The 144179-nt window shown below is 45.0% G+C and overlaps 3 protein-coding genes across 4 annotated transcripts in view; 2 read left to right on the forward strand and 1 right to left on the reverse strand.

Annotated features, from left to right (window-relative positions):
* The first annotated feature begins 7366 nt into the window (after window positions 1–7366).
* Window positions 7367–39434, forward strand: SYDE2 (synapse defective Rho GTPase homolog 2). Its single transcript, XM_080915267.1, has 7 exons — window positions 7367–8558; window positions 17142–17795; window positions 19730–20820; window positions 25212–25338; window positions 31699–31880; window positions 33624–33855; window positions 37770–39434. The coding sequence occupies exons 1-7, from the start codon at window positions 7382–7384 to the stop codon at window positions 38264–38266; spliced, it is 3960 nt and encodes a 1319-aa protein (XP_080771393.1). The 5' UTR covers window positions 7367–7381; the 3' UTR covers window positions 38267–39434.
* Window positions 39435–55672: 16238 nt separating this feature from the next.
* On the reverse strand, window positions 55673–106617 carry DNAI3 (dynein axonemal intermediate chain 3; the record flags this gene model as incomplete). Its single annotated transcript, XM_080915281.1, has 22 exons — window positions 106533–106617; window positions 106119–106157; window positions 100881–101062; window positions 98963–99067; window positions 98327–98476; window positions 97070–97269; window positions 92364–92480; window positions 91146–91336; window positions 90241–90365; window positions 88064–88153; window positions 86132–86218; window positions 85125–85253; window positions 83475–83548; window positions 81416–81614; window positions 79786–79873; window positions 70778–70938; window positions 69792–69855; window positions 63400–63530; window positions 60853–61057; window positions 59383–59474; window positions 57640–57762; window positions 55673–55816 (listed from the first exon to the last, which is right to left on the reverse strand). The coding sequence occupies exons 1-22, from the start codon at window positions 106603–106605 to the stop codon at window positions 55673–55675; spliced, it is 2769 nt and encodes a 922-aa protein (XP_080771407.1). The 5' UTR covers window positions 106606–106617.
* Window positions 106618–123622: 17005 nt separating this feature from the next.
* MCOLN3 (mucolipin TRP cation channel 3) overlaps window positions 123623–144179 on the forward strand; it is a gene marked incomplete at its 5' end in the record, with an annotated part of 21347 nt that continues 790 nt past the window's right edge. The window contains 11 exons of one of the 2 annotated variants that reach the window (XM_080915193.1): window positions 123623–123850; window positions 127747–127914; window positions 131365–131518; window positions 131950–132034; window positions 132108–132204; window positions 135644–135743; window positions 138179–138291; window positions 138369–138518; window positions 141619–141720; window positions 141807–141929; window positions 143697–143903. In XM_080915193.1, the coding sequence (XP_080771319.1) occupies window positions 123623–123850; window positions 127747–127914; window positions 131365–131518; window positions 131950–132034; window positions 132108–132204; window positions 135644–135743; window positions 138179–138291; window positions 138369–138518; window positions 141619–141720; window positions 141807–141929; window positions 143697–143903 (1527 nt within the window). The remainder of the gene's footprint in view (window positions 123851–127746; window positions 127915–131364; window positions 131519–131949; window positions 132035–132107; window positions 132205–135643; window positions 135744–138178; window positions 138292–138368; window positions 138519–141618; window positions 141721–141806; window positions 141930–143696; window positions 143904–144179) is intronic. The other variant, XM_080915194.1, reaches the window with a different exon arrangement.

The following is a 144179-nucleotide window of genomic DNA, read 5'->3' on the forward strand; positions in this document are numbered from 1 at the left end:
TCAATAGCTGCATACAAGGTACCAGGAGATGTGTTAAATTGCTCAAGTAAGGAAACTACATCTGATACAGCAGCTGCAATCAGGTTGTCCCAGGAATACCCCACTATGCCGGTACCAATTTGTTTTAGTCAGGGTTTATATTCCTGTCCAAAACATCATGAGGAGGAAAGGGTTATTCAGCTTACACTTTCACACTGCTGTTCATCACCAAAGGAAGTCAGGACTGGAACTCAAGCAGGTCAGGAAGCAGGAGCTGATGCAGAGGCCATGGAAGGATGTCACTTACTGGCTTGCTTCCCCTGGCTTGCTCAGCTTGCTTTCTTATAGAACCCAGGTCTACCAGCCCAGGGATGGCTTCACCCACAATGGGCGGGGCCCGGGATGGCTCCACCCACAATGGGCCCTCCCTTCTTGGTCAATAACTGAGAAAATGCCTTACAGTTGGATCTCATAGAGGCTTTTCAAGGGAGGCTCCTTTCTGTGTGATAACTCCAGCTTGTGTCCAGTCAACACAAAACCCACCAGTACACTGTATAAGAGCAGCTATGCCGTGGCGTCTCTTCACAACAATAGAACACTAACACACAGGTAACAGGAAGAGAAGTCACACCTGAGTGAAAGGCTGGTGGAGATAGGGACGCCTATCAGAGAGCCGAGGCACGCCAGAGAATACGCAGGAGTCAGGTATTTGGTGCTACTGAGTGGCAGTGTTGGTGAACCTCTGGTGCAAATACAAGGAATGAAGTGTTTGCATGTTGTATAAGCTCCACCCCACAGTTACCTGGCACTAGCCAGGATTGCCTGACTCACTATAAAAGGGGCTGTTTGCTCTTGCCTTTCTGTTCCTGCTCTTCTCATTCTCTTACCCCCTCTCTCTCCAGGTGTTCACGATCCACCTCTACTTCTCTACTCTCTCTGCCTCTACTACCCTCTTAACTCCCCTCCCCATGCCCAGAATAAACTTTATTCTATACTGTACCTCGTGGCTGGTCTCTCTGGGGGAAGGAACGCCTCAGCATAGGCCCGATAAGGCACCCCCTTTCCCCATACCTGACTATATCGCCATAGAACATATCCCTCTTCTCTTTATCTTTTTATAAACATATCATAAAGAACCAGTAGTTTGAACCAGGGTTGAGGTTTCACCAAGTGACCAGAGCAAGTGGGAAAGGCAGAATCCGGATATGCTCAAGGGATATGCACTTTGCCCTGGGGAAGCAGGAAGGAAGGGAAATAGGTGTGGATCAAGTGTGACTGCAGCCAGGGTGTCCGGGAGTGGTGTGGGGAGGTGTGGCTAGTGGGTTATCTGCTTGTATCAAGGGCTAAGGTGAGACTCTGACACTGGATTCAAGACCTTGGGGGCCAGGGGTGGTGATGCCATTAATCTCAGCACTTGGTTGAAAGGCAGAGGCAGGAGGATCTCTTGGACAGCCATAGTTACAAAGTGAGACACTGTATTAAAAAGAAAGAAAAAAGAAAGGGAGGAAGGAAGGAGAAAAAGGAAAGGAAGGTAGGCCTGGGCCTCAGGTGTATCTTTATGTAAATAATGCAGTCGATAAGATAGCTAGAAATGCAGAATTTAGAGTAATGAAGTAGGTGCTGGACTGAAGCCGAGAAAGCTGTCCTGTGACTACAGAAAGAAAAGAGCTATGGGCCCTTCCTCAAAAGCAAGCAGCGGGGTAGCATGTGATCGAGACAGGGTAGCATGTGATCGAGACAGCTATAAATGCAGGACAACAGGAAGCCCTGACCCTACTCTGGATTTCAGCCTCAATCTCACGTGACGGGGCACAGCGGCGCATTCCTGCTCTCAGCATTCCAGAGGCTGGGAAAGGACTGTCACAGTCTGGAGACAGCCTCGGCTACACAGTGTGTTCTAGCCCAGCCTGAGCTGCAGGATGAGCTATGCTTCAAACAGAATGAAGAGGTGGGACTTACCTGAAACCCTCAGCTCATAGGTTCCCAAATATTTCACGTCGGAAATACTGTGCTAGAGGCCGGAGAGAGGAGAGAGCAGCCCAGTGTGCCTGCCGCTCTTCCAAGGTTCCGTTCTCGGCACCCATATCAGGCCTCTCACAACCACCCGTAGCTCCATGCACATAACTAAAACTTAATCTTTAAAAGAGTGTGTGGCCAGGTGTGTTGGTTCATGCCCTTAAACACAGCACTCATTCCAGGACAGCCAAAGCCACAAAATGAGACCGAGTCTCAAACAAACAAATTAACCAACCAACCAAACACACAAACAAAATTAAATAAGCAAACAAACAAACAAAACAGAAAACACAATAAAATGAAATAAAACAAAAACAGCATCTGTGTGCTAGTCCAGGTGAAGTGGTGTATATTCATGATCTTAGCACATGGACCTTAACCCTAACCTTCAGAGGCAGAAGGATCAAGGCCCAAGACCACCTGTGACTCTATAAGAAGCTTGAAGCCAGCCTTATATATACAGGAGACCATTTCAAAACTAAGTAACTCATACTAAAACAAAACAAAAAAACCTGAGATGGTTGATATTCTTTGTCAACTGGATTGGATGATCACCTGGGAGATCTTGAGACACACTTCTGGGTGCATTGGTGAGGGAATTTAAAAGAAGATTAATTTAGGTGGGAAGACTTAACCTGCATCTGGTGGCAGCATCCCCTGTGCCCTGGGGTTGGATGGGATAAAAGAGGATAAAGGAAGAGGTGAGCTGAGTTTGATTTCTCTCTGCTTTGTTTGGAAATGTGAGCAAGTAGCCTTATCCCCGACTGTGGACTGGTGTCCTCAAACTGTGAGCCAATAAAATCCTTCATCCCTCGGGGTTTCTTTCTTTTGGGTGCTTGGCTACAAAAACAACAGAGACCACTGCACCGTACTAAACTGCATTGTCCTACTTTTAAAATCAGACTCCATTTTCCAGGATGATTCTGTGTTTTGTTTGTTTTGCTTTGTGTTTTTTGCTTTTTTTTTTTTTTTTTTTTTCTTTTTTTTTGGGCAAATAAATTCTCAGATAAATGAGAATGTGGGCTGTAGGTCTAATAGCCCCGATGAGGATTGCTTTAAGGATCATTCAAAGATTCAGTTGCATTTCCTGCAAACGCATAAAACATTAAACACTTTTTTGAAAGGTGATCAGTTAATTTATAGCAAGGATGTTCACGTAAGGGCAAACACTGACTTAGGAAGAGTGTCTAGCATCTATTTCTGCTCTAAAAAATGTCACGGAGGTGTAGCAGCCTTGCAGTCAGATGCTGGGAGTAGGCATGGGGGGGGGCGTCTTCCCATCTCATTGTGGTGGACTTACTTGAGTAATAATATGGGTCATGTGAGATTAGGAAATGTGAAGTGCCAGTGTATTCTAAAACATTGATGTTGCTGAATGTTAGAAAACGCGGGCAGATTTAGTCTTCCTTTCATTTATAGGAAGCCAGGAGGGCATATGGAATATTGCAGAAGGCAATATGCTAATTGAGAGCCTCTGTAAGGAGAGCATGCCATCTGGTTACTTTCACTCAGTCCTGCAGGAGCTGATGGTAGACCAGACGGGTCTGCACACCAGGCCTTCCGGCGAGGCAGAGAACTGCAAATATTTCAGGGCTAAACTTGCCTTTGGTTCCTAAGAGCATGTCAGAAGACTGAGAACCACCGAGACACACACACCGGAGTGTCTACAAAATGACCAAAACGCTCTCAGCTAGTCCCTTCCATGACTATTAAACAACCCCGTGCTCAGCCTGACCGTTTGCTCCCTTCTCCCAGACTGAGTCATTGCCGACCCAGCCTGCTTGGCTTCCTGCCTGCAGGGAGCTATACCATCCCAACCTTGTTAAATCTCTTCTGATGGTGCCAACATGGTAGTTGTGGATTCATGAGGCACCGAGGTGACTGCTAAGCCTCTGAGAAACAAGGAGACACACTGGCAGATGTCTTGGCCACCCTCTAACATCCATGGGAATCTGCAAGATGAGACAGAAAAGAAAATGGAGAGAGTTAACAGCCGAGGCTCAAAACCTTGCTCTGGTGACTGTTGCTGGAGATATCGACATACTCTGGGTATGTCTTAGAATGACATGTTTACAAACCTTTTAGTGACATACAATACACTTATAGAAAACTAGGGCTTACATATTTAGTGTTAAATAGTGTTACATGATCACAGTTGTATTATTCATTTCAGTGACCCAAAATAGAGTTAAATTGTGACTTCGAGTTCCAGAACCTTCTCAGGGTAACCTGAACTTCCAATCTTCCTGCCTTCCACATGCTGAAACCACAGGTGTGGGTCACCACACCGTTTGTATGGGGTTTGAGATACAATCCCGAGTTTTGTGCCCACTCACAGTCCAAACTGAGTTATAGCCAGCCCTGTTCCTATGTTAAATAGGGTTAGATTTCACTGTGAGATGCTGTGTTGAGCCTGGTTTCAGTGATGCCTAAAGCAAGCACAGCATATCACACTGACCAGAGAACTGCATGACTCTTAAACAAGTTAGCAAGTTGAATTAAGGATAAAGTCCAATATATAGATGTGTGTGTGTGTATATGTATCTGTGTGTGTCTCTCTCTCTGTGTGTGTATGTATCTGTGTGTGTCTCTCTGTGTGTGTGTATGTATCTGTGTGTGTCTCTGTGTGTGTGTGTGTGCAGCTTATGGTATTTTAAACTCTGTTAACTACAAAGAATAAAGATTGTGCAACTTGGTTGGAAGGAAAACAGTGTCTGAGATAGAGATCAGACTTTGTTTATAGAACCCACTATTGGCAGCGTGGCTGTCAGTCATTTCCTGTGGGAATATCTCACTGGGGATACTTTTATGCCTCGACTATTCATGAAATACCCTTGGGTTCCTGCAATAAAAACACCCCAGCACTGTTGGTATAAAGGTATGGACATCGTAGTGTAACATTTCAGATTAAAAACTGAGATTATGTTTAGAACGTTTCTATTTGTTATGAAAGAATTTTAAAACAACACCAGTACACACCAGTATGCTATGGTCTAGTGGAGAGTTGAGCAACAGACTGGAAACTGAAGCTACTTGCTTTTATAACATTGTTGTCAATTAAAAATGGCTTATCATGTACAGTGTTTAAGATGTCATGTTTACCACAATACAACAGGGTTAGTTAGTTAGTTTCTGTCCTTAGGAAGTGGGTAAAGTTTGGACTTTTTTATAAGAGAGACAGAACATGCATACAAATTATGTAAAAAAAATTGCAACAATCTGTTCCAACAATATATGATAAAGATTTGTGTGTTTGTACATGTGCGTGTGTGGTGTGTGTGGTATATGCATGGTGTATGTGTAGTATGTGTATATGTGTGGTATGTTTTTGTGGTGTATGTGTGTACGTGCATGTATGGTGTGTTGTATATGTGTGTACATCTTTGTGTAAGCTTGTGTTTATATGAGCATGCATGTGTTTTGTGTATGGTATATGTATATATATGTGTGTGTGTGTGTGTAGCTGCATGAATATTGTAGGTGGTGTTTGTGTGTTGTGTGTGGTGTATGTGTGATATATGTGTTTGTTTAGATATATCTGTATGCATGTGTGCTGTGTGTGGTATATGTGTGTATCTGCATGTGTGTTGTGGGTGGTGTTTTCTGTGTTGTGGGTGGTGTTTTGTGTGTTGTATGTGTGGTATATGTGTGTGTTTCTGTATATGTGCATGCATGTGTATTGTGTGTGTTGTGTTATGTTGTGTGTGTTGTGTGTGGTGTATGTGTTTTGAATGTGTAAGGACTGTTGGAGTTTGGTAGAACATGAGCCCATGTCCATCTGGGAGCTGACTTCAAGGTGAAGATAAGGTTTGGAAGTGCCCTCCTGTCACAGGTCAGAAAACAATGGCTCCCCACCTCCAGGGTGTGGGTCTTGATACAATTGATTCAAATCTTTAGGCTTGAAGGCTTCACCTTCATTTGCTGAGCACTCCAGTCAGTTCCTTTGTTCCTTTGTTTAGGTTTTGAGAGGGTCTCTCTCAGGCTGTTCTCTACCCTGTGCCTCCTCCTTCCACAACCTGACTTTACAAGCCAGCACACCATTACACTGAGCCTAGGAAGGGTGAGATTACACACATACAGACAGAGGGGAAATTATTCCAGAAGGCAGCCAGCCAGGCACTAACAAAAGGAGCACAGACCCAAGAGAAGGATGGGGCAGAAGGTACAGAAGACAGAGGGCCATACTGGAACAAGTGAGGGGCATTTGCTCAGCCACCACCTTTTGAGGACTTCAGTACCTATGTGCAAGTATGTACTAGATATTTATATGGTATGAGTTGCTTAAAGGTCGTTCGTAATGCATTAAAAATTATAAAGTTTATGTGAAATCAGATAGCCACACTGACTCTTATCGATCATCCACAGGTCAGGACTTGGTATTGCTATACTGAGCACGGGCCTTCCTATTTTGTGAGAGTAGGTATTTCCAAATTCCACCTTTTCTCTATTTCTACCTAGCTGTTTCCCAACACTGAATTTCAGTTCTTTATTTAAAAGCCGTAAACTAGCGTTTTTTAGTTTGGTAGCTGTACCCAGGGCTTTCATTTGTGGTTCTATTTAACAAGTTTTGTTTGATCTAGGGATTAACTTTGGATGTGCAGGCATCATTTTTACAGAAGGAAAAACAGATTTAAAGAAGAGGGAACCGAAGTGATTTAGGGCATAAAAGTCTTTTAAAAAATCCTCATCGAAAAGAAATTACTGCAAATTCATTTTTGAAAATTATTTATTTTTATGTGCACGGTTGTTTTACCTGCACCTACGTCGATTTACAACTCGCATGCCGGGTGCCAGCCGAGGCCAGAAGAGGACATCGGAACCCCAGACCAGTTACCGGGGCTGCGGGTCGAATCTGTGTCTTACACAAGAGTAGCCAGCGACCCCAACAGCCGACTGATCTCTCCAGCCCCGCAAATTCCTTTCCCACAGCTCAGGGACCTGATCAGAACCTCGCTCCAGCGAGGTACACCTGCACTCACACTCAGTTGGTCCAAACATTCTTTGTTCCTCTCAAGCCAGGACTTGCTGCACCGGAGCCACGCCTCGCGCAGGGGGCAGCAGGGAGGGGCCCGGGAGGGTGGCGGGGTGGCAGCCGGACCCGCTCCACCTTTCCCTCTCCCCAGCCCCGCCGGCCCCGCCCCCGGAGCGCCCACCTCGGCAGCGCCGCGTGTTGGCCCGCGCGCGCCCCGTCGCGGCTCCAGTTCCGGGGCCTGCGCGCTGCGGCGCCCGCACCCCCCTTCGGCCGACCCGCTGCTGCAGAGTTATGCCAAGTATGTGAGGAGCTGGCGAGGACCAGCCGCGGTCATGGAGAGCCGCCGCTTCCACCCGCGCGGGACTCGGAGCCCGCCCCGCGCCCCGGGCGAGCCGAGCTGTTGAGGCGGCGCGCATGGCGGAGCCCCCGCGGAGAACGCTCGGCCGGCTCCGAGAGCGGCGCGGTCCCGGGGTGCCCGGGCTGCACGCGGACGCCTGGGCGGCCTCGCTCTCCGAGGAACGTTCGCCGCCCCGCGGACTCGCGGGCCCGGGCATGGAGCGGCCCGCGTGGGGGACCGAGCAGCCAGGCGCGCGGGTCCCGTGGTCTCGCGGGGCTCAGGAGGCCGCCGCTCTGGGCCGCGCGCTTGCTTGCGCCTCCCTGGGCACGGAGGGCAGCGGCGACGACGGGGAGGACGAGGGCGCGGACTACTACGAGAACCTGCCCGCGGGCTGCGCGCCCGAGGGGGCGGAGGCGCTGCGGGCCTCGCCTTCCCCAGCGGCGGGCTCCTCCCCGGGGATGGAGGGCGGCCGCCTGGAGACCGGCAGGCTGCAGACCCAGTTGCGAGAGGCCTATTATCTGCTGATCCAGGCCATGCAGGACCTGCCCCCTGACTCGGGCACGCGGCGGGGCGGACCCGCGGGAGCCCGGGCTCAGGGCCAGCAGCCGCCTCTCCCCCGCGGCGCAGCAGTGCGCCCAGCCTGCAGCCCCCGAGGCGGCGACCGCCCTCCGCAGCAGGTGTCCCCGCCCCGGTCGCCTCCGACGGAGTCGAGAGTGGGACGGCCTCCCAGTCCTCGGATGCAGCTGTCCAGTTGCAGAAGTCTCGAGAGCCTCCGCGTGAGCCCGCAGCCGCCTCTGCTCCAGCGGTGGGCGAGCGACAGCTGGATCAAATACGTTGCGCACAGGGACGGGGACAGGGACGAGCCCCAGCCACGTGGAAGTGGGATGGACAGCTGGAGCCGGAGCAGCCACCGGGCTGCTCCGTCCGCCGCTCTCCTGCCTCCCATCTGCCAGGACCCCAGCCGGTCCTCGGGACGTCCCTTTAAGGATCCCGCGGGGACCTCTGTGATATCCAGCAGCCAAGAGGACCACCCGGAGGAGCTTCCCCTCCTCAAGCCACCTGCGGTGACTGTCAAGAAACTGCAGAAGTGGATGTATAAAGGACGTCTGCTGTCCCTGGGGATGAAGGGTCGTGCTCGCGGGACAGCACCCAAAGTTACCGGAGCGCAGGCAACCTCTCCAAATTTGGGCAGTTGGAAAGTGCATGAAAACCACGTCCTCTCGGTGACAACGGACCAAAGAATCACACTGACAGGTAGGAGACTTTGCAGTCAATAGGCTAAGCAACGCCACAAAGCCTTCCTGATGCTGTGACCCTTTAATCCAGTTCCTCTTATTATGGTGACCCCCAGCTATAGGGTTATTTTCCTTGCTGCTTCATAACTGTAATTCTGCTGCTGTTATGAGCCACAATGTAAACATCTGTGTTTTCCAGTGGTCTTAGGCGAGCCCAGTGAAAAGATAGTTTCACAGGGGTTGAGACCTACAGGTTGAGAATCACTAGTGTGCTGTTTCCCGCGTGGGCTTCTGCCTCTGCCGGTCGCGTGACGCTGCCAAAGTCAAGCATTAAATCTTGTGTTCTTCGCGCCCCTTCCCTTTCCCTCCTCTTTCTCCCTCTCTTTCACTCCTGCTTTTTTCCTTTTTCCCCTTTTCGGAATATTTTTCTCCCAGAGTCAATGTGTCCTCTCCCTCACAACAACAGTGAGGACAGGTTTTAAGTTTTTTTTACAAGAGGTTTTCGGTTGGTTTGGGGGCGGGGGAAGGTCCACTGCCTTGATTTCTTTTTCTTTTCTTTCTTTCTTCTTCTTTTTCCTTGTGTAGTTCTGGGCAAACTCTAAGACTTGGTAAGTTTGTGAGTCTGAATTCGATCCAAGGTAGAATTTTATAGGCTTCATAAACTGTCATTGTACTCATTAGACTGCTTTTCTTCTCATCCAGAGAGGTACCTTACATACTTAGACATACACATGAGCATTCTGGGAGTACGCGCGCGCACACACACACACACACACACACACACACACACACACACACACACACGACAGACTTAACCCAAAGCTAGGTTTTTCTTCACTAATAGAACACCTAGAATAGTGGTATTGCAATGAAAATAAATGTCCCTCAGGGCCATTTCCAAGCCCTTAAGGTCACCCAGAAACTTAGGAAACACTATTTATAGTAGAAAAACATTTTTTTGAAGTCTGGTTGTCCTTATATAGTACTCAAGTTCTTTGGTTTGCTATGTGCATGTTTTTAAATTATCACTGAGGGTCCAGTTTTAGAAATCTCTGAATTTTGTTGTAAATATTGAAATTCTCTGGTGAATTAAAACCATGTGGCATCTTGACACCTCCTTTAAGACAGAAACTTTCAGTGAGGAGTTTTCAGTATAGTTAAGTCCTGGAAGTATGTGAGGGCTTTGTGAAAGAATGCATGCCCAGTCCAGCTGTGGTCGCTCAGGCTTTTTATTTATTTTTTACTTTGTTTTACTGGATACTCTCTGTATTTACACTTCAAATGTTATCCCCTTCCCCCCTTCCATCTCCCCTTCTCTTCAACTTGTCTCCACGAAGGTACACCCTCTCCAGTCACCCTCTCCACCTCAGTACCTTAGCATTCCCCTACTTTGGAAAAACACCCCTCACTGACCAAAGGCTTCTTCTCACATTGATGCCAGACACTGCTATTCTCTGCTGCATATGCACCTGGAGCCATGGGTCTCTCCATGTGTACTCAGTGGTTGGTGTTCTAGTTCATGGGTGTTGTGGAGGGTTTGGTTGGTTGATAATGTTGTTATCATGAGGTTGGAAACTCTTTTTGCTCCTTCAGTCCTTTCTCTAGTTCCTTCATTGGGGAGTCAGTCGTTCAGGTTTTAATCCCAACACTCTGGAGCCAGAGGCAGGTGCAGCTCTGTAAATTCAAGGCCAGCATGGCTTAGAGAGTAAGATCCTGTTTTTTAAAAAAGAAAAAAGAGATCACATGTCCCACAGGGAAAATGTGGGGGGGAAAGTTGACGAAATTCTAACTAAAAGATGATTCTGTATGATATATAGACAATATACATTCAACAATAGATTCTAATTCTATTTCACCTGAATGAGGAATAGTAGCCGGTCTTTGTGAGGAGAGATGCCCTTTTCTAAGCTCACATCAAAATAATAATAATAATAATAATAATAATAATAATAATAATAATAATGATAACAATAAATTTCCCTCAGATCTAAATTGCTTGTAATAAAAATATCTTACACTCACAACTTTTAAGCTTCTTTCACGAGGTTAATTTGCCTCTGTATGATAAATTTCACTGATAACAAAACTGTGTAAAAACATTCACCATCGAATTACTTTAGTAATTGTGCAAATACTCAGGGAGTTATGTAAATATTTTTCTTCATAGGATGCATTGTTGCTTCTTCCATTTTGACATTAAATCTGCAAGTGCTAGTAACTTCAAAAGAAATTAAACCCACATATTTTAATGCCTGCAGCAGTATTTTGTAGGACCCCAGGGCTGCCGCAGTCTCCTACCTAAGTGTTACCCTCCTTGCTTTCTTTCCGATCACACATTAATTCTTCGGCAACCAAATATAGCAAAATAGTGTTTAGGTATCTAAGAATGTGGATGGCTACACCAGTTTTTCTTGGTGTGCTGGTCTTGGAAACCCGGATTCCTTCACAAGGTTTACTCCCTTCCTCATCTCCACCCAAACGAGGCCATTGTCATGGGGGTGGGGTTAAGGAGTTGGCAAGATAATTTCTTGAGGCTTTACATACCCAGAACATCCTGTGGATTCAAACCCGGTTCTCATACTCAGAAACCTTCATATACGGTCAGAGAGGCTCTGAATTCTCTGGAGGCTTGATCACTAATTCACTTAATTCACTAAAAGGCTTGACCTGACGAGATGGGTGGACTTTTATAAAACACAGTTTAGAGGGCTAGGTGGCTTCCTTCAAGGGGGGTTCCTAGAACAGATTTTGTTATTATATTTTAAAAAGAACTTAATGATAATTTGATTTAGTTAATTTTTCAAGTTAATTATTTTTTACGATTTATGTGCATGGGTGTTTTGTGGGCGTGTGTGTATACGCAGCACGTGTACATATTTATGTGCACTAACTACCTAGTTCGCATGGAGGGCATCAGATCCTGTGCAACTGGAATAGCAGATGTCTGTGAGCCTTCCTGTGGGTGCTGGGAATCGAACCCAGGTCCTTTGCAAGAACAAGTGCTCTTTACTGCCGAGCCATCTCTCCAGCCTTGCTGTGCACCTTTACGTAAAGTGGATGTTAACTGGAGTGGGTTGTTCAAGTAGCTCATAGGGAGAGTCTGTGCTTAGTAGGTCAGGACCTGGGTTTCAGTTCAGGTCCACTCTCCTTCCTCAACACACAAAAGGGAATGAAATGAAAAAAAAAAAATAACAGCCATTGTTTCGAAAAAGTATACAGAGTCTACTTTGAGCAGCATGTTCTTGGTTGTACCAAAGATGGCAAATATTTTAAGGCGTTTCTATTACATCTTCTTTGTGTAGTCACATGGATATTTTCTCTACAAATAAAACGGCAAGTCAGAATCCGTGATAGAGACGTAGTAGAGATACCTAATCTGAGCATTATAAAAACGTGTGGAGACTATTACGACAAACGCGAACAACAGTGGTTTTCGGTTTGATTTCCGGTTCTCACCAAGAACCATCACACTTCTGATGGTGCTGGAGAGTCTGCCGCCTGACGGGTTTAAGCGTGCTGCAGCATTCACAGATTGGCCAATTTGTTCTAATTGAGACGATTATTTAAGAAATCCTAAGTCATTACACATGGTAAATATCGTCAAGTTTCTGCAAGCCTTGAGATGATGAGGGGGCCTTAGTTTATTTACCAGCTGTACTTCATTATAAGCCTTTATTTGAAAAGTCTTAATTAGCATGTGATTTTTAGAAATATAATTTGGAGCACCAGTTGGGTTATTTTGGCTGTTCATTGTGTGAAAAGTGTACTTTAGTCTCTTTGACTCCACTTTTGCGTCTGTGAACGAAGACATGTAGGATAGTTAACTGTTAATAATCTACCTAAAAGTTTTAAGGTGGTGTTACTTAGATGGCACAATCTTAGTTGTTGTTGTAGCAAGTGCTGGGTCGTGAACTACAGTCCTGTGCATGACTGTGCTGTGATCGAGCCCAGGGCTTTATGCACACTAGGCAAGTGCTGTACCCACTGAGCCACATCCTCGGATCCCGGCTTGTAAGATCTGTTTTTGTTTGTTAGCTTGGTTTCTGCAGATAGTTTCTCTACATAGCCCGGGGACCCACTATGTTGAGCCGGCTGGCCTTGAGCTTACGAAGATCCACCTGTCTCCTGAGTGCTGGGGTTAGAGGCTTGTATATCCATTCCCAGCCCTGCCTCCATCCTTCCTCTCTTTCTCACAGTCCTTCCTTCCCCCTTTCTCTTTTTAAAGAGTTGCTTTTATTTTATGCGTATGGTTGTTTTACTTGTTTGCCATTAGCGTGCCAGGGCCCCACACAGTTAGAGATGGTTGTTAGCTGCCATGTAGGGGGCTGGGAATAGAACCTGGGTCCTCTGGAAGAGCAGAGGGTCCACTTAAATGATCAACCATCTCTCCAGACACCTCCCCATGCCACCCCTGCTCCCGTTAGCTCCTCCTATCTTAAGTGAGGTTGTTAGGGAGATACAAATTCCCATCTGTATCTTTTTTGAAGTATTTGAAACTCTGGTTTCATTATTGTTTTTGACAGGAGGGGGAGGGGGCTGCTCCAAATGGTTTCTGACAGTCTTCTGGCTTTAAATCCTGTGCTGAGACAGTTTGGCCTTCCGGCCTTTGGAAGCAAGTGCAGCCTTTTTTTGTTTTGTTGTTTTGGAAGAGTGCCACAGAGCACTGGAGTGGCTGGCGGCTGGAAAACTTTGAGAATTACAAAATCAGCAGAAAGCAGTGTTGTGTTGGTTTGAAAGTCCTGTGCTTTCCCAGTCTTTTTCCCACCCAGAGATTCCCAATTTAGCAGATGTCCGTTTGTCCTGTGAGGACCTCTTAGCTGTTTTCAGGCCCTTGCTGAAGGTGGTGGTGTTCACTGTTGAGATGCCTTTTAAACTTTGTGCATATGAACTCCTTTAAGTGCAGACCCAGTAGGCCCTGGAGCCTGCCTCTCCACAGGCTTTCATAGATGGTGCTGGTCTGCAGTTCTCTTGTCCCTCGGTTTAAGAAAGACCTCCTTTACTTAACATTGGTACTTAAACTGACCCCAGTTAGAACAAGTCACAGAGCTCTCTCTGCTTCAGTCTCATATGAATAGCTAGTGCTTGCATAGTCTTAGTCGATCCCATCTCCCACCAACCAGCACTAGTGATTTTGGAGTCTGCCAGAGAGGGGAGCACATAGGATAGGTGGTTAACAGAACCTGGGGTTCTGGACAGAGCTTTAACCTCTTGTCTTAGTTTCTCAACCTCTTGTGGCTTCTTTCCTGGGGCTGCCCTGATTGGTTCTGTGTAGACGATTGGCAGGCCTTGCCTCGGTAATTTGGTTGCTGCTGGTGTGAGCAGATTGAAAGTTGAGGAGTAAGGCCCGAGAGCTTTGAGGCTGAGTTAGGACACCCCACCCCTGCCCCCAGCCATACTTACTTATTCTGCTGGCCTCTTCTGTGCCACCTTCTTCAATGCCTCCTGTTATGTTTGTAAAATTGGAAATGATCTCAAGGTATTCCTTTCTACTTTTTCAGTCTCAAAAGTGAGCCTATAGTTGCTTGAAGGTTTTTATTGTTATTCACAAGGGGAGCAAATACAATGCCTTTCCTTACCCTTTACTTCCTTTCAGATTTATCTGGGAAATGCACAGAGGTTCAACTTTCTTTCTTTCTTTTGTTTTTAAGCATTTGTTATTAATTTTATGTATATGAATACACTGTTGCTGTCTTCAGAAACACCAGAAGAGGGCATCAGATCTCATTACAGATGGTTGTGAGCCACCATGTGGCTGCTAGGATTTGAACTCAGGACCTCTGAAAGAACAGTTAGTGCTTTTAACCATTGAGCCATATTTCTAGCATAGACTTCAATATTGGATGCTTATAAGAGTATTGTATTTGCAGTTTTTTGTTTGTTTTTTAAAGAGAAGGAAGGGATACCACTCTCTTCAGTAGATTTTAGAACAATGAGAAGAGAAGATACCCACAGATGCTGTACATTTTCATCTAATGATGAGATGTACAACTGCTTAGTCTGCTGATATTTAGAGATACGGGTTAATTACTGAGCAGCCAAATGTTCACTGATTCTAAGGTATCCGGCTTTATTATGAAACAGTTACTGAGAAAATAAAATTGGCTCAAGTAGTTTACCTCTCACTCTGTAGCCTGCTTTTCTCAGTGAAAAAAGTTCCAAAAAATTACCATTGTTGTAATTATCTTATAGACTGTCAAAGTAAAATCACTTTTATTAGAACCTTTAAGCTATACAACGTAGCATGTTTAGTTGCCTTTTGACCTGCAACTGTGTATACTTGTTTTTGTTACTTACATCTTCTTGGGTACTATAATCTGAAACAGAATCTAACTCTTCAGTCTATGCAGCGGAATTAGGCATTAACTTTTTAGCATGGAAGGGAAGGGAGAGGCTTGCACAGGGCCTTCCAGGTTCAGTGAGAGACCCTCAATAAAGCAAGCTGGAGGGTCGGAGAGAAGGCTTAGCAGTGAAGAGCCTTGTTGGGGAAGGCCGGGGTTTGGTTCTCAGTGCTCCCATGGTGGCTCTCAACCTTTTATAACTTTAGTTCCAGGGGACCCTGCTGCCAGCCTCTGCTTCTACATGGATGCACACACATGTTCACACACTCTCACACACTACACACACAGGAATAAAAGCATTAGGTGTCTCACAGTGTAATTACGTTTTCATTCACCACATTGGCTTGCTTAGATACAGGATGCTAAAAGCTTTCCTTTTCTTATTGCAGATTCTGGAATGTAGTATGTGTAGGTATCTGTCAGTGGTGTAGACAATAGATGCTGTGAGGGACAGTGACTCCGCAGATGGATCCAGCTAGATACATGCTTGGGTGTTGTTAGGGAGTCCAGAGAAGACAAACAAGATGTGACATCTGGCTTCAACTTTGTAATTGTGTCAGAACTGTGTGTAACAGTGTCCCTCACAGGTCTGGTATGCTATTACATAAGAATAAGGAGTGACTCATGAAGTATCATATGATCCCTGGGAGCCCAAAGCCCCTGTGACTCCTGGACTTGCACTTGTTATCTTTGGATGGGAAGGAGAGGGAACTGAGGAAAGAATTAAAAAAAAAAAATACAGATTTTATCTATATTTAATTTTTTGTTTTCTTAAGACCGTTTCTCTCTATATAGCCCTGGCTGTCCTGGAACTTGCTCTGTAGATCTGTCTGAACTTGAGAGATCCACCTGCCTCTGCCTCTGCCTCTGCCTCTGCCTCTGCCTCTGCCTCTGCCTCTCTGCCTCTCTGCCTCTGCCTCTGCCTCTGCCTCTGCATCTCTGCCTCTGCCTCTGCCTCTGCCTCTGCATCTCTGCCTCTGCCTCTGCCTCTCTGCCTCTGCCTCTGCCTCTGCCTCTGCATCTCTGCCTCTGCCTCTGCTTCTCTGCCCCTCTGCCTCTCTGCCCCTCTGCCCCTCTGCCCCTCTGCCCCTCTGCCCCTCTGCCCCTCTGCCCCTCTGCCCCTCTGCCCCTCCGCCTCCGCCTCCGCCTCCGCCTCCGGAAGAGGTCAGGGAATTCAGAGCTTCCTTGCTGCTTTCTCTCTCCTGCCTGGCACATAGTAGTCGCTCATTGAGTAGATCAATGGCTTACATTGATTAAGATGCTTGATTGGGTACAAGCTTAGGCTTTAAAAAGAGAATGGTAAATTTACATTTTTAAAGGATTATTTTTTTTTCCAGTAGATGGAAGGTTCCTGAAAGCCTTGGTTATACATGGGCCTAATTTTTTGTTTGTTATTAAGCTCATCATAGCTTAAAATGCTATCACTGCTATTAAACCGCTACGTTTTATTTGCTGTAGCAATGAATTACCCATATAAACGTTCAGAGTATCATAACACTGTGACGACATAATTTAAAAGCATGACCCAATCTCAAATTTCCACAAATGAGCTTTTGTGATAGAGTGTGCTTAGCTTACTCTTTTTCCTTAGCACAACTCTTTGGAAGCTAAACTTCTTTAGTTACAAGTAATGTAACAGTTCTTGAAACACTGTCACACTGTGTTGACATGTACAGTAATGGAAGTGTCCCGGCCTTCACTAGATCCTGGGAAAGGGCTTTTCTGTCAATGTGTATTTACTCGTGAGGTTTGTGCTTTAATTAAAGTTTTTAACTTAATTAAAAATTTTAACAAGGCTTTTAAGTTTGGTTAAAATTTAAAGGCTTTTATTAAAAATTAATCTTTATGAAAGTAAAAGAATGTTACTTGTGCTTGTTATGATGTTTATATCATGAGTTGATATTACTCAGATAGTAATTAAAAGTGTTCTTTAGGAACTTTCTAAACACACACACACACACACACACACACACACACACGCACGCACACACGCATGCACGCACGCCGTTTGGTAAGACTTGAGCACCATTGTATTTTATAATAAAGACAATGCTAGCTTGTTTTTCTTTTCCTTAGAATTTCATAACACTTATGTACCATCTTGGATTTCTAAACTGAAATTACATTTCAGTGGAAAAAATAGTTTTTATGGTTTGATTTTGATCTGTGAATATGATTAATGTCGCTTTTACTTTTAAACATTTTAATACCTGCTCTGCAGTGACATGCCTTTTCTCTATGTCCTCTTTTGTCCTTTGAAGCAGACTTATTTGAGAATGTCTATGGGTCTCCACTGAAGAAACGGGAACCTGAAGATGTAAGGGGTAACACCGAGCTTAGAGGCCACCAGCCCCTGAACAACATCACTGTTTCAAAGAAACGCAATTGGCTGTATCAGAGCACTCTGAGGTCTCCGAGTCTGGACAGACGTTATTCCTCCCTCTCCCCCGTGTCTCCGCCCAAGCATTGGCTCTCGCCGCCTTTCTGTAAATCCCACAGGGAACACTGCACACACGCCATGTGCAACACTGCCAGTCCCCCATTATCAAGAAACGGCTCTCTAGCCTTCAGTGAGGACAATGACGCTGATGAAGGAGAAATCTGGTATAATCCCATCCCTGAGGATGACAACCTGGGCATAGCACATGTCTTGAGTCTTGAGGAGGCAAACGCTGCTGTCCTGAAGCTCCCTGCTGTCGGTGTGAGCACGTTGTCTGCTACGGAGCCTCATAGTGAACACTTGCCCTGTCCTACCCAACACAGAGATGGCGTCCAGACCTCACAGTCAAATGGAATGAATCCTGTGGATTCCACTCGTTCTACAGGAATTATGCAGCAATGCAAACACAGGTCAGGACACAGGACACCAGAAGGCCTGACGGCAGAGGACAGCCCTGTGTTGAAATCTGCTTTGACAGGTAAAAGTTACTGTATACCCGAGACTTCTTTCTTTTCAGGTCTTTGATAGTTCCTAACCATGGATATAGATGGTGTCTGCTGTACGTGTCTTACACTGTGTCCTTAACAAGTGGAAGGTGTCTCAGGCCTGGAGACAGATAGCTTAGCATTGAGAGAGCTTGTTGCTCTTGCAGGGGACCTGAGTTTGGGTCCTGACACCCACAGCAATTGGGTCACGATCACGGCCACCTGTAACTCCAGCTCCCAGAGCATCCAGCACCTACGGCTTGGTACATAATTTTGTATATTTAAGCGTTTTTCACCTTATACTTTCTATAGCTGTCTTGTGATTTGCTTGGTGTAATTGTGGTTTCAGTGAAAATCGGACTCTATGCTTTTTATATTTTATTGAATTTTTAAGAATCAAAGCAATTTTGCACTCACACAGGCCTGGGTGTGCACGTGCTGATTCTTGTGTGTAAGTTGGGACACGTGCATGCTACACTCATGAGGTCAAGGACAACCTTGGGTGTGTGTCCTCGTCTGCCTCCTTGTTTGAGGTAGGTCACCTCTGCATGTGCCACCTGCTTCCCCGTCCCACCTCACTGCAGGAACGTCGAGCGCAGACCACACAAGCACACCCCACTCTCTTTGTGTTCCGAGATCTGAACTGAGGCTCTCACGCTTATGCAGCAGTCACTGCTCAGGAGACCGTCTCCTGAGCACACGCTCCCTCGTGTCTGCAGGAGACGCTCTAACGTATAAAACTCGTTAGCTGCTCACCAACTGTTTATAAAAAGAAAACGAATATTAAATTCCTTAATAATTTAGGAAAAGCCAGAGCGGTTTAATACACTAGGTAGCTCTAATAGGTTATAATAAAATAGGTAGAGGTTAGATGAAGCAGGACCCCGATTACTGCACAGTGTTCTCGGCCAGTGAGCCAGGACAATTGTTTTGTGATTGGCAGTACAAGGGATGCTTTGTCCCGTATGCAAGCACTCCATTCCTTACTAGCTGTTTACCAGAAAAGCCCAGTATGCATACTTAAAATGGTCCTTGTCCTATATACAGACAGTATTGTCATTAGAATACAGAGATGGGCTGAAGGAGGCTTTTTGTTCATGCTTTACAGAAAGGCCATTTAATCTACTGATTCTGAACAAATAAACATGTTCACATTTTGATCCTGAAGTAGTTCAGCCAAGATTAGATTCTGGTATTAAGATTATTAGATCGTTCTGTGAAGGAGTAGACAAACCCCAAAAATTAAATATTAAATAATTGCACTGATAACTGTATTGTTTTTTCAAGGACATTTCAACTTACATATTTCAGAACATATTTTTATTTTGTTTGATTAATTTGAAAACTTACTGGGAACATGTACAAACTCAGAAATGAAATTGGTTAATCCATCCTTTTTTAACTGACGAGTTTAGCAGTTAGCATAGTCTGTCAGTGTTCTACCAGAACCAGCTTACCAGGAAGCCCAGTTGGATATACAATATCCTAATAGACTTTTAGAACAAAGAAGGCCTCTTTGCTGCCCAAATTATCGACTTATTTGGTTTTTAACTTTTTTTTTCTTAAATCAACAACACTCAGCTTTAGAGGGCATAGCACAGAAGCAGTACTGTGATGTTAAGAGTTCAGCTTCTGGCTGAGTGCACTGACAAATGGGTCCTTTTCTAGTTCCTCCAGAACTTAAGCCACTGTTTCAGGCTCTGCACTCACTGCGAAGGGGAAAATGTATAAGGAGATTGTGACCCTGCACCCTGGGCTCCTTGTCCATTTTTTCTTCAGAACAGCAAGTGGGCAGGGGGTGCTGAGACGGAGACCCTCTGAGAGATGTGGGTGTCTCAGTCCAGGTGAGAGCCAGTTTGCTTTTAGAGCAGGGATAGAACGGGAAGTCGGCTGCTTCTCTTTGTAACACTCTTCTCTCTGCTCTAAGGTCCTGGGATCTTAGTCTCCACAAATAGGACAGAACTGAGAGCTATGGAGCCATCTTCTCCAAGCCCCAGCCCCGTGAAGAAAGGCAGTTCGATTACGTGGTCTTTACCGGATAAAATAAAATCTCCACGCACTGTGAGGAAACTGTCTATGAAAATGAAAAGGTTGCCCGAATTCAGCCGAAAGCTTGGTGCCAGGGGAGCTGTGCACTATGTGAACAGTCCAGAGAGTGCCCCTCCTTTGTCTAAATGGAACTGTGGAGAAAGTCCTGAGAGTGTTATTCTGCCTTCTGGGAACCCCACCAGGAACGTAATAAGCCGGTACCATCTTGATACCACCGTATCTTCTCAACACAGCTACCAGAAGAAAGCCCTTGGGAGCTCCAAGTATTCCTGTAAGGGTGGGTACCTCAGCGACGGAGACTCGCCCGAACTTAGAACTAGATCTAGCAAGCACGGGTCCGAGCACAAACTTGCAAAGGGGAAAGAAACCATTCCAAACAGTTGTAGCAAAAATGAAATAGACATTGGTGCCTTTAGACATTACAGCTTTTCGGATCAGCCCAAATGCTCACAGTACATATCCGGCCTCATGAGCATCCACTTCTATGGAGCAGAAGGTTTAAAACCGCCCCGGACAGATTCAAAAGATGTCTTTTGTGCCATTCAGGTAGACTCGGTAAACAAAGCCAGAACAGCTCTGCTCACCTGCCGGACGACATTCTTAGACATGGACCACACTTTCAACATAGAGATTGAAAACGCACAACATTTGAAACTGGTGGTGTTCAGCTGGGAGCCCACTCCAAGGAGGAACCGCGTGTGCTGTCACGGCACCGTTGTCCTGCCTGCTTTATTCAGAGTGACAAAGATGCACCAGCTGGCTGTCAAGCTGGAGCCCAGAGGGCTCATTTACGTCAAGGTGACCCTGATGGAACAGTGGGAGAATTCTCTCCATAGCCTGGATAAGAACCGTGAGTCAGTGATGTTCGGAGTTGACATCCAAAAAGTTGTAGAAAAAGAAAATGTAGGCTTGATGGTACCGCTGCTGATACAGAAGTGTATCACGGAAATTGAAAAGAGGGGCTGTCAGGTATTGTACTGTTTCTCTGCTTTCTCCTTTATTGGTTGGGAAAAGTCTTGGGAAAAAGTATTCAAGGTAAGGCTAAGGGGGTAGAAAAAATATTTAGACATTTCCCCAGCCTTGTATTACATCATCATCACCTTCATTATTTTGGAGTGTGTTTCATATCTTAGCTTTTGTTGCTGAGATTTGAGAGCATGCTACACTGTTCCACAGTTTATGTTGTGAAGTGTGTGGGCCTTAGGACTGGGAAAGATAACACAGAAAGGCTCAGCCCCTTAACAGGAATTTCTGCATGCTTTGAAATTCTGGGGCAGTTCAACAGTGGATCCCAGAGTCTGGCTTCATATCTGAGTTTAACCCTTTGTTTATTTCCTACTCTCAGTTCCACTTGGCTCTTTACTAGAGATGAGAGCTCCTACTGATAAGAACACATGTCCACGTGTCGTTTTCTTTTACTTTTAGCATTTATGCATATGAGTATTTTGCCTGCATGAGGTGTTTGCCCAGTGCCCTGGAGGCCTGAAGAGGGTGTTGGATGCCCTGGATTTATAGACTTTTTTGGTGGGTCTATGGGTGCTAGGAATTGAACCAAGCCCCTGCGGAAGAGCAGCCAGTGCTCTGAACTGCACAATCATCTTCCCATTCATCTAAAACAGGATGGCAAAGGCAACCTGCAGAAGAAACAAACCTGCCAGTTGTAACACAGTTTGAAAACGGTACCCAGAAGCAGGGTGTGTAACCTGAAAGAACTTCAGTTCAGACACACGATTCTGCCCATGTTGTCTCTTTGGAGCAAAGTGTTTACGTTACAATCCACCTTTCAGTCAGAGGCTCTCCATTTCCTTTTCTGTCCCCACCCTAACCCTGTGTAGAGAGCTAGGAGATTAGGCAGACTTTAAAGTTAATTATTAGACACTTTGCAGTGTTATATTAGAATAAAAAGCTTAAGCAGAGTTAATTTTATTTCATTTTCTGGAAGGTATATAAAACAGATGTATAAAGCCTTTTGTGTTTACCAGTGTCTTATTTGTATAAATGTTTAAAAAGGTTTTTTTTAAGAAAGATCTTCTGGGGGCTAGAGAGATGGCTCAGGGGTTAAGGGCACTGGCTGCTCTCCCAGAGGATCCACATTTAATTCCCAGCACCCACATGGCAGCACACAGCTGTCTGTAACTTCAGTTCTAGGGGACCCAATACCCTCATACAAACATATATGCTGTAAAACATCAATGCACAGGAAATAAAAACAAAAGAAAGGTTTCCTGGACCAGCAGAGTGGCTCAGCAGGTAAAGGCTGTTGACCTGAGTTATATTGTGGTAAATATTAAAAAGGTGGCTTAACCTTTTATCCCGCTCTTTGCTGGCTCCAGGGGCCATCTGGCACTGCGGGGATCTCTAACTTGCCACCTCTAAGAACTCAGGCACAGTTCACTCTACCGCCCCCCGCTGCTTCTGTCCCAGGTGGATGTGACCGCCCCAGTGTGTTGTTTTCACTCACTTCCCCTTGGCGTTTTGTTGCCGAGCCTTAGACATACACATCCCAATTCTGTGGCGGACTTTATGCTTTCTGCCACTACACCCTTTGAACTCAATTAAGTAGTCACATCAAAGAACACACCAAACTACTCTGATCCAATAGGTATAATTTGCCAACCTAGATAAGTCAAATGATCTTGCACAATCCCATTCCTTATAAAATATTCATAACAACCTTATTTATGAAGAGATGCGCCAAGAGAAACATACACATCTGCCTCCATCTTCATTCCTCCCGAATTTCTCCTCTCCTAATCTCCGCCTCCTGCCTCCTCTTCCACTCCTAGACCTTTCCCCGCCTAGCTATCTCATGTCCAATCATGTATTGTCTTAACATAAACCTACAGAGTTTGATCTCTGGGATCTACATGGTGGAGGGAGAAAATGAGTCTGTGACCTTCACACGTGGACAGTGGCACAATCGTCCCCTGGTTATCTGTGGATAACAACACAGATAACCAAATGATTGTAACACAAAGTAAAGTCTCCTTCGACCTAAAAGCTTTCCCTAGGGTATTTGGAATTGTATGTTGTTTTTAAAATGAGGAGGTAACTGAGGCTGGTCTTGAACTCCTGATTCTTTGGCTTCTACTTCCAAAGTACTGCACCTTCCTACACTGTGAGAATTGTATTTTGGGAGCTCGAGAGGAAAGCTCAGTGGCTAATAGTTCTTGCTGCTCTACCAGAAGACCCAAGTTCTATTCCCAGCATCCATATCTGGTGGCTCATCCCTGCCTGTAACTCCAGCTCCAGGGGTACCAACACTTCTGAACTCATGTACAGACATGTACACTCATGTTCATACACACATAGAGTTAAAAACGAGTCTTTGGGAGCTAGAACGGTGGTTCATCTGAGAGGACTAACGGCTCTTGCAGAGGACTTGGATTTGATTCCCAGTAGCCACATAGTGGCTCACAAGTGTCTGCAACTCTTTTTCCAGGGGACCCAACCTTCTTCTGGCCTCCATGGGCACCAGACACACACACGGTGCACAGATTTATATGTAGGCAAGTGTCTACCCATGTAATAAAATAATAAAGAGTTGTGTATCTTTAAAGAAGTATTTATTTTGCTTCTTCTCTCCCCCAACCCCGCATACATGTAGAGAGAGGCCAAGATGAAGGAGGCCTCTTCTGCCTGTACTGTGCCGTCTGCCACGTATTACCACTGTTCATGTTTGTTGCCCTTTTGTTAATAACTGTTCTTTTCTCTGTGAAACTGTTTGAGATTCATATAAAGAGAGGGAGTGACACGAGCTCTTGACGCTGTTGCCTTTGCTGCTTCTCATGGGAAAGGTCACTGCAGAAATCACACTCATGTCCACTATAGTCCAACGTGTGTTCGTGTGTTAGGACGTCAGCCTCTGAATTGAGGGCTATATCCTAAGCTTGCTTTCTTTGATATAGACATTGGATTTTTACTTTATCTGTGTTTGTAACTTGAGCCTTTGGGGATAGAGGTTTGATCAATGTAATTGTTTAATGTCTTAAATAGTGTTTTAGTCTGTCACAGGTCTTCAAGTTCAGAGATATACATGCTTCCTTAGCATAGGGTTTTATTACATTTAAATGGGCCTATACCAAAAGGGCTATCATAAAATTGGTTTCTTTCATTGTGGAAGCATTTCCCTTGATCCTATTTAATATCTGGGCTTTACTTTCTTTGTCATGTGCATATCTAATATATACAGCATAGCCTAAAATATCAAACTACGGTTATCTATGGGTTTCTCTCAGTAAAGAGATTCTGTTTGCGAGGTTGGACCCTGACAGAGAAGTGTCTCCTAGATTTTGTATCTGCCGGCCATCTGGATTTCCTTTTTAAGTTATTTTCTGTGCATGGGTGTTTTGCCTGCATGTATGTCTATGTGTACAGCTGCCTGGTTCTCATGTGTTTACCTCTCACTTGCTGGTCCCAATATGAGTGGCGCAGGACTACACTCATGGCTTTGGAAATGAGAGTCATCTTTCTAGCACGTTCCTTGACCCCCTTGCTGGTAGGAGCACTTTGCATGGATATTCTCTGAAGCAGATTCAGGTTTGTGACCATGTTTTGGGTGTACAGTCATCTGAGAACTCTGGATGCCGTTTTCCCTCGTGACTGTTGCTGCAGCCCCGTATCAGACCCGCCTCCCTGCTCTTGCCCTTGTTCAGTAATTTGGAGGAGAGACATTTCCATTGTCTTTCTCATTTTCTAAATCTCTTGGAATTATATGGAGATTCCTAATTCAGGCTTTTGAGGGTTGTTCATTCTTTGTTATTGTGAAATGACAACAATATTGTCAACTCAGGGTGACCGCTTCCTTAAATAACCTTTTGATTTCAAAATATAGGTGACAACCCTTTGTTCTCCGTAAATTTACCTCTTTCCTTCCTTCCCTCCCTCCCTCCCTCCCTCCTTCCCAAGCAGTTCAGGCTGGCTTTGAATTTGCTACAGCTAAGGATGATCTTAAATTCCTGACCCTCCCACTTCCACCTCCCAAGAGCTGGGCCTACAGACCCAGGGCACCATGTTTTCTGGACTACACCCCCAGGTTGGCTTCATCTCCCTGGATGAGTGTTGAACTTCTGAGGACGCAGTAACTAGAAGAGCTAGAGTATTCACCGTACGAGTATGTCACTGAGTTCCAGAGCGAGCTGTCAGTCTGAGCGCTACAGTAGGCTTCACTTTACCTTCTTTTCAACCTAAAATAGGCTCTATTTTCTCCCATCACTGTAGCATCGGTTAATTTGAGATTTCAGAAGCTGCATTTGAGGTGTTAAGATGATCCCAGGGTTGCTGATTGTCAAGCTCATGTGATTTATATTATATACCACGACGCTCGCTCCTGTCTCAGTAACGTGGCGCTTTGTTTCTAGGTTGTAGGCCTGTATCGATTGTGTGGCTCAGCAGCTGCGAAGAAGGAGCTCCGAGAGGCTTTTGAGAAGGACAGCAAAACTGTCGGTCTGTGTGAAGACCAGTACCCAGATATAAACGTAATAACAGGTAAAGCACAGACGTCATCTTGTGTTTACCTACAGGAAAGAATGTGGATGTACTGTTTTATAACCTACGTTTGATTTGCTTTTGTTCTGAAGGCTTACTTTCCTCCATAAGCTCCTGACTTATTTTCTGAGGGGAGGTGTTAAGATGCAGCTCTGTTCCTAAACAGCTAACGAATGATGGGGAAGTAAGGCCTGAGTATTTCACTAACGCAGACCCATGTCTCCCGCATATACAGACCATCACATTTACTTCCATTTCTGTGTCTTTACTTTTATCACTAATGTTTTGAGGTCAATACAGACGCAGAATACCATGAGATCCATGCACCTGCTTCTCATACTTATCAGGACATGACCAGACTCATCTTCTGTCCCCTCTTTGATCCCCTCCAACACAGGATTATTGAGAAATGAACCCCAGGCATCAAACTTGTCCTCCCTAGATGCTCAGTGGGACTCCTCTGCCGCACTGTACTTTGGCAGCTTTGCTTTTCTTTGCTGAAAATGTCGTCTAACGTTTTCTCTGCCTTAATGTATAATGTATAATGTTCACCTCTCCTGCTTTGTTTCCTTATTTTATACACAATTAATTTTAGGTAAGGATTTAAGGAAAGTTCACTCATCTGAAGAGAATAGTGCACTGTGAGGTTGACTTTTAGAATTGTGGCTTTAGGAATAGTTGTAGGTTTAGGAATAATTAGGTTTTAGCTCAGGGTGCCGAGTAACTTATGTAGAGTGCTTACTGTCTGTTGTCTTGAATGAATGATGTGACTTTGGTCTCAAGAAGTTTACTAAGAGAAAGCAAACCAAAGAATTTTTTCTTTTCTTTTTTTTTCCCTTTCTTTTGTTTGAGACAGTATCTCACCATGTAGTTCTGACTGTCCTGGAACTCACTGTATATAGACTGAGCTGGCTTCAAACTCACAGAGATCCTCCTGCCTCTGCCTTCGAGTATGTGCTTTGCAAAGTTAGCAAAGGATTCACTCTCTAAGAATTCATTAGAGAAAAATTTTATAGATACCTATTTCTAGAAAGTATAAGCAAAAAAAAAAAAAAAAAAAAAAGTGAAGTTTTGTCTCAGCCGGGGCCTAGCTTGGAGGTGAAAGTAACACCATGTGTTTACGCCCTGGCGATGGAAGGAGTGATTTGGGTTGGCTGTTTTAAGAAGGGCTCCTTGGGCTTGGATACTTGCAGTGTTTGTGGACATGCACGCGGGTTAGTGAAGGTCTGCTTGGCAGCATTCTTTTCTAAATAGGAGAGTCTAAAGCCACAGACTCGACGCCATAGTTCTTACCTCTGCTGTTTGCACTGTTCCATTGTGGTAAAGGTAATTTTCAAAGGAGTTTGAAGCTGCTTTCTTTCTTGATTAAAAATACAAAAGACAAGGAAATGATTTGTCTGAGAATCAGCATTGGAATTGGGATGGATTATACACAGGGCCACCAAGAGACAGACAAGACAGACAGACAGACAGAGACAGACACAGAGAGGCAGAGAGAGTGACAGGAATAAAGAGTGAGCACTGTGGGTTTGGGAATTGGCCAGTGATGAGCTGCATAAACCATGGACATTGGGAGCTGTGTGAGCCTGGAATATAAGGGGTGAAGGGAGCCTTTGCTTTAGAACAGGTATAGAGCTTACCACATGAAGCCTTTCTTGTGAACTCGTTGATACCTTGTTTCTGGTTGTATTTTCCATCATTTTAAATGACTTTAGCATCCAAACAACCAGTTCAGAACACTAGGGTCTCAGTTCTTTGTTATCCCAAGTGGTTTGTTTATTGAGACAGAGACTCATGAAACAGCTCAGTCTGGCCTCAGATTCACAACCCCCCATCAGCCTCCCAAGTGCTTGGGTTGCAGGTGTGTGTGCTTGGGTCCAGGCGCCTGGTGACCCTCACATCACCTCTGCTGTAATGACTCACTCCCAAGATCTAACTTGGTTCTGTGGTCCAGAATCTGCTTGCTGCCAACATTGTGAGCTGATTGCATTCCAGATCCATCCCTTCCTGTCCTCCAGGCTCACTCTTTCTCCTGTTGCTCTTTCCTGGTGAGTGTTCTTTAGCGTATGTTTGCTTGCTGCTTTCTCCTAAGTCCTCATTGTTACTGTCTTCTTTTTTTGTGATTCATTATTTCAGCCACTTCCATTAATTGTCTTCCCTTTGGGAAAACCAGTGCCTGTGGTTAGTCTCACCTAACAGCCTGATTGAGATATAATTGCCATAAAATAAGATGCACATATGTAGAGTATGCAGATGTGTTTTCATACGTGCACCATGAGATCATAGCCACAGTGAGCAGGCAGGATACAGATGGCACCTATGTCCTTCGTGATCCTTCCTGCCTGCACCCTCACCTCCACTGCCCCAGTCCCAGGCAGCCTTAGAGCTTTCTATTGCTTTAAGTTGAGTCTCCATTAGAACTTGTGAATTTGCCATTTCTATAAGCAAACAGAAGTACATGGAATTATTTTGAAATTCCCCCACATCATTGCAAGCGTCTGTGGCCTGATTCCTTTTTAGTGCCCAGCAATGTTCCACTCTATGGATATAGTGGATATGTTGATGCATCCAATCATCTCTTGACCAGGGTTACCTTGTCTCTAGTCTGTTACAAATAAAGTTACTGTGAATATTCATTCACACATTGTAATCAGCATACATGTACCTAGTGCTTCTTAAATCACACTGTCTTAGTTGTTTACGTTACACAGTGAGACTTACATTTTCAGGTACTGTCATGGGTTTGGGTTGGGGACATCAAAGTGTTCAGACAAGGAGTTTAGAGGACATGGTTGAATCATGGGGGCTGTGGCTCAGTCAGTGGATTAACCAACTGGTGGGTTTATAATTTGATAACATTTTCTGGGAGATGGCAGAAAATGAAAGGTCTGGCCACCGATGTCATTGGTGAGTGATGTTTAAGGTTGCGCTTTGTCCGTGGTCTCTCTCATGTTCTCACTTGTCTCAACAGCTGTAGGGTGAGCAGCTCCCTGTCTTCTCTGTTGTGTTTCTGATTTATCACAGATGTAGCCATGGGGCCAGCCCACCATGAACTGAAGTCTCCAACACCATGATCCAGATTAAACTCTTTAAAGCATTGCTTGTCTCGGGCTGGACATGGCGTTGGACATGGCGTTGCACACCTTTAGTCCCAGCTCTTGGGAGGAAGGGGCAGGCAGGAAGAGTTTGAGGACAGCCAGGGATACACAGAGAAACCTTGTCTAGGGGAAAATGGCTATTGTATTAGGCCCTGTGTAGCCCAGATCATGAAAAATTTCACCATTATCCTCAGATAATTTCATGATTTTGCTTCTTACATATAGATCTCTAACTCACTTGAAATTAGGTTTTGTGTATTTTCTAAGGAGGTTTATTAGTCTTTAGTAAGTAGATATCTGCTTGTCTTAGCTTCTGTTGAGTCTTTGTTTCCCTACTGTAACCATTTTCTTTATTTACTATTTATTTTGTCTCTTTTATTAGTGGTTTGCTTGTATGTGTGTATGTGCATGTGTGCATGCTTGGTTTCTGCTGAGGTCAGAGGAGGGTGTTGGAGTCCTGAAACTCGAGTTCCAGATACTGTGAGGTGAACTTAACCCTGGTCCTCTGCAAGAGCGGCAAGGCTTGTAACCACTGAGCCATGTCCTCAGCCCCCATTGACTGACTCTGGGCTCCCGTTACTGGTCGGTCAAACTGTCCGACTTGGTGCCTGTGGTGTCACACTCGTGCCTGAAGATCAGCAGGAAAACTTGAGATTGGCAGGTTTAGCTTCTCCCATTTTCCTTTCCAGGACTTTTGGGCTGTTTAAATTTCCTACAGTATATTTTTTAGGACCAGTTTATAAGTTTCTGTGACAAAGCTAGCTGGATTTTATTTTACTTTTTATTTGGTGATAATGGTGATCAAATTCACAACTTACACACACAAAGTAAACAGTTTACCAGTGAGTTGCACTCCCAGCGCCTCCTAGCTGAGATTTTGGTAGTCTCTACATTGATTCTGACATCAGTGTAGGGTATGTTATTGTCACAATGTTGTCTTCTGGTTTAGAAATTTGGGATATAGTTTGTTTTTTTGTTTTGTTTTTTTTTTTTTTTTTTTTTGAATGTTCAATTTCTGAGTAAAACTTTGCATCTGTTTAGTTTCCCTCAAGTATTTAATTCTTTGTGGTGCTGATGTGTTGGGATTGTTTTTTCTTTTTTATATCTCCCTGTCTACCCTTTGTCTTCTCTTTCTCCTTCTCTCCTTTGTCCTCCACCCGTTATTCTTCAGTGTCTACTTAGTCTCTGGTCTTCCTGTGCCTCGGGTGGGTCCCTCCCTCCTCACTTCCTTCAGATGGGAGCAGCGCCCTCTGCTTGGACCATGCTGTTAGTGTTTACCTCCATCCTTCCCACTTCCCGCCTCCCTTGGTGTTGGATACACCAGACATCTTGAAGGGATGCCACTCCTTTCCATTTTCTCAGGACTCTCTGCTTTCTTCTCTGGGGACTTCCCCAGGTGATTACAGTCCCTCTCTCCTGGGCCTTGGAGACCTTTCTGCTGTGTTTTTTCATGCCCATTCATCTCCTGACCAGCTCTGACTGGCCTTTGTTCCCCACGACTGCTTGCCAAGACAGCTGATTTTCTTTCCTGATGAGTCTGGGTTTGTTTGGTCCTTATCTCTCATTGCCTCTGAGCCATTGTCTCATCCCTAGCTACAGAAACCCTCTGCCACAGACTCACAAGAGGAATTTGTTTATAAATACAGGGGCCCTGGCAGGAGATCCCAAAGCAGGGGCTGGACCGGACTGTTCCCCACAGTATTTACGGCCATTCTTATCTAACCTAGTTATTACTGCGAATCATTCGATACCTCAGGGTCTGTCGTAAAGCAGCTTTCCCTTGTCTTTCTTGGGAACATCCATGTCTTTCTCCTCATCCCGACACCACCCTTTCTAGACACATGGGGTCTTTTATTTCTCTTCCTTAGCCATGTCTGAGAGAGCTTGTCCCTTTGGAGTTATTTCCTGGTCATCTGGTCATGCTGCTTATTGTTTCCTGAGTGTCTGTCTGTCTGTCTGTCTCTCCCGAACCCTCTCTCTTACACACACACACACACACACACACACGTACACTTTGGGGTAGGAGACAGGGCCATCATGGAGTTTTCTGTGTAACAGAAGGTGACCCTCAGTTCAGATCACGAGGCTCACACCTGCCGAGCAGTGGCCATCGTTCAGTTGCTCAGTCTCAGGTCCAGCCCTTCGCTCACGCCTTCCCGAGGCCCCGAGCAAACGTGCCTGTCCTGTAGACAATCTTCTTCCTACCCGCTAGACTGGAATCTTTCCTGTGCCTCCCATTTCAAGCAGTATCTCCAAGACTCAGTTGGATTGTAAAGCCCGAACAAAACCTGGCAAAGAATCGTGTTCTAACTTCCCCAATCCTGCTAAGTCATAAATGCTTCTGAAAAATAGACTTATCATAGAGAGGATCCAGCAGGCTTCTCTTAATAAACTTATAATAGATAGCATTTTTCAAGCTTCTCTTAATAAACTTACTATAGATAGTATTCTTTAGGCTTTTATTTTATAGTGACAAGCCTGATGCTTTTTCTTCTTGACCTTTGTTTTATTTTTTTCCCTTTCTCTTTTTGTCTTTCTGCTTTTTTTTTCTTCTTTTTCTTCTAGACACAGGGTTTCTAAGTGTAACAGCTCTGGCTGTCCTGGAACTCACTCTGTAGAGCAGGCTGACCCCAAACTCACAGAGATCCGTCTGCCTCTGACTCCTACGTGTTGGGATTAAGGTGTTGTACACCGTGCACTTTTGCTTTGATGTGCTTGGTGTGAGGAGTGCCTTCTCCTCCGGTGTGCCAACGCAGTACTAGAGATGAACGATGTAGTGTATCTGTTTAGGATACATGTGCAGCAGTGGATGGGCGAGTCATTGATGTCCCTCTATGGCTTACAAAGGTGTTGGACTGATGGTTGCCTTTCAGTATTCCTTAAAAATCTTGAGGTTCAAAATTTGGATAATTTAATAGTTTACAGCCAAAATTTGTACCTCTTATTTCTTAACTTGTATGTGCAGGAGCTTCACACTGGGGGTACAATCCATAGGGCTTATGTATCAAGAACAGCTTTCATCATGACTTAACAAAACCGTGGAAATTATGTCTGTATTTTAGCATTGCTCCTAAACAAAGTTAGTTGCTAAAGCAACTTACAGGAATATAAATCGTCAGTGCTTTCTGATAATACCTTTTATGTTGCTGTTTTTATTATTTTTCAGAGTGTTAAAGTTGACTGACATATTTACATTTTTAAAGAGCTCACTCTACTTACTGGACTGTGAAGAGCCATCACTGTCTCTGATCTAATTTCACAGGCGTTCTTAAGGACTATTTAAGAGAGCTTCCTTCCCCCCTAATAACCAAGCAGCTGTACGAGGCTGTGTTAGATGCGATGGTGAAAAGTCCTTTGAAAATGTCGTCGAATGGCTGTGATAAAGAGTCCAGCAACTCTAGGTTCACTGTTGACCTACTGAATTGCCTGCCAGACATTGAGAAGGCAAGTATGCTTGATAGACGTCTTCCCCGAGACCTAACACACGTGTTAGCCACATAGTTCCCTCATCACACTCTTTTAGGACTCGGGCATTTGTGGGAGGTGGGTTTTGCCTTTACTACTACTTAAATGTCTCCAGAAATCAGTTTTGTGTTTTCTGCAAATAACTGTAGCCTGGGCACAAACATGCCTTCTAAGTTCTGTTTTAAAGATATATTTTATTTCACTTTTTGTATATGAGTGCCTGAGGGTATGTGTGTGTGTGTACCACACACCTGTCTGGTGCACACAGCAGTCAGAGGGTGCCAGATTTCCCAGAGCTGGAGTTGCAGGCTTGATGTAGGTGCCAGGAACTGACCTCTCGTTCTTTGCAAAAGCAGCAAGCACTCCTCACCGCTCAGCCATCTCTCTACCATGATTAGCAGTTTTAAATTCACATCTGTCTGTTTAATATAATTTAAAAGAAATTCATTTAATGTATATATTATAATTTATAAAATTACTAGTAAATTATAATTATGAACAACTTACACATTTGTTTAATACAATATTTAAAGCTTATTTCATAAGATGATGATGAGAAAATACACTACTTTAAAAAAAATCACTCTCTCCCATAGGTGCTTAAAACTTTCTCAGCCAACTTTCTTTCTTTATTATTATTATTTAACTTTTACTCTTCTTTCATACATTAGATCCCTCTCAGTTTCCCCTCTTCCCATTCCTTGTAGTCCCTTCCCCAATTCCCCTCTCTCCCAGATTAACTCCTCCTTTGTTGTCCTTCAAAAAAAGGAACAGGCTTTCCAGGGATACCCACCAAGCTAGGCCTACCAAGATACAGTCAGACTGAGTACACAAACCCCCATATCACAAATGTGGAAACCTAGTAGGAGAAAAGGGTCCTAAGTGCAGCCAAGAGAGTCAGTCACCCCACCCGGCTCCCATCGTTGAGAATTCCACAAGAACACCAAACTACACAGCGGGAAGAGGCAGGCAGAGAACTTGGCTCAGACCCATGCTTGTTGCTTCTGTGTCAGTCTCCCCTATGAGCCCCGCTTAGCTGATTTTGTGGGCTGTCACTCATGGTGTCTTTGTCCCCTCTGGTTCCTACAGTCCTTCCCCTGGCTCCATCTAGTGCCAGCATCTTTTATTAATTTAAATCATTATTTAATTTAAAGCAGTATTTTTCTAAGGGGGGAGGGTAATTGAGTGTGTGTGTTTATTTTTAAGATAGGGTTGGTTTCTCTGTTTAGCTGTACTCAAACTCTAGACCAGGCTGGCCTCAAACAAGCAGTCTGCCTGCCTCTGTATCTAGAGTGTTGGGGTGGGGTTAAAAGTGTGTACCTTCATGCCCAGCCCAGGAAAAGTTTTTAAATTTTATTATTTTTCTCCTTTCATAATTCTGTCTGCTTAAAATATTTATTAGCTAAAAAGCATAGTGGGAAAACAGGAGAAACATGTGGACCTTCGAAAACCATCCTTTCCTAGAGAGTCACCACAGTTGTGGCTAAACCCTAACCTCGGGCTACCTAGTGTAGCAGTCCCCATCTGAGATCCAAGGATCATGGGTATTTCACATGACTTCTTCCCATTGCCACAGCTGCTGTTGACACTTTAAAGAGGGAGGGGCTGATGGGAGATCAGTATTTTCCTAGGGAGGCCAGTTGGAATTCAGAATATATTACTAAGTATTTTATATAGACATCTAACCACTCATTGGATTAAATTATGTTTGGGCATACTTAGGCAACCCTGAAGATGTTGTTAGATCATCTGAAACTGGTGGCTTCTTACCACGAAGTGAATAAGATGACCTGTCAGAACTTGGCTGTGTGCTTTGGACCAGTGTTGCTTAATCAGAGGCAAGAGACTTCGCCCCACAACAACAGAGTCTTCACAGATTCTGAAGAACTCGCAAGTGCTTTGGATTTTAAAAAACACATCGAAGTTCTTCATTACCTGCTCCAACTCTGGCCAGGTAAGCAATTGTCTGGAGTACATTTCTTTAGCAGCAATGAGTTACGTGGAGCTAAGGATTAAAGTACCTAGATACAACTGGGGGAAAATGTAGAGATTTTTGCTTTTTCAGTACTGAGCAATTAACCCCTGCTCTGTATTGTGTGTTATTTATATTTTGTCTTTGCACTTAACATTGTAGACATTTGAGACATCGTATGTATTTTGGGCTTAGTAAACCTGGCTCAAAATGCTGGTGTTTCACTTAGGGCACTGTGACCTCGGGAAGCTCTTTATAGTTGTAGACGTCACTGTGTTCCGTCTTACTCGTTCATAGACTTTGTGTGAAAATTAAGTGCCAAGATGTCCTTAAGGTGTTCAGCACAGCTTTTAGCACGTAATATTCAATTTCTCACCTTTATTTAGTTAATTTGTTTTGAAGCAAATTCATTTTCTTTTTAAGCCTATTCCTTTTGTATTTTTTTATCATTTTGTTTCTATTTATGTGATGTGCTTGTGCATGTGGGAGCCCGAGAAGGCCAGAAGATGGCATTGGGTCCCCGGCAACGTGAGTTAAACAGGCAATTTTGAGCTACCAGATGTGGACCCTCTGGAAGAGCAGCAAATCCTCTTAACCACCAAGTCATCTCCAGCCCGAGTTCCTTCTTTCTTACAGAATTACTGTTCTAATGTTACTCTTGCTTCAGCTCACCCTGGCAATTTTCTCTTAAAAAGTCGTTTGCATGGTCCTGAAGAGATGACCAGGCAGCTAGAGCACTAGTTGCTCTTCCAAAGGTTCAGTTCCCAGCACCCACATGTCTCTCACAAGGACTAGAACTCTTGTCCCAGGGACTCTGAAATCCTCAGCTTTGTGGGCACCAGGTATGCACAGTGTGCACAGAAATACATACAGGCAAAACACAAATAATAAAAGGTTTTACAGTTTGGTTTTTACGTTTCATTTACTTGTTATATGGATGTGGGTGTGGTAAGAATGTGCATTTGAGGTCAAAGGGCAGCTTCTTCCTCCTTGTGGGTCCAGTGGATGGAGCTGGGGGTCCTCATCCTTGTGCAATAGCATGTTATTCACTGAGCTGTCCCCTAGCCCTACCCTACCTCTGTGTGGTAAACACATGCTCATACATTTAAACAAATTTATTGTTGGCTACATTTTAGTTATTTAAGATTTATTTTAAATGTGTGTTTTTCTTGCATGTCTGTCTGTGTTTCACATGTGTACATCTCTGTGGGAGCCAAAAGAAGGTGTCCTATACTCTGTGCTCGGAGCTACAGACAGTTGTTAGTAGCCGTGTGGGTGCTGGGAATTGAACCTGGGTGCATGCAGGAGCAGCCAGCACGCGTAACCCCTGAGCTGTTTCTCCAGCCGTTGACTGTGTTTTAATGATAATGCACACGTCGGTTTTATGTTGAGCATCTTATTCCAGAGACTTTTGTTGCTGGTTGTAATAATAACCTTCTTCTATAACCTGTTATTTTCCTTGAAAGTACTCTAGACAAAAGACAGAATCGGGCGGAGGATGAGAGGAAACAATGGTCTCCCCTCTAAATTGCCGGCTGTGGATTTCAGGAAAGGCAGACATCATGTAGATAAGGCTTGGCTACTGGGCCTGTAGAAACCGAGGACGGACCCAGAGGAGCGAGCTCTAGCCCGGGCCTTCTGTGCAGGGGGCATTGTTAGCTTTTCTTTAGGGAATTTCCTCTACTCCAGAGCTATAAAGACTCTCCAGCACCCTTTTCCTTTTCTTTTTTTTTTTCCTACACATTTGCTTTTATGTTACTTTGAATCTCCCTTCTCACTTCCCCTGAATTTGGGGGACAAGAAGATAATTTGCTCTGAGGTTTCTGTAAAGTCCTGTCTTCCACGTTAGAAGGCTGTCACATCAGAGAAGGTAAGGCAACTGCGCCCCCCTCATCATTCAGGGTGCAGCAGACTCACCCTGGGCTCCTTGCCATGAGCCGAGGAGAGACGGGGTCCCAGTATGGTAGAAACCTTCAGGCTTTAACAGTCTTCTCTTTACAGGCTTAGTGTTTGGGGCTTTTAAAAAGCATTGGGTCTGCTTTTGGAAAGAATACTGATGTCCGAGTGAGGCCAGTCCTCTCCTTTCACAGGCAGCTGGGCAGTTAGAGTTGTTGCTAGTCTACATTCTCCATGATAAATATGTCTGGGGCAGGGCTCCCTCTTTCTTACAAGGCTGTAAAGTTTGTAAGGTCATGGATATTTATCTTTCTCAGTTCTTGGCAGAGCACTCAGTCACCTAATATAGTTCTATTAAGTAAAGATAAAATTCCGCTGGCCCAAAACATTGGGAGAATTAAATTTCTTAGTGCTTAGCACTCTCTGACTAGTTGTCTTCTGCATTTTCCTGTCATCCTTTTGAAAACAGGCAGCGTAGAACGTCAGAGCTTCTCCTTTATGGCTGAGAGCAGCCATTTCCCTTATAAGGTCAAAGAAAAATGTCCCAATACCAGTAGTTTTAAAAGATACTGACATTGATATTTCAGAAATTTGAGTTCTTAGTTTAATGTAAAATGATGATTTAATTGGTTTCTTGAGTATTCTTCCAAGATACTGTGTAAAAGTGGGGTTTGAATAGAGTCCTGGCTGGGTAAAAGAAAGATAGTTTTCCCTCCAGACTACCAGTGCATCTCGGATTCCTTGACAAACCTTCGGGCCCAGTGGGAATACCCTGAGGATGATGGGAAGAAAGCCAGGAAGCTGGAAGATAATAAGATCACATGAACTCTGTCCTCGCAGTGTATACATGCAGGCTCAATGCTCATACACAGAGCAAGTCTTAAAGAATATAATAGAAACGTTTAAGAAACATACAATATTTAGATACTAAAACTAAGTAAAAGTTGAAATACAGATGGAAATAAAGTATCTTTGTAAAACTTTGGGAATATCAAGTCCGGAAAACTGTGTATCATTCTTAAGTTGTTTTCTTCTGTAAACAAACCTTCATTCTGTTGACTGTTACCCTTGTCTTAGTGGGGGAACTAGAAGGGGAGGTAGAGCAGAATAAACAAGCAGAAAGAGATAGCCAGTGTGGAGAATCTGTAATAACTACAGCTCAGGATTCTACAGTCTGTTTTATACGAAGAACCACAGACAAATACTTCGTTCTCAGTAAGCAATGCAAGCCTTGTTCTGTATGAAGTCCCCTGGGCCTGTTGCCTTCTGTACCGCCGGTACAATGTAAGCAGATAGAATACAGCTTGTCTCAGAGGAAAACGGTTTAAATACGAAGAATGTTAATCTGAGGTTGTTACTCTCTAACTGGAATTGGAAAATAAAATATCTGTGCTATTTCCAGGCCAACCCCCCCCCCCCCCCCCGAAGACTGTTAGTAGCTAATGCAGTGTAACTCTCAGGTAACCGAGGTAACCACCAGCCGGGCCTAGCATCCACGCATTTTATCAAAGCGGAATATGGGCTGCCTGGTCAATGATAACACACTGCTAACTTCTGCAAAAACGCCCACTAAGGTCAGAGCTAGAGCGATCACTTTCGGTGCCTTTGCCTCGGCTAGATGTTTGTACAAAGGAACTTCTTATTCCCTGCTGTTTACACGCCATGCCTTGCCTGCTTCTTTGCTGTAGTCTTTAATACGGGAGAAGCCACTCGCTTAGAATTACAGCTAGATAGCCATTAACTTGCACAGAAAATTAATCAGAGTTGGGAGTTTTATGGCGAATGTTATTATTTGGCATGAAATAGCACCATCAAACATTGTATGCCTGATCTTAATTCTACATGGTTGTAGAAAAATCCCTATGGGATACTTTCTTTCAGTAGAACGCATGTCTCTGTCAAACGCATGTTTGTAGTTGATTATTAAATGGCTTCATTGTGTGCTCTGTCTTTTTAAGGTCGTTGGCTGTCACTAAAGTATGTGTATTGTTCATTTCTAGTGCAACGTCTAACTGTCAAAGAACCCAGAGACAGTTTGTGCCTGGAACAGTCATCTTCTCTGAATTACTTGAGGCGAAAGAAAGAGCGACCGTGTGTGTTAAATCTGAGCAGTACGGATTCGTCCAGGGTGCTGAGGCCAAGGCAGGCCCGATTGGATAGTCCACTTAGCAACCGCTATGCAGGAGATTGGAGCAGCTGTGGGGAGAGCTACTCTTTAAGTACAAGAGAAAATTTCAAGGATTTGGATTATGATGATGTTCCCTTAGAAGATGGAGACAGTAGAGACTGTAGCAAAGTGAATGGAGCAGAAGTCATGACTAAGGGACAAATCCCCGTGTCCAGAGGGTGCACGTTTCAGACATACTTGACAATGCAGACTATTGAGTCCACAGTGGATCAGAAAGCTAACCTCAGAGATCTGCAAGAAAGCATTGATACTTTGATTGGCAATCTGGAACGTGAGCTCAACAAAAACAAGCTGAATATGAGTGTTTGAGATGGAGAGGTTGATTTATTTGTGATGATGTCAACATGTTTCATGTCAAGCCTTCTTCCTTTCTCTGTCTCTCTCTCTCTCTCTCTCTCTCTCTCACACACACACACACACACAATATTGGAACCTTGAGTTAATTCCTAATAAGTTCATGTAATTCAGTTATAAAGGCTATTCATTAATATGGTCATTTTACTTATGAACTGTTCTAGACATAAAGGTAATTTATTTTGGGTATATTTTAATAGACCTTGCCAGGTGCATGGAGGAGACATGCAGGTGTTTTTAAGGCTTTGGTGAGAACTGTTCTTTCATAGGTGGAGACGTGTTCTCTGCAGAAGACGCTGAGCTGGACGGGCTGATTTGCAGTCAGGGTCCTTGTGCAATGTCATTTGGTCATATTTCATTTGCAATATGAATGCTGCTATAAGAAAAATTTTTATAAACATAAAATTATACAGGTGTTAATGTATTTTGTATTAACATTCAGTAATTATTTAAACTTATAAAAATTAAATATTTTTATGATTCTGAGAATATGTATGTATTTATAACTTCACTATGCATTTAGGTTTTAGAATGAGGGAAGGGGTTGACTATAGCATTCCATGTATTTTAAAAATAAGGCCAAAATTAGCTTTAAAATGTCTTTTTCAGGGAAAGAGTTTATGTTAAAGGGTAAGTTTCCATAAGCACCACTTGAATGAACACACACTAGAACGATCTATAGCCTTTCCATTTTTGCTCTGTAGATACAGCATCCCTGTGGAAAGTTATATTTTATGTTGAGGCCCTTCCGCTTCATACAGGATCACGTGACCAGATGCCTGCACTAATGACTTCAAAGGACGTCACCTGTTTTATGCATTTTTGTTTCCTGTGATGCTTCAGGTATTTATTTATAGTGGTATACTTAGACTGTTGACTTCACTAATTGCCCTTATTTCTAAAGAAGTCATCTTGCCAGAGTGCCACATGTTCCCAATTTTTAAAAATGTATTAAAAAAACTTTTGTGCTTACAGAATGTGTAATATTATAAGGGAAACTTGAGTTTCCAAGTTTAAAGTGTGACAGTCATTAAAAAAAACCGGTTTCTTACTGTTTTTCTAAATACTAAGGTACTTAATGTAACCACTTCTATGCAATACACATAACATCCAGGTAATTTGAAAGCCCATTAGTATGAATAAAGATATCTATTTTTATATGAGATTTGCATTTTTTTAAAGATGTTGTGTAACGTGTGCCAGAGATGATGCAATATGTGTGTGTCATGAGTAAACAAAGTATTTTTAAGTGTTTTACAGAGAAAGCATTGCGTTGTTTGCTGTGTCACGTATAACACATAAATCAAGTGAATCTTATAGAAATGTAAATGCCTTATTAAAATATTGCTACAGCGTCATGCTATTATAATTGATTTTTAAAGGTCATGTTGATATTCTTGTTGTTTTTAAAGACAGACTTTCTTTGTGTAGCTCTGGCTGTCCTGGAATTAGCTTTGTTGACAGGGCTAACCTCTAACTCGGAGATCTGCCTACCTCCACAGCTACAGGCTTTCCCCACAGCTACAGGCTTTCCTTTTTAATTGCCTTTGCCACTTGCAGAATTGCCAAGTCTACATGCCTTTACTTAAACATTTTTTAAAATTACACTGTATATTTGGGTGTATGTGTGAGTGTGTATGTGTGGGTGTGAGTGTGTGTGTGTGTGTGCTGGGGTGACACCTGCATGGCGTGCGTGTGAAAGCCTTAGGGATCAAGCTTGGGCATTGTGCTTGGCAGCAAGTACTTTTGCTATGGAGCCCTCATTGATCAAGAGCAAGTTGTCACTGAATTGTGTTCAGACCCATTCATTAGCTTCTGGATCTTCTGTATAATTATGGCAGTCTCAAAGAGCTTCCAAGAGCCTGGGGGTTCTGCATCTGAGCAAGGATGAGCAGGATACTTCAGAGATAAACTCGGAATCTCTCTGGGTCTCACCAAGCCTTCGTTTCTTCCCCATCCTTCATCTGGATTAGGCTTGTAGTCTCATGTTGAGACTAGTTTGGAACATTGAAGGCATTTTACGTTAGGTAATAGTGTTTCTGGTTGTGTAGTAAGCAAAAGATGAAGACCTGGTCATTCAGACAAAAGAAGTAGCAGCCAAAGTGGGTGCCTGCGTGCCTGTGTAATTTCATTAACTTACAAGGAGAATTATGGATATGTTTTGAAGTAGGAGCTAAAAGAATCTGCTTGCAGGCTTTGGAGGTATAGCCCATGCAATAGAACAGAGTTGCCACCAAAAATAAATAAAATCAAATGGCCAAGCATTTGGCACACCCCTTCAGTCCTAGCATTCTCGAGACATAAACAGGTGGATCTCTGAGTTTGTGGGCAGCCTGGTCTACATACCTAGTTCCAGGACAGCCAGGTTACATAGACCTTGTCTAAACCAAAACAAGCCCCAAAGAGCAAGACAGTTTCTGTTTAAACAGGCCTTAGGTTCAATGTTGTCCACCGTAGTAGTTACCTACCTGCTGTGTAATGCCCTGTCAAACAGCAAGATGGGCCCCTGTGTCTGGTGCTGATCAGACACCGTCAGCCTCCAGAAACAAAAGACATCTTTAGGAAATGCCACATCTTATGCAACAGGAAAAGAGTAGCATCGGTAGTTTTATGTTAGGGACCCTAAAGAAAATGAATTTGGGGATTTATTTCCTGAACACTGTTTTATAATTCAAGCCACCATTGTTCAAGTACTTGGAAATGATAAAATTGGATTGCTCTTAAAACTAACAATCCTAAGGCATGAGGAATACTGCAGGTTCAAGGCTAGCTAAGGATATTTAATGAAACCCTTTCTTGAAACATTCCCACATATCCTAATTTGGTTCCTGTTCACCTGAGCCCCAGCTGTAAGGAGAAATGATCTTTAACCCTCATTTCCTGAACAGTTTTCATAGTTGATGAGTGAACGCTGCAAGTGGGAATCCTTGGTTACATTCTGACTTGGCCAAAAATTAACTGGCTAACAAAGGCAGAAGTGGACCTTTCGACACCACAGTTCAGAAGCAAGGTTCTCTAACGGTGTTGACGGACTTCTGTATCTTGTTCTTCATGGTCTCAAAGATGATTCTATCTCAAGAAGCATAGTGAGATCTGTGATTTTTCTAAGTCATGCTTCAGTTTTTAAAATACGTTAAAAAGCAATTGGCAGTCTAAGAAAGCCTGAAAGAAAGCAGAAATACGCTGCTCCAACCAGGCAGCATACACCAGCTGATATGAGGCCTCAGGGAGTTTAGAGGTCTGGCAGGGTGGGTGGGGTGGGGACATCTTCATGGAGACAGGGATGGGGGTTGGGAGGAGGTAGGGATTTGGAAAAGTAGGAGGGTGGACCAGGAGGGGAATAAAAATCTTGAGTGTAAAAAAAAAAAAAAAAAAAGTGGCGACAAGGCCATGCCTGGTCCTTATTCTACTATAGTGTGACCACTCCGATTCTGCCTCATTTCTGGTTTGTATTTCCCAACAAAAGTACCAGTTTTGTTCCAAGTCTCCAGGTGCTGGGAATTTGCTATATCCTTCCCCTAGAGGAAGCTTTCACCCTTCCTGATGCTGTGACACTTTATATACAGTTCTTCATGTCATGGTGACCCCCAACCATAACATTATTTCATAACCATGATTTGGTATTTATGGATCATAATGTAAGTATCTGATATTCAGGATGTCTGATATGCAACTCCCAAAGGGCTGGGCACCCACCGGTTGAAAACCGCTGCAGCCTAAATCGTATGGTGGTGAATTTTCTGGGTTCGAGGGAAGACTGGATGCTGAGCAGATGGAACTGGCAAGTTCCCACAACACTTTGCTGTTCTTTCTCTTACCCTGCTGCTCCCGTATTAATCTTTTCTGCCTGCCTCTATACTCACCCATCAAAGATCTGGGTGCGATAGATCCCAGACTGATGACAGTCTGTGCTGCTCCTGTTCCCTGTGTCCACAGTCCCTGTGATCTGTGGAGACTAAAGTGATCTGGAAAGACAGTGTACTTGATCCCAGGGTATTGTTCATCGTTCTTCCCCAGCGCTGGGACTTCCCTTGTTTCAGCTCTCCACCCTCCCTTCTGCCTGGGCAGGTGTGGAGATCCCCCCCCCCCCCCGTTACCTAGGTAGTTCCTTTTATGCCATTCCTGCTTCAGAGGAAACGTCACTTTAAGTATTAGTTACTTTCTTATTGTGGTGATAACACACCATGACCAAGATGGCTCAGAGAAGGAAGGGTGTATTCAGTCTTACAGTTCCAGAGGGATAAGATCCATCATGACAAGAAAGTGGCAGGCATGACAGTTGGAATTGCAAGGTGATAGCTCATCTCTTGATCCCTGTAACTCTGAAGGAGTAGAGAGCAAAGTGGAAATGGTGTATGGCCTTTAAACCTTCAAGCTCGCCCCTAGTGAGACCATGCCTCCTAAGCTTTCCCAAACAACACCATCCACTGGGAATGAAGTGTTCGGATATCTGAGCCTGAGGGGACATTTTTGTTTGTCACAGGCTGGCGATGGCTCAGCAGGCAAGAGTTTGATCAGCAGAATTCATGTGGTGATATGAAAGAACTGCTCTGATTTCTGTGAGCACACACTTGCATGAAACCCAAGATTGGGTTATTTACTGAAAAAACCCGTTTCTCGTTGTGGTGTGGCTCAGCCCTAGCACAAACCTTTAATCGAACAGTTTTCTGTTCATTGTAAATATCATTAAATAAAGTCAACCGTCAGTCAAGAGGCGTAGCAAGCAACCAGTTGATGGGTGTGAACATAGGAAAAACTGTAGAGAGTGAGAGGGAGTCAGGAGGACTGGCGGAGAGACACACAGGAAGTAGGAGGGAGGGACATTGAGTTTGAAGGACTTTTGAGGAGGTGTGGAGGAGAGTTTCCTTTTCCTTTTGGAATGTTGACTAAAGAAGGTCAGCTGGGTGCTTTCTCTGTCTCTGAGCTAGCAGGCTTTCAGCCCAGCATCTGGCTCCTGAGTCTTTACTGGTAAAATTGAACATTTGAGATTTTGTTAAAAGCTGCAGCACGGTAGTACACACACGCACACACGCACACGTGCACAATAAGTTAAAACATTTTTTAAAAACTAAGCTACGTCGCATCTACTGTCCCTGGCTTGTCTCCATCAAGGTGTTTATCTGAAGTTATCTATCTCTACCTTTCATGTGTAAACAGTGTTCTCATAGCAACAAGAAGCTGGTATGTCTAGTTCATCACTGTATGCCTAGAGGGGCCATAACTCAGAAGACAATCAGCTGTTTATTAAAAGGTGAATGGTTGGAAAAGATATTTCAGAATGGTTTTCTTTTTTATAGAGGAAAGACAAAAACCAATGGCCATAAAATAGCCACTCCTTGGGGCTGGAAGGATGGCTCAGTGGTTAAGAACATGTGTTGCTATAGGTCCAGCCTCAGGGTACCTGTTGTTAACTCTGAACACTAGCACCCTCATGGCATACAAACACACACACGGAAAATACTTCTTCATGATAAAAAGACATGTGTCTTTTTGTCTTAAAGATGTGTCTTTGCTTTGGAATTCTGGAATAAGAATTCCAAATCTTGGGGAGATTAGTCACTCACAAAAGTTAGCTGGTAAATTTTGAGTAGTTGTTGCTACAGAGTGAGAAAGATTACTTAAATGATTTGCTTATGAAAAGGCATGTTATAGCATAGGTCAGGCCTCTAAGGGAGACTTTATTTAAATGGACACAAAGGTGAGGAAAACCTTTTTGATCTGGGCCCCAGTTCCTTGAGTGCAAATAGATTTTTTTTTCTAAAAATGCAAAATTCTATTTTCACATTATTAAAAGGAAATTATTTCATAAATGTGATTGGGGCTTATGAGTAAAATCCTCCCTTAATAGAGTAGCAGAGAGGGTACACAGGGAACAGGTCACATGTTTGCGTTTTTATTTTCTTTGTCCAGTGTTTAAGCCTCTGGGTTGGATTGTCATCATCCCTGCCTGTTAAGGCCTCAGTACAAGTTCAAGTCATCTGTGTTTACCTCCATTTTTGCAGAATGGAGACATGGGTGTAGTGAAATCTTGGTACCTTCTGTATCCCTACATACTTCTGTGGAAATTCCACTCGTCAAAGTAAACTTCCACGGAGAGGTTAAAATTCCAACTTTAGAGATTTACAGTTCATGTTAAGTCAAGAAAGGGAACCCCCCTTTCACATCCAGGGTGTTTGTGTGGCGTTACCAGAGCAACCTGGAGCTTGTGGACTTTCCCCAGCTGCAGATCGTGAACAGCGACCTTTTGTTCTTGACCTTCCCTCAAGAAGGCAGGTGCAGGTTGCCAGCTTGTCTGTGTCCATTCTTGCCCAACCTTCCCCCTGTGGCCATGTCAAACCCACTGCAACCGGGGAGTGAGTCTGGGTTGTTAGGTAAGTGGAGGCTGCTTGTCGAGACCGGCAGATAAGGAACGGCAGCTGGCTGTCCAAGGTTGTGAGTCTACATTTGATCTTGTCTGCCTTCTGAGGAGACGTGAACAAATGTCTGCTCGCTCCAGGTAGCGCCCACAGCAGAACTAAACAGATTCCAACCAAGGGGAGTCTGATCAGCCAGTAACTTTATGAGGTTTATGTGTGTACAGCTGCCTCCTCAGAGAACCCACCTCCAGCATGGGTGAAGACTCAGGAAGCTGCACCCCGGGAGTGCCCTACAGGACTCACAGGCAGCTTCATGAAACATCTCCGCCCTCTGCCAACTGTTCCCTGCTTACAAACTTCAGGATATGGACTGTTAGTTTTGCAGTCTCCTACCTTCTGAGTCCTGTAAAATTGTGGGTTCTTGAGTACCGGCCTTCCTCAACCCTCCAATAAGCAATGCTTTGTTGAAGGAAGAAACCGTACAACACACACTCGTGCTGCATTAGCTCAAAGCCAAGAGAAGCTGCCTCTGTGTCTTTCCTCAACTCAATTGTCTTAAACGCTGTAAATTTGCAGCATGGTGAACACCCTTTACATCCAGAAGAACAGACATTTTAGGCTGCAGAGGTCGTTCAGTGCTGAAGAGCACTTGGGTTTTGCAGATCAGCTTTGCTTCCCGCACCCACGTGTAGGTTCACAGCTGTCTGAAACTGTCTAACGTCACCTTCTGGCTTTTACAGGCATATACTGGGTGTGCATATATACAAACATGCATACACGTATGTGAAACTAGTATGCATGAAAAGAAGTATTTTCTGTAGCTCTCTGATCATTTTTGTATCCTGATCTAAATTTTTGATTTGGGGATAGAGTTTCACTACATAGCATTTGCCGCCTTAGAGCTCGCTGTGACCTCAAACTCACAGAGATTTACCTGTCTCTTCCTTCCAAGTGCTGGGATTAAAGTCATGCACCACCACACTGGTCGTTATATACTTTATAATTTCTCTGAGGAATGCTTTTAAGGACCAGAAGGATGCTTTAGCAGCTGTGGTGGTTTGAATGAAAAAGGTACCTATAGGCCTACAGTTAGTGGCACCCTTAGGAAGTGTGGCCTTGTTGGAGTGGGTGTGGCCTTGCTGGAGTGGGTGTGGTCTTGTTAGAGGAAGTGTGTCACTAGGGGTGGACTTCAAGGCTTCAGAAGCTCAAGCTAGGCCCAGTGTCTCTCTCTTTCTGCTGCTACCTATTTAGATGTAGAACTCTCAGCTGCTCTCATGTCTGCACCATGTCTGCCTGTGAGCCACCATGCTTTCTGCCGTGACAATAATGGACTAAACCTCTTTTCTGTAAGCTGGCCCTAGTTAAATGTTTTTCTTTAAAAGTTGTGTGGTCCTGGTTTCTCTTCATAGTAACCGAACTGACTAAGACCACAGGTAAAGGCACTTGGTTCCTGAGTTTGATCCCTGGGATGTACATGGGGGAGGGATAGAACTGCCTCCTGTAAGTTCTAACACACACACACACACACACACACACACAGTGAGATATACTACATATACACAGACATATACTAAAATTTTAAAATTAAAAATGTCCTTTAAAAGTAAAATTTAGGGTAAACCTTATTCTGTGAGTAGAAACCAGTGCCATTTGCCATCAACAAGTGTCATATATTTTATACTTAACAATTAATTCATAAGTTGTTATATGTATTGTGATATACATCTGGAGCTATATACACACAGCAAGTGAGAGAATATTGTTATGGCCTTAGTGCTTCTTTCTATCGCAAATAGAGGAACAGGATAATCAAAGCTGCTTTGAGTTGGGTTCATAGCTAATACCAGGGCTTTCTCTAAGGATTAAATGCACCTTGTTCAGATAAACACTTGAAAAAGCCCGTTGGATCTATAAAACAAACAAACAAACAAACAAACAACCACACCATGAGAGCTGGAGACATGGCTTAGTGGTTGCTGCTCTTTCAGGTGACCTAAGTTCAGCCTTTAGCAATTGAAGGGGCGGGGGGTGGTTCTGATGCTAAGATCCTGTTTCCCAACTGGTTCTTGATTTGTCAATGAAGAAATCCAGGGCCTCCAGATCCCAGGAGGAAAAGGAGACACAAGAAAGGAGAGAAGAGTTTCTGCCATGCTTTAGAGGGAGAACACAGCAACCATGTGAGGTCTCGGGGGAGCTGGCCACTACTACAGGTGGATGGCCACGGTTGTTTGGCAGGGACTAATGGGACTAGCCACTGAAGTTTAGGGCTGGAGAGATGGAGATAATAAATTAATAAGGACACACTTTTTTAGGAGGGAGGTATCAATGACCAGCAATTTCGCCAAGAAGGCAAGTTGTAAAGGAACAAACTGTGTATGTGTCTTTTGTCCACTGAGTCAAGGGAAGCCGAGTGGTAGCTGGTAGCTCAACCGGTCCAGAGCAAAGGCAGCAACATAAAACTACATGTAGTAGCAATCTCTTAGATTGGGTCTGAATCTCATATAACTCTAGCTCCAAGGGACCCAGTGCTGACTTTATGGTCTTTGACTGTACATTATGTTCATGCACATACTCAGATATATAAATAAAAAAAAACAATAAGGAGAATATTAAAAAATATATATGCACATTCTGCTGCAGGCCTGCTGTGGGGACAGTGCAGAAGACACCTGACTCCTTCAGTCACTCAGACGAGGCAGCCTTTGACTTTGGGTGCCATAAAAGAGGGGGACAAATTGAGAAGCAATCCTTTCCTGTCTTGAAGTTTAGAGTAGGGAAACAGGAAAAATGCAGGAAGCTGTCTCCTCACAACTGCTCCTATTGCTTCCTCCTAGACTGAGGAAATGTGGGAACCCCCAAGAGCAGGAACCAGAGATAATGAGCCCTGTGTTACCAGCCAAAACCAACAGTTTTCAAGCACTTACTAGCAATTGCTGCTGTGAGATGCCCCAGCTCATTGGCTAAAGGTCATGTGTTCCTTCCAGCTGCCTCCACCTTCCCCCAGCTGCCTCCAGCTTTCCCCACCTGCCTCCAGCTGCCCCACCTGCCTCCAGCTGCCCCCACCTGCCTCCAGCTGCCCCACCTGCCTCCAGATGCCCCCACCTACCTCCATCTAACTCCAGTTGCCTCCAGCTTCCCCCAGCTGCCTCCAGCTTCCCCCAGCTGCCTCCAGCTTCCCCCAGCTGCCTCCAGCTGCCCCCACCTGCCTCCAGCTGCCCCACCTGCCTCCAGATGCCCCCACCTACCTCCAGTTGCCCCCACCTGCCTCCAGCTAACTGCAGCTGCCTCCAGCTTTCCCCAGCTGCCCCCAGCTGCCCCCAGCTGCCTCCAGCTGCCTCCAGCTGCCCCTAGCTGCCCCAGCTGCCTCCAACTGCTCCCAGCTGCCTCCAGCTGCCCCCAGCTGCCCCCAGCTGCTCCCAGCTGCCTCCAGCTGCCCCCAGGTGCCTCCATCTGCCCCCAGCTTATTATTTTTGAAGGCTATTTTTTATTTTTATTTATTTTCCCCCTCCTCCTCTTACATTACACTCCAGCTGCAGTTTCCCCTCCCTCCTCTCCTCCCAGTGTCCCTCCACTCCCCCTCTCCTTCAGATCCATTCCTCCTCCATTTTCCTTCAGAAAAGAGCAGACCTCCCAGGGCTGTCAACTTGACACAGTATAACAAGTCACAATAAGTCTAGGCTGGAAGTCCCATATGTGGCTGGATGAGGCAACCCAGCAGAAGGAAAGGGATCCCAGGAGCAGGCAAAAGAGTCAGAGACTCCCCACTGCTACGGGTCTCACAAGATCCCAGGAGCAGGCAAAAGAGTCAGAGACACCCCACGGCTACAGGTCTCACAAGATCCCAGGAGCAGGCAAAAGAGTCAGAGACACCCCACTGCTAAGGGTCTCACAAGAGCACCAAGCTAACAAGCATAACACGTGCAGAGGACCTAGAACCCCACTTAGATGAGTCTGTGGGCTGGTTTCCACTGGCGTCCTCCACCAGAGGGAAACCGCTATGTAACTGTTTTATGCTTTTCAGAGAATATAATAAACTAACATATAAAAGAGTTTTCAGAAGCTCCCCTAATTTTAGCATTTTTATGTGTTTTTGATGAACTGAAAGAATAGTCCTAAACACATTGTTGCCCCCCATCCTTGAGTCTGCAACAGTTACTTTATGCAGTAAGAAGCATTTGATGGGTACAAATGAAGACTTTGAGATGGAGAGTCTCCCTTCGGTTAGCCAGTGGGCCTTAAAAATAATCATGTGTCCCCATGAAAAGGAGGCAGAAGATCTGACAGGAAAGACCAGGCAAAGGACAGACATCAGAGCCTCATCCATGACCCAGGGCTCACCAACCACTTTCAGAATCCTCAGATCAAAGACCTCCAGAGGCCGTCAGTCCTGCCCTGGTTGGGGTCCATGGGACTCATTTGGGACCTGAGTTCTAAAGCAGAACAGACATGGAGTGTTTTAGACTGAGTGTGTTTGCAGTGTTCCATTGGGACCCAATGCTGAGGTCTTTTATGGGCCATAATGAAATTTGCTCCCTGTCAATCCCTCTGGTTCTATGGGTGAATGCATGAATAAAATTTAAATTCAGTATGAATTTAAGATCTGTATATTATATTGTGAGCAAGTAATAATTTTACAAGGAGGAAATGACAAAAAAAAATTCATGTTTTCTGTAGCAATTTCAGCCAAATAAAAAAAGGTGGCAAAGTAATTGCCCTTATCAGTGGTTTCTACTGTTGATAACCAAATAGCTTTCCCCACATTTAAGGCATATGTGCAATTTTTATTTTATTCTGTTCTATAATGTGGTTATTTTAATATAGAGCTTATTGTCTCTTGTATTAAAGCCAGAGATTCACCTTGCACGATACATCTTTATATTCCCAGGACAAAGTAAAGGAAGAAATGCATTCACATTGTATGTGAGGAGTGGTTTCCAGTTATTGGTACATTATAGGTAAGTTACTGAGGTCGTACTATGTTTCAGAGGAAGGAATTTTATATATTCTTTCTCCTTTATTCCTCACAAGAGCTGTGTGAGCTCTTTGGTCCAGATATTTTTTGCTATATAGCAAACCATCCCCAAACTTAGTGGCATAAGCCCAAGTGTAAGACTGTCTGTCAGAGACGCAATCCACTGGGGTAGTTTGAAGGTCAAAGTCAGCATCATTTGATAATGTGTGCATTTATACATCATTTCCATTGGAAACAAGCTGGGCCAGGGCCAGAACGTCTGTGTGTGTTCTCTTTATGCGCCCCGCCCCCATGGGGTTGGGACCAAGAATGAATGCCTGGCCATTTCCACTTAGGTCCTGCCTAATTTCCAGAGCAGAGGAAATAGAGTGGAGTCTTGGAGTGGGCATATCAAGAGTACATGGGTCAGGGACACTGCTTTGTCCACCACTGAGAACTTCAGCCACCTCAGAAGGTCATTGTGATTAACACCCAAGCTTCTGGGTGACTCCAGAATTGTAACCGTGCATTCGTCTCAGAGGCCGACTTCCAAAGCGATTGCTGGCTCATTGTCGAGTCCTTGTGTGCTCGCTGAATAATCCGTGACCAGTACTTACTCTCTATAGGAGGACTATACTCACTATCATTCCGAAGTATGACAATACTCTGTGTTCAACCAGGTAGTGGTTAGTGTTGCAGCACCTTTGGTGCTTGGTTGAGCTTTACCAGTAGCAAGGTGTGGGTGACAGACTTCTGAGATTCAGATCACCCCAGAACTCAAATTAGTGCAGCGGTGTCAGCTTTAGTGTTGCAAATTTGGAAATGTGGGATCTGAAGTGGTAAGAACACCTCAGTGTGTGACTTGAGTGGCCTGAGATTGATGAATACTCTTCCAACCTGCCGACCCACAAGGAAGCTTCAGCTTAGAAAACCTCTCCATTTTGCACTTTAAGATTGTGTGTTATTTTTGTTTGCTCTTCTATATGTAGGCTTAAGTCAGATTTCTGATTTAGTGCTTGCCAGTCTACCTGAGCCTCTCTGCGTGGACTGCACCATAGCACTAACAAATTAAACCCAGAATTCTTGATGGTTTACTATGCTAAAGGGTGACTTCCCAGTTGTTAAAATCTGATATGGGTTGAGAAACGTTTCTCTGTGTGGCTGGAATATTAAAAAGGCAATCCATGCTACCATAGGCAAGGCAACAGAGGCCAGGTTGGCCTGCCTATTCTCAGCCTGACAGACTCCATGACCCGGAGCTCTGAAATCTCTCCTCCTGGCTCACTAAGTTCCCATGGCCGGTCACTGTCACGCCAGCCCCACGCTTCCAAATTCCCATGGTTAGTTGGGGTGCACTTCTCGCAACCCACACTTTGCTGCCATGCCTTTCTAGAACCCAGTTGAGTCGCTGTGTGAAGGAAAACACCACACGAACTTAGAATCAGGTAACACAATCGCTGGGCACAGCATCTAGCTTCCTAATTTGTAAACTATTCTAAGTTACAAATCGTCCAGTAGCAAATTCCGGTGGATCCACCACCTGAACCAGGGGGCCTCCACTAACTACATTCTGACCTCCATTATCTCTCCTGTCCCCAGAGCAGTCTCTTTTTCCTGCTTCCCTTCTTTCTCCCCTTCCCCCGGAAGTCCCGCCTACTCACCCAGTGATTGGCTCCTTAAAATCTTTATTCATTAGGGGAAGGTTCTGCCACATCTCTGTTTATAAATGATGGCATCTCAAACACACAGCTGGAGAAGTTAAAGTTGGGGGACTTAAGGATGGGGGTCAGGTCAGACCTTGGAGGGGGGTTCTGTCTTTTCTACCCACACCCTCTTGCTAGAACTCTGTCACAAAACTCCAGCACACCCCAGACCAACAAACATGGACACACAGGAGTAGACAAGAATAGCCTGTTTCTGCCCTCCCCTCTCTGCCCAGCAAGAGCTGGTGAGACTTTTGTTTCAGATTCTGTCTCATTACATCATTTCTGAGGATCATTCCACCGTGTTCTCTTTTTAGAGCCAGTAGGTCTCCATGGGGTTTGCCTTTTCCTGGTGCTGGGCTAAGAATGGCCTGTTGGAAAAATGTAAACAAACACAAATCTAATACTCTGAGAGAGTAAAATGCAGTCAAGAGATGATCACACAGTCCCCTTGATGACACAGAGTTGAGAGGGTCATACAGAAAGTCACCCTACCTTTTACACATCAGCTGTCTTTTGTAACAAAAAGTTTGATTTGTTCTCCCTGGTCTATGTTTCAGATGATTGTTAAAGCAAATCTATTACCCATGAGTACATGCTACCTGTTGGTTCATCCACTGGGTGTGTAAATGGGAGATCTCGGTAAGATGAATGTTAGACACTGAATCACACCACTGCAAAAACCATAGCATAGCAAATGTAGGTGATCTTTCTTTGGAGATTCAGGTCACCCCAGAATTCAAATTAGTTCAGTCTTATTGACATGGCCTCATATGCATTTTATAGCACTACACGGTAAGTTCTCATGTTTTATAGAGTCTTCATAATTCCACGTGGTGGGACTTATTATCTCTATGTGTTAATGAAGAAATGGTCAAAGTGATCATGGGGTGGTAATTTAGTAAGAGATCCTCAAGGCAAGGTGGGAGGTGATAGGAGAAATCAGAACTATTAATCTCACTTCTAGTCATGTGAACACGAGTAAAACACAATCCTGTGCCCAACACATGCACATACCACAGATACTGCATGTATGTGCACACATGCAGATACACACATACCATAGATGCTGCATGTGTGTGCAGACACACACCACAGATACTGCATGTGTCACACACACACCACACAGATACTGCATGTGTGTGCATACATGCAGATAAACACATACCATAGATGCTGCATGTGTCACACACACACACACACACACACACACACACACACACACACACACTGTCAAACACTGAGGCTTGAGAGTAGTGGGGCTAGAATTATGGAGCCTGTCCTTACACTGAGAAAGTGCACGTCTAGTTGAGAAGAAAGTATGAAACTTTTCATTCTACACTTTCCTTCTCTCTCCTCAAAAAGGGAAAAACAAAGTGTGGCAGATGTTCATGAACGCATTTGAGTTGGGGGCTGAAGGGACACTTTTTCCTCTGTCCTCCCAACTCCAGTGCACTGCCTATGGTGCAAGGAAACAGCAATAGCATTTGTCAGCACTGAGCCATGTCATACCAGAGAGGGAGCAGTTACAATGTCACTGTCTTGTCTTATGAGCTCCCAGGTTGGTTTAGCTGCTGTGTGGGTTTCTGTCCACTGCGGCCCTCCAGTGCCAGCTCATCGGCTGTGCAGGCAGTGGATTCATCAGACGGGTTTATCTGACCTTCACTGAGATTCAATTTCCTGATGAGGTTGCAGCTCAGTTACTTAGTATCTGCCCTGGCAGTGGCAGCCTAGCAACAATGTAGAATGTCACCTACCCCTGCCTGTCCTCAGGGGCAGAAGGGCACAGGGAACCGTTAATTATTTACTCTGGTGGGTTAGCAAACTGTCTTCTGCAGTTAATTGCTTTTCCATTTAAACTGCACACAGAGGATGTGTGTATCTGTGGGCCTGAAAATATCGTGGCTTAATTACACAGTTCTTGGTGAGCAGAGAATAATTTGTGAGGCTGAATGATAATTACATTTAATCTAAATAATCAAATCTTGGATGACTAGTTATTGGGTAGTGTGTTATGTTCTTAAAAAGAAAAAAAAGAAAAGATAGACTATGTAAAGAGAGATAGATCAAGAACCTCATGCCCTCTTCTGGACTTCACATGCACACATGGGCATGCAGAGGTATACACACACACACACACACACACACACACACACACACACGAGAGAGAGAGACAGAGACGGAGATACACACACTCACACACACACACACACACACACACACACACACACGAGAGACAGAGACGGAGATACACACACACACTCACACAAACACACACACACACACACACACACACACACACACACGGGAGAGAGAGGGGTGGGCAGAGAATGTCCCCTTTAACACGAGATAACTATTAGGGGACAGTACAGTTTGTCCCCAAGGGGATGAAGCCGAGCTCTGAGTTCAGTCTGCTGAGATCCAGAGTCCCTTTCTTTTCACTATGCTGTAATTCACAAATGTCTAGAAGGCAGAAGAGGAAGATTTGAACTGATTTAAATACAGGTGGAGGGGCAGAAGGAATGAACATCAGGGGACAGGGGTGGAGCCGTGGGGGTCGAGGGGAGGCACACCCGTTTCGCTCACACTGGCTGTTCCTATCTTTCCACTGCCTAGTTTGAGCCTCAGCTCATCTGTCTTTGCTGGGGTTCAGCGGGTCTCTTGCCTGCCAAATGAAGGGTCTGGCACAGAGAAAAGGACATCAGCTCGTGGGATTGGACGGCTTCAGAGAGAATGTGTTCTGCTGAAGGAGGTGACAGTGCTGATGTCGTCAGTGGCATCCTAGGGAGGAACAGTGCTGGACAGCTGAGAGGCAGCCTGTCTTATTCTATGTTTTTCTCTCTCCTTCCACAGGGGCAGATCTGCCTCAGTTCCACTCCTTAGAGGTACACTCACTGAGTGATTCAAGCTCCCTGGATGAAGTAAGTTCAAGTCAGGATGGCTGAGAGTTCAAGACTAGCCTAGGGGCTTTCTGGTCTAAGTAAGAATAAACTCCAACCCCAAATGCCGCCCGCCCGATACGTAGCTTCAGGCTGGCTGGATGCTACCCTCACAGAGCTCAGTCACTGTCAAAGAGTACACAGCTGGCGGAGTGTTGATCTCAGTCTGATTCTAAAGTCTCCTTTCCTCTATTAACCTGACTTGCCAACTGTGGCTCTGTTCTGTCTTCTCATTCCCATTTAGTGAGCCCCTCAGATCCACCCTCTACATCCAGGGCCTTCTCATCTTTCACCTTGAACAGGTACCATGGCCTTTTAAGAGGATTTCTTGAACCTCTTAAGAGGATTTCTGGCCAGGTAACTCTTTGTTCCAATCCATTCCTAATCTTCTCACACAGAGAGTGGGTTGTGCCAACTTCCTGCTTAGCCCTTCTGCTAGTCCCCGCCCCCCCCAAACTAAAACCACCCTCCTCATGCAGGGGGACTGGAGCTTCATGGTGTGGCTCATTTTCCTGCATTGAAGTTTCCTGTGCTGGTTTGTTTGGATAACAAGGTCCCTAGTTGGTGGAACTGTTTGTGAAGGATTAGGAGGCGTCACTTTGTGGGAGGAAATGTGCCATCTGGTGGTGGTGTCTCAAGAGGTAAGCTCTCAGATTTTGCTCCCTGCCATGGGGCAGTGCTCATGGACTCTAATCCCCTGAAGCTGTGAACCCCAAATTTAATGTGCTCTTTTGGTGTCTTTTCACAGCAGTATTTTCTGACGCCCTTTGTCAGGTAGAGACGGTCTTCTCTGTAGTTGCTAAGGATGTGTCATTGTCCCGAATGTTGTATTTTAAAAAATGTTTCCTGTACCTGTCACCATTACAGTCTCTGTCTAGTCAATCTCTGATTCACTTTTCTACTGTTAATCAATCTCCTTTTCCTGGGTAAATCAACCCAGGTCTTCCTTTTGAATCCACCCCAGTATTATCCCTTTAAAAACACACTTCTGGATTCAGTCGGTGAGCGTCGTGTTTAGAATATGGCCCGAACACCTGTGCACTGGCTTGGGAGGGGGGATTTTAATGTGATGGGAAGAAACAGTTTGATTTCTGGGTTTAGGGGATGTCTGCATGACCAGAATTTGGGGGAGGTGATGGTGTCTGTCCCTGTGTAATGCTACTAGAGGAAATGCATATGACCTTGTTTGAAAAGTCCATATTCTACATACGGTTCGATACTGCTCAGCATCACACTGAAATAAAGTTGACAGAATTTAATTGTTTTAATACCAGTTAAACAAAAGCCTATATTTACAATTAAACCTATATATGATCAGTTAGCTATTTTATCTTGCATAAAATAAAACATAATCAGTAAGGAGAGAGGGAAGACCAGTGGGGTCCTCCGGAAACCATGTTCGAGAATCCTTGCTAATGCATATCCAAGTACGGTATCTTCTCTGAGACCTTGCCTAGGCCAAGGGAGAAGAGGACAGACTTCTCAAGATCCAAATAGTTCTCATATTCCAACTTCAGCTCGGCATCCATTTGTTCTTTTGTCTTATGGTATATTTTCTAGGTGGGAACAAGCAGAGCATTCCATAAGTTTAAAGACCAGGGGGGAACGGGGAAGGGGCTGAGTTTTTTGAGCAGCTGCTCTCTAGAAAGGGCTTGTGTGAAGGTAGAGGACAGACAGACAGGAGGGGCAGTCTGATGTGCAGAAGTGGGCTGTAAAAACCCTGCCCCTCACTACGTCTCTGTATAGCAATGGTTCTCAGCCTTCCTGTGGCTGGGACCCTTTAACATAGTTCTGCATGTTGTGGATAAAAATAAATAATACAATTATTCTTTGTTGCTACTTTATAATTATAATTTTGCTACAGTTCCAAATCATTACGTGAAGATCTGTGTTTTCTGATGGTCTTAGGTGACCCCTGTGAAAGGGTCATTCTACATGCCTCCCCCATCCCCAACAAAGGGATCATGATTCATAGGTTGAGAGCCGCTGCTATAGACCAACAAGCAAATAAATCCCTCCCCCAGTCTTTCCTTATATAACTGGAGGGCAGCCCACACCTTGCAGAGCTGCAAGTCTGTAGCAAGTTGTAGCAACTGTGGATACACAGCTGGCTTAGAGTTTCTCCCACCAGAGCCCTTAAACCAGCATTTGTAAGTGTAGGGAAGCACAAAGCTAAGACCAATCTGTCTGCAGCAGTGGGACTAGACAGAAAGTGAGTTTACTGGTATCTCCGTATCTTTTGTCACCACCAAGGGTGGCTTTTGAAAATGAGCCCTCTTCTTGGATTGTGTGAGTTTGTGTCTATGGAGGGATGATGTGTTCAGAACATTACAGTGTCTACATGTTAGCGCTTTTCATGGAGAACTGGGCTCTCACTTGGAAGTTTACTTTGGAGGGTGCCATGCGCTTGGCTGTAGGTAGGGCCAGTTAGGAAACTGTGGAGACAAAGAGGCAATGCTGGGGGGGGGGGGGCGGATATGAGGGGGAGGGAGGGGAGAAGACAAGCCAACGAGGAACAGAAATCCAGACCCGAGAGACTCTGATGAGAACTCGAGAAGAACTGATTATAGATATTTGGAAGTCCCCAATGCCAATGGATGATGAGACCCACAGAAAGGGGCTGAGAAAGGGGAGTGGGGCCTGTAGAATGTCATGTCCCTCTGCTGGCTGGATGTGAGACGGATATGTTCCCCCACTGCTCTGTTTTAGAGCCACAGTGCTACCTGTCATGGTCTGCTAAGCATTAGTGAGGCAACTGTCTGACGGCCACATTAGTTAGCCGAAAGCCTTCCCAAAAACACCAGAGGTGGCCGTGGGTATTCCCGTTTTCCAGACAGCCAACGCTCGGCAAAGATGGAATCCCTGCTCCAGATCTGTGGGATTTCAGCCCATGTCTTGACTTCTCTCTCTCTGGTCCTTTTCAAAGGACCGGTATGGCCTGTCTCAATACACCACTCACCACACACGAAAACTCAACACATTCATCTGCGAATCCTTGTGTCTATACTAAAGGACTTTGGGATTGCAGTCACCGAGAGAAAGATGTCTTGCACAGGATCTCATCGTGTATCAAGGGCTGGAGAGCGGGCATGGTGCCCGCTGCCAGGCTGGGGGACAGAGTCTCTTCCCTGAGACTCACTGACTCCTATAAATAACCCTGAGCTCCATCCATGAGCTGCGTACTGCCTTAGCACCCAGAACACACCTCCACATAATGAGCAGATAGAAATGTGCGCAACAGTCGGCTCTCACTCGGGGTCATCGAGGAAATCAAGTAAGAAAGGCATAAGGCTGGGGAGCGCACCAGACTCGCCCGCCACCGCTGGGGGGTGGGGTTGGGGGGAGGAGTCAGCAGCTCTCATCCGGAGGGTTCACTCACCGCTTTCTTCTTTACCAGTTCCGTGGCCATAGTTTTCTTTTCTTCCTCACGGATGTCCTTGCGCTGCTGGACGTACTCCAGATGTTTGACTTCTCTTTCAAAGTAGTAATTCACACTTGATACCTGTCAGAGACAAGGAAGGGCCCACGGTGAGCTGACCCCACAGGGACACCCGTGGCCTTTACATGGCTTTATTAGAACGGCTGCTGCTCTGTAACTAGGACTTCACCCTCTTCATCTCCCTCACCTGATGACAATAACCACCTTCTCCACGATAATGATCTGATAAAGACATGATGCTTCTCATCCTCCAGGTCAGTGGTCCTCAGCCTTCCTAACGCTGAGACCCTTTAATCCGGTTCCTCACGCTGTGGTGACCCCCCGACCATAAGGCTATTTTCATTGCTGCTTCACGACTGTAATGTTGCTATTGTAGGAATCAGCATGTAAACATCAGTGTTTCCTGATAGTCTTGGGCGATCCGAGTGAAAGGGTCGTTTGACCTCCATGGAGGCTGGGGTTACAGCCCCCCAGGTTGAGAGCGTTAGGTGAATGTGGTTTGAAGGTTGCGGCTGCAGGCCAGAGAAGCAAGCCCCACGATCACACTTCTGTGCTTACATCTTGGTCCCTGTGACTTTCGGGTTCCCAGGACAGGAGCATTATAGCTGGAGGGGAGGGAGTTTTTATAGTAGAAATATAGGAATTTATTTTCGCCCCTTTTTTCCTTCTTATTTAGGAGACCAAAGTTGCACACCCTCAGCTGAACTTGGTCAACTCGGGTGAAGATACTTACGGAGGAGACCTGTGAGTCTAGCCTTCAGTGGCTGAGCCATCTTTTTTAAAAGCACCCTCTGTGGTGCTTTTAAAGGGACCCAGAAGCAGAGCCGAATTCTGGTCCTCAGAGGGCTTAGCCCTGGGTCGGATGGACATCAGCAGAGAAACCATTAGAGTTCTACTTGGGGCAGGCGAGGTAGGCAAGCCTGCTGCCTGGCAGGAGCTCGGCCGGAGCAGTCTGGGCACTTAGGCGTCACGGCTACGTGCGGTTCTCTCGGTCCCTTTGAGCCCTCACTCTCAGGGTTGCTTCAAATGCTTGGGTGGTCGGGGTAAGGTTGGAACGGGCAGAGTACTGCCAGGTCAGGTGGGGGGCTGGCCATATGCTGGGGTTGGGAAGGATGTCGGAGAGGTGTGTGAGCTTGCCAACCACTCGCTAAGGTTTGAAAACACAGACTCCCCACAACGGTTCTCCACCCAGCCTTCACTCTTCCCCTCACTTCTTTCCCATCTTGTGTTTGGTTCTTTTCCTTAGCATCCAACTGTCTAATTCATATTCTAAGAACACATTCTCTTATTATTTAAAATAAAAAGCAAATACAATGCCTAAACAATAAATAAAATTAACCATAAAAAGAAAATAATAAAATATTTAATATATAAAATATTATTTAAGATAAAAATACTATTTAAAATAAAATCGCTCATTCTCTTGTAAAACAAAAGTGCCCACACTTAAAACACACTTTTAAGATATGCCCCTAAAGGCTGCCAAGATGGTTTGTTCAGATCAGACCATCGCTGCCAAGTGTGGTGACCCGAGTTCAATCCCTGGTAGGAAGAGAGAAGTAAGTTGTCCCTTAAATTCCACGAGTGTGCCATGGTATTCACCTCACCCTAAGTATACATTTTAAAGAAAAGAAAAAAAACGTCCCAGCCACATTAGATGTGCAAAGTCGCAACGTTACTGACCTCGTTGGAGGACGGGTGACTTAAGGTCCAAGGGATTTCTAGGATATGCAGTGTGCCATAATAGTCAGCGATGGCTATAAACTGCTGCCTAGCTGAAAGATCAGAGAAAAGAGTGTGCGTGGGGGAATTCAACAAGTGGAAAGTCATCTCCAGAAGTTAGACACAACACCCGTTTTCTTTCTTTCTTTTTGTGGTTTCCCGGAAGGCCTGCTGCGGTTGCTGCGCCCCCGGCAATGTCCTCAGAGACTCAGGACTGGACCACGTGACCATGGACAAGCCACTCTTTCCAGGGGATGAGATGAGAGTTAGACTCTTGGTGCTCCCACCCCCTCAAGCCTCGCTCTCGCGGTGCCTGTGTAAGGGGAGGGGCCGACAGGGTGAATACGTGGGGAAGGCTCTGAGCAGAGAGCACACTTCAGCGCACACAGCAAGAGCTGAAGGCTGCGCTGTGTGGATGAGCGTGGAGACACAGCCCCAACCACTGGTTTCCTGCGACCGTGCATGTGGGTGAGGATGCTCCTTCTCCATCACTTCCCGGATGTTCCTCTCCTCTCAGTTTCAGGAGGTCTGTCCGGCTCAAATTGCTGAGACCTGCACTCAGAACCCTGCAGGTACAGAGTCAGTCTTCTTGTACCAAAGACAGGATAACTTGCTTTGGTTGTGCCTCGAGGCTTAACGGAAGCCGGACTGAGACATCCTAGAGACCCTGAAGCCCGACTGTCGGGGTGGGGTGATTCTAGGAAAAGTCATAGTCAATCTTATATCTATAGACTTTTGGAAACAAAAGGAAACTTTTTTCCAGTAAAAACAGACACACTGGAGTTACATAGAAAATACTAATTGGGCCAAAACCGGGAGGGAACCTCAAACAAACAAACCTAAGGAAATAAATTAATTTTCTGTATATATAACCTGGAATTTATGCTTGTTTGGTAGTGTATTGCTATATCTGCACATATTTAACTCAGAGTCTAAGGCTTACATGAGTGTGTAACCCTCGAGAAGCATATGGTTCGGTGAAGCCAATTGCTTATTGGTGTGGCCCATGCGAGAATCACTAAAGTACACAGTATTTAAAAATCTTGGCAAAGAAACGGAGCCCGATATTTCTGGAAAAGAGATATCCCCACGGCGGCAAAGGTTTAGGAGTACTCTGTCACGTTAAGACAAAGACGGGAGCTTTCCGTACCGTGGTTCAAAGTCAGCCTTAGTCCGAATCGCGGCTAATGAACCCGAGCACCAAGGGACGCTAAGGGGTTTCCAGAGTTTGGGAGCAAGGGCAAGGGAAAGGGTGAGAATGTTGTTGGGGAAACAAAGGGAGGGGTAGAGAGCAGGAGGGAGAGGGCGGGAAAGAAGGGAGACGGGAGGGGAGGATGGGTGGGTGGGTAAACACAGGAGGTTTTCCAGGCGAACGCCCTAGCGTTCGTACTTGGACCGAACACGTGGCTCCCTGAACTAGAAAGAACATACAGGAGAAGGTCCAGGGCTTGATGTAGGTGATCATGGTGATGCAGATATTCTGGGACTGGGCTGGCTCATGAGTTTTCTCCAGGAGGTCCCAGATATCGACATATCCGTCCTCTCGGCCGATGTAGAACACTCCAGGCCTCGTCAGGGACCAGTGCCCTGCCGTGTACCTTTTCGGTGCGCAGCACGTTTGAAGGAGCGGCCCGGTCTAAAGGCAAGTTCAAAAGACGTATTGAAAGCTTTTTGTTTTCCCTTTCCGTGACTATAGCGAAACTGACAAGGTTTTTCTGTTTGTTTGGTTTTTTAAAGCACAGCTCAGCTGGCCATGGGTTAGCTACTTAACCATACATTTATCCCACTGGGAAGTCTTATTTTCTTTTGTTCTAGAGTTTTGTTTTTAGTTTTTAAATGAGACAGACAGACAGACAGACTTCCACATGCCACAATTCCCATGACAGTTTCTGAGGGATCAAACATTCTTCATAAGCCCCAAACGACTTTACCCACTGAACCATCCTGCCTGCAATGCTGTGGGGTTTACATTGGACAAGATGTTTTCTCTACCAGTTATTTCATAAGCGACTGTTGAATTCGTTATTAATGCTACTCAAATTGTGCTGCTGGTGACTTCGGTGTGAGCTGCTTGCCAGCCCCCTCCTCCCCCAATGATCTGGATTCTCAAAGACACACACACACACACACACACACACACACACACACACACAGCCTTCTATTTTAATATGCCTTAATAGTTCAATGGCTGGGCCATTTCAAATCCACCATGTTGCTAGCATGCTCCCCCCCTCCGATATTCCTGAATTATTACTTATTAAAACCTATATTTCATTCTGCTGACCTGGACTCAGACCTGCAGCCCTCCTGGGCCACAATCCCAAACTCTTACATGTTGTCAGTCTCTCTGTCTCTCCCTCCTACATGTCTCAGGCCGGGACCTTCTCCCCTGGAAATGGTGGTACCTCCTCCTCCTTCTTCTCTGGGTCCCCTTGCCTGGGAAATCTAAAGTCCTGCCTCTGTCTCCCTGCCCAGCCATTGGCTGTCGGCAACTTTGTTTACCAGTTAGAGCCAACTTGGGGCAGGGACCCTCCGTGTCTTACAGGCAGACATGTAAGTCATCCCCACGCGATTTGGGGGCCTAATTGACATAATAGAAGCAATAAAACAATAAAACAAATCGACAACAAGCAACCTCAGTTTTTGTTTTGCTTTAGTTGCTTTTTAGAAAAGGTTGGACCTTCCAAATTTAGCTTCCGATGGTCCTACGCTGATTTACTTCTCTGCGAATCTGTAGACAGCAGATAGCGAGTAAAGAGATTTCTCATAACTTTATCTGGCGTGCAGAGATCTGCAGCCTGTGGAAACAACTCTGGCATATACAAAAGTAAAGGACAATCTATTGCTATAGTTTGAGTATGTGTCCCTCATAAGACTCCTGTGTTGAACGCCGGCTCCCAGCTGCCTATAGTTTGGGTTGTTCTCGAAACTTCAAGTGTTTGGGCCCAGCTAGAGGGAAGAGGTCAGGCCATTGCAGGTTACACCTGGTCCTGGTCCCGTGTCTTCTACTGTGAGCCTCATCTGCATGTTGCTGTTCCCATGGTGTTTGGTTTTGGCGCAGGACCGGAAGCAACGGAGTCACACAACCACACACCAGTCACCCAGGACACTTCCTCCCTTTTCCATGTTATTACTGAGGCGATGTTGTCACAGCGGCGTAAAAGGTACTAATGCAGCTGCTGACCTCCCGCAGGGGGCTGTTATTTGACGAAAGAACATGTATGCTCCACTTGTGACCCTCACATACTTTCTGCTTCTGTCTGTCTCCCTCCCTCCAGGTTCTTCATAGTCTCATCATTTCTCACCAAAGGGGCACAGTAATTTAGATCCCCCACCTGAAAAGAACTGGTTTGCCCTGCCCCCAACCCTCCACCCCCGCTTCACTGGATTTAATCTTTTTTTTTTTTTCTAGTATTTTTGTTTGTTGATCTTGGCAGGCTGGCTCCTATCTAGCAGGACCGGTCTTAATCCTGAACAAATCTTACTGGTGCTCACGTGTGTCTGGATAGGCGGTGTGCTCTGCCAACCCTGGGACCTCAGTCTACAAATGCCAACTTCCTGAACTGGCCAGCGTGTTCCTGGTGCAGAAGAAAAGTGGACAGGCTGAGTGAACCCCTGGACTTCATCTAGTCATTTTCTGAGTGTCATCTGGTCACCAGAAACCATCTTCCGAGTCTCAAGGAGCAGAATTCAAGTCAGATGAACTGCCCACAGTAGATATTTCCAAGAAAAACTCTGGTTAGATTTCAGAGAACAAGGGCCTTGCTGTGTTGTTCACTTCCTCTCTGGAAAGACGGGCACGTGGTTGTGTTTTCAAAGGTTTCCAGTGACTCTGCTGACAGACTACAGCCAGACCATCTGTTCTCATTTCTCCATAAAGTGCCCCATGGGCACAATATCCTGGAACAAGCCCATGTTCCCGTTGTCTTTCTCAGCGGCAAAGACACACCCACCCGCTCGGTTCCGCAGGCAACTTACCATGACCTCTTCCTTCCAGATGGCCACGTTCCATCCCCCAACGGTGAGGATGATGTCATTGAAGAAAGGTGACCTCTGGACAGTGTGGACAGCCCCATCGTGGACGGTGTAGAGGTTCACAGGTTTCTTGGCTGTGGAAGTAGACAACACCAAGTTTGGGTACATGGTCTGCCACAGAAAGCTGTCCCCAGGGCCATGTTTCAGGCCCTCAGCAATACCCTGTAATCCTTCATCTACCAGTTTATAATTCCAGAGTGGAAGTTACAAATAACCGTGGGTTGTTTGTGTGTACAGAGGTCTTCATGTGGGCAGCTAGACAATGGGTACCTAGTAGCCCGCCGTTGCCCTGTCCTCAAGTGGCTTGGGGTCTTGTGGAAAGGAAAGATACCCAGTAAATAAATCCCCCAGGGAGTAATTGAAACCCACCTATGTGCAGACCAAAGAAAAGCCATTACAAGAAAGAAGGACAGGGGACACTCCTAACTTAATGAATCATCAAGGGGTTGATCATTTAGGTTTTGCTGTCGTTGAGCTTGGGAAGTTTCTGGTGCTGAGGGGCTGTGCGGATAGAAGGACACCCTGAAGTCCCAGAAAGAGGACCAGTAAGTGCCTTTGTCCTTGTGGAAGCTGGAACCACAGGCATGAGATGTGAAGCGGTGTCTAGAAGGATCAGACTATGGAGGGCCCTGCAGGGAAAGAGTCCAGACCAAGCCCACAGTGCAGTGTCTTCTTGGGAGTCTAGTTCAAACCCAAAGAAGGTACGCTGGCTTGTCATGGGGAGAGTGGGTGGGAGGTAGATGGAAGCAAGGTGGGGGCCCCAGTGAGGATTCCGGTGGTTGTGTGGGTGTGAGAGACGAAGGTGACTTGAATTAAGTCCTGTAGTGGAATAGATAATCAGGACATATTTGTGAACCAAGATGTGGGGACAGCTCCGCCAGACAGAGGGAGGAAGATGTTGTGCTAAGAGCAGCCTGGTTTCTGACCAGAGCAACTGGCTTGATGCAGCTTCCTTGGTTGCAGCTGAAAAAGGTAGAGTTCAGATGCTGAGACCAGAGCTCTCCTGAGCCTCTGCCCCAGCCCCAGGGTCTTCCTGCCTCTCTGGTCTCCCCACAGAGCACATCAGGATCAGAGCACTTCGTCTGGTCTTCCTTCGGCCAGGGTTGCCTGATGGCCTGGATGCTCACTCTTAGCTCCAAACTCCAGGGTGGCCGTGGAGATGAATGTGGGTGGGGCCCAAGATGCAGTGTCTCTATTCTAAAACCACAAACGTATTCTCTGCCTTGTCTCTGTAATGCTACGTGAGGGCTGCACCGCCACCTTTACAAACACTGCTGGATATTAAGGGAAACGAGACCGCCTTACATTTGTAAGAAAATTATGAAGTGGGGTTTTGAAAGGCTTTGGGGCTTTCACATTCATACAACATCACTTGCCACAGAAGAGAGGTGGAAGTGTCCATGGCATATTATTCAGCCTGGGTTGGAGGGGTTCAGCACTCTGGCTGCTCTTCCAGGTTTGATTCCCAGTTTTGGAGTAGATCAGGAAATTGTGGCTTTATCTGGGGAAGAAATAGTCTGTTGTGGGGGCTGGAGAGATGGCTCAGTGGTTGAGAGCACCGACTGCTCTTCTAGAGGTCCTGAGTTCAAATCCCAGCAACCACATGGTGGCTCACAACCATATGTAATGGGATCTGATGCCCTCTTATGGTGTGTCTGAAGACAGCTACATTGTATTCATGTACATAAAACAAATAAATCTTTAAAAAAAATTGTCTGTTATGAAAGGGTCTTGAAGACCTCTAAGGCTTCTGTCATATTCTCCTCTCAAGAGTGAAGACTCTAGAGCCACTTAGAAGAGTTGTAATCAGGGAACCAGTGTAACCCATTCCTACCACGAGAATCTAGAAATCGAATCCCAAACCTATTCACCGGGAGGGATGAGTGTCTGGATGAGGGTCTTAGTCATTGGCTTAGGTGTAGCTTCTGGGCAGAGGTGTTTGTTCACAAAGCGATAAGAAAGCAGACTTCTCTTCTGGACCCCAGGGCCTGGGAAACAAGGTCATTTCCTGCTTCTGGCCAAGGACAGAAATGGAACTGTTCACTTTCAAGGTCCTTGCTTTTAAACTGACTTACTGGGTCCTCTCACTAGTAACCATCAATGTTTTAATAGATCACAGACTTCCACTGACCCCAAAGCTAAGGGTGTCATCAGCTGCATCTGGGACATGTGACGAAGGTTCTCTCACTTGACCGTGACACACCTACCTGGTGTTTCCAACAAGGCATTTGAAAGTGTTTGGATTTACGAGTTCCTTCACTTTGTCACTATAAAATTTTCAAGAACATTTTAAAGCCACATTTGAATATGGAATTTGGGGTAAATTATGTCTGCGTTTTCAGAATATGATTATTTGGCTTCGGAATGGCCTTTGAGATGAGAGCACCTCTTTTTTTTAAACATTAATAGCAGGTTTCAGGGTGACTTCAAAGGTCTAAGAGGTGGGGTTCCAGAGGCTTCCAAGGCTCTGAAAAGCACAGAGGCTGAGGGAGATGCAGTCTGGGGCTGAGCTGACTAACCAAACCGAGTCGGAGAAGATGCTCTGGCTTCCTGGCTGTGGATTCAGGCTGTGGGGTCAGAGTTGAGCTGTGCCCTTCAGTCCAGTTGCAAAGGAAAAAGGGCAGTTAAGAGAGGTGTGAAGGACGGAAGCTCATCCAGGTGGATAAACAGGACCCACAGGCACCAATCCTGGTTGGCCACATTGGCAGAGGAGACTGAGCTGAGTTAAAGCCCCAGGGGATATCTGGGATTCTCTGCCTGTGGGTCTCTGACCAGTCTGTGGGAGCCATGGTCTCTGGAGTGCTAAGTGCCCACCTTTTTTATGGGGGCCAGATAAGGGAATTACAGACTTTCCTAGGTCTGATTGCCTGAAAAATTCATGGGGCGGGTTTCCCTGATCTTATTTTAATTGGCCTCTATTTCCCTACAGTCCCAAGTCACCCTGGTATATTGACAGGGTGTCCTTTCTAGTCTCAGTAATAAGTGTTTATCTGTCCGTGCCACGTGGTACCAAGCAGATGATGCCATTAGGATGTCCACCAGGCTGTAAAAATCACCTTTCATCTTCAAAATCCAGCCTCAGGCTGCTCGTAATACGGAGCCTCTTAGGTCAGGAGCAGCCTGAAAACTCATTGTTTTACACAATATAGAGTAAGGCACAGACCGACCTCGACAAACAAATCTAAAGGGAAAAAAAGGTAGCTCTTCTAGATTGGAAGGAAGAGATCTATTTTCTAAGACCACATCTTGAAGAGATCACTGAGCACGTATTTCCCGGACTTTTCTTGAGTGGCCTAGAAAGTTCCTGGTCTTTCAGAAAACACTCCCGGCCATCAGTGGCCTTGTTTTGCTGATGCTTCTGTTTCTGTCTTTGGGGTTACCTGGGGAAATTTCCCTCCACACAGCCTCTGAGTGAGCTGGGCTGTCCTGGGGGCTGGAAATCCTCTATGGCACCACCCTCAGTAATGGTCTGGTGTTTTGTTTTTGTTCTGTTCTGTTCTGTTTCAATAACATCCCCTGGTGATCTTCTCCTTTGGAAGAGCTGCGTGACTTTCAACAATGAATGGGGCTGTCCCTAAGTTATTACATGGGATGCCAGAGCCTCCGGGCCATGTTGTGAAAAGAAAATTATAATAAACCAAAAGGCACAGATTGGCGGCAGACTTTCTGGGCTCAAAGGCTGCCACTGGTGCCCAAGGCAGGGATCCCACAGGGCTGCTATGACAGCCACGTGAGTTTACCCGTGAGAAGCACTTGGCGCAGTGCCTGGTGTGACTGTGTGCTGCTTGTACAGTTTAAGGGTCTAGGACATGGCACGGTTATGTCAACCATCAGCATTCAAATCTTCGCTTTCGCTTTCTGGCTTGCCTCTTAGATCATGTGGAAACATTTGATGTGGCTCCACCCCCCCCCCCACCCCCCCGACTCCACCTCCCATGTGCTCATTTCATTTGGGGTAATCTGCCTTTCAGAAGTTTTTTGTTTTGCTTCCTTTTGTTTCCTAAGAGGATGGAATTCTCTCTTTTTGCCTGGTTAAGTGTGTGTGTGTGTGTGTGTGTGTGTGTGTGTGTGTGTGTGTAGCGGGGTGGACCACGTTGCAGTGGTAGCTGCCTCTCCGGATCTGCCTTTCTCTCTGCATCTACCCTTTGCCCCTCTGCCTCTGCCTCTGCCTCTGGCCTCTGCCTCCTCTGCCCTTTGCCCTCTGCCTCTGCCTTGGCTTCACTCAGGAAACATCTCTGTTGCTTATGAAAGATTCTGGGTGGGAGCTCACAAGGAAACCATCTGCAGCCTACAGACTGTGGACTAAACTCCCTTTTACCCACATGTTATTGGCCACAAAGTCCTGGCCTATACTCCCTCACATCTCCCATGTTTTTCTGCTATGTGCTGTGACCACGCCTGCCTGCCAGTCCCCACTGCCTCACTGTTGTTAGAACATGATGTCCCGGGTTTCGGCACCAATGTTAGGAGAAGGATGAAGAGAGTGGGGGGCATATGGCCCTTGGAGGTGTGGCAAGGCCTGGGGGCAAGGGAGATGCCTCTGGGGGCCCATGTTGGGAATCTCTTCCCCCTGAGGAACCAGCCACATGACGGTATAGTACAGAATAGAGTTTATTCAGGTTATGGGAGAGTTAAGAGGGTAGTAGAGGCAGAGAGAGAGAGAGAGAGAGAGAGAGAGAGAGAGAGAGAGAGAGAGAGAGAGAGAGAGAACAGGCCGGCTATGAGCACGTGGAGGGAGAGGGGGGAAGGGAAGGAGGAGAGGAGGGGTAAAGGGGGAGAGCAAGGCTGCAAGAGACCAAGAGGCCTAGAGAGGCAAGAGAGAGAGGAGGAGCAAGCAGCCCCTTTCATAGTGTCAGGTCATTGGGGGTGGAGCATACCTGGCTATTGCCAGGTGACTGAGGGGTGGGGTTTACAGAATCCCAACACGCACAAGCTCATCTTGCTTCCATTAGGGGTCCTCTGACAAACAGTCTCACTGACCCAGCCCAGTTCCCTCGCTAGGCTCCCTTTCTGGATACGGTTGTCTTTGCACCTCTCACTATGACAACCGTAGCCTTTTGCCACATGCACCCAGACGGCTGGCTGTGTCCTGCTGTGGTTGACCTCTAGACTGGCATGCTTTGGCCACAAGTTCTCCCTCTTCCTCCCTGTTCACTGCTCTTCTGGGTTTCAATGTGCTCAGCCTTGTAGCTTCGTTGACAATGAAGGTTTTATTCCCCATCAACTCTACCTGAAGAGTTTTTAATCCCTCCTTTAAGACCCAGCTAGCTCAACTGTGGTTGAAAAAAGTGGTCCAAGAGAGACAGTCCCTCCCTGGAGTTCTATATCGTTTTCTGGTTGCTTACAACCACAGTGCTACCATTTGCTTGCCTTTCCCAACAGGTCAGACAAAGACGTTCATCCTCCTCTGTAACCAACAGTGTCTGGCCCGTAGCATAAAAATGGAATAAAATTTATTTAAAACAATGGACTCCCCCCTCACCATGGACCTGCTTCAAAAAAAAAAAAAATCTGGCTGTAAGAGGAGATGAACCCTCAAGAGACTCAAGAGAATGTCTGAGATCAGAAGGAATCCATGTTTACCAAGTCTGCTACTGTGTGTCAAAAGAGTAGAGGCTAGGACCACATTACATAGTGTCTGACATGCAGCAGACACACCCACAATGGATACCCATCAGTAGCAACACCCTCAAGGCTCTGGAATTCCACAGCAGAAGAAACGTGAGGGTCCAAGGAAGGAGTGCAGTGAGGTAGAAGGCTGTCTTCACAACAGACATTGTGATTACACACTTGGATCTCACAGCACTTGTGATTACTGGCATAACATCTGGGCAAGACTAGACCTGTTGATTTCCTGTACTGGGGACAAGAGAGAGACTCTTGACCCATGAGACCCTGGTGGCCCTGAGAAACTATAGGCAGAGGTGGATTTTAGTCAGGTGAGGGCTCACTGGCCTCCACCACTTCCTGAATATCTGTAGACAGCTAATGGTGGCTAAGCTAAGGAGCTGGGTGGCTAAGCTAAAAACTCTTCAGTGATATAGACACCGACAAAGGAGCCCATGCTTCTGTAAATAAGTCTTAACCCAGAGCCATGCAAGCAAGCCCGGTGGCCAATAACTAAATAAATCAGTAAAGGCTAGGTGAGAGGGTAGAGGGCATCAGTGGGGGGTTGGGGGCAGACAGCAGGGGGCAACGAGGCCTAAAGTGATAGAATGCGTTCGTGTGTGTTAAAATTTCACATGAAATCTCATTAGCATAAAATCGACACATGCTAGTAAAACTTAAAAGAGAAAGGAGCTCTTACTAATAACAGGTTAACCTGTCAGACTGACCTATAAGTCGTCCAGTTTCAGAGTCCCTCTCCATTTTCCAGTCTGTGTAGATCACCTCACCTTCCTGGAAAGAGAACAGGAGCTGAATGAATGCAAGGGCAAGTGCAGAGGCAAGAGACCTCGCGTTCCTGTCCTGGGTCTGCGGGTTCAGAGATCAAAGCAACAAGTCAGTCTAGTGACAGGGGGGATTCAGTATACTGGGGCTTTATTTCAAGATGGCTTTGATTTCGAATGAGTTGCTCTATGTACACACACCGACACACGAGAAACGTACGTTAACTGCTGGCTTTGGGACAAAAGCAGGTTTGGGTCATTCAGTGACTTGCCCTCAGCATTTAGCTAAGTCAGAACTTGATAAAGACAAGGAACAAGACAGAGAGAGGATGCGGCCTAACACTGACCTTTTAAAGTCGAGAAGAGGAAGCAGGCTCTCAACTCACATTTAAGCATCGTAAGGTCTAGTGCTAACCTTTGACCATTTTAAGGAGGGGCAAGGCGGAAGGGTCCCGACGTGAAGCAAAAGAGAGAAAGAGCCACTTAGACGGGGGAGGGGACAGAAGCAGCGGGTGACACAGGAAGGGAAGCAGCGGACTGGTGTGTCTGTTATGGATGAAAACATGGAGGCTCATTGTCATGACCCAGGTCACCTGTTTCAAGTTACCTTCATCTTGTGCCCCTCCTGCCTCCGCCTTCGGAGTGCTGAGATTATATCACAGACGTACTGTCAAGCCTGGTTTATGCGGTGCTGGAGGTAGGACCCAGACCTGTGCTCTCCAGGCAAGCGCTGGGCTGACTGAGCTCCATCCCCAGCCCCAGTTCAGAAACTTTCAAACATGAGACTCCAAGTTAAACATCTTAAATACAAATGAGCGTGTTAAAGCACGGACGCGTGTACCGTAAGGCTTCAAGCAGCAAGCGTGTGCAGTAAGAGGTCATACAACTACAGCAGGGGAGTGTAACTTATAAACCACACAGCTCTCTCTTACCTCCGTTCCCACAAAGAACTTCGTGCAGAAGTCCTCTATCGGCTTGAGGACGTTGGCTGTCCCAGCTTCCAGATTATGGTAAGGGTTGATTTCTGCTGACTTCAGCATTTTGATCTGACTTAACATCTTGTCTTTCAGAAGAATATGGATGGAAGATGTACCTGTTCAGAGGGAGATCTTTAAAGACACACACTGTATTTTCGGTCGCTTTCTGCACACATCTGTTCCGTTCATTGTTTTCCCAACGAGGCAGTGGCTAAGTCAGTTTAGCAGGAACCCTCATTTGTTTTTCAGACCACCACCAACTATATCATAGTAAATATTACTTACACATTAAAGCTAAGGTTGAAATGCCAGGACTTTTCTTCCAAGTATTTGATATAAATTTATTTTAGAGCAACATTTTTATGATGTACAATTTATAAATGTTAAGCTTTAAAAAATGGAGAAAATATGAAACAAATAACATATTTAACGCCACATTTTTCAAAGGTAAATACCGTTGAAGAACTGCTCTTTCCTCCCTAGGGAAATGTCTGTGGCTACGCATAAAACAGATTTTGGAATAAATGGGTCATATCCTGTGACTGGAGCGGTGACTCTGTGCCTAAGAACACTTGCTCCTCTTCTATAGGACCTGGGCTCAGTTCCCGGCACCCACGTGGCATTTAAACACCATTTGTAACTCCAGTAGCAGGTAAGGCACCCGGCATACATGTGGTGCACATATATATACACACAAGCAAAACACTCAGGCATAAAAAGAAGTATTTGAAAGAAGGAACCACAATCTGTTTTAACTTGATGCGCTGCTCCTTTGTTCTCTTAGAGTCAGAAGAATCGAAGCGGCGGGAAGATAGGAGACGCACAAATGCTAAGGAAGGGGTAAGCGTCAAGAAAATAGTGGGGTGTTAAAAATTCTGGGTGTGTGTGTGCACGCACACGTACACAGCAAGTGTGAAACCAGAGAACAACTTTAAAGGTCTTCACTCTCTCTTTCAAGTGCGTTAGTTCCAGGGACCAAACTCAGGCCTTCAGGCTTGTGCTAGAAGCACGGTGCCTGCTGGGCCATCTTGGTGGCTTGATAAGACAGTGTCATGCTATGGAGTCAGGGAGACCAGAGAAAACATATTTCTATCAACTGCATTGACTCGACCTGAGTGGGATAACCTTGGCTATTTAATGAACCCCCAAAGCTATTATTATGCACCACAGAACCTCACTCGTTGGTGTTAGTAATTCCTGCAACTAATTTTTATTGAGCACTTACTACAAGCCAGGCACTAAATTGTGCATCTTCCCATATTAACACATCTGCACAATGTCCCCGGGGTGGCTACCTGTGTTGTATATTCCTTTTATCTTCTCTCCCTTTTCCCAGACAGATTAGAGATACGGTAAGGCGTGAAGAGGCAAAGCCATGTACTTGGTCACATAACAAACTGTGGCTTTTTAAACACAGCCCATCAACACCACAGCCCTCTCTTAACCATTACGCCACTATTTAAAAAGCATATGGCAGGCTCTGAAGGCCACTCTAAAAGAATTCTAAAGCTGTTAGACTAAAGCCTTCCTCCTTAAAATTCAGCTTTGTCATGGAGAAGTCGAGCTGGTGTCTACCTACTACAGCCTTCACCCCTACTGACTAATTTCATGGTACTGGGAGATGCTCTGAACGCTACTATGGGAGAAAGGCAAGTGCCAACCCAGCTTTGACCTGCTGTATGACACGCTACTGCAGTGATAGCACAAATGTGGTTGCAACCAATCACCATCTGACTCTATTTAAGGCTGACCCCTCTAGATGGAGCCCACGTCTGATGCTGCTTGGTTGTCGAAGGACCTGAGACTAGGTAGGCTGGGGACCCAGGGAGAAAACAAACACCATTGCTCTGCTAAAGGAGCATAGCAATGAAAAGTGACTTCTGATGACACCCTGCTATACCCATGGCTCAGTGCCTTGCTTGGTCATCATTCGAGAGATTCACTTTCGCAGCAGCAGATGGGAACAGATGCCCGGATCCACATGGGACAGTGCACAGAGTGTGTGCACATAGAACACCCAGTCCTGAATGGAACTCCTCATTCAATCCCAAGCAAGCAAGGTCTTCTAGATCCAGCAGGGCGGGCATGTGTGTGGACTCACGGAGACCGTGGCAGCGCACACAGGAAGGTCCATCTAAGCCGACGGGATCCCAGTGCGGAGAAGGGACATTGACCCGAGTTGACTGGGGTGGATATGGAGGTGGGGGTGATCATAGAGGGGCTGGGGCATGGAAACCCTTCATCATATTATATTAGGAATATTTTAATTAAAAAGTAATACACTCCGATTTTTTTTTTTTTTAATTACTAGATTATGTCCACAGACACCAAACTCTTTTGGGGCTCTAAACAATGGTGGCCAAAAAGTCCTTGGTCACCAGATGGCAACAGAGTACCAGAAAACCTGGGCAGGTTCGACAGGAGCTTGTGATTTTGTGGTCCAAGGAATCCAGTGTTAGACGGATAGAGAAAATGTCCCAGGGAAGTTCCGTGAGCATTCGGCTGAATGGATCCGAGAGTGGTCAGAACAGGTGCTTGGTTGGCAGTGTGTCCAAACCTCAGGTGGTGTCCAATAACACTATTAAAGCTGTTTACACACACAGGGGGCAGGGAGCCACAGATCTGTCCCAGGACAGCCTGCTTGTGTTCCTCCTGGAACATGTTTGTTCCCCCAAGTGCTTTCCTTATAGAGTAATACATAATCATGCTGTGCAGGAAGAAAACATTTGAATGATATGTTTTCATGATTGACAACATAAGGGCGTTCTATGAGTTGCTTGTTTTAAAAAGGCTTTTCCTTAAGCACATGCAAATGTATTTTCTGTCTGTCCCACCAGAGTATTAGGCCTGAGAAAAGACTTATCTTAAAAAAAAAAATATTTACGATTTTAAATCTCGTGTGCATGGGCCTGACACGGGGGCTGTGGAGGGAACCAGGGTCCTGCCGAGGAGCAGTACCTGCTCTGGAGGGTCGAAGCCATCCCTCCAGCCCCAAGACTTGTGTTTTTCAATATTGTGTCCTTAGAGTCTGGGATTTTGTGCAAGTTTAAGAGCTACTTGTTGAGTGAATGTAGAATGCACAGGCATCTAGCATGTGTGAGGCCCTAAGTTCACACACACACACACACACACACACACACACACACACACACACACAGATTAAAGAAAGAAAGAGAACAAAGGAAGGAAGAAAAGAAAGAAGAAAACATTAAATTTAGGATTTATGTGCCTAGAGACAGAACTGCAATAGTTGAAGCATCAGATGAGGAGAATTAGCCACGTGTGCGTCAAGTCAGAAGCCCACAAGTCTTTCCCTAAGCAGGACCAGGAGACTGGAATCCAGGAAGGAGCCGCCGAGACCTGTGGTTTCACTTTTATAATTTCAGTTACTTGCTCAAGCTCAACTGATAATCAGGGAACAGCGAATGGAAAAACTGTAGAAATGAAGCACTTCTGGGTTTTTGGGTTGTATGGCAGCCTCCTTAGAGCGATGAGACCTTGCGCCGTCTGCTAGCGTGCTGCCAAGGTGTGAGTTATCCAGGGACCTGCGCATCCGTGCTGCGCATGCCACCTGCCCATTAGTCGCTTAGCCACCGTGGCAATCAGAAAGGCTTCCGTGGGGCTGCCGTGCTTGAACTCAAGTGGCAGCCCTCCCCCTTCCCACCGCTTCCCACTTTAACTTATTAATGGTCCCAGAGTCCGAAAGCAGTGATGCGCTCAAGAGAAGCTGTGGGAACACTTTCAAATGAAAAGCCGGAAGCACAACCCAGGACTTTCCGGGACTGACTCGTGGAACCTTTCCTTCAGGATACAAGCATAATTGTGCATTTCGTTAATAGGACTGGTAACTTCTTACTTTGTCTTGTTTATGGAATAAAGCTGTGCTTTCGTGCTTTGAATCGGGTATAGTAAGCGTTGGCACGCATCCCCCACAGATGGGAGTATCTCTGCTTTGTTAGCTGATTGGGCCTTGTATACGGCTTCGTGAAGCCGGGGTCATGAGCCCATATCCTATCTGGGCCTGGGGGTGGGCATAGTAAAACCCGGTAAAAGTCTGATGCTGGGCGTGGTGGCACACACCTTGAATCTCAGCACTGGGGAGGCAGAGGCAGGTGGATCTCTGTGAAGCTGTCTACCCTTGGTCCCCAGTATATCGCAGCGACGCCTGGCACTTCCAAAGTCGTCCTGTCGCTCAATACCAACATGGCTGCCGGAAATACCTGGGCTTCAACTTGAGACCACTCTATGTCGTGAATTACAGTGTTTCTACTGTGCACACAGAGCTTTCTGCTCTAATGTGAGCACAATGGTTTAGTTGTGGACTTAAAGAATCACACAGTGTTTACTACTGACAACACTCAACTGTTGCTGCTGTGCAAACCTACACACATCCATTTTCCCAACATGCAATTCTGTTCTCATCTTTGATAAACTACATTTTAGATGCACGTATTCACCCACGGACACGCACGCCAAAGACTTGTCTCAATAATATTTCTTTATGTTTTATTATCAGTAAATGCTTGATTTGTAGACTAATTTTATACATATATACACTAACATACTAATTTTATACACACATATATGTATATGTGTATGTATATGTGCATATGCATATCATGTATATGTGTATATGTATGTGTATATGTATATGTTCAGGATGTATATGTATATGATGCATATGTATAAGTATATCATGTATATGTATATCATGTATATGTATGTATATGTATGTGTATGTGTATGTATATGTATATGTATGTGTATGTGTATGTGTATGTATATGTATATATGTCATGTGTATGTGTAAGTGTATGTATGTATGTGTATATATGTGTGTGTCTATCTGTGTGTATGTATGTATATGATTATGTACAAGTTTCTTGGGTGAAAAAGGATCACAAGTAAAATCAGTGGTTCCCTTCACCTGTAAGTAAAGTATACCAGGCATTCTTATATACATCCAGGGAAACCCTTAAAAATATATAAAAATCCAGCCAACACAAGTGGCTCACAGCTATCTGTAATAAGATCTGACGTTCTCTTCTGGTGTGTCTGAAAACAGCTACAGTATACTCATGAACAAATAAACAACACATATAATTATATTATAAAAGCATCTCCTGAATTTCTCACAATATAAAAATCATCTCAAAAGATGCAGAGAAAGCTTTTGAGAGAATTTGGTCCTTGTTTGCCACACAGGCAAATGTTAGTGTATGCACTTAAACGTGCAGAGAAGTGACTTTTGTTATTTTATAGCCCAGGCTGGCTTGGAACTCACTATGTATCTCAGGCTGGCCCTGAACTTGAAGGCATCTCCCTGTTGAGGTCTCCTGAGTGCTGGGATTATAGGCGTTATCTACCATCTCCAGCTTGGGTAAGTGACTTTTGACAAACGTACACATCAGCCATGGAGAAAGGAGAGTATTTTCAACAGAGTGTAGGAACACACATAACACGTAGTTTGATCCATAACCCATGTCATATAAAACCTAACGCAAAAGAGATCATAGGTCTAAAGGGAAAACACGGGCAATACCTAGGAAAAAAACTGTTTGCAGCCTTGGGTTAAGCAAAGATGTCTTAGATTGCAATGCCCACAATTATAATGCACAAAAGAGCCAAATGGTACATTGGACTGCCTCAGAATTGAAAACGCTTGCTTTTGCAAAGGCTATTAAGAGAACAAGACAGCATAGCACAAGCTCAACAGATATATTCCACAATGGTATCCTGGATAAAAGGCTGGGATCTATGATACACTAACAAACACTAACAATTCTCAATGCTAACACTGTATCAACTGCCACTGAGAACATAGGGACACTTGAACTGACACTGCTTACAGGGTCTAGCTATTCAATGGCATATTAGTCTGCGTGATAGCGAATCCTAGTTGTCAGCTTGACTCCTGGGAAGGGGGAACCTCACATGAAGCATCATCGCCTCCAGCAGAATGACCTGTGTGCATGTCCGCCGGGAATTTTCTTAATTGCTAATTGAAGTGGAAGCATACAGTCCACTGTGGGCAGCACCATCCCTAGGAAGCTGGCTAATCATAGGCCGGAGAGACAAGCTTAGTATGCGGCATTCTTCTGGGATCTCTCCTTCAGTTCCCACCTCCAGGTGTTTGTCTTAGACTCCTACCCTGGCTTCTCTGAATGATAAACTTCTCACCAAGGTACTTTTGGTCATGGTGTTTTATCACAACAACAGAGAAGCATACTAGAATAGTCTGTAATGAAAATGAATGAGCTAGGGATGTAGGTAACGTGGATCAATCCAGAGATAATGTTCCCAATTAAAAATGGCCAGCCCAAGCTGACTGTGGGAGCGCACACTTATAATCCTAGCAGTAGGAAAGCTGAAGAAGGAGGATTGTGAGTGTGAGGCTAGCCTGAGCTACATAGTAAGAAACTGTCCCCTCCAAACAGACAAACATATAACAAACAGCTGGTTAAAAATGAGAGTGCATATTTTGAATAATTAATATGCAATTGTACAAAAATGCAAATTAATATAGAGTAGCAGGAAGTTAGGACTATGACAAAGGGAACTTCTGAGAGTGAGGAATGTCCTCAAGATGGTGGCTGTGGCAGTGTTTCCTAGGTGTGGATGTGTGAACCACCCACACTCTTTACTAATGTACAATATGCCTTATTTCTATTATTCTACAATAAAATTATTAAGCCAACTAAAACTCTACACACTCTAAACACTCAGTAATATCTATACTCTAGACTTGATAGAGTATTCACACCATCATGTCTGCTTATATTTACCCAGGTTTTAAAAAATGATAATAGGTTGCTGGGATGGAAGTTCACATCTGCAACTCAGTACTTCCAGGGCTGGGGGTGGAGGGCTGCTGGAAATTGGAGGCAGCTTAGAGTACACAGAGAATTCCAGGCCATCCGGGGCTACTCAGTAAGAAAAAGATACTAAGATATCCAACACAAGATAATCACTTGGCAGGTTGCATTAACTTTTCTCTCTCAGCTTTGGTTTCCTAGGTATAGAGCATTAATGAAGACCCCAGACTGCAGGTTGTTGCAGGTATTGGCGTCTGGTTCTACTCACCACACTGGCCTCGTGGTGAGGTCTCCATACTGTTTGTTAGATGAAGAAAAGCACATGCAATATAGGCACAGTCCCTGATCCACAGAAGGAAGGCATGTATTCTGTGAGCACATTCCCTGACCCACAGGTGGAACCCAATCAATTATAGTGGGTAAACTGAATCCAAAGGAGAAAGAGAAGACTGAATTTCTTTTAAAATGCTTGTTTGGACACCAAAGGGAAACAAACACGCTGTGTTTTTTAAAATGCCCCTAAATCCATATTCCCTGTTTTTCTCCAGCACAGGCCCAAACAATTCTGCTCCAACTGGGCATTATCTACATTAAAAAGAAATACATCTACACATCTACACACACGCACACATACACACGCACACATACACACACACATGCACACACACACATGCACCACGCACACATGTATGTATGTATGTATGTATGTATGTATGTATGTATGTATGTATATCCCTGGAGCTGGGACTCTAGGCCTCCCCACACATGTGTAGCAGATGTGTAGCTTGGTGTTCATCTGTGTCCTGAACAACAGGGTGGGAGCTGTCCCTAAAGCTGTTGCCTGTGTGTGAGATGTGTTCTTGTAGCTGGGCTGCCTTGTCTTGCTTCAGTAGTTGAGAATTTGCCTAGCCTTGCAGAGATTTGAAGTGCCAGAGTGGGGGGGGGGTTACATGGGGGCCCAGAGGAGAAGGGAAGGGGCTTGGGGGAAGGATGTGGGAGGGGGTGACCAGGACTGGGGCAGTGAGTGGGATGTAAAGAGAATGAGTAACAAAAGAAAAAAATAATTTAAAAAATACCTTTTTTTCTTGGATGACCTTTTGTTTAACCAAACAGAAAATTTTACAACAGAAATCTCTGGGGGGCAAGGCAAGTGTCTGAAAATACTTCAATTGCTACTTAGCTTTATACATTTTTGTACATTTTTAGTGCACTTTGCTCTCTAGTTGGAGCTCTCAGCAAACCTTTACTGCGAGGGTTTCAAGAGGTTGGGTGCACACCCTTCAATCATGATTCAAAGGAGCATGGATTGAGCCAAGCTAGATTTAAAAATGACCTTTCTCTTTTTTTCCCATTCAGTGTGACTTATCATGGCACCGTGAAACTATTGATTAGAAGTTTTAACTTATGGAAATTTTAAAAAATGTCCTTCAGGCTTGCCTACAGCTCTATCTTATGGAGGTATCTTCTCAACCGGGGTTCCCTCTTCTCTGATGTCTCTAAGCTGTATCAAACTGTGGTAAAATTAGCCAGCCCACCATCCATCCTTCAACTTCTAGCATCTCCTAACCTTATGCCATGTTCTTTTTTCTTTATTACACACTGATTCCAGTTAATGCTACCCACATGTGCGTGCGTATAGGATGGTATAGGACCATCTGCTAGGGCATGGGCAACATATGAGAGGACATATCCTTGAAGAAAACTATCTCTTCCTTAGTAGCCAATGACATGAGGCTTCAAAACATACAGAAGTTGCCTTGGAGTCATGTGCCCATGTTGCTGTCTAATTCAGAGGCTGAGGGAGTTTTACTCAAGTATAGGAGTTCAAGACCAACAAAGGCAGAAAACAGATAGAATAGATACACACACACACACACACACACACACACACACACACACACACACACACCACTCAGTGCTTACAGAACTGAACCAGAATTCTGTTTCGTTGTCTGTGTCCCGATGGTTTCAGTACAAGTTATCTCTCTATAAAGAGATAGAACCTCTCTTCATAAACTTCTGTCTTGGAGGTTTCATTAGCTGAATTCTTTTTATAAATCAGACAGTTGTAGCAAGAAACTCACTTTAGACATAAATCGGTAGCAATGCTCCAACTGCCCTTGTAATAGACAAAGGTGCTTTAGTTACCTTGTATTTTGCAAAGAAAAGGGTCTTCGCCCAGGCTCAGCTTAGTTGGACAGTGGTCTAAAGTTGTATCACCCTTGGACAGTTTTAGCTTTGGGAAGAAAATAGAAGGATATATTCTTAGAGAACCCTTGATCTTTTTTGGCCCATCTCCTCTGCTCCTAGATCCCTAGAAGCCGACCTTGTACCACACCCCCTCCTTTATCCCAATTGTTTTCCCCATGAGAAGCACACAATTTGTATTTCTAAAAGCAAGGAAAGCCTTCCTAAGGGACACAGTTTCCAATCCCAAGGTGATATTTTCTTTCTTTATATGTTTTATGGTGCATTCCAAAGCTCACCTTTATAAATTGTACTGTAAAACAATGAGCTAGGGGCTACCTACCACCCTTCTTCCCTAAGTTTTCAGTAGGACAACAGTTCAAGAAGGGACCTTGCTTTTACCTGGATGTCTGCAGGTCCCATCAGGACATCAGGACCTGCCCTGAGTGACAGATGTGACCCCGTGTCTGCATCATGTACTCCTGGCCAAATGACCAACGACCCTTAGGTTTCTTACCCTCTCTTCCCTGTTTTCTCCTTCTGCATGTTTATCCACTTGCTATGCGATTATTCTTGCTACATTTATGTATTCATTTGTTTTTCTTCAACTTTTCACAACTCAGTAAGGTCACCTCAGACAACTTCTTTTCTTTCTTTCTTTTTAAAAAGTTCCTTTAGATTTATTTTCTGTGCATGGGTAATTGGCTTGCATGTATGTCTTGCATGCATGGTACCCACAGAAGTCTAAAGAGGACATCAGATGCTCTGGGACTGGAGCAAGTGATGGTTGGAAGGTGGTTGCTGAGAACTGAGCCCAGGTCCCCCACAAGAGCAGCAACTGCTCTTAACCACGGAGCCATTTCTCTGGCACCTCACCCCAGACAATTTCTAACATTGTCTGTCCCGTTCTTTCCTAGTTACTTCAGAAATATTCTCACCCTTCCAAGCTCCTTCTCTGGGAGCAGACACCCAGGAGTTTGTGTGATAGACATAAACCAGAGGCAAGGATAATTAAGTCTGGGATTAGAATTGAACATTCTGAAGAAGAGGCATAGCCACATCCGTCAGCACCCGTGCACCGCAGCGCTGCATTATTCTGAAGGCGGATGGATGGCTGACTCGGGTTAAATTCACTGCCTCCTCAGTTCTGTTTGGTCGGCAGTGTTACAGTATCACTTCTTACTACAGATATTCAAAATGGGCACAGTTTTTTGCTTTGTTTTGTTTTCCATGGAAGTGGGGAAGAATTAACTTTCATGGGTCTACCCGAGGAACTACCGATTTTCAAGGACTCAGTCTGCTGCTAAAGAATCATCACACAGCCATTGTAAGTCGTGGCTCACTTACACAAGAAGTATCAGTCCCAGCCAAGTTCACTGTATTTGGGTGCCTGGTTTGGTCTCAGGCAAGCATCAGTCAATGCCAACCAAGGAGTTTGTTGGTTGGATGGAGAGATGGATGAATGAATGAATCCACAGAATTTGTGGTGCCCTGTTAACTCAATCCATTCTTCATTCAGAGGGAAGGCACATGGGTGTGATTTATGTAACACATATGGTGCATAGGTTGGAGCCAAGCCCAAGTTACTTACTCTACTCATGGGTTTCCAGGATAGATCTAGGTGCAAGAAAGTGGAGGGCACGTCAAAGGGAATCTCAATGTTTTCTTCCTTCTTCTTCTCTGCTGGGGGTTGTTGGGGGTTTGCATTGTTGGCTGCCGTTGTGGCTGTTGTGGCTGTTGTGGTTGTGGCTGCAGGTTTTTGGGGTCTGATGTCCCAAAAACAAATTGTGCTAAAAGAAAGCTCATGTTATTGTCTTTTAAAATTAAGACCAAGTAAGAGGCACAAAGTTCAGATACCATGGGAGACAAATGGCTCAGCATCTTAACGTTTCTGGAGCTGAGCTTTTATGAAACAAGGCCTTTCTGCGCTCTGCTTTCTCTCGAGATTTGGTTTTTAACTATCTGCATTTGGTGTGTGGCTGCGTGTGACTTTGTGTATGTGAGTGTAATGTCCTGAAAGGCCAGAAGAAAGCTTCAGAAATCTTAGAGCTAGAGTTACCAGAGGCGGAGCTGCCATGTGGGGGCTGGGAACTGAACCTGGGACCTCTGGGAGAGCAGCCAGCACATTAACTCGTCCCCCAAGCGCGGCGTTTCGTATTTTATGAAATCACACCATGCTTATGGAAGCTTGGTGATTTACTTTATCCTGATGGTAATACATGGGGATTCAGTTTGTAATTGATGGCTTCAAAAACGAATATAAGTGCTTTGTTAAGATATGACTCGTATATAATAAGTTCATCTATGTATTGTTTTGATGGTGGTTCTTAAGGCAACCAGCCTCTTTTCCTGGACCTTACAGCTTCTGCTCCTGTCTGCTCCCTAGCACAAGGTGTCATCATTTCTACTGAGGTCAAAGAACTTTTGATTTTTGTTTTCCTTTGTTTATTTTTGAGTAGAGGTCTCACTGTATAGCTCTACCTGTCCTGGAACTCAGTATGTAGACCAGGCCAGCCTCGAACTCACAGAGATCCTCCTGCCTTTGCCTCCCAAGTGCAAAGGTTTTTAAGGATTAGAGGTGTGCCCCACCACATCCAACTGCAAAGACTTCTGGTTTTGGATAGGACCTCCCCATACCGCTCGGGCTTCAGTCTCTTGAGTGCTTCGGTTGTGAGCTGCCAGGCTGGTTTTGGTGGCAACATTTTCAAGTTTTGGAGTCCAGATAAGCGTTGCTTGTTTGTATTATTTGTCCTACATATATGAGTTAATTCTATAATCGGGCAGATGTGATTTCATCTAAATGAGGAGCCTTCAACACAGCCATTGCATTATATATAAAACACTGCATGTGGATGTGCGTCAGAGAGGTAGTCACTCTCCTACTTCTGAGGGGCTTTCCTGCTCCATGTGATTACCGCCCCCCCATCTGTGAGATAAACTGAATGGGAACAGCATGGACCGTAAAGTTATGAGTGTGGGGTGTGAAGAGTACTGGTGACTGATGCTGTGCACTGGCGCCAGGCCTACTTAACTCGGTTTTCCAGAAATATTTCATTTACGATTGTTACCATTATTGCTATGTGCATGGTAGGGCTGAGCATGGTCCCTGGCATGCTGCGGTGCATGTGTGGCATGGTCCCTGGCATGTTGGGGTGCATGTGTGGCATGGTCCCTGGCATGTTGGGGTGCATGTGTGGCAGATAAAGGACAAGTTTTGAGAGTTTCACCCCAGGTTCTGGGAACTCGGATGGTTAGGCTTTGCTGCCACAGGCTTTTATCAGCCGATCCTTCTTCCTAGCTTCCTTTTTTTTTTTTTTTTTTTTTTTTTTTTTAAATTCATTGACACATTTATTCCCATCAAAAGCTTGTTTGTTTTCTTTTGAGACAGGCTCTCACTATGTAGCCCTGGGTGGCCTGGACCTTGCTTTGTAGACCATGAAGCCTCATCCTCATCAAACCTGGCCCTCCGGAGCCTTCTGCATGCTGGGTCAAGGCATCACCTGCTCCAGCTTTAACCCTGGCTTTGTTCTAAATGGTAGCAACTCCCTGGCCAGCAATAGTCCAAAGCTGTCCTTCGGTTACTTCTGTTTAACTGCTGTAATAACAGGTATTGGAGAGTGAAGGGAGGCACTGGTTATAGAAAGACGTACCAATCTGCTGAGCACGTGATGAGCTGACAATTTATTCCACTTCGGTTCTCAAAGACGGATCCCATCCTGTTAATCTGTTTGAAATTGTTTAAGAAATGGAAATTCTGTAAACTAGCAATCGTAGGTCCCCTCTAAGGTTGCCTCTGACCTCCCTGTCCATGGGCATTTTACCAGAAATACGTATATAAGATTCTCAAAGTGTAGAAACTGTTATTAGAGAAAGGTAAATTCTAAGTAGCTAGGATTAAATTTTCTTAAAGCTTAAAGATTTTTTTTTCTTTTAATAAGTTTTGTTAGATTGTCATTAACACTATCATAGAAGTTTGGAATCTATATTATAGAAGTTTTAAGATTCAACACAGCTCTACTTGGAATTTTTATCTATTCTTGGTTCACAGAAACATTGTGATAGCTTTAATTAGGATGCATATAAATGTTGATTCTCAGATTTTTTTCAGTTTATGGGATCTGGATTTTATCTGCAGATTCACAGATTATGTTTAATTGTCTTATAAAATGCATCTGATATACATTATTTAGAATAATCATTATTTAGAAATGCAGCTGATATACATTATTTAGAATAATCATTATTTAGAAATGCAGCTGATATACATTATTTAGAATAATCATTATTTAGAAATGCAGGCTCTTTCAGGTTTTCATGATCAGCTGGGTCTGTGCTGGATGCTGACTTCTGTTAGATCTGACAATTTAAAAATCTCTCTCTCTGGAAGACACCCCCCTAGGATCTCAGAGATCCAGCACTCCAGAGCTTTGTATTTTAAAGAGTTAGAACTCTGCCATGATTATCTAATTATTTAGAACTTTGCCCTAATTATCTCTGTCAAACGAAAAGCCTTGGTTGAGGAATTGCCTACATCCAACTGGCCTGTGGACACGTCTGTGGGAAATGACCTTATTACTTGGTGCCCGAGGGCCCAATCTATCCTAGGTTCTCTAGGGAGAACCATCCCCAGGTAGATGATTCTGAGCTGTGTTTTTTTTTTTTTTTTTTTTTTTTTTAAAAAAAAAAAAAAAAAAAAAAAAAAAACAGGCTAAGCATGAGCCTGTGAAGTGTTTAGTGATGGATCCAGCAATGGTTTCTGAGGTTCCTGCTTCACGTTCCCACCTCCACTCCCATCATGGATGGACTTGGAAGTGTAACCCAAACAAGCCCTCACCTTTCCTAAGATGCTTCTGGCCAAAGCATTTTATGGCAGCGACAGAAATGAGGCTAGAGTGAACTCCTAAAGCCATGATACTATTTTAAAAACTAAACAGGGACCGAGGGGAGCTCAGTTGGTACAGCGCTTGCCAAATGTTTCCTGACGCTGGGTTTGAACTCCAGCAGCACCACATACTCTGGATAAAGTTTCCACATCTGTAAGCTCAGCACTTGGGAGGTGGAGACGGGAGAATCAGAAATTCAAGGCCATCTTTGGCTACTTAATAAATTCAAAGCCAGTCTGTGATACATGAGACACTGTCTCAAAAAAAAAAAAAAAAAAAAAAAAAAAAAAAAAAACAAGACAAATAAATCTATTGGAATGTAGGCTGGTGAGAAGGCTCTGTGGTCAAGAGCACTGTTTGCTCTTCTGAGAACTCAGGTTTGATTCCCAGACAACCCACACAGCCCTCATAACTCACCTCAAAGGAGTCTGGCAGCCAGTGTATATCTGTAATGACTTTCCTGTGGCCACTGTCAATGGAAGACACCGCACAGTGTCTGATGTACATGATTTCTTTATTGCTGTCTGGTTCAAGGAGAAACATTGGCTGGATAAATGTGGAAAGAAAGCTGCATTTCAGAGAGTGGACAGAACTTTACTGGCCGTCCCAGTGAAGATGTAAAAATTCAGCGTTCTATCAGTTAAGGTAAAACACAAATTAACGTTTCTGCCTACCACATACTTAGTAACAGACTTAGCAACTTTCCCTTTCAAAGTTGTTTAATATCTACATTTTGCAAGGGTGATGAACCCGAACTATTCTTGAAGGAGTGTCTCCATGGATACAGGAAACATAGGACCTACCATTTCCTGGGGAGAGATCCACAGAGGTCAAGGCTAGAGAACTGGGCTGGAGGGAGTTGTGGCATGGAGGTTTGACACTCACCAGTGCCCTTCCCGCACTCTTACCGGAATCCATAGCCTCACAGAACCATAACATATTTTCTCAACGTAAATTTTTCATTATTTGTTTTGTATGTGTGCACATGTATGCATGTGTGTGTTTGAGTGTGGAGGTCAAAGGCTCATGGGAGTTAGCCTACACCTCTCCTTCCACTGTGTGGGTCTCAGGGACCAAACTCCATTGGGCATGGTGACAGGTGTGTTGACTCACTTTCTATCCTTCCATCCCGGGGTCCTTCAACAAAGAGACGAATTATTTGCTTCCTTCATTTTCCTTAATAATAAACACAGCACCAAATCCTGTAAACTAACGTACTGGCCAACGAAGCTCGTGTTTTTAGTGAGAGATCCCATTAAAAGTTACCCAGGACGCGCCTACAAACAGATGAGCAGGGTGGCGAAATGAAACGATCGCTGTATTTCTTACACTGAGTCTTTTAAAAACATGGCGAATCTCTTACACGAGTTTTTGAGAAACTCGCGAATGAACCCATGTTGAGTGAGAATCTACAGTGAACCAACCTTGAGAGAGGCCCTTTTACTTCTGCCTCCGCCCTTCTTGGTGTTCTGTATGCGGTCCGTGTGTGCCGTGATATCCCACAAGACGATCTAGAACGGAGAGAGGTGCCAACATAGCGCTCTCAGGACACAGAGAACTGGGTCTGAAAGGCGGCTTTTAAAGAAGCCAGTGACAGACCACCAGGGAGAGATCAACTGCATGGCCAGCCCTGACTTGTGGCCGAACATCAGTTACCATTGGGCGCAATCTGACCTAGCTTGTAGCCGGAAGTAACTCAGCATCCTTAAGATCGGATGTTGAGGAGAACGTTTTCATCTCTCTACCCTAACCGAAATCCTCTGTTTTATGTTTGTGTTAATAAAAGCTATTACCGGGCAAATAAACACAAGACAAATACCGTGCGCTTTCCTGTGCTTTTGGGAGGTTTTGTCATTTGTTCTGCTCTGAATACAGGTACATTAATTCTTAATGCTCAAGAATTAAGTACAAACATCCAATCATGGGGCAAGAAAGGCAGACAACTTAGTTGTCTCTAACAGCTTACTCAGAATTTTTATGTTGCCCGGTGGCCGTTTTTGTTTTTTGGTTTTTTTGTTTTTTTAAACAGAACAACGTAGCATATACAACAGGAAGCAAGGACAGTTGTCAGTGACTAAACAGCATGTCAGAACAGAAAATAAAATGTCGATGAAGGCCAATATGGGAGAGTCATGGGTGACTTCATTTTATCATGTCCTTTTCCAAAATACTCTAAAATAGTCACACCATTCTTACTACAAACGCAAAGGCACTTTGGGTGTTCTTGACTTAGGAAATGGCTCTGGGTCATTCCTATGATTTCAGCAGCTGTTGAACAAAAAGAACCATGGAGACATTTGCTTTCCTAATTTTCCTGCTGTTCTGGAGAAATGAACCCGGAAGCTGCTCCTGTCTGAATCTTAGCTGAGGAAGCTTTTTAAGACTGGATACCTTTATTTTATTTTACTAACTGGGACAAGTAGTTCAGGCTGGTCTCGAACTCTCTATGTTGCCAAGGATGACCTAAGACTTTGGATCTTCCTGCCTCCTCCCAAGTGTTGAGAGTGGAGGTGTGTGCTACCATGCTCTGTTTAGGAAGTTCTGGGGACCAAACTTGGCACACGCCGGTGCTGCCCCTTTGTAGCTTCATTCTCTGCCTCAAGTGATGTTTCTCAATAGTCAAACACGCTGGACTGAAATGACCTCAAGCTTAGATCATACAATGGCTTTAGAGGTTTTTATTTTGCTTTCCTAATATAATAATATTGGAGGGCAGAATTTCAATGTGTTAGAAGTTAGAAATTAGCTATCTTCAAAACAAAACAAAAACAAAGCAAAACAAGACAAAAGCAGCAGAGTGCCGAGTACATTCATCTTCAATGATACATGTGTATCTTCCAATGAACTTCTATTTGAATTATCTATTATTTCATTACTCATAAATGGCTTCAGGGAAATTCCAGTAGGAGTCTCTTATAAGAGGTAATGATGTTTGTAGCTTGCTACATTGGTTAATGTTTATTGTCAGTTTGATGTATGCTAGAGTCAAATGGGAAGAGGGAACCTAGGAACTGCTTAGGTCAGAGTGGCCCATGAGTGTGTCTATGGGACATTTTTTGATTGATAATTGATGTAAAATGGCCCATTCCTCTGTGGGAGGTCCCACCGTAGGCGGATGGGTCTGGGCTGTGTAAATGAAAGAAATAGAGTAGACTGAGTTTGATTATTCTGACTGAATTATCCTGTAAACATCTCCAACCCCATGTCTTCTGTATCTTCCCACCCAAGTTCTGGCATAGTGATAAACGTATGGCCAACATGCCTTCCCTGTGCCACACTGAACCCTCACGTTCTAAAGTTGCGAATGTCAAAATGTCTTACAGTGTCAATAAACATCTAAGACAACTCCTAGCTACCTGCCCATTGATACAGCCTCCAGCGATGATATTGGGGTCACTTGGACAGAACTCGAAGCAGAAGATGTCATCAGGGCTCTCCAGCATCAGCTAAAGTCAACACCATGAATTTAAAAAGGGGGGTTATTAATAATATTGAGATGGACAGAAGTCTAATTTTGTAGCCGTCAATAGGCAACACATTTGAGGTAGCCCTCAGAGCCAGACCTCTGGGATGGATTTCTTCTTGAATTTTTATTATGGACATTAGCCCCACCTATGAGACTCATGGTCTCCCTCGGGAACTAGCTCCTTCCTTCCATCAGCTTCCCCAGGATTACATGGTCACGTGTCTAACAAAAGAATATGACGTGTTTCTGAGGAGTGATGAGGATTTTTCATTCTTCTTTGTGTAACTGTGTACTCAGGGCAGCCAAACAAAATTCACCAAGTTGGAGAATCTGGAAGTAATGGTGGTAAATATTTCAAGGTTCTTCCAGATAGGGTTTCTCTGTGTAACCCTGTCTGTACTGGAACTCACTCTGTAGAGCAGGCTGGCCTTGAACTCAGAGATCTGCCTGCACCAACCACTGCCTAGCTAACATTTCAAGTCTGGAAACTATGAAAGACCGTGCATAAAGAAACCATCGATTTAATATTACACCCAGTGAGTCACAGAGCAGCTGTTCTCCACCCACAGCACAAAAGGCAAGGTTTTCCAACTGGGATGTTTTTCTTTTCTTTGAGAAGGGTCCCTCTATGTACTTTTGGCTGTCTAGAAACTGTGTAGACCAGGCTGGACTCAAGCTCACAGAGATCCACCTGCCCTTGCTCCTGAGTGCTCCTGGAATTAGAGGTGTGTGCCACTGAATGAATTCATCCCTGGCCCAACTGGATGAATTTTCAACTGGGCTTGGGTGAATTATTTTAGTTTACAGTACTTTTTGGATTTGAGAGAGAACTTTACTTTAGAAGGTAAAAATATTAATGCTATCGTGGTTTTGATTAGAAAATGTAGATCACTTGTATTTTCTCTTTAAAAGTATCTTTTGTGTGTATGTGTGTGTGAACATGTGTGTGTACATACATGTATGGAATGAGTGTGTGTGTATTATGTGTAAAAGTGTATGTGAGTAGTGTGTGTGTGTGTTTGTAAGTATGTGTACATGTGTTTTCATAAGTATGTGTACTTGTATGCATATGTGTATATATGTATAAGTATATGTATGTGTGTGTTTGTAAATATGTGTATATTTGCATATATGTATGTGTTCATGTGTGTATATGTTCATAAGTATGTGTGTGAGTGCATGTGTGTGCATGTGTACATGTGCATATGTGTATTTGTGTATGTTCATAAGTATGTATATGTGTGTACATGTGTATATGTGTGCATTTGTGTGTGATTGTGTATGTATGTGTTTGTAAGTATATATATGCATGTGAGAGGTGTGTGTGTGTGTATTTGTGTACGTGTACATGTATGTGTGTGCGTAGGTCACAGCGTGATGCCAAGTGTAGGTCACAGGGATCTGCACCCACAGGGCTCCCATCTCTCCTACACAGCCATTTTATCCTCTAGCACCCTCTACTGGCAATGCTTAGAATTGAGCAGATTTTCATGAAACTAAAAACCTTATGTGCGTCTGATACTGCAATATTTAAATATAGCCCATTAAAGAGGTATGCATGAGTGTGTGTGTGTCTGTGTGTGTGTGTTTTGCACGCGTGCGTGTGTCTATGCATAGGCTAGAGGTCCAGTTTCTTCTTCAGTTACTTTTCCACTTTGTTTTTTGATTTACTGAACCTGACGGTCCCTCATTGGTCTAGCTGACCAGCGAACCCCAGAGGTCCTCCTGCCTCTTGTTCCGAGCGCTGTGGTTACAGATGTGACAACCAATCTGGCTTTTTACATGGCCTGCGAGGATCTGCAGTTCCCATGCTTTCTCGGCGGGCACTTTGTGGACTGAGATGTCACCCAGCCACGACAGTTTCATTGTTTTTAAAAAATTGACTTGTCCGATATACTTCCCATAAAGTGTAAACTTTCACTTTGTTCAGATTAAATGACAAAAGAAATCCTATTTTCTGAGAATGGGAGATCATACGGTCGTCTGCGGCTAACATGCTAACATCTTGAGATACGAAAATGTGGTATTTAAAGAAGTTAAGCTTCCGGTGCAACTTCCGGCAACTACCTGAGGGTGTATCGGGTCGGAGAAGCTCCAGAAGAGAAGCAGGGATGGCTGAAGGAGGAGTTTACCGGAATTATGGACTCTCTCTTCGTAGGAGAGCCGAACGGCCACCGACACCACTATGAGCCCTGGGGAAACACAGGCACAAAGCAGTCAGCAGCTGCTGTCCCCAGAGAGACCTCCAGTGTCTGTCGTTGCAGCAGAGGTAATGCATGAGGCATACATCTCTTAGTTCTGAAAGCAGAGCTAGTTCCCGCTGAGACGTGTAGTCAACACACACACAGTGTACTTGCAAGGTTGGGTGATAAAAGATGGGGATTTGGTTTGATTTTTAATTGTGTGTGTATGTGTGTTGGTCCACGTGGCTGTGAGTGTAGGTGTCTCGGGGAGTGGGAGGAAAAGCCAGCTCCATCAGAGATGGGGTTCCAGGTAGTTCTGAGCCACCTGATGTGGATGCTGGGTTTGAACTCTGGTCTAAGTATGTGCTCTTAACCCCTGAGCCTTCTCTCCAGCCTGCAGGAAGTGTTTTTAATCAGAAAGAGGCCAGTGAGGAGGGTTGGGAGAAAGAGTTAGGGACTTCTCTTTTCTTGGCTGCACCTGCACACATTGCTTTTCCCCTAGCTGCTTAGTTCTTTCCAGATGTCTCTCCAGAGCGTTAGGGCAGTGAATTCAGCACAGGAGTCTGGCAAAGCCCCAGGCAAAGGCAGGTTCTTTGTTTACTGCTCCCTGACCAAAGCTGGAGCAGCCCCAAGTGCAGGTGTGGAAAGCATTTGCTTGGGAGGGGGCCTGGCACTTAGCAAGTCTTAAATGTTTAGCTAAAATCGACCTTGTTTTAAGTTTTAGATGTTAAAACAAGGTTTTATTTCCGAAGTCAAGGTAAAAGGGAGCCCCCAGTGTTTCTTCCTCACCATAGATGGTTGGGTGCCAAGAGACACAGGTAATCATTTTCTCCATGGTACTGTGAAGGTCTGTGAAGGACTGGTACTCCTTCAGGTGGGTGTCAGACTTGTCCCCGAAGGTGCTCTCCTCCTCTGCTAGGTTCTTCCAGTCGTCCACGAATGTGTTCATGATCTCATTCTGCTGCAGGGCTATTTCTACACTGTTTTGTTTTGTAAAGAAGAAGCAACCCACGTGCTGGCTGTTAGCATCCAGTGACACTACAACTGTCATCACAGGGCTGATGTGTGCACATTAGGGCCGTTGCTGCTCATAACCCCAAAGCTGGCACTGTGTGAGTCCCTCAGAAGTTTCTCTCACAGTCTTCTTTGGGGAAATAATGCCACGCTTGGTTTATTTTAGACAAAATTCTGAGAGAAAAGAAACTCACTTCTGTAAAAGTGCTTGCTCCCAGACTAAAATCCCATTTATACAAACAGTTCTAAGACTGGAGGGAAACTAATATTACTATAGGTTTCTTATTTACTCTGGTCAGTGCTATTATAATTCTTATATTTCCACTTGCTTTTGGGTCTGTCTGTGTTCTCTTTACAACAGGGAAAGGACTACAAAAGCCCCTTCTTGTTAGAGCACCGGACTACACCTGCTGATCTCATGGCCTCGGTCTGATCATGCTTGCCCACTTCTCTCTCTGGAACGGTTAAGCTCTCTCTGCTGTGATTGGTCAGGTCTCAGTTCATAGCGCCCAGGTGCTCCATGATCCTTGTTATACATCCTAGGCAGAACTAAGTCATGTGACGTGAACTGTCCCTTTACCCCTGAGAGGTTATAAAGAGTCAGACCATCCCATGTATGGAGTTACCTCAGCCTATGTGTGGAAGGTATATGTGAAGCATGAATTAATTTTGTGTTTAGACTTTTCCCCACCTACGGTCTGTCATATTCTGGCATCAGACAATTCAGGTCAGGAGTGTTCAGTTTTCAATCGCCAATTTGAAGTTGGGGACATCATGGAACACTGGTTTGACCTCGAGGTGTTGGGTACAGCCCTGCCATGAATGGTCTGTGAGAACTTAGCAGAGGGATCTCCGAGACTCAGTTGCTCAAGCTCTGCTGACAACTGTTCTCACATGTCCAAGCCTCACACAGGAATCTGCTTCCCAAGACCCCAATACTGAAAATAAGCCTGTGTGTACCATTTCTGAAGTTTTCAACCTGTACTTTCTTACCTTGTGGACACGTTGTTGAAAAAATTGGCCAAAGATTTTGATTCTCCGATGATGTTTTTTTCCTCTTCCGAGAATTCTCTTGGATAATACTGTGTAGTAGCATTTTTAGGAAATACCCTAATACATAAAAGAAAGTTGGAGACCAAGACTTGAATCAAAGAAAACCAAGTATAGGTTACATCAGGCTAAAAGTCTATTTCTATGGCAGTGGTGTCAGAGTATTTATATCAAAATATTTTAGTATATTTCTTTATCATGAAATCAATGTTGATTATACATTTCTCCAACATAATAATAATCTAAAAAGCCCTGGAAGCTAACAAACAGGAGGTGTGGAAAATCACAAGAGAGCTAAGAAGAGAGCAGGTCAAAGCGATTACATCCTTATGAAAGCCAGAACTATAGACAACACACTTGCATTAAAATAGCCTTAAAGGGTCTTAGGTCATAAAATCGGATTGAGGAATTATTTAAAAATATAGAGACGTTGTAAGAAGGATGTAACTATAAGGAAATTTCTATCCGTCCTTTATCCAGATTCCCTGTTCCGGCTGGGTTTGTGTCAACTTGACACAAGCTGGAGTTATAACAGAGAAAGGAGCCTCAGTTGAGGAAATGCCTCTATGAGGTCCAGCTGTAAGGCATTTTCTTAACTAGTGATCAAGGAGGGAGGGCCCAGCCCATTGTGGGTGGGATGGCAGACCTGAGTTCTATAAGAAAGCAGGCTGAGCAAGGCAGGGGAAGCAAGCCAGTAAGTGACATCCCTCCATGGCCTCTGCATCAGCTCCTGCTTCCTGACCTGCTTGAGTTCCAGTCCTGACTTCCTTTGGTGAGGAACAGCAATGTGGAAGTGTAAGCTGAATAAACCCTTTTCTCCCCAACTTGCTTCTGAGTCATGATTTGTGTGTGTGTGTGTGTGTGTGTGTGTGTGCAGGAATAGAAACCCTGACTAAGACATTCCCTAACTGATATTTATCGAGTTTACTTAGCAGTCTTTCTCATTAAGTCAATATTTACAGTATTTACCCCATTCTCCTTCTTTTCTCTCTCGCCTATTTTATCAGTTTCTCTGCCTCTCACTGTCTCTGTCTCTCTGATGTATGTGGATGTATCTGTGCAGGTACAGGCTTATATGTCTAGGTGCACATGAGTGCTGAGGCCAGAGAGGATGCTGAGTGTCCTGCTCTACCCAATATGCCTTATTCCCCCAAGATAGCATCTTCCCCTCCATTTGGAGCTCATAGTTTTTCAGCTAGGTTGGCTGGCCAGCAATCTTCCGCCATACCCCTCCCACTGCCCACCGAAGCATTAGGGTTTCAGGTGTGGGCGCTGCTGTGCAGGGCTTTTTATGTGGGTGTTGGGGTTTGGAATCTAGGTTCTGATAGTTTGTTCTCTCATCTCCTGAGACACTTATATCTCTCTGGCCCTGCAACTGTGCCTTTAAACAAGCACAATCCATTCCATGTCCCCCCAAAGGACATTTGGCAAAAGCTACTAAAGTCTAGTGTTAGAGTCCAGGGGCTGGTACACATCCTGTAAAACACAGTAAAACCCTCCCATTGCAGAGACTTGGCTTCAAGTGTCCATCAGGTGGAAGACCCTGCTCTAGAGACACAAAGCCAGGGCTTGTGACATTAGGGCAGTGACGGCATCCAATTCCTTGGGGGAATGTTTGTATCTAGTTGGCTTGCCTCCACTGTATGCATGCCGCACTGTGCTGACCTCCATCCTCAGTCTGACTCACTGGGCGAGCCTTGGGTACTAGGTCACTCAGCCAGGAAGCAGTGGATGGCCCAATCAGTGTCAGTGTGGACTTTGAGGACAGGTTATCTGGCCTGAAAGTCTGGTTCAATCACTCACCACATGACCCTTGGCTAGTTATTTAACTACTCTGAGCTGCGAAGAGAAGTCTTCAAAGCATCTCCGAGTCGCTGTCAGGGTGTGTTATCTGAGTATGGGCGGAGCTTAGGGCGCTCGATAGAGTCTGGGGTATTTAAACCATGTTTACTGAAACCATGTTTACTGAAAAATATCAGTAAATTGCTGCTGTGAGTTGCCAGTGGATTAAACAGCAGCTGGGCAGCGAGGTGCAGAGAGTTTGGAGCACGCTTACTAGACCAGCACGTGGTGCTCATTGGCTGCCTGTGTTGGCATCCCTGGCAGCACACGGAATAGTGAGAAGGAATGTGAATTCTGAAACCTGGGTTTGAATCTTAAGGCAGAGATAAAAAAGATGGCCGTGGGCCTCTGGAAGTAGGAAGGCAAGTAGGAGTCTTTAAAGTGATTTGTTCGTTTTCTGTTCAGCTATTCGTTAGTGCTTCAGTTTAAAATATATTATAAACTCATTTTTGTTTGTGCATGCATGCGTGCGTGTCTCTGTGTGTGTGTCTGTCTCTCTTTCTGTGTGTGTGTTTGTGTGTGTGTGTATCTATGTGTGTGTGTGCATGTGCATCTCTGTGTGTGTGTGTGTGCATGTCTGTGTGTGTGTGTGTGTGTGTGTGTGTGTGTGTGTGCATGTGCATGTCTGTGTGTGTGTGTGTGTGTGCAGACTTTATTGTCTGTGTGGTGGCTGAGACAGAGCCCAGTGTCTTGTGTGTGTTAGGCAAGAGCTCTATCACTGAGCAGGCTCATCAACTGAGTTTTTAGTTTTTTACCTTCTTTTTTTGCCTGTTTCCTTGTAAGGCGTTGACAGAGCCTCCCTCTGATTGGTTGTGTTGAAGTCACACCTAGTACGGTGGGAACAGCACAAGCATTGCTTGCCACCTCTTCTTGTTTGGGACAGGGTCACCTTCTAGAGTTTTAGCTGTTCTTCCGTCTCTCCTCAGACCCTTGCTGACAGCACCAGCATTTCCTAGCACCTACTTTGAACCACTGAGTTCCTTTCTTTTACTCCTTTGCGAGTCAAGGCCTTTCCTTATTTACTTTTCTATTTACTCCCTCTCTCCAGGAAAACGGCGATTGGTATTTGTACTGGTCAGCGTTTCTTCAGAGCCTGCTACATCCACTGTACATTGGAGCCAATTTCCTTGAGTCTGGCCTGGCCTAACTCTCTTGGGACTTGTCTGTATCCTACATGTCTTGGCTGGGAAGCCATCTCTCTTTTCTGTCTTAGCCTTGGCTCTAGGTGTTTCTGGCCATGACTGGAAGTCTTTACGTTTCTCTTCTTCTGCCTCCGGTTTGAGCCCCTTGATCTGCCTCCCTACGTTCTTACCCATTTCTCAGCCTGACTTCTGACTTGATTGACACAGACCAAAAAGCATGATTCTGTATTGTACATCATGCTTATAACCCTGTATTTTAATGGCCGTGAACTCTGTCTGTCTTTGTCCCTGTCTGTCTGTCTGTCTGTCTGTCTGTCTGACACTGAACTAGGTGCATCAGCACACTGCATGGTCTCCCTTCTCTGTGTAACTGGCCTTTGAACGCTCCATTCCATGCTCCATTTCTTTTCTCCATTTAAAAAGTACATGCTGTAGACTGTCCTAGGACCTAGATGTACAGCGGAACAATAAGGACAGACGGACACAGCTTAAACTCCAAGCATGGCGGGAGAAGCAAGACACTGAAAAGTGTGCTCAGAGGGATGACTGCACCTTGGAGAGAGAAGGTGGGGGTTATGACTAAAGAAGGTTGTGTGTTTCTATAGGAGGCCGGGGGAATGCCTAATCTGAACAGAGGTCTGAATGAGGGAGAGAAGGAACATTCTGCAAGTATACATACACTGGCCATGAATATGTTTGGAAGATTCCAGAACAAAAAGTCGGTGTGGATGGCGGCAGTGAGCAAGCAAAGCTGGGAGAAGTAAGGGCCAGAAGTTAGGAAGCAGATCCAGGCCATACCAAGCCTTGATGGTGTTGGAGGGCTTTGGTCAGGTATATGATTGAGGTCCACTTTAACGTGATTTCCGTACCTTCATAGAGGTAGGAGGGCAAAGATGGACAACTGTAGCCCCATTAGAAGGATTTTCCACCCTCCAATCAAGAGATAGACATGACGTGGTTGGTCCAGGGGAATAGAAGGAGACAATTTTAGTCTGAGTAATCTAGAGATATCATTACTACTTGCTAAGAGGAGGAGGATTCAGGAGGCCCCAGGCTTCAGGGTATAAAATTAAGTTTGCTTGGGGCATTCGAACTTGAGATGCCTAATAGAGTCAAGGAAACAGGCGGATAAATGTGTGTGGAGTTCAGGACTGCTTTTCCATCTACCAGACTGTGAAGGAAACAAGACTTTATATGCTATTCTAAAGGGCTCTAGATGAAAGTTTCTTGTTTTTTCATAATTGATAGTGCAGATTTTGCTAGTGAAGCCAGACAATCTGACAGGGGGTGTAAAAATGGTCACCTCACCTCTGGTGTAGTGGAGCGCGCCAATAGTCTCTGCATTTGGAAAGCTGAGGCAGGGAAATTGCTATTTGGGGTCAACTTGAAATACATAGCAAGTTCTGGGCTAGCCTCGGCTAAATAGTGAGACTCCCATCATTAAGTCTTAGAGCAGGAAGACAAAGCTTCTAGAAGACAATAGTAAGATTCCAGGCAAGGGTTAGCCAACGCTATGACTATTAGCACCGTTTTTCATTTTCTTACTTTGTAGTATTCAGCATGTATTTTTGTTTTGTCCTCTAAGATTTTAGAAAGAACATTATTGGGTGAAATCCAGACTTTTTGAGTCGGATACACGCCGGTGTCTATTTTATCATCTCATACCATCTTGTCTGTGTGCTTGTGTCCTTGACTTCAGCGATGACTTGCAAGCCAACGTCTTTTTCAACTTGTGTGAGGGTGTAATTTTTATCTGGGTAGGACGTACACTCGATGTAGGCATCTTTTACGCTGGAAGCGTTATGGTCTCTGAAAGTCACGGGTGCGCCGAATTCTCTCCGTTTTCTGGAAATCATGTAGGTCACCTGCAATGAGCACGGGCAGCAAAGGAAACCTGAAGTCCACGGGGAAAAGTGGACGTGTGACACTGTGTTCATGTGCTCAGCCTCTCAGAGCCCCTCGGACCCTTGCTGTCCCTCTCTAGTTCCATGTGGCTTTTGTTCCCACAGCCGGCAGCCACTATTTCTCAGTGAAGCTATGCTCACCATGACAGAGGCAAAAAGGTGACAGGGCGTTTACATCTGGACCAGTAGAAGACAGGCAGGAGGTGTACGGAAGCCCAACTTCTATTTAGGATAACCCTGAGAGTAGTTTGTGTAGCTGAGTTCCTCTAGGGACTCAGGACAAAGTCTTCCTTTCAGAGACTATGGCCAACTTGCTCCCTTGCTTCTTTCCTTCCCTTCCAGGACCTTCCTAAGCCATTTGCACACACATGATCCTCCCCTAGGAGTTGATGGGGTGGGAACCCCACTGTGCTCACTTCCTACTGCCTTACCCAACAACCTCAGCTGGGGTGGCTTAAAACAAGGGATTCCTCTGAGATTGTCTGGAGGATTCCGGCTGAGGGTCTGTGTCTTTCCCATACCTGGTGACCACCACCAAACTTCACTGTTTCTTGCCCATAGATACTCTCTCCCTCGGACCTCTGCAGTCTTGGAGCAAGCATGTGTGCTGGGGACTGAACCCAGGGCTTTGAGGGCTAATGGTCCCGTTCTCTGTGTCTTTCTTATAGCATCCTTGTCTACATCCAGATGTAGTCAGTTTCTCATGGACACCAATAAAAGCAGATTAGGGCCTTATTGTTTGTGACCTCAGTATAGCAAACTGTATTTACAAAGACACCCCCCAATACCCACAGTGTTGCACTCTGGGGTACTGAGGATCAAGAGACTTTTTGATATCCTTTTTTTTTGGGGGGGGAACAGATTCAATCCATGATGCCTGCCAAAGAAAGAGACTATTCTTCTACTAGAAAACAACATACCCCCCCCAAAAAAAAACAACAATAAAAGTCTCTCTCTGGAGAGAACAGTATCTAGTTAGAGGAAGGGAAAGACCAGAATGCCCCATGAAGACACTGACCCGCTTTTCCGATTCTTGGACAGACTCTTCCTCGATTTCTTTCTCACTGCCCAGAGATATCCACGGCTTGGAGGCGGGTGGCTTGTATATGTACACATCTTCTTGGACATACTCCTTGAGTTCTTCTTGTTCCTCTGGCACTTCCGGAGTCTAGAGGAGAACCAAAGGTGTGCTAAAGCATGTGGCCTCTAGTGTGTTCCTTGTGTGCGCCTCTCACAATGAACTTGACTGTTATGTGTGTGTGTGTGTGTGTCTGTGTGTGTCTCTCTCTCTCTGTGTGTGTGTCTGTCTGTCTCTCTCTCTCTCTCTCTCTCTCTCTCTCTCTCTGTGTGTGTGTGTGTCTGTGTGTCTGTGTGTCTCTGTGTGTGTCTCTGTGTGTGTGTGTGTCTGTCTGTCTGTCTGTCTCTCTCTCTCTCTCTCTCTCTCTCTCTCTCTCTCTCTCTGTGTGTGTTGCATTCTATTTGGGAGAACCCAGAGGTATAATTTCTACTCCCGAGTGAGTTCCTTTACAGATTCAGGACAGAGCTCACTATTCTGAAGCTGAACAGAGCTCAGGGAGCAGAGTCAAGTCTCGGGGCCCCGGGATGCTGCAGATGACCGCTTCCTCCAGCCCGCAAGGCCTTCGGATTTACTTGCCTTTAAAAAGTTTTCCTTGCCTTCCTCTGTTCCAATGAGGTAAAAGTTAAGTCCATATTTGAAGTCTTTGTCATACACGAGGAGAAGCTCCTCCCCCGGGTACTCCTGCGGGGTACATCAGCAGAAGGTGGGGGTTAGAGCTCCTTCAGTTCAAGCGGTGCCAATGTCAGGTTGACCCAGTCTGAAATGTAAGCCTACTGATAATCTCCCTTCTAAACCCAGCTCCCAAATTACTCGATTAAAAACACAACGGATCCATGGACATTTTACTATAGGATTAAAAAGGACAGGTTTATTAATTTTCATTTTATAGGTATAAGTATTTTGCTTGAACATATTTGTGCACACCATTTGTATGTCTCGTTTCCATAGCAGTCAGAAGAGCGATCTGGATGCCTTGGAACTGGAGTTAGCTGGTTGTGAGTCACCTTGAGGATGTGGGAACCGATCTTCCTTTGGAAGAACAGTAAGTATTCTGGACAGTCAAGTCATCTGTCCAGCCCATGACCATGTGATTTTATTTTTAAGAGAAAGAGGGAAACATCAGTTTTGAGGAAAAAGGTTCCATTGGTGTAGGTGGGTTGGCCTGATGCTGTTTACACACTAATGTTAATTTGATCTTCAAAACTGGTTGCCCCAGAGAGTTCACACTTAGATGCTAGCTGTCCCGAGTTAATTGTGACTGGTAAAGAAAGATGCCAACAGCCAATAGCTGGGTAGAAGAGACATAGGTGGGGTTGAAGTTTTGTGGGCTTAGGTTAGAGGGAGGACTAGGAGGAAAGAGAGGAGCAGGAAAGCCACCATGAGATAAATGAAGAGTATGAAGGAGAGGAGGGAGAAGTGACCATAGGATAAGGGTCAAGACCGTGTGGCCCTGGGGGCTGCCCATTAGAGTTAAGAGGAGCCCGGATGGAACACAGTTAATGGTAAGTGATAACTCGGGGTTATCGATAGGAGTGTGGATTCTGACAGTATGAGGTAGGCCCAGCTCCTGTGCTGCTGAAGGCTGATTGTAAGTATAAAGGCTGTGAGTGTGTCTTTTATCTGAGAACTCAGTAACCAAAGGACCCCTGGGCTGAGACTATAATACTTTTCTACTACAAGTTGGTGAAGTGTCTACTCTGCACACGTGTGGCGCTGAGTTCAGATTCCTAGTGTCTGTAATTTCAGTGCTGGGGTTGAGGGAGACAGGAGGACAGGTCAGTCAGGCCAGCCCAGTTGATGGATTCCAGGTTCAGTGAGTGGCCTTGCATAGAGAAATGAAGTGGAGTGCTCTTGAGGAAGATGCCTGAGGTTGACACCCACACTCACGGAGGTATATAGACCTACTCCAACACACATACACACATACACACACACACACTCACACACACACACACACACACACACACACACACACACACACCTCCATACACACCTCTCCATACACACATCTCCACAACACATGCACACACATGCACCTGTACCCACAGAGGTATTCTTACTCACTTCAACATGCACACACACACACACACACACACACACACACACACACACACACGTAAAAATAGGTAAGGGTGAGTATTGTTTGGTGGTGTAATCTATATGATAGGAGGCAAAGTAAGACTAAACAACAAACTATGAGAAAAATATTTTGAGACAGGGTTTTAATTTTGTAGCTCAGGATGCCTTTGAAGTTGTTACACATTCCACGTTGGCCTCAGACCTCGGCCTCCCAAGTACCACCACACCCAGATAGATTGCTGTTCTAACGGGGATGGGGGGTAAGAATGACCCTTTCATGTGTAGTCCGCATACCGGACTCCCAGGGGTTAAAGGTAAAGGGATTTCACATTGAATGCAAAGTCTTCCTAACTCATGGTGCATTCTGGGAAATTCTTTAGTTAGGACTGAGAGCAAAGAGCAAGCTTGTATTTACCCGGACGATTTTTTTGACTGGGTGGAAGTCAGATACTGCAGCTCGGTTTTGCAAGTCTGCCAAGATGTCTTCTTTTTTGATGAGCTTATACATTTGTTCATCATTCATATCTTCATCTACTCGACAGCTGAATATTTCCTGGGTCTTGGTAGTTAATACTAATGGATAAATTTCTGGATGGCCTATGAACACAAAGTAAAATTTGGACGTTAAATACAGTTTAAACTACTAGCAACCGGAAATGCTTGACTGTTTAATTTTAAATAATTTCTTGGTTAAAACCTTGAGACTCAGAAGAGAGACAACCAACTACCTACACCTCACGAGTGTGTGATGGAGGAATGGGAAAGATGGAGTGTGCGGTAGAGAAATGAGGGAGAACGCAAAGCCAAGTGGCTCATGTACTGTGGAGAGAGGTGGGACTGGACACACAATGGAGACGAGGAGCCTGTGCCACCATCTGAGGCCATGGTGATGTCTGGGTCTGGTCTGTCACCAGGGGCCATGTCTGAACCCCTGTTCCTATCACGGCCAGGGTCTTTTTGATGTCTGAGGCCCTGTGTTACCATCAAAGACCACGAGGAAGTGCCTGGTCTGGGTTGAAGACTGAGGGCATGCTAATGTATGAGGGTGTACTGAGGTGGCCCAGCCCCTCGCCTGTGGTGGGAGAGAGGTGCCCCTTGCCTCTTCCCCTGCAGCAGGCAGGTGAACTGGCCCTGAGGATGCGAGAGTGGGACCTGGCCCCTACTCCTTGCCAGAAGCAGCACTTGGGAGAGTTGGCCCCGCACCTCTTCTAGGCAAAAGGGAAGAGCTGGCCCCGGTGGCATGGTCACAGGAGAGGTGTCAGGCTGAAGAACTAGCTTCTGCTCAGAGCCAGATGCAGGGCTTTGAGTTGGCCCACCACAACACCTAACCCATCTGCAAACTGCAGGAGCATGTGAAGGGGCCAGTCCTACAGATCCAAAGCTCCAGGGTCTCCAGGACTCAGAGCAACAGCAGGACGTCAGAGAAGCGTCCTGGTGAGGATCCGGTATTGATGGCATAACAGAAGCCGGAGGCCATGAATCAGATCAAGGACTCACTGCAGTGTGAGCGTTTGCAGGTAAAGCTATGTGGGCAAAGGAGCTCACTGTGTGACAACTCAGCTTCCACACCCAGAACGGCTGTTTTCACTTGCTGTTTATTATATTTTATTTTATCTTGTGGGGAGGTTGCAAGGGCAGAGGGCAGATATGAAGGCACAGGGAGATGAGTGGGAGTAGGGTGTATGATTCACAAAGAAACAAAAACGGAGAAGGATTTTTAATAGGTTCATTGATAACGACCCTGAACACAGCGAAGTCTCAGGACTGAGGAGCATCACTCAGAAGGGACCACACTCCACATCACTGCCACACACACACACAACGCGAGTCAGCATCGTGGCTCATGGGAGAATTGCATGATGGCTAATCGTCAGTGTTAACTCGATTGGAATCACCCAGCATACATGCCTCTGGGCATGTCTGTCTATGAGGGTGTTGTTGGAGAGATCTCACTGAACAGCAAAGGTCCATCTTGAATGTGGGTGGCCCTATCAGTCCCTTGGCTGGCCCTGGACTGACTGTAAAGAAGGAAAAAACCTATCTTGGTCTCTCTCTCGGTTTGTTGATCATAGGTGCCTTGTGACCTGCCACCCATCTTCCTGCTGTATGTCTCCCTCATCCTGATGTACTGTAGCCTTCAATCCGTGAATGAAATGAAACTTTCATTCCTAAAATTAGTGAGTAGGTAGGTAGATAGATAGATAGATAGATAGATAGATAGAAAGGTAAACAGGCAGACAAAACCACCTTGTTCTCTCTCTCTCTCTCTCTCTCTCTCTCTCTCACACACACACACACACACACACACACACACACACACCAATGAGAGAACATTCCCTGCAATGATTATGGCCTTGTTGAAGAAAACCAACAAATTTGGGACACGGGGCTGCTGGTCTGCCCATCCTTCAGAAGCAAGGCTTCAATGCAGGAGACAGAATCCCAAGGCATTGGGCAGGCAGCTTTCTCTGAGAGCCAGGATGGTTCAGGACCTCCATTCTGTGTGGTTTGGACCCTTTAGGGATGCTGCGCTAGCCATCTTGGGCTCTTGAGATGGGCTGAGGTGGTTTCATTCCTTGAGATGTTTTTTTCCTGCCCAGCACCCTGTGAGGAACTTTTTAGAAGGATCTGAGTTAAGAAAATAGCGCCACCACATCTAAGAAGCATCAGAAGTCCTGTCTTCTGTAGGAAGAAACAGCCCAAGCATCCTTCGGGCCACGGCACGGGGGCCTCTCAGTAAATGATCCCAGGATGCCTTTCTCCCTCTGCTCCCATGGCTCCAGCAAAGCTCTGGGGCATCGGCCCTGTTCCCTGCTGATTTCTCAGTGCTCCCATGATTGCGCCACCGTGGTACACCTCACTTCAGAGCGACAGCCCTCCCCACATTGCCCATCTCCTCTCTGCTTTCTTCTCTCAGAACGTTTTTTTTATCCAGAAGGCTTTTTGAAGCCGCCCAGTGACGGCTCTTAATGCCGGCGCCCAGGGGGAGCTCCACGCCTACACTTCAGGAGCGTCTCTCAAATGTCAGGCAGGAGAACCAGGAGTCGGCTGCTGTTTAGCACAAATGCTGGCAAGTCAGCATTTCTGTCTTCACCATGTCCTCCAACCTGTTGATGCCTCGGGCAGCTTCACCTTTCAGTCCCTTGGTCCTCTCTATGCAAATACCATCAAAGCAGGGCTCCCCGATACCCCAGAAAAAGGCCTTCCTTGCTGTTCAGAAGAAGCTGAGACACTAAATTTATTCTTCAAATAAATACTTTATGTTTCAAGTAATTACGGTTGTTATAAACATTTTGAACCACAGGCTGTGAAGATGGCTCAGCCAATGACTCTCTTGCCTTGCAAACCGGAGGACCCGAGTCCCCTCTGCAGCACGCATGCAAACGGTGGGCGTAGATGCCCTTGTGATGCCAGCAACTGTGGATGGGAGGGAAGCCGCTGTTTGCCGCCTTTACTTCCCCTTCCCTGAAGGGCTGGCCTGGAAATGTGGGCCAAATAAACCCTACCCCCTGTGTTTCTCTTGTGCCTGGCTATTTTATCAAGACAACAAAAATGAGATCTGGAACAGGCTCTCAGACTGTGAAATTCCGGGCTGACCTAGAACTCACACTGTAAACCAGGCTGAATTCGAGGTGATCCTCCTGACTCAAGATTGCGTTTCATGCTTCGTGTTTCCACCAGACACACGTTTCTGATTCTACTGGCTTGGCATTTTTCATAACAATGGTCCATTTTCACGAAGTTTTAAAATAGGATTTAGCATTTCCGTATGTAGAAGTTAGTAAACATTAGAGGCTATTTGTAGCTGAGGCAGGCAAGTGATGCCCACTGTGAACAAAAGGCGGCTGACAGAACGTGGATCTTCTCCAGTCCAGGGCCTTCGTGGTCCAGCATAACAGACTGAATGGGGCAAGGCCCAGGGATGCTACCAACCCAGAGGGTCTGTGGTAAGACTGAGTGGGAAGGGCCGCTCTACAGGCTTTAAGCCATGAGCTGTGGAGATCAGCAGTGAGAGGCACTCACTTGAGCTTAGAGCTAATGATATGTTGTCTGCTTCCAAGAGACTGAGTAAGGTCCGGGGACAGAGGACATGCCGGGGCTTCACTCAGGTGGCAGCTCAGGGCTGCTAACCATGAGCTCAATAGAAATGAACCGGTAGCAGACAGATACTGCCTTTGAGCTAGTTTGAAATATGCTATCCAGACAGAGCCCATGATTTGCAGGCATCCAAAAGATCCTTCAATACTCTGATAGGGCAGAAATTATTACTGGGTATGTGTGTGATGTATGTATGTAGGTGCACACCCATGTAGGGGTGCATAGCAGTATATGATATATGTGTGGGGGTATGAATGTACAACAGTGTATGATGTATGTGTGGGGGTGTGGGTGCACAGCAGTGTATGATGTATGTGTGGGGGTGTGGGTGCACAGCAGTGTATGATATATGTGTGTGGGTGTGAACACACAGCAGTGTATGATATATTGTGGGGTTGTGAATGTACAGCAGTGTTTGATGTATGTGTGGGGATGTGGGTGCACAGCATTATTTAATGTATGTGTCAGGGTGTGAATGTACAGAAGTATATGATGTATGTGTGAAGGTGTGGGTACACAGCAGTGTATGATGTATGTGTGGGGGTATGAATATACAGCAGTGTATGATGTATGTGTGGGGGTATGAATATACAGCAGTGTATGATGTATTGTGGGGTGTGAATGTACAGCAGTGTATGATGTATTGTGGGGTGTGAATGTACAGCAGTGTATAATGTATTGTGGGGTGTGAATTTACAGCAGAGTATGATGTATTGTGGGGTGTGAATGTACAGCAGTGTATGATGTATTGTGGGGTGTGAATGTATAGCAGTGTATGATGTATTGTGGGGTGTGAATGTATAGCAGTGTATGATGTATGTGTCAGGGTGTGAATGTATAGCAGTGTATGATGTATTGTGGGGTGTGAATGTACAGCAGTGTATGATGTACTGTGGGGTGTGGGTACACAGCGAGTTTATATATGTTTGTAGGTATGAGTTTACAGCAAGCTTTGGAGGTCAGAGAACAACTGTAAAGTTGGTTCTCTCCTTCCATGTTATTTTACAGTTTTTAATATCTCAAAGATTATTTATTTTTAATCTATATGTACAGGTGTTTGCCTGCGTGTACACCGTACTGTGCACCACATGCTAATGGTACTCTCATAGGCACCATGTGGATGCTGGGAATCAAATCCAGGTCTTTTACAAGAGCAGGCATTGCTCTTAAACACTGAGCCATCTTTCCAGCCTCCTTCTTCACTATTCTGGGTTTCTGGTGATCAAACTCAGGTTGTCAGGCTTGTCTGGAAAGCGCTGTATCTACAGAGCCATATTGCCAACCCTTAATACTCTCAGTAGATTTATTTTTTTTTTTAAGAACTGTGTTGCCTACATCTATTTCTCAGTTTAAGTTCTGTTTTCTGTTTTTAGTTTTAGTTCACTTGTTTGTTTGTTTGTTTTCTTTTAATTCTATAGTTTAAAAATTCCATGCCAAGTGTGGGAATACAATCCAAACACTCGGGAGAGGCGGGAGCAGGCAGAGCCGTAGTTTGGGGGCTTGTCCGGGCAGCATCGTGAGAGACACTCTAGGTAACAAACTTATTTCCACTTACCCATGCTCTCCATGTTCATCGGCTCCTCTTCTTCAGCAACTAAAACACAAAGAAACATCAGTTTTGCCTTTGGAGCCACGTTGTCTCACTTGCTTATAATATAAAACATCAGAACATAGCATACAAACAGACACAGACCAGAGGCCTCAAGTACCATGTGACCAGCTACAGACAAAGCAGGCAATGGTCTTTCTCACAGAGTCATCTTCAGTGATGCAGGCGTCCTGGCACTTCATGAATATTGTAGTGAAGCAAGTGGGGCAAGGTTAGTCTCTGAACATCTAATACTGCAGTGTCTGACTTCACAGAAGCAAACGTGTTTCATTGCACTTGATAAGTCAAGCCACGGTACACATTAATTAATGCACAACAACAGCAACAACAACAGTCAACAGCCACCACCACTAATCCTACCAAGTAACTGTTGCTTCATTTTCTTTTTGCCCTTTTTCTGGCCCTTGGGGCTCTTCTGTGGTTTTGGTGCCATGGCTCTGATGTAGGCTGCAAAAAGAGAAATCATTAGTAAATCCTTATTTATGCTATCAGGTATGAAGCATTTCTATTTAGTGGATATAATGTTTTCTAGGTTTGGTCCTGGACTAGATCAACAATCCGTTTTCCATAGGGACTCCTGTACAGTGACGAAAGGTTTTAATGCAACAGCAGTGTGATTGATTGATCCAATCCTGTTTCTACAAAGCTGTTGGCTGAGGTGCATCCCCACCATCTCTGTTTCACGGGGATCCAGTTCTCTGCAGGTGCTCAGTGCTACCATATACTCTGTCTCCTACCATATAATCTGTTTCAGCTGCACAGATGCACTTAGAGCTCCTGGGATGAGTCTAGCCCACAGCACACACAACTGTCTGAATGTAACCTGAACATGTGGGTTCACAACGTGCTCATGTGGACATCATTTTTAAATGAATATAACTTAAGTCATACCGGTCTTAGTGTGTGAACATGTAACCATTAAGATCTCACTTGTGACATCCCAGGGTGCTTTGATGGGACGTTAACGCTGGACAAGGTTATCTGCATGACATTTGCATCCCTGTCATGATGCCCTGTCATCCCTATTAAAAGGTCAAAAGTGTGATTTCAGGGTCAGGTATAGTGGCCAGACCTAAAATTAGAGCACTTGGGAGGCTGAAGCGGGAGGATTGCCACACATCTGAGGCCAACCCGGACTACGGTACAAGACGAATGATTTTATGAGTCTAGGCTCCCGGATTTGAAAACGATCTCTGCTTCTAGCTGAATGGTCCTGGGCTAACTACAGATCTTCTTAGTTTCTGTTTATGTCTTTGTTTCCTGAGGATAATGAAGTCTACTTCACAAGGTGGCTATGAAGGTTCAATAAAAATAATAATAATAAAATCACATCAGCGTTAAATCCCTGCAGAGGGGTTCGTCTTCTTTTAGCAAATGAAGATCAGCACAGATTGAGCATTATCTTACACCCGGTGGCTAAGGCGTCACCAGGTCTTCTTGTCATAGTCGTGTTTAGTCCCTTTGTAGAAAAGTCTTGACCAAAGCATGGTTGTCTATGCATTTGCCTCTCTCTCTCTCTCTCTCTCTCTCTCTCTCTCTCTCTCTCTCCTCCCCATTTTTGTTTTATTACACCTTTACATCCTCCTTGCATTCATTGAAAACATTGTCATCACTGAGCACGTGTGTACATGCATGAAGGGGAGGGGCTGTATGCGTGATTGTGCCTGTGAGATACTCAAAGGGCAACATTTGGAGTCATTTCTCTCCTTTCACCATTCTGTGGGCTCTGGGGATAGACCCGTCTGGCTTGCAGAGCAAGCGCTTCTTATGCTGAGCCCAGAAAGCCCAATGTGTGTGTTTTTAAACAGTAATAATTGTAAATACACACTTACAGGTGCCTATGTGAGGCAGTTTGAAGAATTTCATATGCATTTTAAGTTCAATGAATTTGGAGGGGAGGCAGGATTTGCCAATTTTCCTACTGACACTGGCTTTGAATTTAAGATATTTCGGCTACAGCTTTTCTGTCAACTTAACCTTCATCACACGCTATTATTACGGTTCGTTTTTCACCCTCACTTTATAAGGTCAGGTCACTGATGTGGGGACATGGAGAACAGTGGCTATAGTCTTAACCTCCATACCACAGCATCCCTCAGAAGGCTGTGCTTTATTATAAATATGTCACAACTAGGGTTTCTAGTGCTGTGAAGAAACACACGCATGACCAAAAGCAAGTTGGGGAGGAAAGGGTTTATTTGGCTTATGCCTCCAAATCATAGTCCATCAGTGAAGGAAGTCAGGGCAGGAACCCGGAGGCAGGAGCTGAGGCTGAGGCCATGGAGGGCTGCTGCTTACTGGCTTGCTCAGTCTGCTTTTCTTATAGAACCCAGGACCACCAGCCCAGGGATGGCACCACCCACAGTGGGCTGGACACTCCCACATTAACCACTAAGGAAGGAAATGCCCTACCGCTGGATCTCACTGAGGAATTCTCTCAACTGAGAGCTCCTCCTTTAAGATGACTTTAGCTTCTGTCAGGCTAACATAAAACTGTCCAGCATGCAGATAGAGCCATTTAAAACAATGGTCTTGGTCAACAGAGGTTACAGTTGATGATTTGATCAATATTTTATGATTGTGACATTGTAAGACATTCCTTTTCAGTCTCTCTCCCTTTCTATCCCCTACTCCTGCTGCCCTATGTGTATGCACAACTTTTAAACTTGATTTTTGGTGAGCAAACACAGGTGCTCACAGTTGCAAGACAGGCACAAGACAGGCACTACTTAATTTTTAAAGTTTTATTTATTTCTTTTGTGTGTGTGTGTGTGTGTGTGTGTGTGTGTGTGTTGATGCACACACAGGTAGGCCAGGGGACAACTTACTGAAGTTGTTTTTCTCCTTTCACCATGTGAGGTCTTTTTGTCAAACCCAGGCCATTAGGGTTGGTGGCAGGCACCTTTACCTACTGAGTCACCTCATCTGTTCAAACATCTACTTTTAAAGTATTCTGCAAGAAATGGCTGTCTCAGCATTTCAGATGGACTATTCTTCATCTCATTCTTCAGAATCATGGATTCAGAACGTGGACTTTATTCTCTTTTGGAAGGATTTCTCATCAGTTTATTTGTCTCCATTTTCTATCCAGTTTCATTTGGCCAAAAGTACTCAACAACAGTGCAAACATCACCTAGCTTCATACAGTTGCAGCATACATTACGACAGAGGCATGCACGTGCTCGTGAGCACACACACACACACACACACACACACACACACACACACACTTACACTAACACACAAATACACTACTGCTAACACCATTACTATTTATTGCATATTTTATACAATAAATTCTGCTATTTCTATATGCATAAAATATAGAGAAGTTTCTTCTCTATACAAAGACATTCTCTTCTGGCGTAAGACTGGTGTCACTTGAATTGCAAATTCCCCAAGCCCTCTTCACTTCCGAAGACTGGGTTTTGCGATCTTAGACGCATTTATCAGAAGGTAATGATGCTCTCTCTGGTGGTCTGCTTTCGCACTCTGCCTGAATCAGTCTCATTCTGACTTACTCCAGTGCTGCAGTGAGGAGCTGACACCGGACCTACCTCCAATACAAGGCTGCCTGAAGGGTTACTGTGGACTCACTCAGCTTTCAGCATACAGTACTTCAGGGGGATGAGAGGTTCTGAGCAGCAATTAAGTCCTAGATGTGCTAATCACTAGGGAAATAAGACAAGAGCCCTTCTTCAAAGAGTTTATGTTTTCTGTTCCTCTTCTTGGTCAGCCCTTCCCCATCCCCCAGTGATCAGCCTCAGTTCACACTAATCCTCTACTGTGTTGTTGAGTAACCAGGAGCACGTCATTCTCATATCCATTTATGCATAATTTATTGAGCTCCTACTGTGAGCCAAAAAATATGAGAGCGATAACAAGACAGTATCCGCCCTCGGTTCCGAATATCCTTAGATCGCCATTAACTGCTCTCTCGTTGCTGTTTTTGTCTAACTGGCTCGGGTTGCGAACTTGTCGAAACTAGTGAAAAAAGCATTTATTTCGTAGATTCCACCTCCACTAGCACTTTAGGGGAAGTGTTCATATGGTAATGCGATATTTAGTTTTTCCGAGCATCTTTCCTTGCCCACGCTCCACCCCCAACCCCGTTTGAAACCGCCCTTACCTGGAATCACTAAAGAGAAAAGAAAGCAGCCTTTTGGCAGCTCCCGGGAGAAAAGCTCCTTCGAGAGTAGGAGATGGGAGCCTGACTCTTCTCGCTCAGAAAAATAAATCTCAAATTCCCAGCAACAGGTGGCTGGCAGTTGTTGCTGGGACGCGTCCGTTGCTAAGATTAAAAAAAAAAAAAAGTCTCTTCTGTTGAGATTGACAGAACCTCTTCACCAATACTATATCTGCTTCCCAACAGTTTCTCTCATAGAAGGCTAGTGATTGGTTGTTGTGTTGTGACATCACCCAAGGAAACTCCAGAGAAGCCCAATTTCCCACTAGCCAGGAAAGCACAAGCGATTTAGGACTGTTCCTGGCGGTGGCGCCTCCTATGCCTTGCCTTGCATCCACTGCGGTGCTACTCAAAGGGAAGTTCTTGTGGGGTGGGGTGGACAGCTCTTAGGGAGCCGGATGCACCTAAGGACCTGTGTAAAATTGGAGAGTGGAATGGAAGTTGCACTCTGGTTGTCCTGAACATACCTGACTACTGCGGTACATTTTTTTTCCCCATTAAAAGAATTTTGTATAGTTTGACTCAAGCCGGAACTAAAGTCGCAGAGGGAAAGCTGCCTGGAGGGATGCTGTTCATTGTAAGGATCGTTTCATATGACTATGGGCCCTATGGGATTGTTAGAGCGAAGCTCATCTCACCAGTTTTCCTTCTTTTATTTAAAAATAAAATTCAAACTGCTAATGTGTGATCTGACAAAATTTAGTAAAGTACTGCAGTTGACCACAATCGATTTAAAGAGTTTTGTTTAAGAAGGATCTTACTGCCGTAGAATTCCCTCTGTAGGATGGATGAATGGACGGACGCCACCACAGCCAACCTATTACTGAGTTTTCCTTCCTGAATATGTCACTGATAAGAATCTATAAGCCACCTTCTGCCTTTTTCTTATTTCTGATGAACTCATCTGTCACCTAGCTAGTAACAACAGTTCCTGGACACACTCCACCTTCTTCTCCCTGATTTCCTCTAAGTTACCACAGAGTGTTGTGAGTCAGGGATTCAAGCCTGAGATCACTCTTTTTGCACGTGTTAGGGTTGTGTGCAAAAACTCGACCTGAGAGAAAACAGACAGGTGCCAGGTACCTTTCTTACTCGGCTTCCCACATCCCTGTGCTCATACATGTGTGTGTGTGTGTGTGTGTGTGTGTGTGTGTGTTAATGCTGATTTTTAAAATGTGTAAAGTCACTGTTGATTAAAATAGACATAAAATTGAATGAAAACAAAACACAGGCAGCCACAGCACACTCATCCGTTGGTTTTCTGCAGCCTTGTCCTCCTGACTCAGGGGACAGTGCCCCACCCCTGTGACCCCTGTTGGCTCCCCAAGGATGCCTCTTCCTCCTGAAACCAGGGTATTGCTTCTTTTCCTGCCTCGGCCTGTGCATTTTTCTCCACCTTCACTGCTCCATAAGGACTTCACTTTTCCGGGCTCAGCTCAAATGCCGTCTCCTGTCAAAACCACATAAGCACGCAGCATTGGTCTCCCTCACTTCTCCATTTGACTATGACGCTGTTACTGAGGCCACTTTACACAGCATCTCCACTCTTGAATTTAAGGCAGGGGTAATGCCTCATTAGCTTAAATTGGCACCACCCAACACTGCTCCTGATACATTCATACACACACACACACACACATTTGTGTGTGTGAAATAAATAAATGTATGTTAAATACATAATATATACATAAATACATATATATACATAAATACACATATCTACTATATTACATATAGTAGACAACATACATATTAGATGTATTATATGTAAATATATAATTGCTTAATTGTTTATTTTGATAAATGCAAGAGAAATTAACAAAAGCCCTTTTTGTATTCCTCAAATAATATATTTCCTTTGAAAAAATTCCCCACAATTCTGTTAGATCTCGGGATGACCGTAATCTTGTGATATGGCCGAGACATGGGTTTTGCTGTCATCTTTCCTTTAAACACGCCTCAAGGAATGAGTCATAAGTCACACTACCAAGAAAGTAAAAAAAGAAACAGGAAGTTTAGTGATTTGTTCAAGTTGCAGATTCCTGATTGACATCTGTGGTGGGAGTGTCGGGAAGACTGGGTCAGGATGGCAAGTGGACACCTGTGCACTCTCAGAGGACATGGAAGGCATTTGCCTCAAACTTGAGTCTATTAAAAATTCGTTTTAGCTTTGTTAGCTAAGGGAAGAGTAGCTGGTCACAGAACAACAATGGGAACTAACGGCCAGACAAATTTCAAATTGAGTTTACTGCAGAAAATCTGGTAAGTTGGAGATAAGATTGACTTTTACTAATTTTGTTTTTTAAAAAGCTTGGAGTGGAAGGCTGTGGATGGAAATTCGTGTGCCACTACTTGCGTTGGTGTGCTTGGGAGAGAGAGCAGGTGAGAAGGAAAGGAGGGGCCTGCGTGGGAGAAAACAGAGGGACAATGAATCCCAGCCTTATTTGTCAGCAGTGAGAAAATCTGTCAGAGAAGCTTGACTCCAGGGCAGAGCCTAGCTATTGATGGAAAGAGCCAATTCTAATAAATATGGTGCATGTATATATCAACATCCATGTGTGCAAGTCCCTGTGTGTGCAGTGCATGTGTATGTACATGCACACACATGCAAGTGTGCATGCCTGTGTGTAGTGTAGAGTCAGAGGATGATCTTGGATCTCGTTTTTTTCAGGAGCCATCCATAGAGGTTTTTGAGACATTCTCTCTCTCTCTCTCTCTCTCTCTCTCTCTCTCTCTCTCTCTCTCTCTCTCTCTGTCTCTCTGTCTGTCTGTCTGTCTGTCTCTCTCTCTCTCTCTTTCTCTCTCTCTCATGCATCACATGCCTGAGCTTTTTAGGTGAGTTCTGGTGATCAACTTGAGGCCCTCAGATTTGCACAGTAAACACTTTACTGAAAAAGCTACCTCCTAAGCCCCAACTGTGGTGATTGTACCACTCAGCTATTAAAAACAATGGCTTCATGAAATTCCTAGGCAAATAGATAGAACTTGAAGCTGTCATCCTGATTGAGGTAACACAGTCACAAAAGAACACTCATGGAATGTACTCACTGATAAGTGGATACTAGCCCAAAAATCTTGGAATACCCAAGAAACCATTCACGGAACTTATAAAGCTCAAAGAGAAGGAAGGCCAGAAGGCAGATGCCTTAGTTCTTCTTAGAAGAGAGAACAAAACACTCATTGGAGGAAATAAAGGAGCAAATAGAGGAGCAGGGATTGGAGAAAAGATCATTCAGAGACTGCCTCACCTGGGGAATCTATCTCCTATGCAGCCACTAAACCCATGCACTATTGCTGGTGCCAAAAAGTGCTTACTGGCAGGAACCTGATATGGACGCCTCCTCAGAGGGTCTGCCAGAGTCATACAGATACAGAGGAGGATGCTTCCAGCTAACCATCAGACTGAACACAGGGACCCCAATGAAAGAACTAGAGAAAGGACTGAAGGAGCTGAAAGAGTCTGTAACCCCATGGGAAGAACAAAATTATCAACCAACCAAACCCATACTGCTCCCAGGGGCTAAAACACCAACCAATGAGTTCACAGGAAGAGACCCATGGCCCCACGTGCATATGCTGCAGAAGATAGCATTGTCTGGCATTAATGGGAGGAGAGGCCTTTGGGCCAATGAAGGCGTGTTTTCCCAGTGTAGGGAATGCCAAGGCACAGAGGTGGGAGAGGGTGGTTGGGAGTGGGAGCACCTTCATGGAGGCAATGGGAGGAGGAGTGGGGATGTGATTAGGGGAAAAGGGGATAGCATCTGAAATGCAAATACAGAGAATATCCAATAAAAAATTAAACAAAAAGTCTAAAAGGAGGGAGGCATTTCTCGCTGCCTTTGCAGAATGACTGAGCCCAGTGGGGACTCAATGATTCACACCCTGCTCTGCCTTTCCCTGAGTGTAAGATCTGCACTGTATGGACATCAGCTGTCTAAAGAGAGACCAGTGCTGGAGCCCAGGGACAAACAGCTTCACGTGGAAATGGAATGCTCTGTGCTGCATAGGTCCTCACACTCTGAGAGACAGCTAAGAGGAAGAGAGTTGAGAGACCCTTGGTGTTTGCAGGCATTGAGCAATGGTGAACTATCACCAGCTAAGTCTATGTTTTTAATCTTTGGGGGGGATGAGGGGGGGAGGGTTGGGGTGGGGAAAGTTAGAGTGGGGTGTGGGGGAGAGGTAGAGTGGGATGGGGAAGGGAGAGGGTTGGGGTAGGGGTAGGGAGGGGTGGAGCATGGTGGGGGAGGGGTGGCGGTGACAGTACTTCCCTCAGAGGAAACCAGAAAAATATGGGGTGGGGGGAGAGCCTTTCTTGCAGATCACAGTCAGGCTCCTCAGCCAGTCCTGGTTCCCACAGAGAACTTTCTATTGGAGAAAGGAAGGGGAGAAAAGGGAGGGGGGTCGGAGAGAGAATGAACTGATTCTTTTCTCCACCAAGTAGACAGCTTCGAATTTAAAATAAAAATCTGTGTTAAATAGTTTTGTCATGTGAGGGAACAAGTCATAAGCTTCGATCAAAAGATGACTTCTCATCCCGGAGGCTACCAATGCGGTTCCCTCACTCTTGAACAGTTTGGTGTGCTGTCCCCAAAGTTACCTAGTTTTGAAAATTATCTTTTTCATTATTTGAAATGTAACCAAGAGCATGTATATTAACAATAGAAACCATTCCTCCCGGAATCAGTTAATTTTCCTGTTTCTGAGATTAAAACAAACAAACAAACAAAACTCTTACAAAAGCAGTTTGAGGGTGAAAGTTAACCTGGGTCACAGTTGGAGAGCACATCAGAGCCGGGAAGGGAACTGAGGCAGCTGGTCTGTTACTCCCTCAGTTGGGAAGGAAGCAGAGAGAATGCTGGTTCTCAGCCCACTTCCCCAGGACCCAGGTCCATACAATGATACCACCTACAGCTAGGATGGGTCTTTCCATCTCAATTAACCTAATCTAGTTCATCTCTCAAGGCAGGCCTAGAGGCGTCTTCTTCTAAGTCTCCTAGGTCATTCTAAAGCCTGTCAAGTTGACAATATTAATCACCACACCCCTTATTCCTGTTACGTACATGGTGAATGTGTCTTTATAGTGTCAGTAAGACCAGATGCCATATTACTAGCCTTTCTAGACTTCTGGTAGACCTTAATCTATCCCTTCCTGCTTAACATGGCCATGGAAAGCTCAGCACAACGCCTTTCTGTAGCTTTTCACAAGGAATTTGTTGTTCAGTCATAATCAAGTCTGTTTAAACCGAGTTCTTTTGTGATGATTAAATGAAAATTTGAATGTCACACCCCACCTTTACTAGACATTTCTCCAATATAACAAACAATTATCCAAAATATGTCCTTTAGATCAGTGCCACCTAAGGGTATTTGTCTCTAGTCTGTGAAATATTTATTACTCACACCGTATAAAAAGTATTGAAATGAAAGCGTGATAAATATTTACAGAAATTTGAGGGTAACTATATTTGAACAAAGTTGGGGCATGTTTACCAAATGCCTGTATCCCAGTTCCTTAGGAGAGAGGCATTCTCACTGCAGAGTGGCTGAGCCCACTGGGGACTCGGAATGACTCATGCCCTGCCTGCCCCTGTGCATAATCTGTACTCTGTGGATAGCAGTTTGTATATCGTTAGCATAACCCACTTGTGAAGGAAATGAAAACAAGCCCTTAAGCAACACAGAAGCCTGTTCCAGCATCTCAAGTGCACACCCAAACCGGACCTCCTGAGTCTGCTGCCTGCTTCTCTTCTGGTGGTTCTCATCCCCATGGGTAATGATTTTATCTCCTTGACTACTCAGCATAAGCTTAAGAGTTATTGCTCATAATTGATTTTGTTTTTAGGCAGTTTCTTGCTATGTCTCCCAGAGTGGTCTCAAGCCCTAAACCTTCAGCTTCCCATCTCTTCGGATTGCAGGTGTGTGATTCTAAGGAGAGGGAGAATCCCAGGAGGCCCTGTCCCGGCTGGGAAGCTCTGGGGCCCTGATGGCTGTGGAGGCAGAGTATGTTTCTTGGTGTGTATGGCCAGTATGTAGGCTGACTATGCTGCAGTTCACGGTCCCACACCTATGCACATTATAAATAATACTAATTAGGCTCCATGAGTTATAAAGATAAAAAAGAAAAGAACATGAAGTTGGTGGGTACATGTTAGGAGATTAAGCAGGAAGAGGATGGATGGATATGATGTAAAAATATTGTATACACACAATATTCTCAAAGAATAAATCAAAATAGTATACAAAACACTTTATTTCAATCACCTATAGTAATCACTCTTTTGTAGTCATTTTGTAATAATCATAATTAAAAGAAGGAACATTGGAAAATAAGTTCTCAGTAGTACCAACAGACTGAGTAGTTGCAGAAAATATTTTCTTTACATCCTTGTTCTAAAAAACACTTCATGTTTGTTGCCTTTGCTTATTTTTTCATAAAAATGAAGACAAAACCACACAGGAACCCCAGACCATACAAAGTCAAGATCATCATTTCTTCTACTTGAAAACCTTATCCTACCAGAGGGTTTGCAAGGGTGATGTCCTTGCATGGAGTGTCTTGATGTTCTCTTTGTTAAGCCTTCCAAGAAGGGTCCTCCTAAGTCTATGTTACAGTTGCCTTTTTTCACAAATATAATACATTTGAAAATACAGGAAATGACAAGAAAGTGTCATTTGTCAGTCTTGGATGGTGTATTAGTTGCTATTCTGTTGCTGCGATAAAAACCCCATGACCAAGGAGAGAGTAAACGATTTATTATAAATAAGTCATTAAATGACATAGAAGAGTTTGTACCCTCATTGATCTGATTCTAAAGCCATTGCTTATTTCAGTAAACCTCTCCCAATCCAGACCATCTCGGAACAAAAAAATGTGCATTTTGAATACTTGCTACAATGATAACTTCAGCTATAGCAAGTAAGGAGACAGTGTTAACTGTGCAGAGACACGGGGCGTTAGAGATTAAATTATTCTTCCGAATTGCACTTGAGAATACAGTGTGCCAATTATATCCTCTGAGTATCTAACCTGTCTGTATATCACACCTGGGATTCAGGTTAATGAACAGAATAAACTTTTTGCACTCCATTGAAAAACAAATCTAAAAACACTCCCACACATAAAGGCATGGAAAAAGTTCCATTTATAAATTGCCCATGTGAACTTTTAGGAGTTAAAACAATTTTTGCAAAATGGTCTGTCTGCACTGGATATAGTTTGTAGAATACTCCATTAGAAAATTCTACTTATTTTGCTATTAAAAAAAAAAAAAAAAAAAAACCTTTTTTTTTTTTTTAGGGGAAGGCTTGAACACAATTGTCCACAAATTATGCATTTTCCTACATTTGTGAAAATCACAAGGGTCAGAACGTCTGAAGTGCAGTGGACTATCCTCACCTTGGGAAAACCACCTTCTTTATTATCATATCTTCCCTTCTAAGTAAGTATTCATGCCCCCAAGACAATACAAACACGACAAAGAATTGAAACAAATCTCAAGTGGTTGTAATTAAAATTAGCCAAAGTCCTTGCTGTTCCCGATGTGTAGTGGTGCCAATATTAAACATTTCAAAAGAATTCGTGAAGATTTCAGTTTTAAGTCTGCTCCCAAGCATTTGCATCAAGGATTTAGTATTATTTACGTGTATAAGTGTTTTGACTTTACGTTTGGATGTGCACCTGAGTGCCTCCCTGGTGTCCTCAGAGGTCAGAATAGTGCACCTGGTACCCCGGAACTGGGGAACTGGAGTTGGAGATGTTGTAAGCTACTACCGGATTCTAGGAACCAAACCTGGGTCCTCTGCTAGAGCAGCAAGAGCTCCTAATGGCTGAGCCATTCCTCCAGCCAGGCGCTTACAAACAGAATGTGTGAGTATGTGCCAGCTTGTGTGAGATACACTTATGTACGGCTACGCTGGTGCACATGCATGACTGTGGGAGCCAGAGGGTTGCCTGCCCATGGTGTGCCATTTGTAAGAATCCAGTGAGACAGGACCTCTCGTTGGCCCAGAGCTCAATTAGACTAGGAATGCTGCCCATTGAACTCAGAGATTCTCCTGTTTCTGATCTCCCCCAGGACTGAGATCGTGGGTGCCACATGGATTTTGGGGATTGACTCGGTTCCTGGTTCCTCAAACGTACAAGGCAAGTGCTTTTCTGACTAAGCACCCTGGTAGCCCTGCCTTACATCTTTAGATTTACATTGAATCCCAGGGCTCCCCCGGGGCTCTTTCTCTGTCTGTGCCTTAGTCCGGGGAGAGTCAACATCTTTTGACTGATGGTCCAAGTTTCAGAGTTCACCGTGTCTGCAAAGGTCGACGTGTATCAGATACTGAGTGATTGTCAGGGTGTATCAGATACTGCGTGATCCTCAGTGTGTATCAGAGAATGCGTTTACAGCTCCATGTCATCCGTTGGAATGGTCCCTGAGTGGTCCACCTCACCAGAGTTTCCAGCGCACAGAGAAAGCCAGTGGGGACGTTCAGTGGAAGCTTAGGGAATGGGCTGCTGGGGACGTGGGAGAGAGAAGACAGTGCCACAGCCACACTCCTTCAAACAGCTTCCCCTCCCCACCTGCCTCCGAGAAAGGCCGCCCCACAAAGGGCGTGGCAGGGAACCCGAGCCTTGGGGGAGGAGGGTCACGAGGCAGGGGCCAGAGAAAGGAGGACGGCTGGATCCCGTGGGGCTTGGAGCAGAGGGTGACCCTGTGTTGATGTGTCATGTCCCTCGGCCGCTAGCAGGACCTTAAACCTCCTCACAGGTCCCCGCTGTTCCTGCCAGCGCCCCCTCGCTGTGACTTGGGCCTCAGGTGAGCCTAGCTGGGCGCCGCCGGGGGGGGGGGGGGGGGGGGGGGGGAGGGGGGGGGAATCAGGTGTCCTGGGAACGTCGCCTGTTGCGCACTCGGAGAGGGAGCCTTGTGTCTCCAGCCGTGGGTGGCACGAAGAGGGAGGGTAGGGGCCCAGGACATCTGAGTCATGGAGGGTACACAGAGGGGAGCAGAGCGGGAGATGCACTGGTTTGGCACAACTGGGGCTCCACCAAGGACTACAGGTCAGTGGGGCGCCTGGTGGGGTGGAGGTACTCTTTCTCTGTGTCACCTTGGCAAGGTTTGGAGGTGATGGCAGAGTCCTACTTGTCTGTGCCAGTTTTGTGTCCCAGGAAGGGAACTGTGGGAATCCAATGACGGATGCCGCCCCCAGCCCAGAGTGTTCCTTCTCTCTGGGAAGCCTGCGATCCTGGAGGCCAACTGAACTGCCTCCCACTAAAGTCTCAGAGATACCCCCTCCCCCAATGGCTCTAAACTTGGACTCAACCTTTATTACAGGCCCTTGACCTGTAATAAAGCAGCAGAAATGATAACAGCTGGGTTTTGAGCTTGTCTGACAGACTCTAGCAGCAGGCTAAGAACCAGCAAGGTAGAGGTAGTCCCAGGGCGGCGGCAGGAAGGGGAAGGAGGCCCGCGGTGCGGAGAGAATACACTGCTCTCATTTTGCAGGAGTAAAGAGGGAGGTTCCATGTGGGCCTAGTGGGTTGCCTGAAGTCAAAGACTTATCAAATTGTAGAATAGGGAGGAAGGGAGGAGAGAAAAGGGGCTTAAGTATTGTCTGGTGAGATGATGAAGGGGCCGCTGTGGCAGTTTGCTGTGCCTTCTCCAATTACACATTCCCTCCCTATCAATCCAATTAGCTTTTGGTTCCTGTAAATAAGCTTCAGCAGCGGTCTAAGGCCGGCACCATGACCTGAGATAGACTTCTGCAGAAGCCCTGCAGGCCTCGACTTCGCTAACAGCCAGTGAGGCTCTTCCCCGGACTGAGAGCTGACCTTCAGGAAAGTTTCCTGAGCGGCGTTCTGAATAAATTAATGGTGGTTGGCTGTTTTCTCTTTGTTCCTCTAGGTTCCAGTTACACAGAGTATGGCTAGTGTGCTTAAGGTTTAATTTTCTCTGTAATGTGATGGAAAAGGGGGTTGGTGGGATCTCAAATCAGTAGTCCACAAACACGCTTTCCTCTCAACAAATTCGATATTGCAGACATCAATATGTAGTAAACCAACAGAACTTGTTTTTAAGTGGGTCCTAGTTAGTGTTTCTATTGCTCTGATAAAACACATGGCCTAAAGCAACTGGGCAGAAAAGTTTGTTAGAAAAGGATGAAGAGAGTCGGGGAGGGGATATGGACCATGGAGATTCCTGGAGTCAAGGGGTATGCCTCTGGGGGATCCATGTTGGAAGTCCCTTTTCCCTAAGGGACCAACCACACAACGGAATAGTATAGAATAGAGTTTATTCAGGTCATGGGAGATTCAGAGGGAAGTAGAGGCAGAAAGAGAGAGAAGAGAGGAATAGAGGAGTAGAGGAGTAGAGGTCTGACCATGAGCACATGGAGAGAGGGGGAGAAGGGAAGGGGAAGAGGAGGGGGAAGGGTGTAAGAGCAAGAACAAGAGACAAGAGACAGAGGAGGGGGCAAGTAGCCCCTTTTATAGTGTCAGGTAACTGAGGGTGGAGTATACCTAGCTGTTGCTAGTAACTGAGGGGTGGGGTTTACAGAATCCCAGCAAATTTTATTTCAGTTTGTGATGCTTAGGTCAGGGTCCATCTCTAGGAAGTCAGTACAGGGGCACAGGACAAGCACCTGATGAGCCAGGCACTGAAACAGAAGCCACCAAGAAATGATGCTTGCTGCCTTGACCCTTAGGGCTTGCTCAGCTTGCTTCTTATACCACTTAAGACCACCTACCCAGTGATATTAACCAAGGAAAGGCCCTCCAAATGTGCCTACAGGTCAACTTTATAGAGGTCTTTTCTTGATTAAGATTCCCTTTTCAAGGAATGTCTAGTTTGTGTCGAGCTGACAAAAACCAATCAGCACAAAGTCTCACATAGTCTCCTCACATGCTGTCTAAAATATCCCACTCCTTAGCTTCTGTTTTTGCTGGACTGGGGATAGAGGACCACAAGCCCTCTGTTCCTCAGCTACATACGCGGCCCTTGAGGGTCTACTCTTGGAGGAGATAAGACATTGAGAAGCCCTCCTAAGAATTAATGGCCTTTTCCCCCCTCTCCTTTATTTTTTTCCCTAAGGAGATTATATACTCACTTTGAGTTACACTGTGGCACTTTGAGATACACTGTGGCACTTTGAGATACATTGTGGCACTTTGAGATACACAGTGGCACTTTGAGATACGTTGTGGCACTTTGAGATACACTGTGGCACTTTGAGATACACTGTGGAAGGAGCTGCACTTGAATATACACCTTTACAAGGAACTGGGTGCATTTGTTACATAGTAACGCGTGTTGTGCAGTATTTTCTTCACTCAGCAGTGGTCTTATTAATCTTTTTATTAATCAGGAATTTAGAATGTCCTCCATGGCTGGTTTTTTTATAGCCCACATCAACATTTCAGGAATGTTGGGTGTGCTGAGAATGTGGTAATCCATATTAAATGTATGACTCTAGACTCAGAAAGCTGTAGATATGATTATCAGATGTTATGTAATTAACTCTTCTCCCTTCGTGGCTGAGTGTAAGTCTTCATGAAAACACTAAACTCAGATGGGCTTTTTGTTCTGTGTGGAATGACTCTTTTGTCTTGGTGAGTGTGGGGTATTTTATTTGAATGGGTTTCCATGGTACCAGTGCTAGTCTAAAGGGAAAATCCTGGATAACTCCCACTCTCTGGAGAAACTTCTTCCGAAGTCTGGAAAAGCCTTTTTTTACCCCTTTCAAATAGTGGGGGCATGTGCTTCAAAGGGTAAAATGTGTTGGTAAGTATAAGGAAGTGCAGTTGGTGGGTCATTTGGGAACTAGAGCCCAGTTCTGGGGCTCACACTGTCCTGACATCACACTGGCACTAGAAAGCTTGCCTGACTAATGAAGGTAGAGGGGCAGGCTGCCTGCTTACACGCTACATAAAAGTCTTATTTGCATTTAATTTCTTGTTTCCTATAATCATATGAGGATAGATTTTATTATCGTTTTTCAGAACTGAGGCTCGATGTAGTAGGCTGAGTGAGCTGACCCTAGTCATAGAAGTATCAAGATCCAAGCTGGTTCTTGGTTCTCTATAAAGCCTATTTAATGCTTAATAATTATATGGAAGTTTTTGCCCCCCCCCCCCCACAGGAGAGGGAAAAAAATGACCATATCCACAAAATATCTGCATGCCATTTCAGGGCCCATTTACTCTCTGAAGTCCTTTCCCAGCCTCTTTACTGTGTCTTCCTATTGACTTGGAAAGCATATATATATATATATATATATATATATATATATATATATATATATATATATATATATATGGTGCATAACATACATGTAAACAAGTAATTTGTTTTTTTACTTATTGGAATAGTCCTTGACTTTGCTAACTTTCAACTAGGTGAGAATTCACTTAATAGATGAAAACCAATGGGGGAACTGATATCCTCTGTTCTTGTCTGTGTCCCCCAAATGTGGTATTGAGGTACAGGACAACCCTATCTAGGGACACTGGGGCAGCCATGCAGGATTCCTTGGACATACTAACAGCCCCACGTCTGGGGAACACAGCTCGGCCACTGTCACCTGCAGCTGCCGAAAGAACACTCATAATCTCCGGGGACTTCCATTCCAGTAAAACCCAGATCCTTAGACTTTAATACGGAAAAAAGAATTCTAAGGCTAGCCAACATGAGGCAGGGGTGAAGTTCATAAACAATATTTTAATACAGTTTTTGAGCATGAGGGTTAAAAAGAGAAAGAGAGGGGCCCCAGAAGCAAGACTAAGACATCCTCATGTCTGGGCCTGGTTTTCTCAAAAGAGGTGTCACGAGTCATTAGCTTAAGGTACCAGTTTGGTGGATTTCAAGTCACCCCGCAAAGCGCTGCTAAGAAATTTCTTTTCTTAGCTAGATGGCGCCAGCAATATCGTGGATGAAATTATAATCTAACAAAGCAAAAACACCAGCCCAAGGAGTTCCTAGCACATACAGAGGGCGTCCAAGTCGCGCTTCTAGAAAACGGCAGGTTTAAGGTTGGAAAGGGAAGAAGGCTTTAAGCAAAGGTTAACCGTGGCCTAATGTTTGATTCTCAGCGGGTGAGAGGCTTGACCCCGACTCAGCCAGAGGAGCTCACCTCATTCCTTTCTTGGCCCCGCCCCCTTTCCCTGTCCATTTCCTCTACCTCGAGAACTGTGACCCTTTGGTTCAGTCTGGGCGATAGGTAACCTCTCGGGCCAGTGTCGCTCCCAGCTGAGTGGAAGTGTTTGGCTCCCTCCCTAGAGATGGCGAGTCCCGAGGTGGCAGTAAGCAGCTGCAGCTCGCCCCAGGATGAAAGTCCCTGCACTTTCCACCCGAGCTCATCCCCGTCTGAGCAGCTTCTCTTAGAAGACCAGATGAGACGGAAACTCAAATTCTTCTTTATGAACCCTTGTGAGAAGTTCTGGGCTCGGGGTAGGAAGCCATGGAAGCTTGCCATACAGATTCTGAAAATCGCAATGGTGACTGTCCAGGTAAGTATCTTCCAGCCGGAGTTAGGTGGAACCTCTTTGCATAGCAGGGTAGGGGGCTGGTTCATCAAAGGACTTTTAACTGCACCTGCAAGGACAGACAATAAATAAAGATACATAAACCCTTCTCCCTTCCACTTTGTTTCTTTCTCCATTTGTTTGTCCTCTATTTCTCTAGTGTTGGGATTCTGTAAACTCCACCCCTCAGTTACCTAGCAACAGCAAGGTATACCCCACCCCTCAATTACCCTGCAGTAGCCCGGTAAGCTCTGTCCCAGTGACTTGACACTGTAAAAGGGGCTGCTTGACCCCTCCTCTCTCTCTTGCCTCTCTTGCTCTTCCACCTCTACACCTCCTCTTCCCCTTCCCCTTCCCCTTCCCCCCCCTCCACGTGCTCATGGCTGGCCTCTACTCCTCTATTTCTCTCGGTCTCTCTGTCTCTGTCTCTGTCTCCCCCCCCCCCCACTACCCTCTTAACTCTCCCATGACCTGAATACACTCTGTACTATACCATCGTCTGTGGCTGGTTCCTCAGGGGGAAGGGATTCCCAACATGGGCCCTCCAGAGGCATCTCCCTTGTCCCCAGACCTCTCTGCACCTCCATGGGCCATATGCCCCCTATTCTCTTCATCTTTTCCCTAACATCTTGATTCTCTTTCTTTCTTTCTTTCTTTCTTTCTTTCTTTCTTTCTTTCTTTCTTTCTTTCTTTCTTTCTTTTTAAATTTGAGACAGGCTCACTATTTAGGCCTGATTGACCTTGAACTCCCTATGTAGACCAAGACTGCCCTTGAACTCACAGTGGCCAACCTACCTCTGTCTTCCTAGTGTTGGTAAAGTATGTACCTGACCCCTGACTCTTTATTATTTTTTATTATTATAATTTTATTGCCATAATAATTTTTGGGAATAAACCTTTTTAGCATTTGGATCCTAATGAAGACATTTCTTGAGAAGACTCTTACACAGACATTAGCTGATTCCCAACATGAGGTCTTTCTTTTATTCCTAATATTGTGGACATTTGTTTTTTTTCTAGAAACTGCACAGATTTCTGCTGTAGGCAATCTCTTTGAGTCCTGCAGCCCAGAATAATGAAAACAGTGTAATATAAGAATATGGACTTTGCATCAGCCTGTGAAATGTATGCCTTCATTTTTGTTAGAAAGGAAAATTTCAATTTATTTTTCATAACTTCTTTAAATTTTTTTTGAGGGATGGTGTTTTTGTGATAGTTGCATATGGTGGTGTAGTTTATTATTAAAACATGTTGTAGGGGGGCTGGCAAGAGGGCTCTGCTGGTAAAGATGCTTACCACCAAGTTTGGCAACCTGAGTTTGATTTCTAGAATGCACATTGTAAAAGGTTTTAGATAACTCTTGCCAACTGTCCTCTGACCTCCATACATATATGAGTCTACAAACACACACACATACACAAAAAAACCATCAAAAGAAAAAAAAAACATGTAGGTTCTCCTGCTGGTAAAAGGAAGTATCTCTTGTTAAAAGCAGAAAGAAAAAAAAAAATGAAGGCCAAGTTTAGATTTGTATTTTTACTTTTAGTTCTTGGTGAACACCAACTATTGATAGGGTTTTTGTTTGTTTGTTTGTTTTGCTTTGCTTTGTTTTGTTTTCTAATATCGAGAATGCTAATCTCAATTGCTTATTGAAAACAAGTACTTAGGACTAGTGGACCAAGATAGTTTCTAGAATCATTTGAAGCTGGTAGAATTCTTATCTGGACTTGTGACCACTCGTCCCAGCACAGTGTTTCATGTCATTGTAACCACCCTCCTAGTAGGGAAATCCCAGTCTCTGCCTTCAGAGAAAGAGTTGATGCTTACAGTTTAAAAGGCCGCACGGCTCATACGTAGTTGTGCGGAAGCAGGCACGGTTTCTCTTTAATGTGTCGCCATGAAAACGTGCTCCTTTTTCAGTACAATACTTGGCAACTTGCACTTGGAATTCTTAATTTCCAGGTGATGATGCAATATGTCACAGCACTGAGAAGCTTATCTGTACCCTTTCCATGGTGAGGCCTGCGTCCACTGGGCAAGAACACTATTTCCTGAGAGCAATAATAGGTGCATTTGGGTGGTGACAGTGGACCAAGCTCGGCGCTTTATTCATGTGCTTATGTTCTAGTCTTGACAAGACCGGAGCAGCGCATCTCTGCCTCAGGGACAGTGAGCAGGCTCAGTGTGCAGCCCCGTGGCATACAGGAAGCCAGAGCAGAGAAAGTGATGTACATGCTCAGACTTGCACACACTGAGACCTGCACACACTGAGACCTGCACACACTGAGACCTGCTCACACTGAGACCTGCACACACTGAGACCTGCACACTCTGAGACCTGCACACAATGAGACCTGCACACACTGAGACCTGCACACACTGAGACCTGCACACACTGAGACCTGCACACACTGAGACCTGCACAACTGAGACCTGCACACACTGAGACCTGCACACACTGAGACCTGCACACTCTGAGACCTGCACACACTGAGACCTGCACAACTGAGACCTGCACACACTGAGACCTGCACAACTGAGACCTGCACACACTGAGACCTGCACACTCTGAGACCTGCACACACTGAGACCTGCACACACTGAGACCTGCACACACTGAGACCTGCACACACTGAGACCTGCACACACTGAGACCTGCACACTCTGAGACCTGCACACACTGAGACCTGCACACACTGAGACCTGCACACACTGAGACCTGCACACTCTGAGACCTGCACACACTGAGACCTGCACACACTGAGACCTGCACACACTGAGACCTGCACACACTGAGACCTGCACACACTGAGACCTGCACACTCTGAGACCTGCACACACTGAGACCTGCACAACTGAGACCTGCACACACTGAGACCTGCACACTCTGAGACCTGCACACACTGAGACCTGCACACACTGAGACCTGCACACACTGAGACCTGCACACACTGAGACCTGCACACACTGAGACCTGCACACACTGAGACCTGCACACACTGAGACCTGCACACACTGAGACCTGCACACTCTCAGACTTGCACACTCTCAGACCTGCACTCTCTCAGCCCATGTCCTGAATTACTTATCTTTTAGAGAATTCATCCGACCTCCCTTTAGTTACTAGAGTGGTTCAGAGAAACATCAGTCAGTGGTTTAAGCCTTTTGGTAAGAATCATATAAAAGTGTTTAAGTGTTTTAAAAGGAACAGGTGATTTGTTTGTTTTTGAAATGAGGTCTCAATCTATTGCCGGGGCTAGTTTGGAAATCACTATGGAAACTAGATTGTCTGAAATTTCAGTGCAGTCTTATTGCCTTAGACTCCCTTCATACACCCCCCACCTCTCTCTCTCTCTCTCTCTCTCTCTCTCTCTCTCTCTCTCTCTCTCTCTCTCTCTCTCTCTCTCTCTCATGCTCTCTCTCATTGTCACTGTGTGTATCTTTTTGTGTGTGTCTATCTTTGTTTATGTGGTGTATGTGTGTGTGTGTGTGTATGCACAAATGCGTGCATGTGTATGTGGAGATATGAGAACAGCCAAGTCTCACTCCTTTACCTTCTAACATGATCTGTTGTTTGCCTCTGTGTACACCAGGCTACCTGGTCCATGAGCTTCCACACATCTCCTGTCCTGTGTCCGTATAGTCATGCTGGACTGCTGGCACACACCCAGCTTTCTGTGGCTCTGGGGATTCGAACTCAGGTCCTCATACTTGGAAGAAAAATGCTTCTATCCATGGAGCCATCTCGGGGGCCCCCAAGCCGAGAACCTTCTGGTAGCTTGCCAAATCCCTCATAACTTCTTTCTAGTCAGGCCCCTAAACCTTCTATTTCTTCTCTGTTCAGAATTTTCAGTATCATGCTGTTTCTTTTCTTCTTTAAGTTGGTCCTGTTTGGACTAAGTAATCAGATGGTCGTAGCTTTCAAAGAAGAGAACACTATAGCCTTCAAACACCTCTTTCTAAAAGGATACATGGACCGAATGGATGACACCTATGCAGTGTACACTCAAAATGATGTGTATGACCAGATCATCTTTGCAGTGACCCAGGTAAGTCACTGTGTGTACCGGGTGTCTATTTGCTCTATTTGCTTTAGGTATTAGAATTAAACTCTGGGCCTTGCACAAGGTAGGCAAGTGTTCTAATAGTGCGGTATCCAGACAGTGTGTGAATTCTCAGGAGAAAGAACAGGCTGGAGAAATAGCAATGGATTATACAGAAACCGTCACTCATGGATTGAACAATTCTGCCTGGAGATGATTTATGAATAAACTATTTAAATATAGTTTAAGGGCCAGAGAGATGACTCAGCAGTTAAGAACACTTGTCACTCTTGCAGAGAACCTGAGTTTGTTTCCCAGCATCCTTACTGGGCAGCTCAAAACTGCCTGTAATCCCAGCTTCAGAAAAATCTCTTGTCTTTCTGGCCTTGGCTGGTATACACACACACACACACACACACACACACACACACACACACACACACACACAAAGGTGTGCACACACCCGGGTAAAAATAAAACTAACATTTAAAAATTGATAGAAAGATATCACTATACTCATATATAAGTAAAAATTGATTTAAAAAAAGTTTCCTACCAACAGAAAGGAAGAGTTTTAATGACTCATTTAAAAGAATCAGGGATAGGACTTCATGTGAGAGCTTCAATATCTGAAATTACTAACCTAACCCTGGATGTAGGTAGTCATTAAATCTTCAAAGCTTCTACTTTCAGAGACTTCTAATAACTGACAAGAATATTAATTTCACAGTTTGTGTAACAAGCAAGGCCTTCGAGTTCATGATAAAGCGAGGCTTTTATGAATTGTGATGATTATTCTGTGACTGCTCGGCTGAAAATAAGCTTGTTTTTCATACTCCAGACTCAAGTTTTCATTCTAGGTTCTTTTCCCTATAATTGGCACTTTCTCAAGGTCCCAAATCACTTCTTTTGAAGGGATCATTAAAAGTGCTTTTGAAGTCAGTGTTTTTGACCTACGTTAGCTATAGAGCACGTTTCGAGATCATTAAATCCCTCCTTTAAACACGTCCCAGAGCATCCATGACTCCTCATTTCTGGAGGCAGCTTATTCAGAGGCCATGAGCCACTAGGATGAAGTATCATCAGCTGCCAGGATGAGGTACATCTCACTGGAGCCAGGACTGACGAAGTGTGAATAGGGAGTTTAGTCAGACACAGAAGCTGCATGGCATTGGTAAACAGGCCATAGGAGTTTTGGAGTGGAACTAGCAAATAGCTCATTGGTGAAGATACATTTAGAGACTTTAAAAAAGTATGTGTGTGTGTGAGTGTACTTTACACCTTCTCTGAGATTAGAGTCGTGTGTGTGTGTGTGTGTGTGTGTGTGTGTGTAAGAGAGAGAGAAAGAGAGAGAGAGAGAGAGAGAGAGAGAGAGAGAGAGAGAGAGAGAGAGAGAGAATACGTGTCTTAGTTAGGATTTTACTGCTGTGAACAGACACCATGACCAAAGCAACTCTTATAAGAACAACATTTAATTGGGGCTGCCTCACAGGTACTGGTTCAGTCCATTGTTATCAAGGGAGGAGCATGGCAGACTTAGTGCAGGAGGAACTTCGAGTTCTACATCTTCATCTGAAGGCCACTAGAAGACTGGCTCCCATGTGGTTAGGAGGAAGGTCTTAAAGCCAATGCCCACAGTTGACATACTTCCTCCAAGGCCACACCTACTCCAACAGACCACACTTCCTAATAGTGCTGCTCCCTGGGCCAAGCATATGCAAACCACCACAGTATGTATGTGTGTGTGCACGTGTGTGTGAGAGAGAGTGGTGTGTGTGTGTGTGTGTGTGTGTGAATGTGTGAAACAGTGATGTGTGTGTATGTAAGAAGGAGTGTGTGCAAGTGTGTGCATGTATATGTGATGTTTGTGCAGGACCCGACATGGGATTTGTGTGAAGCTCAGAGGACAATCTTGGTTGCCAAACCTCTACTTTGTCTGAGGCCAGAGTCTTGTTCATCACTGCATATATTAGGCTAGATGACCTGTGAGCTTCTAGAGAGTGCTCCTGTCTCGCCTGCTGTCTTATCATAGGAACACCGGAATTACAGATGCATTCTACTGTGCCTGGTTTTCCAAGCAATCGCTATGCTGGACTAAAGGCCTCGTGAATTCCTTGTAAAACATCTTTACCGTTATCAGTAGGAAGAAACTTAGTCTTCACAACGCCGTACCTGGCACTGGGGCTATGCTGCTGGTTAGAGCTCCATTTTCTTTCCGTGAGGAGTCCTTATCTTAGCTGTCACATGTCTTTTTGCCACTATAGGAAAAGATCTGCAGGACGATGGGTGAAAGCCGTTTCCTTCTCCCAGTTCTCAGAGGCTAAGATCAAGGCACCTACACGCTCAGCCCCTGTTTCTCCTTGCTGCGGCCTCCATGATGAAAGGGATGCAGATGGGTGAAGGGTCCACACAGGCCCTCCAGCCCTGTTATGTCAGAACTGTTTGGTCTAACAGATCAAATGTAGCACATTAATTCCCACATCTGGCTGTTTGCTCTTACGCCCCACGCAGTGGCCTCTGCACCTCTGCTTTCTAAATAATCCACCAAAAGTCGCAGCTCATATTACACAGTGCAATAGAGAGACGCATATTCTGTCCATATCTATACATACATGTTAAGAGACACGTGCTCTGTCAGTGTCCACAGATGTGTCTACACTGTGGTAAACACTGAAAAGTGGCAACCTCTTCTCCCACACTAGTGCTGGCTCCGTTAGGGCCACACGGCATGGCAGGGCATCTTTATCTCAGTGCCACAGTGTCCCCAAGTACTCACAGACCCTGGCTTCCTTTGACCCTTCCTTCTTCTCCTTCCCTGGCTGCTTCTGACTCGGGTGATCCACGGCCATCCCAGAGTGCTGTTTTCACTCACTTTCCCTACTCCATTTTCTGTCTTTACTGCAACACATTAGTATAACAAATAGTATTTGATGACATCGGTCCACGTAGACAGAAGTATCAGACAGACACAGAAAGGTTTGTTAATACAAAGTCCTTATTGTATGTGGTCTGATGACAAGAAACATCCACAAATGAGCAGTAAATACTTGCTTTACTTGTAGGGGCTGTGCTCCGCTGCAAATCTAATTTGCTTTTTACTGGTAATCTAATTTGTTTTGACTTTACCAGTCAAAGAATGGTCTGGGATGCTGCACCTGGGTGAGAGGCTCTCACCCAACCAGAAGAATCTGGAGCAGGAGGATGGAAGTGAAGGATTCCTGGGTAGACTGTACAAAGCATTTGAGTATCCAAGGCCTCTGCGGGCGTTTCTTTGAACTCAGCAACTGCCCCTTCTGACCCCCACTGTACTTCTTTAGTCTCTCACTCAGATGCAGCATCCGAGGATATATTTCCTGAATGTCTGCACTCCGAGGGGAGACATGGCCAGGAAGGATTATCATAGCTTTGCTTTGGCCCTGGTTGGTGTTCCATTCCTTTCTCTTTTCTTGGGTGAAGTACTTGCAGCTTCGAAACATCTCTGTCGGCAACCATGCTTATGAGAACAAGGGGACTCAGCAGTCAGCTATGGCCATCTGCCAGCACTTCTACAGGCAAGGAACCATCTGCCCCGGGAACGACACCTTTGACATCGATCCAGAAGTTGAAACAGGTGATGATCCCCTATAATCTCCAACTATTGTTTTTGATCCCTTGATTTATACCTAAGCCCCGTGATAACTTCATCTCTGTAAACATCAATGGGTGGCTGCCCTTGTGGCAGAAGAAAAACTGTTCAGAAGTTCTTAGGTGTTGGCTTCTATCGTGAACCCTTTGTTATAAAACTCATGAATTCAAAAGAAAAGCAAGCAGGTAAAACATCAAGAAACATGAGGGGGAGAGAGTGTTGACCTGAGACAGTTTGGGTCTTTCTAAATTGTCGGCTACTCCAGAAATGTCTTAAAGACAGGAGACACAGAACAAGGGCATCGATACTGAATTCTTACTATCTTGGTTCTAAAAGGAACCAATACGAGCAACCGATCTTAACCATTGTCCCTTGGAAATGCAGTTTTACTGATGGCTTTGTTCTTTTCTGTGCAGAATGTTTCCTTGTAGAGCCAGATGAAGCTTTCCTCGTGGGAACCCCTGGAGCAAATAAACTCAACCTGACCCTGGACTTCCACAGGTGAGGCAGTCAGAGGAGCACACAGCGCAGCTCTGTGTGTGGGCCCGCATCTCAAGCATCCTCTGCTTTCCAGACTTCTGACAGTGGAGCTCCAATTTAAGCTCAAAGCCATCAATCTGCAGACAGTTCGCCACCAGGAGCTGCCTGACTGCTACGACTTTACTCTGACTGTAAGTGTGGGCTGTGCTGAATGTGTCTCCTGACCGGAGAAAGATTATTTTAACTATGTGCATGGTTCGAGTACTGGTGCTAAGGCATTGTCAAAAATATAGGATGTTCTACCCAAACGTGCCTGGGGACATTGTTCCAACCAGCTCTATTCTCTGCTTGTTGCTAACTTGCTGATTGTCTTCCACACCTTGGTGCATGTTCTGGATGGCAGGGACTCACCTCATGGTTGAGTTGTCTCCAGGATGGCGCCTGGTGCACAGCAGATGACCAAATACCAAAGGAGCAGTATCATGAAAGGCAGCGGGAGAAGGAGAGGGAAAGGGAGGGCGTGGGGAGAGGGAGATATAGATAGATAGGTAGGTAAGTGGGTGACTGGATGGATAGATGAATGAACGGATGGATGGACAGACAGACAGATTACTTTCCACAGTTACCAAGGGGTCTTTGTTGAGCTTCCTCATCATGGATGTTTGCCTTTACCTCCCTTATGTGCTCCTGAGTGCTCTGGTTCTTCTCTCTTCTGCTTCCCCTTCTGTATTGGGTGTATCCAATTGCAGATTGAGCTGTGTGCGTGCATGCACGTGCACACACACACACACACACACACACACACACACACACGCACACACTACATGAATAAATGTGATTTTAAAAAGCTGTATCAGTAACACATTCTGTCTGGCCACACGTAGGAGAGCATTTCAAACCTTTTTTTACGTGATCTCAATTGTATGGTCTCTGCAGTAGCTGACATTCATGAAGCTTGATTAATTGGTTGTGGCACATTGACTTTCCAGGATGGGAGTAAAATAATATTCCATCATAAAGTATAATGACCACAGAGTAGTTTAACATGAGAAAGCATCCAAAGCCTGAAGAGGACTTTGCACTATATTATATATGTCGGTCCTGGTAGTCACCAGTGAGTTATGAATCATCAAAATTCCTTGATTTTAAAGAGTTTGAGCTATCATCAAGTCTTCTCTATCTTGAGCTTCAGAAATGATGGTTTCAGAATTCATGTAGTCTTGATACCCTCTTGGTGAGTGTCTGTGATTCTTCAGTTAGACACACGTTCTGTAACCTCCCAGGCAGCTCCCTGAGTTGTTGGGCTCTCTTCATTCAGCTTCTGTTTTGTGTTTGTCTTCTCTCCCTTTATATTTTATGTGGTTGGCATTTCATCCTTTATTCTAGAATTTTCCTAGGTGTTTGACATAATTTTTGTTAGGCTGAAAACTCCTTGAAGCTTTCAATCACTTTATTAATTAATATTATTCCCTCAGACAGCACAGGACAGGAGATGCTATTACTTGTTGAATGAATCAAGAAAATGCTTGTGAAACCTGGGTCCTCCCCAGTGACTGAATTCTAATACCTAAGTCCTCAGTATATCCCTACCAGGCTCGCTGAAACAGTATCGAAATTCTGCCCGTGTGTGCTGAGTTGGGTTTATAGTTCAATTGCATTCACCAGTCTCCCTTGATTTTTTTTTTTTTTTTTTTTTGAGATTCTTCATTAGGTGCATGAACATCTAAATTCTTTTTAGCATGTGTATGCATTGTATGCATGTGATCACATGTGTATCACACATGATGTGCATTGTGTATTATTGTATATGTGTATTCACACGTGTGAGCACATGCATATATGTGTGTGGGGTTGTACATCTGTCTACAAGTCCACAGTTAACATTGATGGGCTTCCTTGATTGCTTTACCCCTTTATGGATTGAGGCAGATCATTACTGAACCCAGAGCTCACCAGTTCTGGCCAGTCTGGCTAGCCCACTTGCCTAGAAGATCCCTTGACCCAGCTTCTCAAGTGTTAGAGACAGCCGCCATGTCTGTCTGCCTGGCTTTCATAGACCCTGGGGATCTGAACTTCAGCCCTCATACCTATGTAACAAGTGCATCTTCAAATGTAGTAACCATTCCCCCATGATACTCCTTTAAAGTCCCATCCAGCATAATTCCTTCTTAGGGAGACTCAGCATTTGCTGAGGTTTGTTAAAACATAATTAAAGATATCTGCTGAGTCCCCATCAGTCCTTGAGGCTCTTTATGTGGACAAAGAATGATTTCCCATTGGTAAGGACTTTCACCCCATCAAATGACACTGGCATCCCCTTATGTGGGCTGTGTTCTTCTGATACTCCGTCTTGAGGGGACACAAGGAGACACTTGACTCTGAAGTTACTTAGAATCTCATGCTTGAACCTCTGTCTGCCTTCTCTGTGTGGAGAAGTTTCAGTGTAACCCACGGCAGAGGATTTTGAGAATTTTAAATAGATGAGTACAAAGTATTTTGATCGTATTCACTAGCACCGCCCCCTCCAGCTCTTCCCAGACCCTATTCTGCAACCTTCTCACTTAGTCCAGTTGACTCCATCTGAGTATGCTGGGGTAGGAGGCTCTTCATCAGAGCATGAGCATCTCTTCCAGCGACCATGAGGTGCCAGTAGCTCCTCAGCTAGGGGTGTGGTCTCATGTGTCTCTCGTTCCACACTGTAAAGTCAGCTGACTTGATCCTGTGCCTCTGTGAGTTTATGGGTGCAGTCTCCCGGTTGTGTCCATTCACAGCAGCCCTCCCACCTTCTGCCTTACAGTCTTTCCACCCCCCCTTCGGAGATAGTCCCTGAGCATGGAAGTCAAGTGGGGTAAGGTAGATATTCACTTAGGACTAACTAAGCTCTAAATGAAGGACATTCAAGTGACTTTTCCATATGTTTTGGTGGGAGAGGGGAAGAAAAATGGAAGTGGGTTTTCTTGCCTTTCCTTTCTTCTCTCTGAATGGAAGAAGCAAGAAAGGTAGAAGGAGACGCGGGAGGATCACGCGGGGTTTTGCGCCGCAGCTTTGTGCTGCTTGCACGGAGCATCCTCAACTGGTCATCCCAGAAGCAAGTCACACCGGCAACTCTGTCACCACGCCCTTCGTAATAGGTGGGATGTCAGAGGGATGGAGAAATCTAGGCCCAGAAAAAAAAAAAAAAAGCAAAATACCTCTCCACCTGGGGTGTCTAAGGACAGGAGTGACATGTTTCTGTGCTGACAATTCTGTGTTTGCTTAACTTACCCCAGCACCAAAAGCTATCTGTTGCTAAGGTCCAGTGGGAAGGTGGGCAGAGGAAAGCTCCCAAGTATCTGGACCAGAAGGGAGAGCACCCATGTTTGCTCAGGTGTCCAGGGCTAGAGTGCATCCTAGAAACATGGGCTGTAGATGCTAAAATCTCTCTGCAGCAGATCTAATTCAGTGTTATCACCTCACAGAGAAATGAAGGGGACACTCCTTAGGGATTGACAGAGACCAGTACCTGCTGGTCAGAAGTGAAGACCAGCATGTCCCTTGTCCTCTAATAAACTGCTTCCCGGTGGATTTAGAGACATATCTTGACTCCAAAACCCAATCATGCATCCTAGACCCCCTTTCCCGTCTTTACAGATAAGATTCGACAACAGGGCTCACAGTGGAAGAATCAAAATAAGTTTAGACAACGACATTTCTATCAGAGAATGCAAAGACTGGCATGTGTCTGGATCAAGTAAGTAATAAGCTCTATGCATTTTTCAAGATGCTAATTAAACATTATATTACTGCCCGCAGGATGTAGGCACCACTAAGTAAAAGACTGGGCCAGTCCCAAGCCCTTGACATTCTGGAGGCAGACTGGGTTGCTGTAGATGTCTGACAATTCAGTCAGTGCATAAGTTAGTAGCATCCAACAGCTCTTTGCCTTCTCCACAGTTCTTACCTGCCTTCTCCTTACGAACTACATATGAGTAGTTCTGCACAAAAAGTGTACATGTACCCATTTTTCTCTTTTAAGATCTTTAAATATCACAACAAGCAGCAGAATTCTTTTGTTTACAGATGTTTACATGGTTTACAGAAGAAACCATGACTCGGGAGCGATGTGTAGTGGTTTTTACATAGAGAGAGAAAGGAGGATTTGACCTTGAAGTCATGACATGTCGTAGTGGTCTTTCACCTGACTTAAAAAGTGGAGTGATATGTGAAGGGGGGAATCTGTTCTAGAAACACAAACAAAAATTCAGATTAGAATGAGTCCTGTCCGGAACAGGAAGACACCGCCGGGAAGGAATTTCCCTGAACCGTTATCTAGGTCCTCTTAAGTAGCCCATATGGCCGACTGCAGTCACTTTGCTCATGGTTGCACAACACAGGAGACTGCGTGGGTTCTACCGAGAAGAGGAAGTATCTTGGACACCTGCTAAGGCACGATTTCCTTTGCTGTACACAAGAGAGTTGGTAGACCTGAGCTGGGTCTGGTACTGTGTGAGTGTTGTTCATCAGACCATCATGAGGGCAGGCACTGGTGTAGGGTGTAGGGTGTGTGTATGGTGTATGGAGTTCTGGAATCACAAGTCTCACTGCTGTCATGGGCTTATATCTAGGTGGAGTGCAAACTTGTTTTGCCACTAGTGAACAGCATCGCACAGAGGGAAAATGGAAGCATCCAAAGTGCCCGGCACAGAAGCTGACTCTTAAATGCTTGTGTTCAAATTTTAAGTCTTTATAAGGTAGAAATAGACATTTAGACAGCCATTAGAAGCCACTGGGAAAACATCAACTCTATTCTAGTTCTTTCTGAAGTTACTTCCTCACAGCAACCCCGTAGAGATAAGCTCAGTGGATTTGGTGGCTGCGGCTTCTGCCCACTTTTAATGGCACCATCATGTGGGCTACAACAGCATTTATAATTCTCCGGGATTTCAACATGGTTGAAAAATGTTCTCCCCTCCTCCCCCCATCTCCTCTCTCTCTTCCTCTATTCATTTCTTCTTTCTTTTCTTTCTCTCTTCCACTTTTCTTCCTCCTCCATTGCTTAGAGATTGTTTCCCTATATGGCCTAGGCTATCCTCAAACTCATGGTCCTCCTGCCTTGGTCTCCAAGTGCTGGGACTTTATGTGTGAGCCTGGAAGAAGCTGTTCTTTTTTTGTCACCCAAGGCTCAGTTAAAGCCTTGGTATGGCTTCTTTCCTGGCCACCTTCTCCAGTATGGAGTGGTGAGTCTGAAACATAGCTTCGTATGGAGGGTTCAGGGACACATGTTCTGAATCAGTTTTATGGCCAGAGCTGAGGATGTCCCCTAACAAGACTAAAAACAAACAGAACAGAACAACCTCAGGCAGAGTGGCGGTGCTAGAGGCAGGTTGTGAATGTTGAACACTGACTGTGTTTATTTGATGCATGGCCTAGGCACATTACGGGGCTTCCTTGAGTTTTAGTTTTCTCAAGTTCAAAGTGAGGGAAAGCACTACAGGTTCACAGAGGCTGTTATGAGGATTCTGTACACACAGAGTGCTTGGAACTGAGTCAGGTGGGAAGTGTGCTGAGCACCGTCTGTGCCTGTGATTTAATGTCTCTTGTATCACTCTATCTGTGCTGATTGCCCGTGCACCTGCTCATTCCTTTGCTTGTCTCATGTCACAGATGCTCCTGTTAGGTCAGGGGCCTTGTCTATTTTGTTTACCACTGCATTCCAGCACCTAGAAAAGTGCCAGGTACATAAGGATGCTTAATGGATATTTTATACCCAGCTAAGTATGCTATCAAGCAATGTAGGTGTTGGAAGACTTATTTGCTGACTGATTGACTATTTTTATTTTTATTTTTGGAGAGGATTTCATTATACGTAGCCCAGGTTGACCTCAAACTTAGTATATAATACAAGCTAGCCTAGACCTCATGGTAATCCTTCTGCTTCTTGCTCCCAACTACTGGGATAATGGGTGGGCATATCACACCCACGAGGAGAACCTATTCAGCATAAAGGCCACAGGCTGATAATGAAAGATCTTTGATTTTTTGGGGGGGGGAGGACCCTCAGCTTTCTTTAAATGCTAATGAAAAGGCTCAAAGGACTTTCTGTCATTGTCATTCTGAAATGTTTGAATTATATGAATTATTTAAGAAAGAAGTCATATCGTCATATTAATGTTTCTGGTCTTTCAGTTCAGAAGAACACCCACTACATGATGATCTTTGATGCCTTTGTCATTCTGACTTGCTTGTCCTCGCTGGTGCTCTGTGCCAGGTCTGTGGTTAGGGGTCTTCAGCTCCAGCAGGTAAGCCCTGCTCCCCAAGATGCCGCTGACATGCTCAGTCACACTGAAGCTCACAGTGTCTCTCCCCTTCCCAAAAGGAATTTGTCAACTTTTTCCTTCTTCACTACAAGAAGGAAGTTTCAACCTCGGATCAGATGGAGTTCATCAATGGGTGGTACATTATGATTATTGTTAGTGACATACTGACAATCGTTGGATCAGTCCTGAAAATGGAAATCCAAGCCAAGGTAATACTGTTCTTCCCAACTGTGCTATTACAATGGTAAAATATCAGGATGGTAAAATGTATTTTTCCAAACTGAAAAAAATGTTTCCTTCTGGGCTTTGTATTCAGTTAACTCAAAACAGACAATAGCAGTTTTCTTAACTCTAGTTAAGCCTTAAATCTAGAAGTCAGTCAGTCCATCCATCCATCCATCCATCCATCCATCCATCCATCCATCCATCCATCCATCCATCCCTTTTGGTTTTTGAGACAGGGTATCTGTGGAGCCTCGACTATCTAAGAACTCTTTCTCACAGCTCTGCTCGCCTCACCCTCCTGGGTGGTGGGATTACAGGCATGCTGCACCACTGCTCAGCTATTAGATGTTGCAAGTAGAGTTTTAAAAAGCATAATCCGCAAACTGATAGGTCAGTTCATCTGAGTGGCCAGGAAATGCTCTGAGCTATACTGCTATACTCAGAATTCAAAGGCCATACACATCAAAAGTCATATACACACCAAGGAAATTATGCTGAGTTGTTAAGAGGTCTCACAGAAAATGTTAAGGTTAAGATATTCAACCAAAAAAAAAAAAAAAAAAAAAAAAAAAAAAAAAAAAAAAAAAAAGGAGAAGGAAGAAGAGGAGGAGGAATGTGGGAGAAGGGGAATAAGGTCAAAGTACTACCCTGTGCATTTCTACCTTTACTTCCTTTGTCCTTTTAAAGTAAAAATATGCTCACTTTCTTAGTTTTGCCATTGATATTATTCTCCTGAAATAAGATTAATCTAGTCTAAAATTAGTCAGTTTTCCCCCAAGTAAAAATAAATTAAAATAATTAACAATGTTCAAATGAATCTTGCTCAGCTCCATAGCCTCCTAGTCTTGTCGTAATGAACTACACATCTAGGACCCTGGTTGTAAACAGAGGCAGACTCCAAACACGGGCCAGGTCAAAGGGCAGCTTGCTTTTCTCTTCTGAATCCGTCAGGGCGGGACTCTAGGTTGGCAGGTCATTCAAAATGCTCTGTGTATTTTGTTCTTGGCCAGATGCTAAGGGCTCGTTCTGACTCCACGACTGACACAGGGTTGCCTCATGAACTGGCTCCAGCCTGTGGGAAGTGAGACTACCAGATGGTGGCAGTTTTGGCTCAGGAGTATCAGATCTCATTCCTGCTCACACACCCTAGAGTGACATTAGTCAAACCCACTTGCAGGGGCTGTGGGGAAGAAGGACACAAATGCCTGAGAACACAGGGCCAAGATGGTACCCACCACGGCCCAGCTGACACCACATATGGCTGTATTTTTGTGCAGTCTAGCTCTAGGGAACAAAAAATTAATTATGGTGAATTTATAGTTAATATTTACTTACCTTATTGGGTTTAAGAGAATATCGCATGCAGCCTAGGTTCTCTTCAGACTCACCATGTAGCTGAGGCTAGTCTTGAACTCTGATCTTCCTGCCTCCATCTCCTCAGTTCTGGGGTTACGGGGATGCTTCCCTACATGAAATCTTTTTTTTTTCCCGTTTATGAACCTCAAGTATCATTTCCTTCAGTGAGCCTTCATGATGTCCAACATTGTCTTCATTTTTCTTCCCTTCTGAAAGCACCGGCACTTCCTCCTCCCCTCCACTCACTTCCTGTTTCACAGCAGTAAGAAAAACCTTTTCCACAGCCGCCACTTGTCTCTAATGCCTGTCCATTCTGACACTGTGAATGATTTAGGCTGCTGTCCTTTCACTTGCCTCTCCTGAGCTAGCCCCTGGTTCTTTCTTCTCTCTGGCAATTCTCTCCTGTCACTCTCCTATACTATGTTTTTGCTTCTTCTGCTAAATTAAATTCCCAGATCCTTTCCTCAGTGATTTCCCCATGTCTCTGCTCCAGTTCACAGGACAAAAGATATCAAAGTAGTACCTAACGTTGCTGGTGAGTCTGACCCCCTACTAACTGTTCTTCTGTATGTCTTCCAATCCTGCTGCATCACGTTGCCATGGAAATTCCTTTCTGCTGTTGCCCATGGATCATTATTCTCCGTCCTGAACTGTCTGTAGATTTCCACTGCTGGTCTGGTCTGCGTGCGTTGCCTTTCAGCTGAGGCAACTCCTGCCAGGTCTCCTGCAGATCCCGGCCTGTCTGTCAGTGTTCCCTTTCATGAGGTTAACCCTCAGTGTGAGGAGGTTTTGAGGCATCCTGTCTGTCACTGCCTTGGCACTGTCGTCCTGACCCAGATTGATTCTTTTGGTACCTATGTACCAACATGTGTCGAATCTGCACCTTAGAAGTCTCTGTGCTGCAGCCTGTAGCCAAGTGTTGACTTCACATCTTGACTGTCTACTTACCTTCTCAGGCTTAACACACCAGCCCTCCCCAGTCCAAGTCCTCCTCTCCCACTGCCTTTCCACTGGGAATAACACCTCTCTGTGTGTTCCTGCCCCAAACCACGTGCTCACTGAAGCTCCTCTACTCCATAAAACTCCTCTCCCCTGTGCCCCAATCCTAGAGGGGATTTATATGCTCTGCCGTTGAGAAGGAGCCTGTCACCTTTGCAGTTCCAGTCTGGACCTAGCCATTGTCTGTTCTCACATCACTCCAAGCACCCTCGTGTTTCCCAGCCCTCTGCCGTCACCCACACAGACAACACTTGCCTGTGTCACTCCTCTTCAGATCTCAGACCTTTTCTGACAAAAACAACCTGAAGTAGCCGTGGGGTCTTACACTCCCACCCCTTACCTCCCTGCTTTATCTGCTGCTCACTTCTCGCCAGGATCCCAGTTGTCTCCCTTCCTTTGCATCTGCTGCCCTGCCTGTCCGAGGCTCTTCCAGGTCTTTGGCTAACTTTCTCCCTCACGTCTTGGCAATCCCACACTCATCTCTTACCTCTCCCCATACCAGTGGCTTTCCTCCTCAGCATTTACCCTCAGTGAGTGTACTGAAGGCTGGATTAATCCATTGCTGGCTTTTACAGTCCACTAGAGTGTAAGCTTTATGAAGGTTTTAAAAAGAACTATTTCTCCGTTGCTTTATTCTTCACACCCAGAACAGCCCCTGGCACATAGCTATTTAGTATTTCTTGCCTAACTGACTTTTGCAATTTAACCCATTTTTCCTATTCTATCTAGAGCCTCACCAGCTACGATGTCTGTAGCATACTTCTGGGGACTTCGACCATGCTTGTATGGCTTGGCGTTATCCGATACCTGGGTTTCTTTGCGAAGTACAATGTAAGGAATCCTACAGAGTCCACTTGGGCTAGTTCACTATTTTGACTAACGTCAGAGAGAACTAACACCCTCTCTCCTTTCCACAGCTCCTCATTCTGACCCTCCAGGCGGCGCTGCCGAGTGTTGTCAGGTTCTGTTGCTGTGCGGCTATGATCTATCTAGGCTATTGCTTTTGCGGATGGATTGTGCTCGGCCCCTACCACGAGAAGGTGCTGTTTTAGTCGGGGTCTCTATTTCTGTGAACAGACACCATAACCATGGCAACTCTGATAAAGGGAAACATTTAACTGGGGCTGGCTTAGTCCATTATTGGTGTGGCAGGACTCATGGCAGTGTGCAGGCAGATATGGTGCTGGATTCGGACCCGAGAGTTCTTTCTATAAATGGATCCACAGGTAGCAAGAACAGAATTGTATACCACTGAGCCTGGGCTTGAGCTTCTGAGACACCAAAACCTGGCCTGACAGGGACACACTTCCTCCAACAAGGCCACACGTACTCTAACAGGGCCACACTTCCAAATAGGACCACCCCTTATGGGCCAACCATTCAAACACACGAGTTAATGAGGGTGTTCCTATTCAAACCACCATAGGTACTGACAGCCCCACTCTCTTCCTGACGTTATTAAGCTCATACAACAAGGCCAATGGCTTCTATTTTTATGACTACTATTGTTTATTCATTTATATTTTTGTTTGTCCAGGTTGGTCTTGAACTCATGCATGCAGTCAAGGATGGCCTTGAAATCCTGGTCCCTCTTGCCTTTGTCACCCAAGTGATAGGCTAACACACCTAATATGCCATTTTACCCCCCTTTAAAAAATGAACTCTTTATTTATTCTTTGAGAACTTAACACATGCACATATTTTTATCGTATTCATCTACTATTCCTCCCAACCTTTCAGACCCTCCCTTACCTTCCCCTCCTAACTTCATGTTCAGTTTTTTAATAGCCTACTGGGTATAGTTAGCATTGCCCACATCTACATGGGTGGGGGGCTGTCCACTGGAGTGTGGTCCACCTACCAAGGATCACACACTGACTATGCCCAGCCAGCAGACGTCAAACACCAAACAGTGTTAGCCTTCTTACATACACTCCTTCGATCTGGTAATTCAGCCTTAGAACAAGGAAAGTCATACCTACATCCACATATAGATCTAATAATGAGGGTATCACTATTTATAAATCAGTCAAGTATGAACATCTCCTGAGAGTTATTGATCTGCTCCATTGCCTGAAATCCTGTTTGGAATACATTAGATAAGTGTGTTTCTTTTACCACCAGTGAAGTTGTTCAGTTTGTTTGAATTCACCCTTATACAACTGTAAAACTATACAACAGAAACAAAGAAAAACCCTTTAGAGTATTTGAAAAGTTTGCTGTGAGAACTGTTTTGACTGTTAGGTGTTACCTTGAGTTGGATGAGCTTCATGATGAGAGGAAGGACCGTGAATCTGGAACCTGGCTATCTCTGCAGAAGCATCCAATCACTTCAAGGGTCTTTCTGTGAAAGAAAAAGGGGGAGGGCACAGGAAGAGAAGAAAGGGAAGGGAGGGGAAGGGAGGGAAAGGAGGGTTGGGAAAAGAAAGGGAAGGGAAGGGGATGGGGAGGGGAAGGGAAGGGAAGAAGAGAAGGAAAGGGGAGGGGAGGGAAAGGAAAGGAGGGGAGAGGATGTGAGGGGAAGGGAGGGGATGCAAGAGGGGGAGGGAAGGGTAGGAAAGGGAAGGCACTGAGAGAGCAGAACTGTTCTTTCTGCTCTGGTTCATGTTGCTGCAGCTCAGTGTGACAAGAAAGAGCTACTTAACAAAGGCTGGGGCATGACAAAGCCTCAAAGCAAAGGCTGGTGGCTCTCTTGGGTTGGTTGTTGGAAAAGGGGTACCTGGTATACTAGGTGAGGATGGCGTCATGAGCAACAGTCTCCCACATGAGGGAGCATAGGAGAAAATGAACTTTGCCCTCCCCCCCAGTTCCGTTCTTTGAACAGGGTTTCCGAGTGCCTATTCTCCCTGATAAATGGAGACGACATGTTTTCCACATTTGCGAAGATGCAGCAGAAAAGCTACCTGGTTTGGCTGTTCAGCCGCGTCTACCTGTACTCATTCATCAGCCTCTTCATATACATGATTCTTAGCCTTTTCATTGCGCTCATTACAGACACGTACGAGACTATTAAGGTAGGTCTGTCAGAAGTGGGAGGCACCGCCGATCTAGCACGAATGTGTGGCAGCACCGTTTAGTACTCAGAGGACATTGATGGGTAGAGGCACATGACTACATTTTAATAATCAGGGAGAAGAAGAAAGTGAGGAAGTGGAATTTCAAGAATGTTGAGGGTCCTGTTTCTCAATATTTGTGTTAAAAAATAAAAGTTCTTTTTAATTCATTGCCAGCTATACTAAAGATCAAACCCAGGGCCTGGCACATGTCAGGCCATTCCTACGCCATTCAAC

The sequence above is a fragment of the Micromys minutus genome (assembly GCF_963924665.1).
Source record: "Micromys minutus genome assembly, chromosome: 4".
Classification (NCBI taxonomy): domain Eukaryota; kingdom Metazoa; phylum Chordata; class Mammalia; order Rodentia; family Muridae; genus Micromys; species Micromys minutus.

What these genes read in the sequence shown, in the direction of transcription:
- SYDE2 (XM_080915267.1), top strand. Translation starts at nt 7,382, where the DNA reads ATGGCGGAGCCCCCGCGGAGAACGCTCGGCCGGCTCCGAGAGCGGCGC. An exon ending in TTGAAAAGAGGGGCTGTCAG is followed by an intron (nt 20,821 to 25,211) that starts GTATTGTACTGT and finishes CTTTGTTTCTAG; the next exon opens with GTTGTAGGCCTGTATCGATT. An exon ending in GCCTGCCAGACATTGAGAAG is followed by an intron (nt 31,881 to 33,623) that starts GCAAGTATGCTT and finishes GGGCATACTTAG; the next exon opens with GCAACCCTGAAGATGTTGTT.